Source organism: Lampetra planeri, chromosome 34, assembly GCF_965212315.1.
Source record: "Lampetra planeri chromosome 34, kcLamPlan1.2.h2, whole genome shotgun sequence".
NCBI classification, from domain to species: Eukaryota; Metazoa; Chordata; class Hyperoartia; order Petromyzontiformes; family Petromyzontidae; genus Lampetra; species Lampetra planeri.
The window spans coordinates 398,000-521,609 of NC_136140.1; the positions used below are offsets into that span (position 1 = coordinate 398,000).

Below are 123,610 nucleotides of genomic sequence, written 5' to 3' on the forward strand. Positions count from 1 at the left end.
CTATTTGTGTTATAATGTAATACCATACAATAGTGGCAAGCACGTTCTCGTCACTGTCCTCTGTTTCAGGTTGCAGAACTCGACACCAGGATGCATTATGCATTGTTACTGGACATAGATCTTGCACAGTACAGAATTTCCTAGGTTACACAATCTCCTGATATCTAGTTCCCATTTGCACATCCTTTGTAAACTAAAGTTGCTACCACATCAAAGCTTTAGTGGTAAGTCGCACTTCGTGTCGTTGTCGTCTGTCGCAGGCCGGTGTTGGGAAGACCCCACGACTCGCTCGGGGTGCGCATCTTCACACAATACAGAAGTTCAATTCTTCAAAGGAACAAAGTTAAAACAAAGAGGATGAAACAATGTGTGCGCTATGTCGACGCTGTATAGTTTCCATATACTGTAGAGCATTTGTGTCAATCCACTGCTGGACGGCGACCTCCTCGTGGCGTGCGGTCTGCGGGGTTATGTGGACATACTTCACCACACGTGGAACATTGCCGCGCTCGCAAGCACAACGAGGGGGTGGTGACAGTGGAGAACGTCGAGAGGAAGCGAAAATATTAAATGTGGCACAGAGTTGACGCGGGTGGTTCGCTGCAGGTGTAGAACGCTCAGTCAGAACGAGGTTGGTGTTGCGAGTCGTGAGAGGCAGGGCCACTGATTTTCTCTGCTTTGAGACGAACGGTTCGGTTCATCTCACGAGGTAATCACCTTGGAGGTGGCCGTGTGGCTCAGAGGTCGGAGCGCTGAGATGCTGAGCTGCTGCTGCTTCTGCTGAGATGCTGCTGCTGAGATGCTGCTGAGATGCTGCTTCTGCTGAGATGCTACTACTGAGATGCTGCTGCTGCCTTTGAATCTGGGCTGATGCAGCCGCGTGTGAGGGAACCAGCCTCATTCAATCAAGCGAATTCGTGGTCAATTGCAGCAGACGTACAAGGCACGACGGATTCGCAATAATTAAGTCTATTAAAAATGTCTCTTACTGTGCTGTGCAATATGACCTTTCTAACATTGGAGACAAAACCTTTCATTTGTAAAATAACCTCTCACACATCAGTGACACATAGCCTTTCAGGTAAGGTTACCCCGTATGTTTATCCACTCTGCTTTTTGTTTTTATAAAAAACCGTCATCAGCCTTGTATTCTATGTATCGTGTTGAACGCGTTTGGTTTAATTGTGGTTTCTAATAATGGACGGATATGGTGGAAGGCCTCTCGTGGCCTTGCGACTCAACGTCGTTGAAAGTGACGTCCTTGCAGTCTGGCGATCGAGGGATCCGTTGCAATCAGGTTGCGATGGAGGCAGAAATAGAATAACCAGAGCTATTGTGTGATGATGATCGACGGGCGATTGAGACATCGGCCCCCGAGGCGAGGTCAACAGAGGACGCGCCCACTGGGAGGAAGAAGCCGGTGAAGCATTATCAAGGGACACAGGCTGCTGCTGAAGAGGCTGTCGACTTGTGGAGAGGTAGCGGCCCGAAGGGGATCCGAGTGTGCAATGGAAAATGCCATTTAAAGGTTTTATCTTACGGGCCTATTTCTACAAACCGACACCGCACGGGATTGACGACTGCTGTGTGTACGGCAAATGGTGCACAGACTGTGCACATGAGGTGGTGTCATGTTTTGTATGCAAGCAATGTGCGCGGGACACTTTTATTATCACACACAGGCACATACAGGTGGAGACCCTATCTAACATACCGTACATCAAAGTCAATTTACTTTGTACAGTACAATAAATCCACATTTGAATGTGAATGACAGGAATATGTCATCACATGCACATACCGCAAGCAATCAATTCTAGACCTGCCCACGTTGGTCTGCACAAATGGGTAACCCTCCCAGGCCATCGTGATAAACAGTTCAGGGTCAATTGTGTTTGCAAGCACTCCGTTGTATATTCAGTAACGTACAATGTGTCAACCTTCCACAGGGCCATTGAGAAGCGTGCAGGGTTGTCGCACTGTGTTGGCTCAGTGCGTAGAGATGGGCAATGGCAGTGGTTAAACCAAATGAAAACGTTAACATGATGTCCTGCTCATAAGCATCATTCCCTCTTTACAGCCATTAGCCAGTGGTGGAAACTCCACATTCTTATGTCGTCGATGAGTAAATGTATAGGACAACCACTGTTGACTGCCCCACAAAGTGGTACTCATTTTATTGACCCAGGAGGGATGATGAGCGGAGTCAACCACCAACCAGGATTTAAACTCGAAACCTGACCCCTCATAATAATTTTATAAAGGTATACACTGCAATGTATTGTCCGTGTGTATCTATTGAAAGAGATACAGTGTTACGAAATGTAAGACTGTTATTTAATATTGCATTGTACCTCTAACCGGCTGCTTTGTGTTGTGGTTACAGACGACCTTGACGCACAATCTGAAGGTCATGGGTTCAACACCTGCCAATGGGCAATTCAGCCCTGCATCACTCGCGGGATTAGAAGAAGTATCATCTTGTGAGAAGTCAACAGGAGTACCTTGATCGACTGGCCCCCGCCAAATGAATGTGAAATGTCCACCATTTGCTCACGACTGTAAATGAGGACAATTCACTACCTCACATTCCGGTGATGGAGATGCGTTGACTTTTTGCCGTCGATTCCATGCTTGCCCCTGATATCTCTGTAATTGAGACGTTATAATTTCTCATTGCTGACTGGGTCCCATTTTTATCCGTGTCATCTCAGACAAGGGGAATTTGTATTACATACACACATATTGATGTGCTAAGCAATCAAAGCGATTTTACAGAATAACTTCCTGTTGCCACCTGTCCCGGTATGACCACGGACAGCCCGAGTGCTAATCTAGATTTTAAGTTTGTTACTATTATTATATAGTCCAAGTACTGGCGTCTGTACGTCGCCAACCGTGTTCATCGGACGTACGAATGTGTGCAGTGGAACCAGATAACTCAGAATCCTGCCATGCATTTGGTTACCAGAGCACTGACTGAATTTGAGATCGCATTGGGAATATAGTCACCTCATTGTGAGTGGAAACCTGTCGTGTAGAAAAACAGCTCAGTCAAAAGGAAAGGCGCAGCCCTGCAATTGCTGGCTCACGCCACTGCTGGCAGAAGGCCTCCGCTGCAGAGAGCTCGAGAGAGGCCCTCTAGGGGGCTATTTGGTCTCTCTGACTCGCTCTCTCTCTTCCAGAGGGAGTGCGTTACAAGTTGAAAATCTTACTATTATTATATAGAACACATTTCATAACCTAAACAGATGCGTTTTATGTGAGCAAGGTATCTGTGTGATTTATATGTGCCCTATACGTATACATTTACAAAGAAAGGTTTACGAGTCTTCAGGATTTTCATCTGCGGATCTGTCAACAATGAACAAATCTTCCGTTCGAGGAATGTGTCACTAAGTGGATGATGCACAAACTGTTGATCAGCCAATATCAGACCCCATGGTATAAAGTGGTGTCTCTCAATCTTACCCACTCAGTTTGGCCTCTGTATGTGCTGTGAAGAAGGATCATTACCCGCCTATTATACACAATTCCTTTAAGGCCACAGTGTTATTGCTGAATGTTTGTGTCCTACATTGTGCAGCACTTTCAACAACAACAGCAGCAGCACAATCACCCACGTGTTGGTCTCCAGTCACATGACACGAGCCCCTCCCCTCACACCCCCGCCAGGTCACGTGGCTCCGTGCCCGACTATATAAGCGCGAGGCGGTGGCACCGCTCCCACACGAAGACGATGGCGGCAGCAGCGTCGCAGGGTGCGGGCGCGATGAGGTCGTTCTACGAGCTGTCGGCCAAGACGCTGGGCGGAGAGCTGGTCAACTTCTCGCGCTACCGCGGCAAGGTGGTGCTCATCGAGAACGTGGCGTCCCTCTGAGGCACGACCACCAGGGACTTCACCCAGCTGAACGAGCTGCAGGGCCGCTACGGCGCCCAGGGGCTCGCGGTGCTCGGCTTCCCCTGCAACCAGTTCGGCCACCAGGTATGATGGGGTGGGAGGTGTTTGACCAAACTTAACGTGGGTTTTGAGGATTGGTGAAGCGGTGGCCCTGGGCCGCTTCAAAGCACACTCGACACTGATGTTAGCCGGACAGAGCGCATCCGCGTCCACATCGATAGGAACACGTGTTGTTTTGTTTGTCTGACCAGACATTTGCCTATGATTAAATCGTCCGGAATGCGCCCGGTTTTATCGGGACAAGGCGGCTATTGTGCCATGTTGGTGACTCATCGCACGTGTCCGTTACACATGACGCTCTCCTGGGTCTTGGATTCCCACCCCGTCTGATTTATCTTGAGCTAAGCAAGGTTGAGCCGCGATTGCGTTTTAATGGGCGACCACCTTGCCATGTGTGATCGTACAGCACTGGCTTGGGACTGAACATGACCACCCGGCAAGAAAGCAGCAGGTGTTAATATAAATAAACACCCATCGCAAGGCATCATCTTGATACTGGCAAAAGTGTCCCATAGATATGACCACCTACTTTTCCAAAGAGCGGTCAGAACAAGGACTTAAAATGTCTCCATAAACCTGTTTACTTATTGCATTATGTGAACTTGGTTGTGATCACCTGCTCTCCAAATAGACGTTTTGTTACGGAATATCCATGAGAAGAAATCTCTCCCGTAGCACTTTTTAAAATGTTTAAGTACTGTACATTGATATTTTAACACTAGCTTCTTTGCCCGTCCAAGGACGGAAGCTGTAATATTTACGAAAAAATGGAGCCGAGTATAATTGTATCTTGTGTAAATTTAATGGCAGTGAATCTTGCACGAGTATATCATCAGACACTTCACTGCATTTCACTGTAGCACTGTATTAATGGCAGTGATTCTGGCACAAAACTATATCCTAAAACACCTCCCTTCACGTCACTGTAGCACTATATATATAACTGACCTTCAATTTGTTCAAATTCACTGCTCTGATACTTAATTCTCTTCTGCTTTCGGTCGCTGGGCTTGAAATAAATTGGAAATCGATAAAATATCTGAAAAATCACCGAGAAATGTCTATTTTACCACAATGTATAAGCATAAATTAAACTTGCCTTTTGTCTCAAGTGCTGAAGAAATGAATAAAGACACCAAATCCATTTTGTTGCTGGATATAATTATTTGTTAGATTCACTTTCAATAAAGAAACGTCAAACTTAAAGCGAATTTGCGGAAAAAAATGCGTGAGTATAAAAATCCACCCGCTAATATTAATGATGGGGGGAGGGGGGGGCATGTGGAGTGATGTCACGTGCGGGACACACAGACATTCTTGGCTCCTAGTAATAAATCAGGATTTATTTTACTGCAGTCATCTGAGTGCTTGCAAGAATAGTTATTGGCAGTTAAACTGTATTGTAAATACCAGTGAAGTGTTCCTTTGCATATTACTAAATGCTTCTATTTGTATGCATTTACACAGTGGAGAGGGAAGTGTAATGCATATTAAATACACCTTTGGACATTGAGTCAATGTTACCCAATGTCGTTGCATTCCAGGTTGAACAAAGGTGCGGTTTCTTGACCACATAGCAGTAGCCTGGTACATTGCTAAAAATGCATGGTTGTGGTTTTACTCCTCAGACCTCTGTCATTCGTGATGAACTTTGGAATGCCGTTTTGGTTCAAAGGCATATCTTGGCCTCAAGTCTATTAATCATTAAACTCCTAATGGTGGAGTTTATGACAAGACTTGGTTGTTCGTAAGACTTTTATTGAAACATTGGAGGTAGGAGTCGAAGACCTGGTAAAGCCCATTGGGGCGAGACCCCTCTTTGTCAGAGTGGCCTTGGGTAAATTAATTGTCTGAATTTTTAAATGCACCTCCGATTTAGCACAATTGGCTACGAAAGAGGTTATACATACAAACGTTTTTTTATGGTCCGTTAATCTTTTTAGTTAACGAGGTTTTGCACACTACCAGTACAGAGCACTAAAGCACGAGGCAATATAGAACGGCTAACATACTTAAAAGATAACCTGTTACAGCTGGATAATATATTTCTTTTTCTTAAAATAATAAACATTTAGGTTGAGGGTAAATGTCACTCCAAGGTATGAGTTTAAAGCCGTGTAGCATCTATTACGATGTTGCTCTGCAAAAAAACAGACTTACCATGCCTTGCCAGGGAGAGGTAGCTCCCAATGAAAGGACATTCATTCAAATCCGTATTTATTGGTATTGGAATTTACTTGTTTTTTAAACTTGCTTAAAGTTTTAGACAGTTGATTTTTCTTCAGGTTGTTTATAGTAAGAGTGCAATTAATAAACATGATGAAATCTAATATCGTGAAGGCAATGTGCATCAATGCAGTCGTATTGTTGGCCCATCCCCTTGCTGTAATTAATGGTCGTTGTGGTAGACTTTCCACATTGTTGCGGTGAAACCAGCCTCGCCCACTTACCCCCCCATTATATTTCAGAGGCCTCTGGGGACATACAAAATATATTATTATATGCAAGTTCATATGAGGTGAATACACATCGTAGGGGCTAAAACCCATCTGTTGTTGCTAACCAGTACAGCATGTTATTGTATTGCCATTTACAATTTTGCATTATAATTCATTTGGTTCTGTTGACCTAAAACCATCACGTTAATATTACAGTTACATAAATGCATGTGTGTGTATACATGTTTTATTTGTGAATGAGTGGTGACTTGGTATTTCTTGTGGTGTGCGATTGTGTGTGCATGCTGTAGGAGAACTCCCAGAACGAGGAGATCCTGAACACCCTGAAGTATGTGCGTCCAGGCAGTGGCTACGAGCCCAACTTCACCATGTTCGCCAAGTGCGAGGTGAACGGCAAGGATACACACCCAGTCTTTGAGTTCATCAAGGAGAAGCTTCCCCTGCCATCCGATGATCCCGTCTCCTTCCTGCAAGACCCCAAGCACATCATTTGGAGCCCGGTTTCACGCTCTGACATCGCGTGGAATTTTGAGAAGTTCCTGATCGGGCCTGACGGGCAGCCTTTCAAGCGCTACAGCAAGAAGTTTCAGACCATCAACATTGAGGAAGACCTCAAGTTTCTGCTGAAGCAAGTTAAATAGCTTATGGCTAGGTTAACCTTCATTTTGTACTAGCGGTGTAGGCATGTTTCAAGCCTCTGGCAGTGTGTGCCCTACTGAAGATATTAGAAATGCCACTTTGTGAAAACTTCCTTCAAAATTTTAACGAGGGAAGTTTGAGGTCCTGTAGCAGATCTAATGTCTCATGTTTTTGGCATACCTGATCCATACAAGCTTGTCTTCTATATGTGCCTAGCAATAAATGTAATGCCGTTGTCTGCATTCTATGTGTAAGTTTGTTTTTGTTATCTGTTGGTGTCTGTTATACATTGTTGCAATTTTATATTGGGAAATATCTGGGCAAGATTTGGAAATAATTTTTGATTGTGAAGCAGATGTTGGCTCCCAACGATGTCCCGTGCTTTGATAAAGGCTGACTTGCAACATGCCCAGCTGCCACAACATATCCCTGAAAAAACACAAGTACCTGTGCACAGACGTGTTCCAGTTTCCATTCCGTCTGTCAACGTGCTTGGGAAGGTTTTGTCATTTGCCCACTATGGAGGGCAGGGGGTGTAGCACGTCCACAGTTTGGTGCCCATTTGGATCAGATGGTGGCATGGTTGGTTTAGTAATTTTTGTTTCTTGATAGTCAAGCGAGTCATGTCCGGACCAGGCTATGAACTAGAAACCTTCCAATTGGGGGGGAAAAGGCTGGGTGTTCACACCATGAAGGAATGGCAGCCAAACTCGAGAGCACCTCGACTGAGGAGACATTGATGAGATCGAATTGTGTGCAGGAGCTATGCGGATGGTTGCATTGCAGGATTGTGAAACTCAGCCAAACCAGTGGATTGAGTGGCTGATCTTCATACCAAACGAATGCAATAAAATGAATAATTGTACAACATTGCACAACTATACAATATGTGGTCCTTTCAGGATAAATTTTCTGAATGGTACTTATGAGATTAAGGGTTGCTGTGCTATCTATTTCATTATTGGATTTTGCTCCTTAATACATCCGGCTCTCAGCCACCAGTGTGATCAATACAGTACACGACAGTAAAATAACTGCACAAGACAACGCGGTGAAATACACCAACACATGATCTCCTGTGGTAATATTTACGTTCATATTAATCTTATCGGGCTTCAGGGTTTTATCTGAGACTCGGCCCGTGATATCTACAACTTCTCATGCTGTTACCATGACACATTGGTACAGTCTAAGGCAAGTACAGCTCTGTCCACTGCTGAATGACCTCTCCACGTTGTGGAGAGATTGCAGACGTTGACATACTTCCCCACGATGATCATTGCAAATTGGTGAAGGTGTGAAGTAGAGATAAGAATATTGTTACTGAAGAAATCCGATGAGCTATACATCTTGTTTTCATAGATGTCCATAGCACGGTACTGCTCTGATGATACAAGGCCTTTAATGCAACACAAGGAGGAACCATGTCACGAGATATTTTACCCAGCGTTAAGCATAGAAAACTAAAGCCGGATCCTTAACACGTCTGAAATCCTCCCCCAAAAAATCTGCATCGAGTCCTTGTCCCAGAAAGTCGCGATTTGTCACTGTCCACTGACATTTAGTCTCGAGAGAAATCCAAAACGCCTTTATATCGAGAAACACGCTGGCGCAGGTGGGCAACATTGAACGGGGTACTTTGCTGCTGGTTGCCACCCAGTGGAGTTCAACGCTCCCTTTCTGCCCAATGCTTCCTACTGATCAATGTTGTCCAATGCTGCAAGTGAGACTGTGATTTTAACGCCAAGACCCAATAACACCAACAAAAGCATGGAGTATGGGTATAGAATAGAACCGGTTTATGTTACAATTGGTGGGTTGATAGATTAACGATGCGCATAAAGTTCTAGGGGTGTCCGTGTTCCATCATTGCGGAGTTATGAAACGTGCTAAGTTCGTCAACATGCATAAGTGTGCGTACACACTCAGAACCTGCTGCTTTGAGCGAAGTAATCATTGCAAGCACTTTCATGGCATATATTAACTCATTCGAACATGCCTTTGTTCTCTTAAGTTCAGTATTTAATTAACTTAATTATAATCAATGTCCACGTTTTTGTTCCGAGCAATGTGCGATTAGTTTTTTTATTTCACTGGGCACATCGGTGAACGTATTTTCATGGTCAAGATGTACTGGGTTTGGGTTTGGCACCAGTCGCGTCTCAGCGGCGGAGCGAGCAGCTCCCAATCTGAAGGGTCCGAGTTCACATCCTGGTTGGGTGCAATGGCAGAGCCAGGATTTTCAGGAGTAAGGACTTGTCCCTTGCTTTTTATTCGACGCGTGTGCGGCGATGGCGCAGCCATCGATCGAAGGTCTAATTCGAACCGCATTGCGTGATCGGCATCGCGCTCGCTGAAGGTGAATGCCTTCAGGGAAGTCGCGTACTCTATACGCAACTGCGCACAATTCTGAGTCCCTTAGAACGGCTTTGCCGTTGCTTATTGCCAATTATGGACTCAGACTATTGTCCTATCATCTCAGAGTCCCTGGCACGTAATAATATGCTACATTAATAAATACCAATGATCGAAATGAGGGATTTCGATCGGATCATTGGGGAAGGGGGGGGGGGGCACGTGCCACCCCCCAGCCAGTAGTGGTGGGGGGGGGGTAACTCGGCCCATCGTCCTTCCTATAGACCACAGTGACCCACTCCTGTCCAGTCTGCGCTGCTTTAACCAACTCTCTCTTGAAGCCCTCTTGTGGCGAGCAGACCCCGACATTGGCTTTTAACTCCTGAACATATTGCCAGACGCAACAACATCATTCTGGGAACTCTGTTCGATAAAATGAGTCGCATATTGTAAGTCAACGGTGGTTGTCTTATTCAGATATTTCCACAACTCGGATCTGTAAACAAGAGATGATCGCCACCTCATTACTCATTTGAGCAGATGGAAATCAATCTTAATTTTAGAACTTTCGTGACTGCAAGAATTATTATTTGTTTCTTTCGATTAAGTCACGTCTAAAGATAAAATAATAAATTAAATTAAATAATAGAATACGACGTTTCGATTGCAACACAAGCAATCGTCATCAGGTATAATGAAATAGCGACATAAAATCTAACCAGAAAACTATAGACAGACATTAGCAGACAGATATCACCAAGATACATAGCGAGAGCAACACAGGTAACAGAGAGGGGTGATCGTCTCTGTGTGGTGGCCTTAAATAGACAGAGGGGGCGGAGGCAGAGAGAGGGAGGAGGGTTAGAGAAAAAATTAGCATATCAATGAGTGGTCAACAGACGTGGTGCTGCGAATGCGATGGCACGGCAAGCAAGCCTGAAAATCAGGAGGACACACTAAAATTAAATAACCTAGTAAAATATCGAAATGTAATGTAATACAACACAGAGGGTCGGTCAACACACAATTAACGCATAGCCTGGTTGATTACGTAGTTCAAAGATTGCTAAGTTAGAATTTAAGTGTGAACAATCTAAAGAGAGTACACAGGCAGAGAAAACAAGTCGCCAGAGAGAGAGAAAAAAGATAAGCTTAAAACTTCCCCGTAGAAGTGGTTCAATCTTACTTTTAGAACTTTCGTGACTGCAGGAATTATTATTTGTTTCTTTCGGTTAAGTCACGTCTAAAGATAAAATAATAAATTAAATTAAATAATAGAATACGACGTTTCGATTGCAACACAAGCAATCGTCATCAGGTATAATGAAATAGCGACATAAAATCTAACTAGAAAACTATAGACAGACATATTATCAGACAGATATCACCAAGATACATAGCGAGAGCAACACAGGTAACAGATGGAAATCATTTTTATTTTTTTACCTACGTGACTTTACCGAAAAAACCTAAGAGTATAGAAGGAAATCACTTTGACTTAATTTGATCTACGTGTAACTTACCTGGTAAAACAAAAGTTTTAGTTCAAAACTTCCCTTTCAATCCGGAAATGGCCCATCCCTTCCACCCGCAGTCCATCCCCAGCCCCCCCCCCTCCGGGTCACGTGGCTCCGTGCCCGCCTATATAAGCGCTGGATGCGACACCGCCCCCACTTCACACGGAGACGATGGCGGCAGCAGCAGCGGCAGGTGCCTTGAGGTCGTTCTACGAGCTGTCGGCCAAGACGCTGGGCGGAGAGCTGGTGAACTTCTCGCGCTACCGCGGCAAGGTGGTGCTCATCGAGAACGTGGCGTCCCTCTGAGGCACGACCGCCAGGGACTTCACCCAGCTGAACGAGCTGCAGGGCCGCTACGGCGCCCAGGGGCTCGCGGTGCTCGGCTTCCCTTGCAACCAGTTCGGCCACCAGGTATGATGGGGTTGGCTCCTCCACAGCGGCGGCGGCGCTTGCTCTGTCCACTGCTGGATGACGGCCTCCCCACGCCGTCTGGGGCTTTGTAGGCACATAGCGCAGAAGTAACCACAAGACACGATTCGCTCCTCGCCACAGCCGACTCGCCATGCGTCGCACCCAAACTTGCGGGTTAAATTACCGCCTCTGATTGCCCGTTGACCTCCCCGCTTGACCCTCCAATGCGCCTGGCTCGGAGCCAGTTTTACAGAGAGACTACACAGTTCTTGCTGTGTGTCCACTAAGTGACTTTAAATTAGGAAATGTAGCACATGCTCTATGCAAAGTATGGGGGAGTTGATTATGTACTTTATATTTTATGCGTTGTCATCCTTTCATTATGTTCTACTGGGTCTGAATACGGCTGTGATTCATTAACTAGAGTGGCCAACAGATTCACTTGGAATGTTTAGACCATTGTGGTCCTGTCTTATCAGATTCTGTTCTCGTAATAACAGGCATTACTCGTGATCCTGGGGATGTTGCTTTGTGTCAAGCCATGGCTTTGGGCGTAAACCAAGAGCTTTTGACAATTCGTTGGTAAAACTTTTAATGAAATAGTTTTAAAGGCCTTTGTGAAAGCCCATTGAGAATATAAGTCATCAGGGGAGACTTAATACTATTCTTTTTCTTTAAGTACAGTTTTCAATACTCTTTGGTTCTTTCCGTTTTCAATACAAGTGATTGGAGAGGTGCCATACAGAAATCATTTACTAATTATTTTGGTAACCAGAATGGCAACGTTCTTGAATTGCTCGTGAGATGACACGGTGTAACAATGCATTAGGCCCGTTAGATGTGGTAAAACTATTCCAATAAAAAAGTGGTCACTTAATCGTTATCACGTCGGTGTGTATGTGTGTGTCATAGGAGAACACCCAGAACGAGGAGATCCTGAACATCCTGAAGTATGTGCGTCCAGGCAGTGGCTACGAGCCCAACTTCACCATGTTCGCCAAGTGCGAGGTGAACGGCAAGGATACACACCCAGTCTTTGAGTTCATCAAGGAGAAGCTTCCCCTGCCATCCGATGATCCCGTCTCCTTCCTGCAAGACCCTAAGAGCATCATATGGAGCCCGGTTTCACGCTCTGACATCGCGTGGAATTTTGAGAAGTTCCTGATTGGGCCCGACGGGCAGCCTTTCAAGCGCTACAGCAGGAAGTTCCATACCATCGGCATTGAGGATGACATCAAACTCCTTCTGAGGCGAGCGTCATAGGGGTTTTTTGTACAAGTGATGTAGGCATTTTTCAAGCCGCTGGCAGCGTGTGCCCTGCTTCAGATATTAGGAATGCTATTTTGTGAAAACGTCCCTCAAAAATTTCCGAGAGAAGTTTGATGTCCTGTAGCAGATCTAATGTCTTATGTTCTTGGCACGTCTGGTCCATATGAGCTTGTCTTCTATATGTGCCTTGCAATAAAATAAACGCCTACTTTTTGGGAGTCATTTTGTATGTGTTCTTTTGTTTTCTGATATAAATTAACTTGGGTTTTTAGATTGTTGTGGAAACCCCCAATTTACGTGCAGTGTCCAAGTTGCCATTTTGGTCACTGCTTTGCAACTGCCAAAAATAACTGGAGCAGTGCTACTGATTACTCCTTCAATTATCGTCGCAATAACTTCATTGGTAAATCAAAGTCTCGCTTCCCATGTGTGATGGTGCCATTTGGAGGATGGCATTGGCATCATCAGTCATGTCATGCTGGGCGCAGGTTATAGGGGGTTGTAAACCTTTTTTGAAAGGGTCCTAAGTAAATGACCACATTAAAAAAATTCTGAAACCCTCAAGTATATTACCCCCATCCCACGTGCCTAATTTCCCAGATACTTGTCTGCTTCATTAATGGTAACTCTTCTTCGTTGTGCTGGGAGGTTGAGGCCGTGGAATTAGTACTACTACGCATTTCACAAGTAGTACTAATCACATACCTGCATTTCCCATAAATATGCTAAATTCCTCTTGATATGCAAATTATTTTGTCAAGGCGCCCTTCCCCCCTTCCAACCCAGCTTAAATATACGCTCCAAGCGTGGTGGTGTTTCATTCAGACGCTGTCTCCCCGACAGACCTGGTCTTCACCTGAGGACGGCTGCTTGCGTTGTGGCTGACACGTCGTGAGAATTATTTTATTATGTTTTATTAAATCCTTTATATTAAGTTCAACTTGCTTGCTTGCGTGCTTGCGACCGTGCAAATATTTCGGTCGTTTTTTAACCCACTTCCCGTGATCCAATCGAGCTGACATTTTGCACACAGACTCGTTGTGCGTGACAATTTATTTTCGTAAAATGTTTTTTCCAAAATTTTACACTTTTTAGGAAATTTGTTTTTATATTTAATTACCAATTGCTTAATGGTGGCAGGCAATCATCTGACCCATAGGTGGCAGCCATCTCAAGCCAGAGGACGAGAGGACTCTAGCCCGTTTCAAAGACCAATGTCCTTATATACGACTTTCCTTATATTTAATTTAAAATACCAATGTGATAAAAATGACACTTTTACTCAAGAAAAACAGAAATGAATAATAAAATAAAAACCGATGCCACGCATGTAAAGGATTTATAGTGAAAAACTTTGTTTTTACGGGTAAATTTTTTATTATTATTTTATTATTTCCCTTCTACGTGACTTTACCGAAAGAACCAAGAAGATGAATGTGTAGATTTAAGGATCATCCACAGCCTCTGGCGAGGAAACTGGTGTACAAGTGAGCTGCGGGGAGATGGAACTGATGTTATGGCATGGTGCTTTTGTGGATGGTATAGAGCTCCATTTTGTAAGAGTGCTTCTATTCAAAGAGCGTGGTGCTGAAGAGACATTTCCACATCGCACATGTTATAAAAAATCATTTTAATGACCGGCATGGAACAAGGCATACCCTGGCCCTCCAGGTCCTCCTCGGGGGCCATATCGATGATGAAAGTCCTCATCAAACAGATACCTGTGACACTTTGATCATACAACATACTACGTTGTTAGGTCATTAAGACAGGACAATAGGGGATAAGTCTACATCCCATACCCACCGTCAGAATCAGAATCTTTTTTTTATCCTGGAGAAATCTGATGAGCTATGAAGTTCTTTGTACAGATGTCCAGTAGGGGCGGGTCAAAAAGTTAACAATCAACAAAGTATAGGAAAGAGATCGGAAGGGTAAGCAAATCACAAAAAATAAGTATTTTTTTTTACTATTTAAAACTTCACTATTTAAAAATATATTTTACCAGTTAAGTCCCACTGAGCTTTACAGCTTTTTTTCAGAAGCGATCTGGCCCCGTCTGTCAAGGCCAATGAAACCGTTCATCTTGAAGCTCAATGACCTGGTTACAAAGGCAACAATGATGATCCCAAGCACATAGACGTCGTCTTCCCTTTCATCTTCCAACGTATTTTTACACTGACGAATTTTGCTAATTAATTACTTGTAATGCCAGTACAGGCGATTCTCGATTATCCATGCCAACTGAGGGGGGGGGAGGTGTTAGCCATGGATTATTAAAAATCGCGGATAATCCAAAAATATTATTTTTTTGCAGATAATGAACAAACATTTGGAATTAATAATCGACCTATCGATGCGTGTGCTCAGTGATAACACCTGCTCCCGCGCAGAAGACTCGGCCCACGAAGTAGATTGCAGAGCCACGCCAATCAACATCAAACTTTGGCCACTGTTGTGAATATATGGCAACTACTGTACTGTAGAGACGATCTGTTCCATTCAAACCCCACGCCGGTCTGACCACGCTGTAGCTGCTCCTGGCTCCACACAAAGGACCGCGCCCAAAGACACGAGTCTCTCTCTCCAGCTTAACAGCGTGCCGCCAGGCGCACGCCCTACAACTCCGCCTCTACTGTGCCGTCATCGTCGTCCTCTCCATGGCGGCCGTCGGCGTCGGCATCTACGACAAGCTGTGTGCGCAATTGGCAACTGCGGAGAGCCAGCCATCAGCAGAAGCAGCATGGCTGTGAGTTGTGATGGCACACGGAACACAGTGGCTTCATCTTGCATGCCCGTCTGCTCCAGGTGTTCGTGTCGGGGCCCCATGGGCTGTGGGGGTTCGCCTGCTCGGACGGCTGATAACTTAATCTAAATTGTCTTATGGTTGTTATTGTTTGACTTGGATCCCACTGGGATTTTTGCACACATCATTGATATACGGTGCTTTTTTCTGGAAGATAATTGCTCTTATTTTTCCTGGATGTTTCTTTTGCGCGGCGTCACTTTAAAAATGTTCTTTGTTCATGTTTTTGTTTGTTGCGGTTGCACCCGAGTCAAGAGCCGCATGGCTCACAGGGCTATACCTAATAATACATGAAACTAAATATAGGGGGGCGGGGCCCAGCTTGCGGTGACGTCACTCGCTCCACCTACCAATATAGGGGGCGGGGCCCAGCTTGCGGTGACGCCACTCGCTCCGCCTACCAATATGGGGGGCGGGGCCTGGCTTGTGGTGACGTCACTCGCTCCGCCTACCAATATAGGGGGCGGGGCCCAGCTTGCGGTGACGTCACTCGGTCCGCCTACCAATATAGGGGGCGGGGCCCAGCTGGCGGTGACGTCACTCGCGCCGCCTACTAATATAGGGGGCGGGGCCCAGCTTGCGGTGACGTCACTCGCTCCGCCTACCAATATAGGGGGCGGGGCCCAGCTTGCGGTGACGTCATTCGCTCCACCTACCAATATTGGGAAGCGGGGCCTAGCTTGCGGTGACGTCACTAGCCCCGCCTCCCACGTTTGCATCGCCATGGGGGGTGGGGGGCAGAGCCAGTAGAAGACGTCGCCCCGCCCACGCGCGTGACGTAACGATCAGCGCTCTCTCAGCTGCAGAGCTGCGGCGTCGCGTTGTCGGAGCGGATCATGGAGCCTTCCGTCTCGCCCTTGCTGCTGCTGCTGTTGTTTCCTCTGCTGCTGCTGCTGGACACAGCGGATGCCGCGTGCCCAACCCCCTTGCAGGAGCAGCGACTGCGGGACGCCGCGCGTGTGGTGCGTTACCCACACACAGACACCGGCTCTCACGCGCAGCAGCAGTGCGGTGGGGCGGCCTCTAGGGGCTGTACTTGTATTCTGTCAAATCGGGCTTGCCACCACAGACACTCGCAGCGGGACAGACTCTGGCAAGGAGGGTAGTAATATCGTAATATCGTAGAGTATCGTACCGCATGTAAGTGCGCGCTAAGTCTCGAGTGGCGTCTTCCTGTCTATTGTCACGCAACTGACAAACCCCAGGACTTGGAATGTACCGGGGAGACTGGCAGACTTTCTCGGGCAGCAGTAGCTGCCAATAAATTATCGTAGTGCAGTCCACGTCCCGTGTGTCAGTCCACTGCTGGACGAGGGCCTCCGCTTCACGCCGCTTCACGCTGCTGGCCACTGCGAGTGGACGGGGCCCACGAGTCGAGCCCAGCCGCGCGGCCCCTCTGCTGACACCGACGCGGCGTGCGCGTGACCTCGCATGACCTCGCGTGACCTCTCTCCGTGGGATGCTGGTGTAGCAGCATCCCACAATTTCGATTGAGTGACTGCAGGGATTCATCACAAAATGCAATTGCATGTTATTATTTATTATTATTTTATTATTTCCCTTCTACGTGACTTTACCGAAAGAACCAAGAAGATGAATCCCACAATTATCTGGAGACGCTTTCACCGATTTGGTCACGACGTACTTTATCCGCCTCTCCAGTGCAGCGATAATGTGGAATTCGCCTGCTGCGTCTGCTCGGGATGCAGTGTTCCCTCTCGCAGGCTCTGGACATCGCTTCAATCAGCAGACGTGAAACGAGGGCTCAAAATGTAAATAAATAAAGCTCCCCATTATCTCGCCGGTGCAGCTGTGCCAGGCAATACCGCAACTTACAACACAGCGCCTCGCTCAGACGGGGCAGCAATGTGTTGGCAGAGAGATTAAAACCGTGGACTCCATCGAGCAGCGGGCAATAGAGCACGTGACCACTGGTGGCTTGTTCAGTTCCCGGAATGGCGATTTGAGTTCCCGTTATGATACAGTGCCCCTCTGCTGTGGTATGAGGATGGAAACCCACGCGTATGGAAGGGAACTCCCAAATCTTGCTCATATTAGCCCGAACTTGATGTTTCAGGCTGCACTTTCCCATTGTGGGGGAGGGGGGTATAACGTGAACATACTTTACCATGCTGGCCACAGCACAGATAGACCCACTTGACGTGCGGAATGAATAACTCGCTTCGTTGTAAATCATTCCCTGTGGGCGCTAAACGCAACCATAACACGCACGCGGGTGCTCTAAAATCATCACCACTACCACCACCCCTGGTCAATAGCACGGGGGCGTCACGTGGCTGGCAGGGGCGTCAGCCGGTCTGTGTTGTTGTATATATAATTTACTTTGCGCCGGACGTAGACAACCGTGCAAATCGGAGGTGCCCTCGACTGCCCCTAACAGCGCACAACCCCGCTCTTGGGACTCCTCTGTCGCGTCTCGCCATTCGTGTTACTTGAAACTCGAGCAGCCTCCACGTCCCTTGTGGAACTCTAGCAGCCTGCAGGTCCCTTATAGACCTCTAGCAGCCTGCAGGCCCTTGTGGACCTCTAGCAGCCTGCAGGCCCTTGTGTAACTCTAGCAGCCTGCAGGCCCTTGTGTAACTCTAGCAGCCTGCAGGTCCCTTGTAGACCTCTAACAGCCTGCAGGTTCCTTGTGTAACTCTAGCAGCCTGCAGGTCCCTTGTAGACCTCTAGCAGCCTACAGGTTCCTTGTGTAACTCTAGCAGCCTGCAGGTCCCTTGTAGACCTCTAGCAGCCTGCAGGTTCCTTGTGTAACTCTAGCAGCCTACAGGTCCCTTGTGTAACTCTAGCAGCCTACAGGTCCCTTGTGTAACTCTAGCAGCCTGCAGGTCCCTTGTAGACCTCTAGCAGCCTGCAGGTTCCTTGTGTAACTCTAGCAGCCTGCAGGTTCCTTGTGTAACTCTAGCAGCCTGCAGGTCCCTTGTAGACCTCTAGCAGCTTGCAGGTCCCTTGTGGACCTCTAGCAGCCTGCAGGTCCCTTGTGTAACTCTAGCAGCCTGTAGGTTCCTTGTGTAACTCTAGCAGCCTACAGGTCCCTTGTGTAACTCTAGCAGCCTGCAGGTTCCTTGTGTAACTCTCGCAGCCTGCAGGTCCCTTGTAGACCTCTATTTCAGAACTTGTATGCTGTAGGTGCCGAGGGGCAGAGGGGCCCGAGTGGTCAGTTTACGTTTTAAACACCAAGGGGCTCGGGGTCCTCACATTGTAAGCGCTGAGGGGTCTGGGCGGCCCTAGTGGTCAGCTCACGCTATAAGCACCCAGGGGCCTAGTGGTCAGCTTGCGCTGTGCAAAATTGAGGGCCCTGGCGTTCAACTACCTTCGGAAGTCTTGGGCCACGCACCGCACGCGGCCCGAGGCTTGGAGGCCCCCTGGCAGTCTGAGGCCCCGGGGCACTGGCCCCACTGGCCCCACTGGCCCGGTCCATAATCCAGCCTTGTCTCGAGCGGTCGACCCCTTGGCACCTGGGTCTGTCCCGTGACCTCCTGTCAGTGAGCCTTCGACACTTCACTTGGCCTCAAGGTGCATCTGGCCTGGCACAAGCGCCGCGGTGACGGCACCACCACTAAGTGGCGAAACGATTCGCTCACGCGCTGTGGCCCCCGCGGCCACCGACCACACAGCTGGCCCGGGCACGGTCCGCCGAGACGCATCTGTCTCCCCCCGCTCTTGATATTTGTAGTACACGCCTCGAGCCTGCTGCTTGCTTTCACGTCCATGATGTCTGTTATGAAGGACAAAAACAGCGATATAAATATAACTTCAAGTTACGAATATTCTAAATTAATCTTCATGGATATAACGGTGTTTTATTCGGAATATAGATATACCGGGATATCTCAACCCACCAAATAATGTGTTTGAGAATTAACTTAAATCGTCATTCACTCTCTCCACATTACTCTCAGAAAACGCCGACCACTTTAGAGACAATTAACTTGTGCGCGTTATCACGGTGCATGCGTGTGAGTGACTGCGGTGTGGTTTGTAAACATCGCCATTAGGGAAACAAAGGCGGCCGGGCGTGGTGCTGGCCACCTGCCCCTTCGTGTGACGTGCCGGCCTTCATAGCTGCTCGCTAAAAGCACTTGCCCCAAAAGTCTGTAAAATGCTATATGGGGGTCTTTGTTTTGTGTGTGTCCCATGTGTTTGCAGTTCGAATTTCAGAATGACGAGAGCGCCAACGTGACCATCACGTGGGTCGGACGAGACACCGGGGTATGTGTGTGTGTGTTGAATTTCTTTTGCACCGTACGTAGCCAACCATGCTAATCGGAGGTGCGGGGGAAGGACAACAAAGAAACACGGGGTTAACCATGGGGTAACCGCGTCTCTTGTCCAGCCAAGAGCTAATGCACGCAGTAGCACCGGATAAAAAAACAACCATCATTGTTACGTTTCACGATCTACTTTAAGCCAACATTGGTCTTATATTATTATTTTCAGATAGGCAAGTTCGGATGTAAATTTCAGACACTTTAAAAGTGTGGGTAATCATTTGTGTAAATGATCAGAATCAGAATATCTATTTATACTGGAGGAATCCGATGAGCTATAAAGCTCTTTTTCACAGATGTCCAAATCATGATGCGGATGGGGGGGTCCCGGGGTGTCTGGCGCGGGCCCCTCGCTGTGCTCTAGGTGGTGCTGGCCGTGTCACGAGTCATCGAGGCTGTGTCCTGGAAGAGCCGCCTCTACCGAAGGTGAGCAGGGCCGGCTCGGAGACAGTGACCACCCCAGCCCCAGTCTCACACAAAAATAAGAATCATTCGCGTTGTTGTGGAGGTTCACATCCGGTAATGTTCACGACTTACACACTACGATTTAAGTATTAATATCAAGCCAAATCATATCAAAATTACACAGGATACGCTTACGTTAAGCTCTGAAATCACTATAGTTGTTTCAAAGTTAATTTAGCATTGTGTTTAATTTGTGACGTGAACATGGTTACGTGCCTTTAAATCCAACGAGAATCAACATTTCCCAGCCAGATGACGTGACATGGGGTGGGGTCAATGAGCCACGTGGCCTCTCCTCCGATATGTCGACAAACAGACTACATACACCCAGCGTCGTGGTCCTGACCATCCTTAGCATCCGTCTTCACAAACCTACACCGATGACGATGCGTTCAGGAGCCAAATGCCATTGGGTTACTATGTGGTCTGTAATTTGGATTGCACAACCACAATAGCTCCAATTTTTAACCACCGTCATCTATGATGGAGTTCATATAGTCCTAATAGCACGCTTGTGAACGGCACGTTCCGTCCCGAGCGATTTGATTTTTCCAGGTGAAAAGTATTTACAAGTAACATTTGACGCGTCGGTCGCCATACTCGGACAGCTGACGGGTTTTGGCCACTCGCCCGCCCCGGCTCACTCTGCACACTGCGCCTCCTTGCAGCGAGGACTACGGCGGGAGCTTCTCCGACATCTCGGCGCTGGTCGACGGAGGCCACGCGCTGCCGGGCCTCGAGGTCATTGTGGGCCCCGGCAGTTCCCAGCGGGTAGGACGCTCACGGTCGGCGGCGACACGCTGGGCGCTGGCGTGGCGGTGCCCAGCGTGTGGTGTGCCGTGGCAGTTCGGTGGTGCCGCGGCGCGGCGTAGGTCCCAGTCCAGCGGCGCGGACCGCAAGGGGTGTTGGTGTGAGCGCGTCCGCACGCCGCTCCGTGCACACCACGCATCCAAGCGCTCGCCGCTCTCTCCCGTGCCCCCTGCCAGCGCCTTCTCGACATGGCCGAGAAGGCGCTCGAACTTAAACTTGCGCTCAGTGTGGTTGACGCCACCATGTGCCGATATCGCTTCCTTCCTTCTGCCAGATCCCTCGTCTGCTCTAGCAGCCTCGTGTCTCTCTCTGCCGTAGTTTTACGCCGAGGCTGTGGATATTCGTGCCGCCTGATATGAGGCGGTGCCCCCCGCGTGTGAATCCGCACATCATAAGTGCGCGCCCGCAGGTGCACAAACATGCACGCTTACCCACGTGCGTGTTGGTGCATCGCACAGGCAGCCACGAGTGAGGGTTGTCAATTCCAATGATTTTCCCACAGGGGATACAAAGCTAAAACTTGGCATGAATACGATTGAATGCCTATAAATAGAATTTACATTCTGAACTAAGCCTGGGGGTGCAATCTTTTTATACTTTTTCATTTAACGTAGAATAACAGAATGTCTGACGGCGCCGATTCCAAATGGGACTCCGCATTTGAAAACCAAAAAAAGAAACAGTGTTCATTTTGAGCTCCCTAAACTTGCGGCCTACATTTCTCTCAAAGCATATAAAATAATGTTTGTGTCTGGAGGTTTTGAACAATTATGAATCCAAATGTGGCATCACATTTCGTATATCTCAGTTTCTCGGGTGCACAGGTGGAATGCGGGGAAGGCCCACCCACTATCAGCTCAGAAAGAGAATATTGAGACTGGAGGAATCCGATGAGCTATAAAGCTCTTTTTCACAGATGTCCAGTAGGGGCGGGTAAGAACGCTACAACAACAAACAGCACAACAACACGCGTACCCAATCACTCCACGTGTGCCTGGGCACCCTGGCTCTTTCAGGTGGTCTTGCTGCCGCGTGAGAACATCGCGAGGGACGTGAAGGCTTGGACCTCGGAGGACGGCGGCAAAACCTTCCGGGCCAGGGACGTGCCGTTCACTCCGCAGCACGGCATGGCGTTCCACTCCTCCAGCCCTGACCATCTGCTGGCTTCCTCTTCCAGCGTATGTTGCGCCGCCCGCCCTGCCCGGGCTCACAACGTACAGTTGCCATGGACCTCATAAAGACGAAAATCTCCCGGGTAGCCTGAACAGACCGCTGGGGCAAGTGCTGTTAGCGAGTGTCTGCGAGGACCGGCTCGGCGCGCGAGCGGGCCGGCACCACGGCCAGCCACCTTTGCCTCCCGAGTGGCGATGTTTACACATCACACCAGGTACTAATTTCAGGTTGAGACCACCTAGAGGAGACCCAGGACCGATTCAGATAATCGTCACCAAATGTTGGCCGTGAGTCGGAATTGAACTCGGGTCACCGGGTTCGTAGGGTGGCGTGCTCAAAACTGCGCTACCGCTACCCACGCGCACTTTACAGGAACATAAACGTGTAGCAGCAGCCTTTCCCAAACAACACCGTGAAGTTTGTTGAACGACCTGGCTTGTTCCATCGTCATGTTACGTAAAAGCGTTGAGGGCTTGCCAACACACAATGGTGTGTATTGCAACATTAGTTTTGTGAGTTGGACCATGTGGGCGTAGCGTCAATTAGAGCCGTGAACCCTCCACCACCCAACACTGCCGGATGTCCTTGCCTATAAACACCTTGGCGTTCGTTCACCAGCAGTGATCCAAGCCAAGCCTGGCTCTGCTTATGAGACGTTGTGTGTCAAAATCGGTCCAGAGTTTTGCTTGTGCTAAATCAATCCCACTGAAATTATTGCGTGTAGAGAGACAGACATATACGAGGGCAGACGTATTTTCTACTGATCTATTTTGTGAGTCAAAAGGTAGTTTGTTTCCTTGTACAGTGCACTCGAGTATTATAAAATCGCTAACATATTTGTCTTCAATTTAGAATGAATTGTGGATCACGGAAGACTTTTTCGGATCTTTCAAGAAACTCGGCGACGCTGTGCGCGCCTACAAATGGTGAGTCGGGGCCGCGATGCCGCGTGGGCACGGCGCATGCGCAGACACGGCCGAAGCCGCGGCGTCCATCACGCTCCGGCCCTCGTCGTTGCCATTGGTGTGGGTGTGCGGCGAGCGGAGACGCTCCCCTAAGCTGTGGCTCTTTTGTTGGCAGGAGCCCCCAGGACACCACTGCCTACTACCTGGCCTCTCCACACGGACAGAGTGAGATGCAGTCACAGCAGCGCAGCCTCCCATCGCTCAGCACCCCCCCCCACCCCACTGCTCAGCCCCCTCCCCCACCGCTCAGCAACCCCTGCTCCCGTTGACGGGCGTTCTCTGCGCTGACGGTGTCTCTCTGACCGAGCGCCGTGTCCCCTAGAGGTGGAGGAGGCGATCGTGGGAACGCTGGAGCTCATGAGGAGCTCCGACTCCGGCAGGAGCGTTCAGCGCATCGCCGAGCGCGTCCACTCGTTCGGGATCGGGGGGCGCTTCCTCTGCGCCTCCGTCGTCCACGAGAAGGTGGCGCGCCACGCACGACCACCCCGGCCGCTCCGAGCCCTAACCCTGCATCAGGGCCCTATGAGCACGCCCCCCATCTCCTGCCTACCCGCGAGGGTGGTGAAAGCCCTCTCGCTCGCCGTCCCATTACAAGCCACAAGTGATCTGCGGTTCTTCCCGTTGTCCGCACACCCATTATCCTTGCGGCACAGATGAGAGGAGTCACTCGTGGCCGAGCGCTTGTATATTAAGACAAGCAGCCTCAATTACCACGCCGCCATTGCTACAGTTATTGGTCGCCCGTTTAGCGGCACGGCTTAACGAACGATTACGGAAACTCTACAAAGTCCCGGCGCTAGCGCAGGAGTAAGCCACGCCACTCTTCCAACGGTTGAGAATATTATACCGTAGTGACAAATATTTGTTCTCGATTTACGCCTTATTCATTAAAGCGTGCAGAAATGATTGTGCAATTACTCAACCACTAGAGGTTATTATTCAACATTATCAAACATCGGTTCATCCGTTTGGATGCAATGCCTTATGACGTTTTTTTTGTTAGAGAATCTAATTACGAGCCCATTGAGCAGCTCGGCGCACTCACGCGTGACGCATGGAGTGAACACGGACTTTGAACAAAGCTCTATCAAAAAAACCCAGGCGTAGGTTTTGTCTGATTTTTACTACACTCAAGAGGGAGGAATGGTGATCACGCAGCGATGAGTGTCAGGAAAGGGACATTAAATGCCCATGACGAATCCCGACTGGGCAACGCGGCGAGGCCTGCATAAGAGATAGAGATGGCTTGGGGAGGCCTCCATGCAGCAGTGGATAGATCACGGCTGATGCTGATAATAATTTTGGTATACAATTGTTTTCTCACGAGTGACTTTGTATCTGTGGAGGCTTTTGCAGCATGCTACAGTGAGGTTAAAGAGTATCTACTTTCCTGATAAATAATTAAACGTCGTGGCAGCTTTTCTGTTGTAGAAAAAAAAACCGAGAGAGAGAGAGACGCCAGAGGCAACGATTACTACTCATCCATCTTATGTCTGTAAGAGGCTGCTGTGCCTAGCCACGTAACCCTGATTTACAAACAGACCCTGCTTCTTGAAGAAAATATGACCTTTCTGATGTTCAGACAATAAGTGTTGAAACCGTTCGAGAGTGTGCTTGTGTTGAACCAATGTTGCTGTAATTGTTATGTGATTGCTGTACACTCGCACAATGCGTGTGTGGCTGATGGAATGTAAAAAAAAACCCTACATTGTTCTTGTCCCTGGGAAGGAGCAGTATTGTGTCCTTATTTACGTTCTTTCCAAATAGGGCTTAGTCTGTGAGAACACGAACGAGAGATTACTGATTAGAAGGGCTGTGACACGGTTTTTGTACCATCATGGGTTGCCGCCATTAAGTCTGAGCAATTATTTTGAACCGGTCAATCCTTACACCTGCAGGGTGTGTCGAAATTCAGGAATGTTTGAAACTTGAATAAAATAGCATTGGAGATCTTCGGTAAAGTGTGCCCTTGAAAAAGGCCTTCCCCATATAAACGTTCACGTTCTTACTTTGTGGTCCTCACGTGCATGGGGCAGAGAGCCCAAATTTCCCCCTTCATTAAGCCCTGGCCTGGACGTACTGTGATCAGTGCTTTGTGTTGGGCTCTCGTGGAGTTGTAATTAAAAAAAAAAAACTGCCAAGCAAATTCTGCGCTATATAAATCCCACGTGCATTCAATCCGTCCACCCATAGCTCATATTCCCGCTTAGCTGGAATGAGGTCTTGGCCTATTGGGCCGTTGGAGCCTGGCCGTTTCCTTGGCAGACATCTCCTTGCAAGCGCTCTCCGCACTTTCCTCTGTCTCAGACGAGTCGTCGGCCATTGCACGGAACGACCGTGCCGATCGCCGCCGGGGACCGTAGCTGCACTGCGTGGAAACCCCCCCCCACCCCGGTCTGTGCTGCACTTGCAGGACAAGCGGCGGGTGCTGCAGGTGTCCACGGACCGGGGTGACTCCTGGACCATGGCCCAGTTGCCTCCCATCGAAACCGAAGAGGTGAGGGAGACATCGCAGCTCCGCGCGCCGCTCGCCAGCCCTCTCGCGCCACACGTTACATCTCCGCAGCGTCCATTCCACCCGTCGCACCGGTCTGTGCCTCGTGTCACGAACCACGCGCCATGGGGCCGTGCGTCTCAGCCGTGCAGACCACCCGTTGCTTGCTCTAGAGCGAGTTGACCTCTGGTCGACACGGCGACACAACCCTGCCTTGATGAGCCGCGCCGTGGCTTTTGCTTCACGCTTCACTGCCCCCTTCTCGCAGTCCGTCACGGCGGACGTGATGCGACGTGCCACACGCGTCACGTCACCCGCCACCACGGTTCTGTCAAGGAGCGGCAGAGTTAAACGTGGCACCCATGTCGCCTCTGCCTGTACACATCCTGAGAGTTCACCAGCATTGGTTCAAGCAAGCCCGACTGCTGACGAGACACTAACATTGTGCTGCTGCACAACGTCGACATCTCCATCGCCTGTAACAGTCGACGAGAACAGGAGAGTGTACAGCTCACGTGAACCCAGCTAGTGGAGGAAATAGAGAGAGCAGGTTCCTCGGCTCTCAGTGCGTGGTTGGAGTGGTAGTCGCCCCGTACGCACGATTCCCCCTCTGGTATTCTGTATATCCCCAGCAGACATTCATTAAAACATCCTCATGGCAAGCGTTGAGACTTGGCGAGGTTTTCTTGAGTAACTCGGAGATTATAACCAGCTGCGGTAACTTAACGGGTCACGCGTGATTCACAGTGACCAAGATAACTCCTCTATTCTAGATTTGAAGCTTTCGTGACTGCAAGGATTCATACTGATGACGGATGCTTGTGTTGCGCCCGAAACGTCGTGATTTAATTTCGTTGTTTTCATTTATTTTATTTTTTACCTACGTGACTTTACCGAAAAAACCAAAGAGTATAGAACTCCTCTAGCCAGGCTATTGTCTCGAGAACACATAAGGCAGTGATAATAAGAACAGTAATCTTCTTGGTTCTTTCGGTAAAGTCACGTAGAAGGGAAGTAATAACATAATAAAAATAAAACATAATAAAATTATTCTCACGACGTTTCGGCCACAACGCAAGCAGCTTTGTGGCAGTCACGAAAGCTTTAAATCAAAATTTAAGAACGGTAATGCAAGAATGTTTATGCTGGTGAGAGCTCGGTACATGTTTCTCCACGGTTTTCCTCACTGACGTGTCGCTGTTTGTCATCTGTTCAGTTTTACTCTATCCTGGGAGCGGATGACAACATGATCTTCATACACGTGGACGAGAAAGGAGGTAAGTGGCCGACTGGATTTCCGAACTCAACTCGGAACGGGGAACGCACCGACGACGCTGGTTCTGTGACCTGTTATCCCATCCACGTGTTCGGTTGCGATCCTTCAGACTGGCTTGACGTACGATGGAATCTTCTTTGAGATGTTGAGCATTTAAGCGCCCTATACGTTCAAATCCTGAAATCCGAGGTTTGTTTTTGCTATGCTTTCTCTTTGCTTCATTGCTGCACTTTGTTTTGTTTTTTGTAATTTTGGTGACCTCGGCCACTGCTGTCAATGAGACTCTCACCATGGTCCCTTGAGTTCTCACCTGAACAAAATACTCTGGAGGTGAGCCGACTCCAGCCAGACGGGCCTGCCATTGTGACGATCAACTCACTCGGAGGCCACATCCGTTTCCCAGTAGACACGGAACGTCGGACCAACGTTGGCCCAACTTTGGTCCAACGGTTCCAAACTGCGCGCCGACGTTGTTCCCACAGACACGGGTCGGGGCACACTGTACGTATCGGATGACCGGGGGGCCGTCTTCACGGAGTCCTTGGCTAGCCACCTGTACACGGCGCGGAACGGCTCCGCGGACTTCACCAACGTGACGTCGACGCGAGGCGCCTTCATGACCAGCCGGCTCTCTGCAGGCGAGGGCCTGCGGCACGGCGAGCGGGCGCGGCGCCGCGGACGGCCGCGCTCGTGGGCGGCGCCTGCGCTGGGGAACGCGACTCCCGCAACGCCTCCGGGTTTCCCTCGGGAGGCCCGTGCACGTTACAGTACACGTTGACGTGAACGTTGACGTGAACGTTGACGTGAACGTTGACGTGAACGTTGACGTGAACGTTGCCGTGCACGGCAACGTTCACGTCCAGCTCTTGTCAATCCACCGATTGATGGTGGCCAACACCGCCCCAGGCCGTGTAGGCCGGTGGGGTTTTTCGACCATCCCCCATCACGCTTCTCAGTGCGGGTTAATGGAAAGGCGGGGAGCGTAGATGTTGGAGAGTGTACAGTACAATGGATTTAGCCGCACTTCCCGCGAGTGGCAATGTCGCCCATGGCACAGGTGCTGTGAGGCATCAGCTGCTGTGAGGCATCAGCTGCCTCCCAGCACCTGTGCCATGCCTGGCGGTCGCCCACCCAAGCACCGTCCAGGCTCAACCCCGCCTTGGCTTCCAAGATCTGACGAAATCGGGTACATTCCGGCTGATTTTGTCACGAGTATAAAACGTTACCATTCCACCCAAACTACGTACAGAGGTCACTCCAGGCAGCTCATTGCCCAGCACGCGCATCTGTCTCATGTTGACTCCATCTCCTCACGATCCTCCTCGACGGCTCCCTGCTTCAGGTCGCCGGCTCACAGTTGTCCTGGCGTAGGCGTCTCGTGTCGCCCGCTCGCCCCCCCCCCCTCCTCCTCGCGACCTCTCCAGCCTTGGCTGAACTCGCAGGAGCCCGTTGAGACGGAGAGACTCGACGAGAGGTTCCCCCCGGGGCAAACCCCTTGTGGAGGTTTCGTCTCCTGGATGTTTCAGCCAAAGGCGGGAACTCCGACACAAGATCCCAGTCGTATCACCCCCCAGTCACGCGCCACCACGCCCGCGACAGTGAAATCTCCCCTTGTGGGTTTGCGGCGCCTCTCCAGCGCTGGCGCTAACGTCGCGTTCTGCCGCGCATCTCTCTTGTCACCGCAGACGGCTCGGCGCACTCCGTGATCACGTTTGACCAGGGTGGGGCGTGGCAGCCGCTGTCGAGGCCCACCAACGTGCCGTGCGAGGGTGGCAACGGGGAAGAGCAGGTCCGTCCACGCGCCCACTCGGACGCGGCTCCCGAGCCATCCTCACGCAGTGGCGGAATGCAGTGTGACGGACTGGCTCGTCAAGAGCCTCAATGTGTCCGGCCATCATCCTCTACACACCATCATGATCATCTCCATTCTCAACATTATTATCTTGATGATAAAACTCCACCACCACCTCCGTTCTCAAAATCATCATCACCCTAATCGTGTGTGCTGTAGTCTTTCAACTTGAGTCACAATGGTGTGAGCAAGCAAATTGATGACCATTTGTGCGCTTTGTGTAAACGTTGTGTCGTGTTTGTCACTAAAATTGTTGCCTCTTGGAGTGGAGTGTGAGCGGTGGTGCAGCGGTTAGCACACTGCGCTACAAACCCAGCGATCCGAGTTCGATTCCCGCTCACGGCCACCAACACCAGTGACGATTATCTGAACCGGTCCTGGGCCTCCGCTAGGTCGACTCAGCCTCAAATGAGTATCTGGTGCGATATATAAACGTCGCCACTAGGGGACAAAGGTGGCCGGGCGTGGCGCTGGCCACCCACCACCTGGTGTGCTGTGCCGGCCCTCATTAGCGCTACTCGCTAACAGCACTTGCCCTAACAGGTTGCTAAAGGCTATACGGGGGATGTTTGTCCGTGTGTCAGCAGTGCCACCTGACGATCCACTCCAACTTGGAGTTGCGAGAGGTGCCGCACGCCCCGCTCAGCGAGCCCAGCGCTCCCGGCCTGGTACTGGCTCACGGTGAGATGCTGCTTCCTCCCTCCCGGCCTCCCTCCCTCACTTTTTATTTAAAGATACATTCAAGACAAATTAATCTTTTTTTTTCAACTGCTTTTTGTGTTTAGTTTGTTGTCCTTCCCCCACACCTCCGATAAGCACGACTGGCTATGTACAGTGCAAAAGAAGTTCAACATATATATGTATACAAAATAAAAATAATCAAGTACAGGCACCCCCTGCTTCTTCCCTGACCTGTCTGCAATTTATATTTTTTCCTCATTCTTTGGCTGTTAATTTTACGAAAAATAATCGTGGTCAGGTTGTGGCCTTAAAAGCCAGGACGGGCCTATGATCTGATTTTCTTTACCCTTGCGCCCTACTTCCCCAGGTGTCCCGAGCAAAGCATAATATTTTTTCTCTCTGCTCCGCCATTATTTAGATAAAGGGTACAACATGAAATCGATTTATCCGGTGTGATGAGACCACACGCAGTCACCTCCAGTGTTGTAATCCAACCAGGGCCAACCTCGGTGACATTTCGCACCGTGGGTGAAACTGGGACCATCCTTGTCTCCCCGCGTGGCGATCGCCGCAGCTCCTTTGAGCAGCCTTGTTTTTGTGCAGTCACCGTTTGTGGAAAGGGCTCTGTGGTGCCAGCTACCAACGGCGAGGCGAATGGCTTGTGGCATGCTGTTGCTGCCCTGCACCAGGGCACAATGTGGCTGTGCTGTCACCATCGGGGCCGTCCTGAGCGGGGGCTGCGGGGCCCGGGGAAATCACAAGAGACGTCTGACACCGTTACGTCGAAGCGCGGGGCCCCCAAAAGCGCGGGGACTGGGGCGATCGCCCCGATTTGTCATGCCGTAGGGACGGCTTTGGCCACCCTTGACATTCGCATCGAATCGGGCCCTCGCCGCCCCTTACCCCCCAGGCACCGTGGGGCAGAGCCAAGCGCCGGCGGCGGCCCCGGACGTGTACGTGTCGCGCGACGGAGGCCACTCGTGGGCGCGCTCCCTGGTGGGACCGCACGCTTGCGCCATCCTCAACTCTGGGGGACTGCTGGTGGCCGTGCCCTACGCCGCCACCGTCAACACCGCGAGGTGCCCGGCGCTGCCAGCTGTGCCGCGCTCTCCCTTGCGCTGCTTTGAATGCTGCAGGGCGAGGCCGCTCTGTCAGTCGAACGGAACATCGATGCGACTATCCGCTGTCTTCCGTGGCGGCCCCCGTCGTCGTGCCGTGCCCGCTTCTCTCACGGCACGTCCCTGCCACGTCTACACTTTCACGTTCCAAACACCTCCAACGCTCCGTCTTTGTCCGCCTCTCTCCCCGCTGCCGCTGCGCCCCGCCCTGCAGGTTCTCACTGGACGGAGGCCAGTGCTGGGGAAGCGTCGTGTTCTCACCGGAGCCCCTGGCCCTGGAGCGGCTGCTCACGGAGCCCGGCGCTCGCTCGCTCTCCGCGAGCGTCCTTGCCCGGCGCCTCCACCCCGCGCCACGACTCCTCCTCACTACCGTCGACTTCAGCCAGCTCCTGCAGCGCGACTGTGAGCCAACTCTGCATGTCGCCCCTCTGTGGCCGAGTCGCCCCTTGTGGCCTTGTCGCCCCTTGTGGGTTTCCACTCTGTCCCAAGTGTGACTGAGTCGCCCCTCTGAGTCACACCCACTCTCTCAGTGAGCAACTCTTCCCTCTGTGACTAAGCGAGACCTGGCTCCCAGAAGCCAGTTGTTAACCGTTTACATTTTAGCAGATCCAAAGCCATATTTGGGATTTGCATCTCAACAGCTTTTAGCTGTCTGCTGCAGGAGTTTGTGCCACAAGTTCCACTTAGTGATCACACACAGGAACCAGCGCGTGTTCAACCAGCACACCACGTAGCTCTTCTCTCGATGCGTCTTCCCTTCAACTGCTCCCCTTTGGAACTTCCTCCCGTTGTTTCCTTTCCGAAGCACTTACATCAATAAAGCACGTTAACTGTAACCTACTACTACTGCGTTGACGGTGCTGCTTGTTGCTACCCGCTAGTTGTCGCAGGCCTTTGTGCCTGTGATCGGCCAACTGCGTTTTAAACAAGAACATAAATAATTAAAAGACGATACAAGCTCCGCTGCAGTCGTAGCGCTTCGTCAAACTTCCCCAGGTTGGCGTTGCTGCCTCGCCGGAGCCCTCGGCAGGAGTTAGGTCCGGGCCGCTTGGGATGTCACAGGCACGCAGTCCGGTTACGATTCCGAACCATCTTGGGTCTCGTGGCCCAGCCCTAGCGACCGAGCGGAGGCGTTGCCACCCTTGCGCCGTGCCAGGTGTCGCCGGGGACTACGAGGAGTGGACGGCTCCCCTGGGCCGCGGCTGCGTGCTGGGCTCCACCGAGCACGACACGCGCCTCAAGCCCGACGCCGCGTGCCGCACCAACGGACAAGCGCTCCGCCCGGCGTCGCGCTCCGTGCCGTGCCCGTGCACGCAGCGCGACTACTCGTGGTGAGTGAGTGCACTTGCTCCGAGCTCTGTGCCCTGGGGCCAGGGACAGTGCGGCGGGCACCCGCACGGTGCGGGGGACGCCGTCACAACTGGAATTAATATTTGGAACGTTGATAATGCGGCGATGTTTTGCAGCTTTGTCCAATTCTGGTTCTTTTTTTAATTGACACATTTCACTTTGGCAATCCCTGGAGATGGAACGACTAATTTGCATGGGTGTCCTGGTGTCAATTAACACATGCACATAGCAAACATGTAAAGACATGTACACATACATATACCCTCACAAAGTCAAAGATCCCCCTTATAACCTTTTATGAAGGCCAGCATAGCACATGAGGCTGAATGGCCAGTACCACGCCTGACCGCCTTTGTCTCCCCAGTGGTGATGTTTACACACCACAACAGGGACTCATTTGAGGCTAAGTCGACGAAGGGGAGGCCCAGGACCGGTTCAGATAACCGTCACTGGTGCTGGCCATGAGCGGGAATTGAACTCGCGCGCACGCACGCACATATTCACTGGACAACATTCCAAACCTCGTGGCCGTGCTAAGTCTCCTCGTTTCTGCTGCCAGTGACTTTGGATTCTACCGGCGCAACGGCAGCTGGGAGTGCGTGGAGGAGGAGGAGGCGGCGGAGGCGAGCGCCACGGGCCGGCGCTCCCTGCACGTGTGCGCGCGGGGCCAGCAGGAGGAGCTGCTCACCCAAGGGTGCGTCTCGGCCTTGTGCCGCAGCTCTTACGGTCGCCACGGTTTGAGAGGGTTTATTTTCAACGCAGCTGCGTAGCCCAGGCCCTAAAGACGCAAAATGTCAAGCGGCCAGCAACACACGGTCCTCTTATCCACATTGGAATAGATAAAGAGTCGACGAGTTTAATTAATTGAACGCGGTTATTATTGTAAAAGAGCTTGGGAGAGGAGACAATGACGATGATGGGAGGAGGGAATTCCAGAGCGGAGCAGGGGAAAGAGCAGAGAGGGAAGTGAGGTGACCCACAGTGTGGCGAGTGTGCTCTTGCGACCTGCAGCATCCATGTGTTTTACAAAGACAAAGATCCCCTGTATAGCCTGAGCAGACTGTTGGGGCAAGTGCTACGAGTGAGTAGCACCTATGAAGGCCGGCACGGCACACGACGGGGTAGGTGTCCAGCCTCACGCCCGGCCGCCTTTGTCTCCCCAGTGGTGATGTTTACACATCGCACCAGTTACTCATTTGAGGCTGAGTCGACCTAGGGGAGGCTCGTGACCAGTTCAGATACTCGTCACTGGTGTTGGCCGTGAGCGGGAATTGATCTCGGGTCGCCGAGTTCATAGCTACACCGCTCCCCTTGTTGTGACCTGCAGTCTGGTGATGGGATGCCGAATCGACGTGTCATACGCACACGCGTGCATTCACTCTGATCAAATGCCTCTCCATCTGTCCCCATGCCCGGCCCTGCCCTCTGCTTCTGCTCCACTGCCACGCGCAGATACCGCAAGATCCCCGGGGACCGCTGCGAAGGCGGCTTCCGCCCCAGCGGGGACCTCCGCTCAATCTCCAAGACCTGCACCTATTCGCTCCAGGACGACCCCAAGGTAGTCTCGCGCAGGGCAACGGGGAATCATCTCACCCGGCATCTCATTGTCCGATTCTACTCACCCAAAGTCTCACCGGTGGCCCTTCCTGTTTACCCCTGCTCACCTGTGCATAAGAGCAGCCACACGGAGTGGCCGAACATTAATCCTAATATCCGTGCATCGAAGGCGCCAATTATAGGACGACGCCATTGCGCGGACGCTCTGTCGCTCGTACGGAAACACAAACAGGCGGCGGCGGTTGTCGTGGTGATCCACCGGGATAAGTGGTCCTGGTGGGGAGGCTCGGTGAAGATTCTCGTGGTGCTGTTCTGGTTCTGGTCCCAGTGGGAGTCACCATGTTCTGGGTAGTGGTCCAATTGATCCTGGTTCATTCAAGTCAATGTTTAGCCAGTTACAAAGCTAGTTTGCAAGAGAAATCCGTGGTGCGATCAGCACAGAACAAGAACAGCATCAGAGTGATCCGTACGGATCAACAACGAGGGCGCGGCGATGAACGGTCAGCGAGGAGCGCGAGGCGACGTGAACGCGATCGAGCGAACAAAACAACAACCATCACCACGGGAACGCGAGGGGTCACAGCACAGGCGGGGGCAGCAGCAGCGTGGAGGGACGCGTGGGTTAAGAGGCACCCCCACAACATTGTGGACGTTCTCCCAGCCGTTACCCCTTCGATAAGCCTCCCACGTTTCCGTTTAATCTCCCCGGCAAAGCCCGACGCTCGCTGGTCGGACAGTGGATCACGATTGGTTGCCCCGCATTGATCAATCAGGATGGTCCCAGCACATTGACAAGCCAACGGGCACCTAACAGCGCCCAATTCAAACAATCAAGCCGGTACGCTTGCCGTGAGTTACGGCGTAAATGAAATAAATAATAACGATGGCCTTTTGGCGTCTTTTACACGTGCACAGTATAACACAGCAGTAGTTGCGTGCAGCGAATCGACGAAGATTGAAAGTGAATTGGGGCCCTCTGTCGCCGCAGCTGCACCTGCACTGGGGCGTGATCGCCACCGTCGTGGTCGTGCTGGCGCTGGCCATGCTGGCGGCCACCCTCATCGTGCGCAAGTACTGCTGCCGGATGAGGTGAGCGCGACGTGGACGCGGGGCCGGGGACGCGGGGCCGGGGACACTGACAGAGCCCCCCGCCCCCACCCCCGCCCCCACCCCCGCCCCGCCGTTGGCGCTTCGTGCCCCCCGATTGCCGCACGCAGCGTCACGTCGCATATTTTAAATGGCCGTACGCGCGTCGGTGCCGTCACGAAGTAAACATCAAGGTTGTCATTTGGCTGAAATGTCAGCTGAGAGAGCAGGGTTTGCATGTTTGACCGAGTGCTGCTGATTAGCAAGAGTCTCGAAGGCCATTTGGAAAATAGTCCCGAGGATGCTTAATTTGTACGTGGCAGAAGGAAGGGCCCAATAATCTGCTAAGCGCTATTTCACGGGTGTCCTGCGACGGTGGAGACGGTACTGCGCGGTACTGATCTTAGTCTCACAAGCATGGCTCTGTAGATCGCGATACACGACAGCGAGTACCGGTACGTGCTTCACGTTGCAGAGATAGGGAAACCGGTGGAACGCGCAAACAAAAGCACGACTACCGTTGAACTAAAAAAATTAAAGGAACGAATAAAATGTCACTGGACAAAGAGGGAGAAAGATGTTGCTCACAGGTGCGTGCCGCTGGCCCGTGTGCTCCGCAGCATGCCGGTGTACCGCTTCTCTCAGCTGGAGCAGAACGACGAGTTTGGCTGGGACGAAGTGGAAGCCGACAAGCTGCTCGTGCTGCCCGACTCGGACGACGTGAGTGGCGTCACACGGCACACGGGCCTCCTCCTGGTCGTGCCTCCTATGGGCGGTCATCTCACATCGGCGGCCTTCTTAGCCGCAACTCCGATTACCCGTGGGGGTGACTCGGTTCTGCAACGATTCCTGTTGGTATAGTTTTATTAAAATCGATATTTTTTATCGTGAGTTCATCTGTAGATTATCGCTCTGATTCACATTAATATGATCAAGTGGTGTTTGACTTTTGAGCCTTGCGTATTGCTGGGCGATTTTCGCCGATTACATCTGAGCACTCGGAGACACAGCAGAGATTTCCTTACTGGCTAGAGAAGTATTGATAAAACAAATTCTTTGGCATTAGGTTGTAGTTATAATTTAAATAAATAAAAATTGACCTCTTGTATTTATTTTCAGGATCTTCTTACAGTATGAAGGTTCTCCAGAAAATCTGCGCGGACGTGACCCTGCAACAGAGTTGCTGCGATGGGAAATGCTGATGCAATCTTAAACATGTTTACAGGAGTTCAGTTAACAGTCCTAATGGGAGGAGAACTGGAATTTATTTGATTTTTTTAAACCCTTTCCACTGTTGAAGTAAGATACTCCATGTCAATTAAAGTGGATAAGTAAAATCAATAAGTAGATAATACGTATGCTCAGAATAGGTTTTCCCCTTTTTTCTGGCAACAAAACAGTTGTGTTATGATGTTAAAACACCAAGCTGAAACCTTTTACAAGGAATCATGTCACTGCATTAACCACAATACTTGTGGTCAGAATGCAAACAAAAACATACTCTGATAGCATATCTCTGGTGTGGACCAATCAGTTTCACAGACAATGCATATGCTATCAGAGTACGTGTTTTGTTTGCATTCTGACGACAAGCATTGTGGTTAATGCAGACATGATTCATTGTAAAAGGTTTCAGTTTCGTGTTTTAACATCTTAACACAGCTGTTTTGTTGCCGGAAAAAAGGGGAAAACCTATTCTCATATTTTGGTACTGGCAAAGGAGGTCCTATGAAATATGTAGGCTTTCACGAATAATATTATCCATAAGAAGATTTTTCAGGTTAGATCGTGTAAATCTAAATGTCGTTAAACCTGCCACCACCCGACGCTTAGGTTTGTCACGTAAATAAAACATGCCAATTCGTTACTAGTACAGCACACTGGTGTGTCGGAGAGTAAACCCACAACATTTACAACTCGCCTTTTGCCCGTCCGACGGGTGTCTTGCAGTAAATCTGAAACTTGCAAGCGACAAGCAGAGCGCGACGTGATATTCATTGCATGAATGCGAGTGCAATTTGTAAGGGCGCGGTGACACAGGCATATTTCATTTGAAGGTTATAATCCCTTGTTCATCACGACGTCCTTTTTACTTCGATGTCTCAACAGCGTTACGGAGATCGCGTGACGTGAGGGTTCTGCCTTTGTAGTGAGGGTTGTGAGTTGACGCCGAGGAGGGGGGAGGAGGCGCCTCGGCTCCCCATGTTGAGTGACGTCAGCCGCTAATTATTATGAATGGGGGAGGGGGGGGTGTGTCCATTTGGAGGACGTCACCTGCTCATGAATATTAATGAGGGCGGCTGGTCGATGTGGAGTCAAGAGCGTTAAGGACAGACATTCCTGGGTGATTATAGTCGGTATTCGAGTCCCCCAAAAAAAACTCTTATGAAGTGGATAATAAGTGTATTGAAAAAATATATATTTCAACAGTACTCTTATTTAAATAGAGTACTTTGATAAAATGATGCAGGCGTGCAGTTGAACGGTGTGCGGGAGAACCTCCTGCAGCAACGAGCGCGGCAGGGAGACGACACCCAGCGAGAGAGGAGACCGCTTGGCGAGTTCGCCCGGCAGGAAGGTCACTGGGCAGGAAGGTCACTGGGCAGGAAGGTCACTGGGCAGGAAGGTCACTGGGCAGAAAGGTCACTGGGCAGGAAGGTCACTGGGCAGGAAGGTCACTGGGCAGGAAGGTCACTGGGCAGGAAGGTCACTGGGCAGGAAGGTCACTGGGCAGGAAGGTCACTGGGCAGGAAGGTCACTGGGCAGGAAGGTCACTGGGCAGGAAGGTCACTGGGCAGGAAGGTCACTGGGCAGGAAGGCCACTTGGCAGGAAGGTGACTGGTCGAGGGAGAAGCGCCCTCTGTAGAAGAGGCCACGCGGCATGGAGCTCGTTGAGAGGGCCCACGATGGGGCTCGAGGTGACTGCACTTTGAGAGCCACCCACCAGGAGCTCGCCGTGCTCGAGGTCTCATTCAGCAGCGAAGGGCACTGCCTGCTTGGCTCTGTGGCACGCAACTGCCTTCTGCAGAACGCGACCGCTATGGCGCTTGCCGCGTATTGCAAAGGCTTTGAAATTGGATAAAAAGACAAATTTACCCTTTTTTAGGAGCAAAACGATGTGTTAATGTGTAAGAGGTTATTAACGAAGCAGGGTTCTGTATCTGAAACACCACTCTACCTCCACTCGTGTTTCCTGTGTCCATCACACGGGGCGTGACCCACGTGGTGTGTAACGGGGCGTGACCCACGTGGTGTGGAGCTACATGAGTTTCGTAAGTTATCGGGTGGATGATTCCGATAGAGTATATGGGTTCCAGATACCAGATTATTGTTGATCAAGGATGGTTCTGGAGGCGATTTATTATTTGCACTGGCTAAATCAGCGGATTCCTCCTTGAGCTTCTGAGAGTGGCGGATTGCACTTCACGCTGAAGCACCATCTCTGTGGGGATTATTCTGCTCCTACTTGTCGTCCTAACAACTTCGAGCCTGGATCATCGGTAATGGATTCACCAGAGAATGACCCTGCGCGTCGTGACCAGGTCTCTCCCTCGTGAATCGTGTGAAGAGACGGTCGTGTCAGGCCGTCGCGTGGCTCCCGTAGCACCAACGCCGTGGCCCTCATGAGCACGAGGGTCACGAGCAAAGCCCACAGGACGCGGCACAGGCGGCCCCACGGCCCCCGGGAGGCCGCCGTGCGGGGACCTCGAATTACAACATTACTCGCGAGAGCAGCACTGGTTTCGGGTCTTTTAGCCACGTAAATTTCGTACAAGTGGGCAATTTGGTGAAATCACTGGACGAGTCCTAGATTCCTTACCGATCCTTGCAGATAGGTGAGATGTAGAATGAGGAGTTAATATTGCGTAATTCTTTATTTAAACTATAATTGTATGTATTACATGTGCCCTTCACGGTTTTAAAGTACAAGACAATTAAGATTGATAGACCATGCAAATGCAACCACCTGAAGGCACCGCAGAAAGAGACGGCGCATTAGACTCGGTGGGAGAACGAGAGACCGTCGTGGGCAATGGTGAATAGGCCATCGTGGGCAATGGTGAATAGACCGTCGTGGTCGATGGTGAATAGAGCGTCGTGGGCGATGGTGAATAGACCGTCGTGGGTGATGGTGAACAGGAAAGCCCCGAGCATCGCCACGACATGGCGCAAGGAGAGGACAGCATGGGCGTCTTGGGGCAAACGGCGTTCCAGGCTATGGGGGCACTCGTGACTTGTTCTAGCGTGCGACCTTAAAGCAGCGCCAACATCTGGAGCAAATATACATTTCCCGTGGGATTGAATTTGTTGAATGAGAGTTTTATTGAACCCATTGTAAGAATCACGACAGGTGTATCGGTAGGGAGAGAGCAGGGCCATTTGGGGTCACTCCCCGGTGAGGGTGAAATGGGCTCCTTCTCTTACTCAGCCAGGAGAGGGGGTACGGACGGGCGGAATGGGAAGGGGGGGGGGAATTGAGAGAGAGTTTTTATCTCAAAAGGTTATGGAAAACCCAATGTATGTAAGATACAGGTGAGTTATGAATGACAACAACTTCCCTATTGTGTGGCCTTACTGTGGCGAGCTGTGCCCCCCATGCCTCCTCAGTTCTCATACAACAACGACGTACTGCTCCTGACCCCCCGGGGTGAGTATGCAGCAGTCAAGTCGAGCCAATGGGCACTCGTGAGCGCGAGTTTGCTATTTGGTTATGAGAGCTGCCACCTTTTCCATCATAGACCAATCCCAGACATATCTCCCGGTCAGCCGAGGCCTGTCAATACTGTCGTACAATTCAACACAATACCACCACCAGATCCCAGTACAAATCAGTTGCTGCCACCCGAACATAGCCGGTGACAATTCCCGAATTGTAGCGGGTCAAACCCAGACACGTGGCAACCTTATTTGCTTCCATTTTAGTTTACTGACACAAAGCGAAACCGTGGCTCTTTTCGAGATCAGACTGTTCGCACACATACACACGTGTTTCCATGGTGCCCTTTGGTCATAATACATGTATTCTCGAGTGCACATGCATCACCACTGCTCTCTCCAGCAAGAGTGGGTGATCTTGTGTGCGCTGCACAGGCGCAGCGCGGACCGCTCTACCACTCACACTGCGTCAAGTTCTATTGTGTGCGCTTTACTGTGACTTTTTCCTTAAGTGCAATCCTGTTGGATAAGAGAATCAAAACGGGTCTTGTCCTATGTTTTAATGGAACCGGAATACAAGCGTCCCTAGTCATTGCGCCTGGTGTACCAAAGCAACGTGTTGTGTTTTTGTTATCTGGAAGTGAAATAACAGCACAGGTGGTATTGCGTTTTGCTCACAGTGTTTAATCCGTATTACAATTGCAACACTGCGATGCATTTTTTGTCCTCCAAAGCAATAAACAAAACCGCGTGTTTTTAACCCATCTTAAAGTGTTACGGTTGCAAGTCATCAATTTGTGGGTCTTCATTTGAGATGGAAGAGCTGCTGCATGGAGGCTTTGCTTTCACGCCATTGCAGAATTCTGACTTTGGTGGGAACATTACAGGCCGGTGGTGCATCACTTGCCAATAAAGTTAAATGACGTGGCTAAGACGCACTTTGGAACGAGGCCCGGCTACAGCTCCTCTGGGGTGGGGGTGGCGGTAGAGGCGGTGAGTGGGGGGCACCACCTCAATAGAGGCGGTGTGTGGGGGGGCACCACCTCGGTAGAGGCGGTGAGTGGGGGGCACCACCTCGGTAGAGGCGGTGTGTGGGGGGCACCACCGCGTTAGAGGCGGTGAGTGGGGGGCACCATCCCAGTCGAGGCGGTGTGTTGGGGGGGGGCACCATCCCAGTCGAGGCGGTGTGGGGGGGGGGGCACCACCTCGGTGCGAAGGAGAGTGAACTGGGGTCGACCAAAAGGGGCCATTTGGGGGGGGGGCTTACGCCGGCACCCCACTGCTTTGGAGCCTCCTGTGAGATCATTGAGCAAATATTGAAGTAAATCCCCTGTCTGTGATTAACAGACGAATCAAATTAATAATCGGAACCGTAATGCATTATTCAAGTGATCGGTTAGGATAGCTCTCATGCTAAACAAATGCAATAACAATGCAATATCGCTTCACATGGACGGTGCACGCACGGCTTATTCACATAGTGGCATTAGGTGACAAAGAAAATAAACTGTCGACTCCTGTTCATACGTGCATCCTTCCATCACACTGACACGCGCAGCGCTGTGCTCTGTCCCAGCTCCTGTGAGATCACACAGGTGTACGAGGAGCTGCATATATGCGTAGTGACAGAATTGGTCACTCCGTAGCATAGCGCTGGTTGATGGCAGAGAAGGGGATCTGCAGCTGCAGCAGCCCTGACAGCAGGTCACGTGATAAACCAGAGAGATGGATGCAGGGGAGAGGTTACAGAGGGGGCACGTGAGGGCAGCCCGGGAACCCGCTGGTAAGTTCTAGAAGGGAGGCGTGGCGAGGCCACGCTGGGAGGATAAAAGAGCACCCCGAGCCAAGGCTTGGGGCTGTCGCCTGCAGTGGGATCCCCTCGTCGTGTTGCTGGAGTCTTCGCCGCCGCCTTCGTCTGGCCAGGCCGTCTGCCAGCTGTCCTGACTGGGGGCTGTCGTTACTCTGTGTGGACCGTGAAGGCTGTTAATGAATAGAGTGCCTCCTACTCTTCGTGTCTCTGAGTCAGTCACTACACTTGTGTATACACTCGTATAAGTGGATACATTCATGCAAAGTCCACATTCATTTGGCAGCAACTATCCCGCAGGAAAATCAACATTGACTTTTCACAAAGTGGTACTCATTTTATCAACCCTGAAGGGTTGATGGAGTTAATCCCCGACTGGAATACAAATTCGAGATACATTTTTGTTCTCTGTCAGGTAAAGGCGACGAGCTATTTTTTAGAGGTCACTTGGCCACACTTGACAGCTCGTCATATGTGGGAATGTAACGTCACAGACATACATATACAGTGGTATCTCGGTATACGTCGTTAATTTGTTCCAGAAGGTAGGACTTCGACTGAAAATGACGTAAACCAAACGATTTTTTCCCATAAGAAATAAAGGGAAAGGAAATAATCCGTTCCAGAGTATAAGAAATTATATTTTTTGGCATATTATACATTAATGGGGTTGTATAAAATAATTTAGACACTACTTATTACTAAAATGCATACATAAATTAAAATAAATGCATAATTAAATTGAAATAAAATTTAACGTCACTTTACCTTTCTGAGAGGAGTTGATAGCCTACGAGTTCTAGCAAGGGTTGTGCACTGAACGAGATCTACAGGCAGACTGAGGAGCGGCGCTTTGTTTCAGTTGTGAACGGGGTATACGCGGGTATTGTACGCGGTGACTCATCCCGACCCATACAAGTTCTAGCAAGCGCGTCGTATCCCAAGCAAGACGTCGTATCCCAAGACATTTTTCTCGTCAAAACACGACGTATACCAAATTCGACGTATTCCAAAGCGGTCATATACCGAGGTATGACTGTAATCTAAATGCGTGTTTCTAAATGTGGAGGGCAAAACCGGAGGACCCGCAGAAAAATCCACACGACTACTATGGGAAGAGAGGCATGGAAACTCGCAATATACAACAGGCAACGTCAGGGTCCAGGATCGAGTCCACAACCTCCTGCATGCCCGGCGAGGGAGATAACATCTCGCCACCACAGGGCAATCTCTCCGATTGTGGGGCAAGTGCTCGACAACAGCAGCAAGTGGCCCCGATAATCACACTGTGTATATGCGTACACTTCACTTAAATATCAATTTCCCCATTTACTGTGGATTACAAGGGTTCCCTGATTGAATATTAATGTCTGATATGGTCACGCAAAAGCTACCAAATTTGAGCGGTTCAACCAGGTCTCATTTCAACCTGGTCGTGAGACGAATGAGACGTGTAGCAGAATAACTGAAATGTTTGCGTGTGGGAGACGGGTACGTGAAGGAGGTGCATTGTCTGCGTCTTTGTTTTGTGATTTTCCGCAATGACGCAAATAAGAATTGTGTGCCATCTACCATGACAGCAGGCTCACCCCCATCATCAACCTAACATCTCAAGATAATATTTAGCATTGTTGTGGAAACTATAAATAACAAAAGAGATTCGCAGACAATATAAATACAGTATGTCTCTCACATAAACATTTCTAAGTATTTTTATTTTACACAGCCGTTCTGGGAGGTTATATCAGAAGCGTTGGTTCAGTACAAGCAAATTTTGTAAAGGGTATCCTCAATTTAGATTGACCGTGCACCGAGCTCGCCTCTCTCTACGAAGCGCAATTCTCCCCGTGAAAGGAACAAGAAAGGCGCTCCTCCTATCCCTCCTCACCCACCCCTCTCGTCCTCTGCATCCCGGTTCGCTCCTGCCTCACCCCTCCACCCACTTCACCACGGATAAAAGCGCGCGCTCGCAGGACACGGAGGCACAATTAGAGACGGGACGTAGGTCTTCACATTTCCACCACTAGCACCTCCACCACCGCTGTTGTCAACAGCAGCAGCAGCAGGGACGGCAGCAGCCCCCCATGCAGTGGCTTCTCTCAAACGACCGTCTTCTGCGCAATGCCAAGAGGCGACACGCGGACAGAGTTTGAAGCGCTCGTGGAAGATACATTCCTGCTTCAGCGCGCGAGCCGCACGTGCTGCCGTGGGCCCTCTGTGCCCTCGAGCAGGTAAGGGCCACCGGTCACTGCCGTCAACCTGCCTCGATTGCTGCCTGTGATTGCCGCAGTGAAACATTAATTTACGTTGTTAACATTAATATCTGGAGTGTCTTGCAATGGATGGTTTGGTCAGTTGATGTGTAATGGTTGTTTTGCTGGTGCGTGGAAAGTTGAGGCACCAGTGATGGAAAACATCTAAAGCCTTTTAGAAATCAGCGGCGATGATGTCCTCCGTGTTTTTGGGTGTCGCTGCCTGCGCCACCAACACCAGAGACCATCGGCGTGACTGGATGTGGAGGCCCGCTGCTAACGCACACAGGGCCGGTGCTCATACCGCACCCTGTGGGGGTCATTACGGAGTGTCCGTGCCTTGCTCACCTGGCCTCCTGAGTGGACATTGAACATGTCGTTGAACACTCATTGCCTTCATAAATCTTTGTTTTAAGCATCAAAATGATTAATTTTAAACGTACAGACTGGCGCCCCATATACCAGCAAATCACAAGAGTGATACCTTAAAACTGTGATACTCGGGACTCGGCGTAGTGATGGGCTCGTGGTGACGAGGGACTCGTCTGTCCCCTGCCCACACCAGAGGTCTCTCCGACTGAGCGTGAGGAGAGCGTTTCAAGGGGGTTGTTCACGTGTTGCCATGAAGCTCAGGGGGACCCGGGGTCACACCCGAAGCTGGTCACGTCATTCCCCGAGTCTCCGTGGCAATGGGAGCGCAGCCTCGCACGTGGAACCCGCGTGGCTTGTCGCTTCTCTGTAGTCGAGTGGAGAGTGTGCGCGGCTGACTGTTAGCGCGTCGTGAGTTCAGCACCAGCATGATTCTCGTTTAGACCTTCTTAACACATATTTTCTCTTCTGATTAATTTAGTTTATTTTCTCAGTCCCATCTCAGCCTTTTGCTGAATGTGGTGCATTATACATCTTGGATTGATTGAGGTATCCACCAGTGGATTGACAAAGGGCTGTATCTATCCCGGCCATTCTTCGAACACGTGGCAATCGGAGTGTCAAAGTTGCTTCGACAAACGAGGTCAGCAAAAGAGAGTTAAACGGAGTCACGACCTCGCATATGTGGGGATACCATGACATCAAATCAATCTGACCGACGAAGACACATTGATGCAAATATTTAGAAAAAATGTTCCCTTAATGTAAAAAGATACAACCTAATTTAATGTGATGAATCTGTTTAAGAATTTTGGTGACAGAAGTAGCACCTACTTTATACCGATAAATATAAACTTTTAACAAGAATTATATATTTCTTTAAACCACGTTGAGGTGGCCGAGAGGTTCCGATGTCAAAGATGCTGATCCTGCACCGCTGAGATTGTGGGATCATCTCCAGGATGAAGATGCCACCTGAGGTTGAACCGAGTTCTCAAGCGTAGTAAATTGGTGGTCTCAGCCCGGGCAGTGCTACATCCAATTTCGTTTGTCACTTAATTCGGCTACATACCAGCTCTGAAGAATTTAATACATCGGGTTGACTGCCATGCAATGGATGATCCTCTTGTAAACAGGGATTGAGAGAAAGTGCCTCCACGAGTGTGTGGACAGAAGGTGTTCCGCTGGAGAATATCATCAGTTTGGTGACGTCACCGTCTGCAGGCCGGGGTGACAAAGCGTCAGCGAGAGTTACAAACGGATTCTCCGTCTCATCTCAAAACACAATCGGAATAACGCTGGGAAACTACATATTGTATGCGTGCTTGCTTGCCATTTTAAACTGCTAACGAAATGATAGGTACTGTGTCTTCCCTCAGGCTGCTCTGGCTACACATCAGATTCAACCTCGTGAGCAGTCGTGGGGGTACTTAAAGATAGCCTGTCGTACGAATCATAATGCCTACATAATACAATTGATAACACATCACTTTTAAAACTTGAAGTTCCTAAAAGTACATTTTCGCACAATTGCCGTCTGTTACGTTAATCAATCAAGTCTCTTGTAACCCAGTCGGATCCCAGTGCAGTCGCTGCGTTTTCAATAAAAGACGTGGCAGAGTAGAGCCAAACATCCCGAGTCACGCCACGCAAGGGGGCCGGTGGGGAGAGCGTCACGGCAACGATGAGTGACGATTCATTCGTTGGGAACTCCTCGGACGAGAGCGCCAGCGCGCTGGCGAGCGGCGCCTGGTCCTCCGCTACTCCCAACGGCACTGCAGCGCCGCTGGCGAGTCGCCCCGAGCGAGACGAGGCGCTGGCTCGAGCCGAGGTCACCGTGCTCGGCCTCATCTTCGTGCTGGCGACGAGCGGCAACGCCACGCTGCTCGTGTCGCTGTGGAGGAGGCGCAAGCACGCGTCGCGCATGCACGCCTTCCTCGTGCACCTCAGCGTCGCCGACCTCGTGGTCGCCTTCTTCCAGGTGCTGCCGCAGCTCGCGTGGGATGTCACCGACGCCTTCCAGGTACGTGGCGCCAGTGGGGACGACGTGCACGCAGCCCTTTCCCGCTGGTGCATCAGAGCCGAGCCGGTGCAGCTTCATCACGGTACGGGTGGTTTTCCATTCACTCTTTGCCGTGCCGAGCCGCAACCAGATTGTGGTTGCGAGGACACAATCACCGTGTCATCTACAAGTGTGACGTCAACGGCACGGCACAGCTTCTACAGTGGGAAAACAACCTGGCTCCTCCCGAGTCACGCAGGGCTGGCTCGGTACAAGATCCAGGGCAGATCAGTTGTGCAGTGGAAAATACTGTAAGCAAGCAGATTCGAAGGCTGGCTCGGTACAAGATGTGTGGTGTGGCTGCCTTTGTCTCCCTAGTGGCGATGTTTGCACACTGCACCAGGTTTGAGGCCGAGTTGACCTAGTGAAGGCCCATAACCGGTTCATTTAATAAATCGTCACTGGTGTCGACCTTGAGCAGGAATCGAACTCAGGTCACTGGATTCGCAGCGCACACTACCGCCCCCCGCAAATCCACGATGGCCCTCAACGACAACTCACGCCTCCTCCCCCCTTTCCCTCTTGCCAGGCATCCAACGGCGTGTGTAAGGTGGTGAAGTACCTGCAGGTGGTCGGGATGTTTGCGTCCGCGTACATGATCGTGGCGATGACCGTGGACCGCTTCCAGGCGGTCTGCTACCCGATGGTCACCTTCAAGAAGAAGCGCTCGCGCTGGAACGGCCTCGTGTGCGCCGCGTGGGCCACCTCGCTGGCCCTCAGCACGCCGCAGATCTTCATCTTCTCGCTGAGCGAGTACGAGAAGGGCATCTTCGATTGCACGGCGACGTTCGCGGCGCACTGGGGCGCCAAGGCGTACGTCACGTGGGTCACGCTGGCCGTGTTCGTGCTGCCCACGCTCGCAGTGGTCGTGTGCCAGGCTCAGATCTGCCGCATCATCCGCCTCAACCTCTACGTGAAGACGCACCAGGGCCCTGGCGAGGAGGAGGCGGCCGGCGGGGACGAGCGCCGCGCCGGGGGGCAGCTCATGCCGTCGCGCGCCAGCAGCGTCACGGGGATCTCCAGGTATCGCACGCACTTTAAACAGCCGGTGATTTATTATCATTTTTATCTCAACAGATTCGTCGACAACACGTTTGGAATGCCTCTCACTTCTCTGATCCCAATGCATCGACGCTTTGTTTGGCCGTCGGGGCACGCAATGGTTTGGGCAATGGTAGCGAACGCGGGGATAACAGTAAGCCAAGCTTAAGGATTGTCATACTTCAGTTGCACTCGTGCCTGCGAGCTCGCCGTTCCTTAACACACCGCATGTTATCTGCGTCTGTAGCAACGCCTGTTTCACTGTCAACGTGCACCCAGTACCACGCTTCTCTGGTTTGAGCTTCAAGTTAGCCTCCTAAAGTGGAGAAAAACTGCTGTTCCAATATGCTACCGAATACAATATCGTCCAGCCACTGCGGATACACGGCACGATTCCCCAACGCACACCGATCAACAACACCGGTTCCGTCAATTGCTCAAATGTTGGAAAAACATCAATTCAAATAACCCAGCCGGGATGACAAGCAGTGTTGTGTTTAAGTTCTCACATCTAAAGCACTTAACTCGAACGTACAGAAAATAAACTGACAGCGCATCAACTGGTTTGCCGATTGCGAGGCAATGGATAATGCGTTGGCGAGAGTGACTTTTAGAATAGGGTTTCCCCTTTGTTCTGGCAACAAAACAGGTGTTAAGATGTTAAAACACCAAACTGATTTTTTTACAAGGAATCATGTCTGCATTAACCATTACTCTGATAGTGCGTTGTCTTTGTGCTGTACGCCTTTTGCTTCCTCTGGTCTAACACCGTTTTGAGACTAGGTTCAAAAGAAAGCTGTCTCTGGTGTGGACCAATCAGTTTAAAAGATAATGCATATATTATCAGAGTACGTGTTTTGTTTGCATTCTGACCACAAGTATTGTGGTTAATGCAGACATGATTCCTTGTAAAAGGTTTCAGTTTGGTGTTTTAACATCTTAACACCTGTTTTGTTTCCAGAAAAAAGGGGAAAACCTATTCTCATATTTTGGTACTGGCAAAGGAGGCCCCATGATGAGTGACTTTGTTGAGCCCACGGTAATCAACAACACGGCAAAGCGTGCTGCCATCGCCTGTCTCAACCAACACCACGGGAGCTCCCCATGGCCTGGAGGAGGCTGAAGTAAACCCAGCCTCGAAGTTTTTTGTAAACTCCGGCGGACAACCGCCTTTTCTGGAACGCGCGTTCGATATGCATTTTGGCGACCGCGCATTTCACCGCCTGCGATTGTTGCCGTAGTCACATTGTTGACGGTTGAGCACGAGGGCCACGACCGCTACTGAGAGCCTCCTTCTGGTGGACGGGGAGACGCACGCGTTGTCCACGACTCACTGGACTTCCCGGAGGGATGTGGGGAGCGCGATGAGAAACAGCGCGGGGAGCCAGGGATTTGGGTTCGCCTTGAGGGTTCCGGTGATGCACTGCATCGCAGCGTTTAGTTGGACATTCACAGGTTGAGTTAGTTGGACATTGACAGGTCGAGTTAGTTGGACATTCACAGGTCGAGTTAGTTGGACATTGACAGGTCGAGTGCGGCTACGTCGGGTCCATTCTTCTTGGAGTGGAGGATGGCAGCCTTCACGTGGCCCACTCTTTTAAGTGAAGATCACGACCCATGCCGTCATCAACCCGGTGACCAAATGTCGATTGAACATAACTGCAGATTGTAGGAGAACCCCTTAAATTTAAGAGCAGTAAAAATCAGAAACAACAATTGTCATGTGCGAGTGATGAAATCAAAATCCATAAAAATCCCATGCCCACTGGCAGTCAATGATCTGTGCGCTGCTGGGCGGTGTAGCTGGACGCTGGATGTGAAACGCAGCGGGCAGCCAGAGCGGCGAACAAGCCGCGCAGGACGCACTCGGCCGCTCGAGCAAAACACATCGAGTGGGCTTTGTGGCCGTCGAGTGGGTGACACGAAGCGCTATTGTCACGCACGGCACTCGACGCAGTCACATCTGCCGCTCCCAGCGCAATCAGTATTCCGCAAGCAACCCCAAAGGCTCCCTGCCAAGTTAACATTTTTTTTTTACAAAGCTCAGTCGAGTTAAATCAGATTAAAGGGTGTTATTTAATACCACGTTTTCATTAGTCGCATTATTGCTAATGGCAATTTAATCCACCAGGGGTCTCCCCAATATTAGTGATTTTAATGATCACCGATTCAGGCTTAGACTTGTGTACGATTAAATGTGTTTACATATTTAAAAAAAGCTATGATAATTTAAATTACTTTGTCTACCTACACACGTACGTACGCAACGGGAAAAGGAGGGATGAACCTCGTGGTGGTTGTTGTTGTTGGGATCGTGTTCCTCCCTGTGTGCCACGCCCCCAGGGCCATGATCAACACGGTGCGTATGACGCTGGTGATCGTGCTGGTGTACGTGGCGTGCTGGGCGCCGTGGTTCACCGTGCAGCTCTGGTCGGCCTGGGACAGCAAGGCTCCCAAGGAAGGTGAGACAGCGGACGCCACGTCCGAGTCGGTCAGAAACAATTCTCACGCGGTTTCAGATTTTTCTGAAATCTCACAACGGTTTTGCGTGCACCTGACCAAGGAAAAAAAATAGACTTGAATATCAAGTAAAAAAAAGCAAAACATCCATTAGTATAAACTCTTACTGCAGATTTGCACCATTTTTGCCTTCGAAAAACTCGCTAATTTATCGCAGATTAATGTATCGAACTTGTCAAGCGTCGTGCTTTCACTGCATATCATCCTCCCGTACCCAGTGGGACACCGCGGGACACCGCGTCGGTGCGACATTTTTCCACGGATTATAAAACTAATCCCGAAGTGGCTTATATCGCATGTGTGAACGTATAGCAGCAGCCTAATAATCTAAGCGCATGTTGATTCTTAATGTGGCGGGGAAACTGGAGGATCCGGAGAAAAATCAATGCGACCACTGGGAGGCAGAGAACAGACTCCAAATACTGTATACAACAGGCATCGTCGGGGTTCAGAATCGAATCCACGTACCAGGAAAATGAGATAACATCTTGCCACTGCTCTGCCGTGTGTGGTGTTGATGGTGTCGCTGGTAGAGCCTGTGTTTTTACAACCCTGCTGGTGCACTGCATGAGAGTGTACGCGTCTCTTATGCAAAGGTTGACATAATTGTACTCAGCTACTGAGCGCACATCCTGGCAGATATAAGTGCTTTTGGAATTCTGTGTTTATAAAACATTTTTAGGCCGACAGTTCATTAATCTTTCAATTCCTATTAAATGTCTTCACTGGTTCAGAAACGGGCGGCGTGAATGTGTCAAGAGGCGATTGCGAGGCTGCACGGTGATTTGAGACAGACACCTGTTCGCAGGAGCGTGAAAGCATCGCTGGTGTGTGCTCGATTAAAACCTTTCAAACAGCGAGGGCCAATAACTTGCAATTACACGCGTGGGCAGCCTGGCTCTTTCCCTCGTGCAGTCAATGATTGCTCGTGATTTTCATCTGTGCTCAGTTTACTTTCACTTAAAGGCTGACATTATTGCATGGCAATTACAGTTGATGTAATTGCACAAACATGTATGACTCGCAGCAGCTTAGTGGGAGGCAGGTAACTAAAATAGAGTTCGACTCGAAACTTTCACATCACATGATTGAGGATGAACCCAAGTAGATGCTGCACAACCGCCTGCTGTTGTCGCATTGGTACGGCGCTGTAGTGATCACGTTAGCCCCAGTTCGCATGGTCGGTAGCCGGCACGCTTGGCAAGGGAAAGTCTCAAACTCCTCGCAGCACCAGCTCCCAGATCTCCGTGTCCCCCCGCCGCTGGCTTCCCAGTGATTGTCATTTCTGGGGTTGGCACCCGGAATTCTGTTTGGCTCCCACGCTGGGCTAAGCTAAATGATTGTGTGGCAGATACTCATAATAAAGGTTTTTGGGTTAGATCGCGTTATTTATAAATGTGTCGCAACCCTCCACCACCCGACACGGCCAATCAGTAAAAAGTGTGTCACGTTGACAAAGGAAAAATAGTTCACTACTTTAGCCCACCGGTGACCCGAGTTCAATCCACGGCCACAGCTACCGTCAGTGGTGAGCGATATCTGAACCAGTTCTGCAACCACCACCCCGGCTTAACCAACCCTCACCGACCAGCGTGGTGAAGTATGATCAAAATAAACCTCGTGACTGACACGTCATAGGGAGACCTTCATCCAGCAGTGGATTGATACAGGGCCCTACATTAGTAATTATTATTGTATATACTTTTTCAGGCAGGGCAGGGCCTAACATCAGGCAGAGGCTTCGCCACCACCACCACCGCGGGTTTCGTGCCAGCATGGTTCAGTCCCAAGCTGCCCCATCGCCCGGCTGCAGGCGTGCACTGGGGATAATCACGGATGCACAGAGAGTCTCACGTGAATGGCCCATGACACGTGGCTTATTGCTCTATTCATCAGCTCACTCTGGTGCCGTTCCAGCAGAATCACCATCTATACATCACTGCCTTGATTCCTAATAGTAGAGGCCTCCCATTTGCATTGCTTAAGGTGGCATTTTTGCCTTCCCTTTCTCCCTTTAGAAACATCCATCTAGCCACATGCGGTGCCGTGGTTTCATGCACTAAAAACACATTCTTCGCTTTTCGACATAAAAAATTATGAGCTCATCAAGATCCACTTACCAGGGTAGCCTGAAAGCGCATTCGTATGCAACGCATTCCAAGTTGTGCATGGAACGTGAATCCAGAAAGGAGCCCGTAGTTTTATGGATTAAATGTCTACCCATCTATTTATATTACACTCAATTGCTGAGTAAAAAAAAACCTTCTTGTCATGGTGGGGGAGGGGGGAATCTTTCGACCCTGACAATGATTACCCGTATTATTTAATTACGTTTAATACCGCGGTCATGCACGCGGGTGGCAGTGGTGGCTGAATGAGTCTCAACACGGTTTCGGTGCAAATCGAAGACGGAAACGCCTCGTCCGCCCTGCTGCTCTCTCTGTGTTCGTCTCGTGGCCAGGCCCCACGTTCGTCATCATCATGCTGCTGGGAAACCTCAACAGCTGCACCAACCCCTGGATCTACCTGTGGTTCGCGGGGGGGCTGCCCCCGGGAGGCTGCCGGGGGCTCGTGCCGCACGCCCGCCCACCGGCGCCAGACTTCAACGTGGACGAGTCGGTGATGAGCACAGCCACGTTCCGCGAAGATCGCGACGACTCGCTGCGTGGCGGAGACACCCCGACCCCCCCGCTCGCAAGCCTGCCGCCCTCGCAGGCGCAGGCTGCCAGCTCGCCGCACGCCGTGTCCTGCCTGCCCTGAGCCACCGTCCCTGACCCCCTCCCCGAGGAGTGACCACATCGGCGGCTCCCCTGGACACCACCGACCTCCCGCGGGCTTCTCCTGGGCGTCGCCGTTTGCCTTCACAACCCTTCTGGGGATCTGCCGGACGCTGCCTCTGCATTTCCTTCCCCGAGCGCCTCTTGAGTCAGTAGCGTGGCGCGGTTGACACGCGTCCTGGTGTAAGGATTAAGTTTTCTGTCCCAGGGCCATCCCCTACCCCCCCCCCCCCTCTTGACAGGCCGCTGCCCGGGCCGCTCCGACCCACGCACCCCGATTCAACAGTTCCACCACCTGCGCGCTCGATTGCTGCACCGCAACCTCGACAACTCCTGCCGTGAGCGGCCCCAGGGCCCCTGGCGCCTGCCCCAGTGCGCGTCCCGCGGCCTGAACCTTTCCCCGCCCACCCCGTGCACCGTGCGGCGGCTTCCAGGGTCGCGCCGCACTCCCTCCCCTCGGCCCCGCAGGCTGTCGGAGCCCGAGCTGCGTTTCACACCACTCTCATCCTGCTCCTCCCGGTTGCCCGTGCCCAAGTGCCAATTGCCACGGCTCATCATGCGTGGCATCAGCGTGTCCAATGGTTGGTTACTTTGCATTAGCAAAACGTGGAGACATCCTTTATGTCAAACTTAATGGCTTTCGACGTTTTTTTGTTTTCCACTCGGTGTAGGTCCCGATGCCGCGTTGCCCGGGTCCCCGTGCGCGCCTCCGCTCCCCCAGGCGACCCAGTCCGCCGGAGCGATGCTGTCGTGGCAGCGCGCTCCGCTCACAGCGGCAAGATTCAACATTCAAATCCTGGCTACGGCTGACCCAACCTAGCGTCCCCATGGGGTCAATTAAATAGCAACAGTCTCGTAGGAGACACGGGTGCTTGGACTGTGGATAAACTGTTCACAGTCATAAATTGAACGTGTAATATCCACCGTGGCTCGGGACTGACTCTCTGACCATGGACCGGAACTCGGTGCCTTCGTAGCCACAGCAGCTGCAGCAGCAGTCGTACATTTTTAGGCACAAAGATGGCGTGGAGGCAAAGCGAGGTTCGAGCCAGTAGTCACCATCAGCAGTTTCAGTTGTCTGATTTAAATTGTCTCACTGTAGACCATATAGTGAACTGGTGTAATCTGTGATTGCACAGAGGGATTAAGGTTTGTTGAGGTAATTTCTCACAGAAATCGCCGAGCAGCTGTGGGAGTTGAGCCAGCAACTGGCTGAGTGCGGGCGAGTCGATGCCAGGACGTGCAGGACTTTGGAAGTGGAGACGAAAAACTACGGACGAGTTTCCAGCAAAGTGCTCACCCTTCTGAATTAAATTAAGGCTGCTCAGCCGCATGTGATATTAAGTTTTTGAATCGGTACAATGTTTATTTTCATAGCGTAGCTTCCGTACGTATAATTGTTCAGAGAAATGGTCTTTAAAAAAATATCGATCGAACACCTATGAAGGCCAAAACGGTACACGAGGGGGTGGGTGGCCAGCACCACGCCCGACCGCCTTTGTCTCCCTAGTGGCAATGTTTACACACCGCACCAGGTACTCATTTGAGGCTGAGTCGACCTAGGGGAGGCCCGGGACCGGTTCAGATAATCGTCACTGGTGTTGGCCGTGAGCGGGAATCGAACCCGTGTCGCTGGGTTCATAGTGCAGCGCGCTAACCGCTACACTACCGCTCCCCACATATACACACACACATACACACAGCAACGCGCACACACACACACAGCACGCACACACACATACACACACACATACACACACACATACATACACACACACAGCACGCACACACACAGCACGCACACACACACATACAAACACACATACACACACATACAAACACACACACACAGCACGCACACACACACACACAGCACGCACACACACACACACAGCACGCACACACACACACATACACAGCACGCACACACACAGCACGCACACACACACATACAAACACACATACACACACACACATACACACACATACAAACACACACACACAGCACGCACACACACACACACAGCACGCACACACATACATACACACACATACATACACACACACAGCACGCGCAGTCGTTACGTTGCACTGCATTAGGCCCAGGGGGAAGACCAACAAACATCTTGTGTAGTTGAAGCTTGTGGCAAAAGATTAAATAGTGAATTAGAAGTCAAACAAATACAATAACAAATAAAGATACACGTATCTTTATTGGTTATTATTACACTATTTTATTAGTTTCTTTATTTGTTTGAGTAACTTTTTGAGCGAACTTAATTCGTACGTGTGGTGCCGTACATCAGAACACAAATGCAAGAATTGTAAAATGTGAAAGCCAAAAGTAACGTTAACGGAGACTAGTATTGTGATAATGTTATGGTGAACTGTAATATATTATGTTACTGTAGAAACTAATGCGACAACCCTCATGCCCCCCTCGCGAGCACTGTGAGCCTTGCTTCACCACAGCAAGTCACTCGGTGGTGCCATGGTCGCCACAGTGCCGTGACTCAAGCGTCGTGCGCGCACACAGAATGATGTGTGAGTCTTGTGGAAGCGGCACGGCTCATTATGTCTCTAAATGGCCACGTGAATGCACGTTGCACCTCCTGCTCTTGCTGATTGTCCAACAGCACTCACGGAGAACAGATCAATTGTTCGAAGTCAACGCTAAGTGACGTGATTACCAGTTGCCGTGTGCATTTGTTGCGATGGGTGTTGTGTGTTCCCCTTTCCCTGTGTAATCGCTCGTAAAATAAGGACTGAGGGTTGTGCATTTGAAGGCTGCGGACAACATTCATTGTCCACTTGTGAAGAGATGGAAATTGCCAGGCCACTTCGCAGCACTGTGCATCTACAAACGCTTTTAAACATTCACAATATTGCAGGCTTATATTGACGACGCTTGGAAAGGTACGAAGAGTAACGCCGTTATGCTCTGCCCTCAGTCCGCCTTATTTTGCAATCATTCGTCTGGTGAAATAATAATGGCAACAATTTCTGTAGCGCCACAACACGGGGAGCAACGCTCTTCACGTCAGCCGAGCTGCCATCCGGTCTCTAAAGCACAGCGCTTCGTATTTCATGACTGTTACTATTTACTGTGGAACCAGGGCACTTTGCAGAATTCAAAAGCTGATAGAAATCACAATATTATTGTAAATCTGCTTACTCCGAGAAACCATTTGACTCTGCTGTTGTGTGTCATTTCCCTGCAAGCGACGCCCGAGGTGGGCAGTGAGTGATCATCACATTTGTTAGTTGACGCTGGGTGTCTCTGAGCCGAATCTGACCACGTCAGCGGAGTCCAGACACCTGTGCAACACCCACAGGGGCTCTGCCCATGCAGAGGGCAGCACCGCCGTGTGTAAAGGGTCGTCGTTACTCAATGGTGCACAAGACCACTAGTTGACGGGAGACCAGGAAAGTGAATAACACACTGTTGCCCTCCTCTGCACCCATCAACTCCATTCCGATAATTATTAAATGTTGTGTGGATAGGAATGAGAAAGTCACCGCCTGAACTTTCCCCTTTTAAAGTGTGCAGAAAAATGTGTATTTTTAAAGAAAGCTGACTTACAGACGATACTAGTTTTAAAATAATTGTTTTAACATCACACTAACATTACGCCTTGGATGTAACGTGAATATAACTGCTATTTTTAAAAAAATGTTTATTAAACATTAACTTGTAACATTAAAATGTAAATAGGATAATCGAAGTTTTTTCTAAATGCTCATTTCAGTTAATGAATTTTTATTAAAACTCACGAAGAAACATTGATCATTAAGGTACAGTTTTTGCTCTGTCGTTCCGCTAAATAAGTTTTCTGAACGTAAAACTGTAAAGCATATCTTCTGTAAAGCATAAGTACAGCGAAACTTTAAGGTATATCTTCTGAGAATTGCTGAATCTTGCTGAAAATGGTTGTAGTATTTTAGTGCATGCAAAACTCTGTAAAATGAATGTCTTGAATCGTAAACGGTTTCCTTGTTGTTATCAAGTCCCAACCAGCCATGTGCGTACATAGTCGTAGTCTTGTGGATTACATATTAATTAAAGCTGTTAGATTATCCATGCACAAATGACGAGTGGACTAGTCTGAGTGGATCTCTTCAAAATACATGCCATGGGCCCAGATATTGCTCATCCCATTGTGCTGTCGCTATACCGTAGTGCATCAACGCAGCCTGTGTTGACTTATTTGTGAGTACCGTTGTGTACAGAGCATACACATATACAATGTTTTAGTCAATCCATTTCTGGATTAGGGCCTCCTTATGCCACGTAGGTCGTTGGGGTTATTTGACCATACTTCACCAGTGCGGGTTGTGAAGACAGGGAGCATAGATGTGGAAGCAATGGATTTGCTACACTGCGTTTATCTGCCCGCCACGTAGCCCAGCAGCCGGTAACACTGCTTATGCCCATCTATCCAGGCTAAACTTTACTTTGCTTTTGAAAATCTGATGAGATTGTCATAGTAAACTGGTGCGTTATGTTCACCTTAATGGTGATGCAATGTTTAAAAATTCAAGCCAGTCACGTATGGAATCAGCTAAATTATTTGACAAGTGATGAAAATCATACTAGCTCTTTCTGAAAGGAAACCATCTCCGTGAGTGCTGCATTCAAAATATCTACATCTGCATCTTTGAACAGCTTCTCATGTCTGCACCATCAAGGGGCATTGGTTAAATGTAAATATCAGTACTGCGTTGCGCATGCCATGGTCGATGTGTAAGTCTCGCTGCATGAGGAGGCACGCTCTAAACGGATGTAAATATCAACGGAGACCTGTTCTTGCCCCCCCTCCAGCCTATACAAATGTTCTTTCTACATTTTATGGCAGTTTAAACCAATTGTTCATCATCTTTATTAAATATCATCAACAGGCTAGCTACATTACCTCACTGGGCTGTGACAATGGCCTATTTAAACAAACAACCCATGCTGCTCCATTGTAACGGCACATGCGCTCGCTTGCCAAGGAGGGATGGGGAGCAGGCTTGCAAGATGGAAACAGACGACACGAGGAGGCGACAATTAGGCCTGGGATCAGTTTTGGGGCCTTCAGATGAGTTGTACCTTGATGGTGGCCTGAGAACGTTTTCTCAGCTCCTTGACCTTGACCTCAGGTGTCCCCATCCAGAGGAGTTAGATGACTTGGGTGTTTAAACTGGTCTCGTGAAATATCACATTTTTATAACTTTAATAACCTTTATAAACGTTGACTGAGTGCAAATTTCTAATTAAACAAAAATTCACTGTTTTCGAATATTTAGAATTTGGGGGGGTTTATTCAATGAAATGTATAAATTTTGTTTCAAGAGCGTTTATCAGTTTCTGCACTCAAACACTATCTTTGTTTACTGAGGCCAAGAGAATCTGTTCTTGACTGGCCCTTACTCTGGCTGTCGTCCTCACTCTACAGGATTTTGGGCTTCAACTCAGCATTTACCTCGTGGGTCCTGGCCTTGAATCCAAGACTGCCTCTGGAATACATGTGATGCATCTAAGGTTTCCACCTGCCGCAGTTCGATCCTGACAATCTAAGAATTGATTATTGTGTCCAGATCAGAATTTCCACCTTTGAGGTACAAACATCTGAGACATATCATGGGAAGACATTGTGTGTGAATGCAATGTCCTTAGTGCTGCATCATTATGCAACTGATAAAAACGGATAATTTAATGTCGTGGGATTTTCTCAGCGCAGGCGGCCAGCTACCGTACCTTAAAAAGAGGATGATTCTGAAAAGACTGGAACACGTAGCAACCCTATTTCAGAATCGGGATTATATAAATGACACAAACATGCCTTAGCGCAGTCTCTTATGTGTGGCGCTCAAGCTCGCTGAACATATTTGCAGTCCTTGATGATGCCACAGTCACTGCTAATGGTGGCCTTCACTTGGCAAGCGGTTTGCGAGGGAAGCCTTACTCTGTGCGTGTGCAGGAGTCTCATCATCATTGCTCAAGTATAGGGCAGCGATCATTGGTCCTAAGCAAGTGGTAGAAACTCCACATTCCTATGTCAGGGAAAACTTTATCCAGAGTAGAACCACTGGTGACTTCCTCCAAATTGGTACACATATACAAATTTAAACTTGTAACACGCATGGTAACGTATCCGCTCGCTCTCAAACGACTCAGATGCCCGAGTTGGAACCACAGCACCAGCGGGAATGACAGCCACGTGGTGAGCCAGCATCAATCATCTCTTCCCAGATCACCAGTCCTCTATATATGAAGAGCGGTGAACCAACTTGGATTTGAACCTACAACCTTCTGTTTTCGAGTAAAACGCTCATCCAGAAGGTGGCCCGTGCGAAATGCATATCAGCACAGAATTGTGTATGACAAGACTGCCTCTACCTGGAGAGTAACACATGCAGCCACACGCCAAACATATTCAAACCCGTCTGGCTCAGTCCATGTATGCACCCTTAGAGTACTACAATTGGCAGTTATCTCTTCGTGCGCCTGAATGCCATCTTTAACACCGACTGGCTGCTCTTTTTAAATCCTTTATATTAAGTTCGCTTGCTTGCTTACTTGCGTGCTTGCTTACTTGCGTGCTTGCTTGCTTGCTTACGACCGTGCAAATCTTTCGGTCGTTTTTTAACCCACTTCCCGTGATCCAATCGAGCTGACATTTTGCACACAGACTCGTTGTGCGTGACAATTTATTTTCGTGAAAATTTTTTTCCAAAATTTTACACTTTTTAGGAAAAAATAAATTATATTTAATTACCAATTGCTTAATGGTGGCAGGCAATCATCTGACCCATAGGTGGCAGCCATCTCAAGCCAGGGGACGAGAGGACTCTAGCCGCCATGCATATAAAGGATTTATAGTGAAAAACTTTGTTTTTACGGGTTAATTTTTTCATATTAAGTTGCTGAACATACTCCACTGCTAAGTATCAAGAAGTACCGTCGCATATTTAAAAAATATATATATTATTCACCGTAACCACTTTTGCGTGCTGGTGGTAGACACTTAAATTGTGAAAGTGCCCTGTAAATTGTTGCCATTCGGACAATTACGCAGCGAGCAGGCTTCGCAAATCATGGGCAATTGTTAATATATTGTAAGACTTTAAAAATTTATTTTGCCACTTTAAATGCAATCCAAATTATCTATAATCCTTCATGTGATTTCCTGCATGGACAGCATGAAAAATGGAACGTGGTTATTGTGCTGCCGTTTTCACCGGAACGAAATTGTTGGTTTATGGGTCAGATGGAATTGGCAAAGGTGGCCTGGGCTGAAAAGATAAAGACTGTGAAAAATGGCGAGGAGGCAATAGTCAACGTGGAATAAGGTCAAAGTGTGGAACGAAACCCATGGATTTAAAATAACTGGCGCAGCGGAAGCTGAGATTTACAGCAGCCGCGACAAAGCGAGGTGGGCATGACAGCAACGATGCCGACAAGGTTCTGAAGATAACAATCCGTTACCAATCTGTGTACACAGAGCACAGCGACAAGCCAGACTCAACACTCGAACAACAACAACAAGGCGACAAGGCGACACAGCACACGCGAGAAAATCCGAGGTCTAGAAACAAGGAGATATGGTGATGCTGCGAAAGCACGAATAACAGCGAGATGTTTGTCCTGCGAGTGAAGAGGCGAAGGGCTTCTGCCAAGTGCCGAGCAGCGAGAACCGTCGGCCCTGCGGAGACATTTGGGGCTCCAATTGGAACCGATGGAGCCGAACGTTTGAGTTAGTAACGTCTACACTACTCGACGTCATAAACTAATGGCATTGAGGAATATTTGTTTTTATTTAAAAACAAGGTATTAACCATTCTTAATGTTATAGAATAATCCGCTAGTGCTACAAATTGATTAGCCAAGGGTACAGTGCAGTACTGTACATGGCATTTTCACGTAAATTGACGCAAGTATTTTTTAATTTCGATTTAAAGCTATCGTGACTGCAGGGATTCATCTTCTTGGTTCTTTCGGTAAAGTCACGTAGAAGGGAACTGCTTTAGCGGGTTGACCTTTTAAAAGAACCACATCGCTCCCTGCTCCGCTGCACAATCGCAGCGAGAGTGGAAGACGCCGCACCGCGAACGAAGATTCTGCGTCGTGAATTGATCCCAGGTGGCCCTTGAAGCGTCGTAAACGCGCGTCGCGAAAGGGCCTCTCGTAACCCGATGGCAATGTTTACAAACTTAAAATCAACATTTTTACTGATATTCAAACATACACAAAATGCATACTCAATTGAATGTTAACGTTTCACAAATATACGCTAAAAAATGGGCTTTGAAAACAAAATCCGGACAGATGGAGTAACAAACTCACTCCATCACAGTCCTGCATTGCGCGCGGTGATGATGGTGACGGCATCAGTGGCAGTCACCCTCCTGACTTCTTGACGATGGCGCAAGGGCGAAGGAGGAATCGTCTACGTGCGAAATTGTAACTTACTGCTTCTGCGCTCTCAATGTCTGCAGAGACATTCATAGGCATCTGTGGTTATTCTTAAGAATCTGTGGTTATTCTCAAGAATCTGTGGTTATTCTCAAGAATCTGTGGTTATTCTCAAGAATCGGTGATCTCCAGTGGACGGCTACGTGCTACTTAACAGTGTTGATTGACATAATATCTAAAAGGTGGCCTGCATGTACGGTGGCAGCATCATTTTATATTCTTTGGGTCTTTCGGTAAAGTCACGTAGATAGGTTCAAAGAAAATAACAAAAAATCTACGACGTTTCGATCGCAACACAAGCGACGTTTCGATCGCAAGCGGTTGTCATCAGCAACAACTTTTTTCCTGATGACGATCGCTTGTGTTGCGATCGAAACGTCGTAAAATTTTTGTTATTGTCTTTGAACCTATCTACGTGACTTTACCGAAAGACCCAAAGAATATGAATTCCTGCAGTCACGAAAGCTTTAAGTCAAGATTTAGCATTGTTTTAGTTGATTTAACGAGATGCGAACTCTGGAGATCAAGATCATCAATATGACAATAGCAATATATGAAAATAGAGATAGCAAAAATAGGACATTACAGCAGAAATTGTATTATTAGGACCTGCTGGAAATGGTAACATTACTTGTCAATAGATGCGATCTGCTGGTTCTAGAGAGCCCCAGTGGAATGATTGTGTCCAAGTCTAGAGCACTCACGACGGAGGCTTTAGTGGAGGTTGCGGCCCAACAGCGACACGAACAATCAGGCCCTCTCCTTCCCCAGCCCCATCCCACCTCCGATGCAGCGCTACTGGCTGCCTTGAAGGCGACGTATTAAACACGCGTCTGTAAGCTTTGTCAGACAATTCGTAAGCTCTTAATGGACAAAAAAAGCTTTCAGAGACATGAATAACCACTTAATGTAATTAAAGATCAACACGGTGTTACGCATTTATATAATGGCACAGCGGCATCTTGTTTGGAGTCACAATAGTTATTCGGCTCTATAAATCACTTATCCAACATTGACCATTGAGACACAATGTTCTGAAAGGGGCTGTGTTTGTGTTTACGTTGCTCGCAGAGTGGATGGGCTGAAAGCACAAACATAATGAACTACTTTGTGCTTAGTAATGTGATGTTTAATGCTTCTCATAAAGCCACTATGGTACCATTCAGAAACCTGCAAGGAGGCATTTACATGCACTTCGTGTTCCATGGATGGCGAAGGAGGAGAGCGTTGTTCATGGCAGTGCATATTTAACGGGATGTGCTTTACAAGCTGGGGCTTTTATTTCTTAATGGAATACCACGGAACTTTACATGTGTCTCTCCAACATGAATTAAGCACTTGTCAACCACTTGTGCTTAAAAAAAGAAAGGTCTGTGCATTTCAAACCTTATGTTAGAACTCGACTGTGCACAATTTGTGGTTGGCATGGCCCAGTGGCAATTGTGATCAGTTCTGGGCCAATGTTCATTCATGCCACTCGAACCACGTGGTGGGATAGAGTTCAATGTAAAGCAGTCCGGTTTATTGATAATCCAGTACTCACTTATTGAACTCCAATAATTTGCTCATCAGCCATCGTCCCTTCTCGCAATGTGTCCCTAAAGTCAAATTTCCTTTACAGGCAACATGATTTCAAATTTTGCATTTGTTTTCTAATGCGTGTTCGCCTTTCTCTCCGTGTGGAAGGTGACGCCACAGGCCCGCTATGGAAGTCACGGCAAGTTATTCGGTTCTTTATGATATCCCAGCGCTGTGTTATTCAGCACGCCTGTAATCCAGCACCTTCGAGGCGACGATTGATGGATCACACAAATGTTGCCAAACTCCCTCCCCATGGTGGTCGAGGTGTCATAGAGACAGCCTTCTTTAGGGCCTAGTCTCATCAGTGTCAGACCAGAAAACGCCAAAAGACGAACAGTACAAAGACCATGCACTATCAGAGCATTTACAGCTCGGGTGAGCAAGAAGGCTGCCTCTGGTGTAGGCCAATCGGTTTCAAAGACAATGCATCAAATATTATCAAAGCATGTTTGTTTGCATGTTCACCACAAGTACGTGTGGTTAATGCAGACTTGATTCCTTGCAAAAAATTTATATTTGGTGTTTGAACATCTTAACGTCTGTTTTATTGCCACAAAGGGTAAAACAAATTCTTATTTTTTCATACGAAATTAGTCCACTTTGCTTGCTTAAACAAATGCTGCTTAGACAATATTGGTCCGGAAAGCCAAAAGACCAAAGGACTAATGTATTTTGTATTTGTCTGTGGAGAACAAAGAACAGAGGTCTGCCTTTATCTGCTATTACCGATAATCCTCCACAACAATTGGATAATGATCTTTGTAATTGCGGGAGTGATTTGGATGTTCCACCAAATGCTGCTGTTGTGGACACCCCTTGTCCGATAACAGGATGACGACACATTGTGAGAGAAAGTTATTGTCATTGCCAAAGTTGTTCTCTTTAAGAATGCGAAATGTTCAATGCACTTTGCAATTATACACCAAACCTGTTAAACAGTAAAACAATTGGCATGTTTCTTGAAAGGAAGAATATCGCGCAGAGAACATTACATTTTTTATAAATCAAAAACTTACACACGTTAATTGTTTTTATTTGTTCTTTTACAAGACCAAGCATCTCAATTTTAAGATAGTGCCAAAGTAATTTGATATTGATTGAATTTGTTTTTGCTAACATACCAATACATGTATTGGTTTTTGCTGCACTTTTCTCCTAAATACAGCAATCATACAACGTTAAAGCCCACAGTCTGGCTTGCCAGAGCCATCGTATATTGATTTATAATTTAAAAAAACCGGCGACTTGGGGGTCCAGACTTGAGTGACACGGCCCTTTGTCAGGTCTCTCAGAGGCCTAATGATGCTGAATATGGGAAGGATTCAAATTTAAACAGAAAACCCAACATTCGTCAATAAAGCTGTAGCCTTAAAATAAAACATATATACAATCGGTGACAGCAGCATTATGAATAATGTGGAGTTTGCAGGTGAGGGATTTGAAGAGGAAAATAAGGACACCATTCTCCTTAAATGGTCCCGACACCACCGTCACTCCACCAGGTCCTAATCCAGTCCTGGGCCACTTTCAAAATCGCCCTCACCGCCTTCAAGATCCTCATTTGAGTTGACTGCCTACCTCTCCCCTCTCTACTCCCCTCCACCGCACACTCTCCTACCTCTCCCCTCTCATCTCTCTACTATTTACACACTCTCCTACCTCTCCCCTCTCATCTCTCTCTCCTCCCCTCCACGGACTCTCTGCTCCAGCAACCATAGGATGATTAACAAAAATACTGAATTCTGTATGTGTGGGACAGATATGGGAAGGATACAAATTGTCTGTTTATTTTATCATTGTGGAGGTAATTTATTTACTTTGTAATAGGATGTCATTGACCTTATGGGGATAAGTAGAAAGGGTGAAAAGAGAGGAGTAGCATACACTATCAACATCTGCAAGACCATCTTATAATCCCTTGCAGCAAATCTCTGATAGACATTGAGTCACAGCGGAACCTATGACACTGCAGCAGACTCAGGTGGTAGCAAGCAAGGTGAAGGTGCCCAACGTAGACTCGAACACAGAGCAAAGACTGAGATGGTCAGGGCTGTTGCATGGACTTATTCCTTTATTAGGAGAACTCTGTTGATGTTCAATCCATTCAGCTGCACCAATCGGGATGCCTAAATAAATGTGTCAGCCACTATCAACACTTTGTTACTTAACGAAAGCTTAACACGCGTGACCTTATTGTGATCCTATTGATTTGTCCGATGTTCAGTAATATCCTGTGGACATTGTCTCTGCGGTGATTCCACATTGATGGAAATCAGCCAACGGGATCATTATTCAAGGTGGACAAAACCTTGGAAATGTGGTTACATTTGTATGGTGGGTCCCTATCATAAAACAAACCTACACAACAAGGAGTTAAATGCGCGGTCTCTCTGTGGCATCGCAGAGGCGTTGACCCCGCGATGTCTTTGATTCTCCGTGTGGCAATGTGCGGCGCCTGGCTCTGCGAATCTTTCGTCGGTGCAGTCTGAACAACCAGGTGCGGTTCAAGTGCAGTGCACACCTATCAGTTAAATTGCCACGGGTCACGCGGCCGATGGCACTCGGGAACAGGTGATGCCGTCAAAGTGCAATGGATCAATAGTAATTATCCATCCCGATGGAGATTGCTGGGAAATTGCAAGTTGCTTTTGTGAGCTCTGTTGCTACCATGGCTCGACTGGGAAATGTGCTCGCTCCGCTCTCCCGTCCAAGGATGGGTGCATTGCAGTAAATCTGAAGCAGACCGCGACGTGATATATTCATTGCATCAATTCGTGTGCAATTTGTAAGGCCGTGTTGACACATTCTTATTTAATTTAAAGGTTATAACCGCGTATTCATCACGACGTCCTTTTTGCTTCTGTAGTGCTGATACACGGAGACACTTCCTTAAATCGGGACTTTTACTCAACTGGTTCTCTAATCGGTGTAGACGTAATCATCACGAGGTAACCCCCTACACACCGGGCTATTGGAGATCCACCACCCGACCACGCGACCGGACCCACCGAACGTGACCCACGAAATCGACCCCCGATCATCTCCGCCCTTCCCTTTGATCCTGTCCAGCGCGCTACCCCCCTAGTGGCGGATCTGCCGCCACGACACTTCTACGTCTCCACAGCGTGACGGAGACCGCGTGATGACGTGAGGGTTCTGCCTTTATAGTGAGGGCTACTCGCCCCCCCATGTGGAGTGACGTCACCCGCTAATTATTATTAATGAGGGGGGCTGGTCGACGTGGAGTGACGTCACGCGCGGGACACACAGACATCCTTGGCTCATTATAGTGGTGTATTTAGCTTCACAGAGTGCAAACGCTGTTGGCATGCACCTAGCAATGTCAGCATGGGGCAAAGCGCGCTTTGACCAGCACCACGCCCAGTGCCGATGCTCGCACGCTACGCCTAGCACCGAAAGCGAAGTCTACAGCAGATGAAGAACGACTTTCTCTTCCAGTGCTGTGCAGAGCCACGAATAGAATATTGGTCGCTGGAATGGTAACGCAATGCACCAAGATGGCCAGAGCGAGGGAGTTCCAGACTGTGGGGCCAGAAGGGCAAGGAGCGACCCCCCATTGAGCAGATGCTGACGGATGCAGCTCGAAGCCTCCTGGCTTCTGGAGCAGACGGCGTGGGGAGGGCAGCATAGGGCGTGGGGAGTCTATGGGTCTTTGTGTGAGTCTATAGGTCTCTGTGTGAGTCTGTGGGTCTCTGTGTGAGTCTATGGGGCTTGTGAGTCTATGGGTCTCTGTGTGAGTCTGTGGGTCTCTGTGTGAGTCTATGGGGCTTGTGAGTCTATGGGTCTCTGTGTGAGTCTGTGGGTCTCTGTGTGAGTCTATGGGGCTTGTGAGTCTATGGGTTTCTGTGTGAGTCTGTGGGTCTCTGTGTGAGTCTATGGGTCTCTGTGTGAATATATGGGTCTCTGTGTGAGTCTGTGGGTCTCTGTGTGAGTCTATGGGTCTCTGTGTGAATATATGGGTCTCTGTGTAAGTCTGTGGGTCTCTGTGTGAGTTTGTGGGTCTCTGTGTGAGTCTATGGGTCTCTGTGTGAGTCTGTGAATCTCTGTGTGAGTCTATGGGTTTCTGTGTGAGTCTATGGGTCTCTGTGTGAGTCTATGGGTCTCTGTGTGAGTCTATGTAGGGATGTATGTCGAACTTCTTTTGCACGGTACGTAGCCAACCGTGCTAATCGGAGGTGGGGGAGGGAAGGACAACAAACTAAACAACAAACATCCTTATAAACGGGGAGACACACTTCACCTTCGGGTTTTCTGGCTTGAAGTGACACCCGAAGGTGGTTTAATTGAATAATTAGATTTAGGAGGTGGCACAAACTATTATTTGCTAAAGCTCATCTTTCTTCACACACGCGCCTCCTGGGAGGATGCATAACTTGCACTTGAACCCAAGCGTTGTGATGCGCCGATGCGCCCTCTGCCTTCACATTACCAGTCGCTCAGCAAACCCGCGGAGCGCGTTGCCCACGCCTGGAGCTCACGCGGCGGCGGAGAGCGTTGCCGTTTCAAACCGGCACCACGTGCGGTCTCACAGCTGAGGCCTGCCTCATTTGTATTCCCCGTGAGACGAGTGTTGATTGTAAGTTTTATGGCCCGAAGCAATGCTGCCATTGTAAAGCAACGTGAAATCACACTGATATGGACTGGGGGAAAATGAAAACGATTCAAAATGCATTTTGTTCCTAAAGATGGGTGTAGATTGACACGTGGTTTGCAGCCAGAAATTGCGAACATTTGTCAAAATTCTAAAACCTGCGCAGTAGGTAGTGACCACACACTGCATTAATCTTGTTTAGTATGCCTCTGCGATTAACAAAGATGTCATGTAAAAATAAGTTCTCGTCCTATTGGATGTCACGATGTAATAGAGAATTACACAAATATCCCTCTATTTAAGGAATGAAACAGGAGGATTTCTCCACAAATCTGGCTGCCGCCTGATGATGCTAGTTGTAATTACTGGCGAACTCAGATTGTAAATGTTGTGGATTTGCTCTCTAAAACACCAGTGTGCTGTACTAGCCGTGGCAGATCACTGTTACAATTCAGTGGGCTCACAGGACATTGACTTCTCCAAGACAGAGGTTCTCTGCAAGCCATCTGGCTACCATGAGAGATTCGTTCATGAGGCGATCCACATATACAAACACAGAGACACTTTCAACCGAGAAGATGGATTCTGGCTCAGCAATCATTGGAAGGACGTAATAAACCATTTCGGATCTTAACTGATTGTGTTCACGTTTACGGTGATTTTCAGACCGCAGTCCACTCACTGGCATTGACTATATATCTTGTATTCTCCGCAGGGAATGGATTCGTTGCTCCGCTGCAAGTCTCCTTTTACCACTCTCCCATTGACATATTTCGTTGCTTCCTCTTAGTATCTTTCACTCGACGGTCAATGGTATAGTGTATATCAGATTGTATAATAATAAATAGTATAAAATTGTAATGTTTAATACAATGTATAAGGTAATATATAGTATCGTAATTGTATAGTGAATATACAGCAGTGTGATATACAGTAGGGTGGATATAATAATACATAGTGTAATATTACACTATGTATTATTCTAAGGTATAGGGTGGTGTATAGCAGTGGCGGCTCCTGCAAAATCTCTCAGTGGGGGAAAATGTCTGGATGATTTATAAGGATAAGGTCCACCCATGCAAAGGATAAATTAACAGCTTAAGCATGTAAAGGCAAGTTCACTTCTTTAATATTAATGAAAAATAAAGTGACTCTTACAATACATCTTGTTTGTTTCTATACTCACTATAAATACAATCCACTCAAGTTTCTTTTATTAAAGATTCCACTAGGTGGCGACAAATAATATTGTTGGATGCAACGTGCTTACGTATGATGACGTAAGCACGTTAGTGCGAGCCCTCCCGGAAGCCATAGAGAATGCATTGCAGCGCCCCCCGTTCGAAAAAAAACATATTTGAATGTAAGTCCATGGGACCACTCGGGGCGATTTTCAGCCGGAGTGAAATCGCCCAAAAAGAGGCGGTACTCCACAGAACGTGACATGACGCTGATTGGACTATATCCAGAGGCTGACAGTGACGGCTAGCGTGACTTTGTGGTTGAATGACATTGGTGGTGCGTCGCCCAATCGCCCTAATGAAGAAACCGCCCCTGGTGTGTAGTAATACAGTATATAATTGAATGTTGGGTTTGTCTATGGCAGCATATAGTACGGGGTAGACCCGTGTGATGTAAGGGAAAAAAGTTTAGCTGGAAGCATATTATACTTTTTGCGACATAGAATTGTAATGTATTACTCACTGTTAGTAGCTCAGCTTATTGGAGAGTATATTTAGTATACTGATGATAGTATGTAGTTTATACTTTAGTTTTTTACGTGGTTGTTTAGTTGCTGCAGCTACATACTATTAATATTCCTTCCCTTTATTAATGCTACCCCTATCCCCTCCCTTTGATGCTGCTAATCCTGCATAATGCACGGGCATAATATGACTTTGAAACCCTCCGCCCACCTCGTACACATTTCACAAGTAGTACTAATCACATATCTGCAATTCCCATAAATATGCTAAATTCCTCTTGATATGCAAATTCTTTTGTGAAGGTGCTCTTCCCGTTCCAACCCAGCTTAAATATACGCTCCAAGCGTGGTGGTGTTTCATTCAGACGCTGTCTCCCCGACAGACCTGGTCTTCACCTGAGGACGGCTGCTTGCGTTGTGGCCGAAACGTCGTGAGAATTATTTTATTAGTTAATTTTATTATTTTATTATTTCCCTTCTACGTGACTTTACCGAAAGAACCAAGAAGATGAATCCCTGCAGTCACGAAAGCTTTAAATCGAATTTTAGGGTGTTGACTGTTATGTTAGCCGACTCTGTGTGTTGTATTGCATTATATTTCTAAGTTTACTATGTTTGTTTTATTCATTCTTACCTGATAATGGTTGCTTGTGTTGCAATCGAAACGGCGTATTCTATAATTATTTTATTTATTTTCTTTCTACGTGACTTTACCGAAAGAAGCAGAGTAATTCCTGCAGTCACGAAAGCTTCGAATCTAGTTTGAACAATTCCCTATATGCAATATTTTGCCATAGACAGCCAGCCTATGTGGCCACCATAGCCCTACCGCTGCAGTATCCACTCATCGCGTTCCCAGGCGAAGTGACCGAGGACTCGGGGCATTGACAATGGCCGCGTCACACAATGAGCGTCTGGGAGGGGGTGCAACGGGAAAGTTGCGCGAGGGAGGGGCGGGGGGGGCGGGGCACCGAGTGATTGTCACGCTTGAGGGGCGGGGCGGGGGGCTCCGAGTGATTGTCACGCTTGAGGGGCGGGGGGGGGGGCGGGGCACCGAGTGATTGTCACGCTTGAGGGGCGGGGCGGGGGGGGCTCCGAGTGATTGTCACGCTTGAGGGGCGGGGGGGGGGGCGGGGCACCGAGTGATTGTCACGCTTGAGGGGCGGGGCGGGGGGGGCTCCGAGTGATTGTCACGCTTGAGGGGCGGGGGGGGGCGGGGCACCGAGTGATTGTCACGCTTGAGGGGCGGGGGGCTCCGAGTGATTGTCACGCTTGAGGGGCGGGGGGGGCGGGGCACCGAGTGATTGTCACGCTTGAGGGGCGGGGCGGGGGCTCCGAGTGATTGTCACGCTTGAGGGGCGGGGCGGGGGCTCCGAGTGATTGTCACGCTTGAGGGGCGGGGCGGGGGGCACCCGGGGGTGGGCGTTGCTCAGCAACGGGTACTTTCACTCCTACGTTATAATACATTCGGCATTCCAGCGAAAACAGAATGCAAATTTGCACCAGACGCTATCTGCAAAAAAAACCCCCGAGGATGTAATCAAATTGTAATCTTAATTTTCCTTTTCTAAATTATGCATAGACTCATCACTTGCCAATGTCCTTACCCGCCCGATATCAGATTCACGGCACGCCAATTTGCCCAGAGGGACCGCATCCACCGAAGCCCTCTTTAAGCGACGCTCGTGCCAAGTGACCATTCGATGCTTGTCACGTGCACTCGCCTGCCGCCGGTCATTCCAAGCCGCCGGGCAGCAGCAGCAGCTGGGCTCGTGTCTCTGGACTACCACCACAGCCTCTCTGATGCGTGCCACACGCTGCGAGGCCACACACTCACGAGGCTTGTGAAGGGGACAGCAGAGGCCAAGGTCACGCCACGTGCGAGGATGCGTCTTATGAACCCCCCTGCACGCGGTTTCGTGGCTGTGGCTGCATAGCTCTGTGATGCACGTTCTGGTCGCTGCCGCGTGCTGGTCGGCCACGTGTCATCGTTGGTTGCGCTTCGGTTCATTACGACACCATTTCCAGAATGTCCATCCAAGTGGCGCGATGCGTTTACTAACATGGACAGTGTTTATCGTCTCAGGGGAGCATCGCCGAGTGTTGAAGGCCGTGATAGGAGGGCCACTCGATGCCAGTCGCCGTCGTACGCCAGCGGCGAGGAGTGGTGGGGGCGGTCCAGCCGTGACCAACTCTCAATGCGGTCCTACCCAGGGTGGAGAAGGATGGTCGTGGCTGACGTGGCGTGGGGGAGGCCTTTATCCAGCAGTGGATTAACAAACATATTGCACAAAAAATTCACTATGTAACACGATTTTTGTTCCTGGGTAGTAAGTGTTATTTTCTAATTTCTTATGCCTCACAAGTATAGAAAATGGCGATTATTCCCTACAAACTTTGCTTTTGTGACCAGGACTTTACGTGAAGGAATGACACAAATGCACACGTTTTGAAAATAGGTACATTTCAAAATACCAATGTGCCCTGCTCACACCATTCCTCCCGTACCAGATTGTCACCGTAATGGAATAAAATACGTTTGAAAATGCACGCGCATGAATGGTCCTGATGAACGCTAATAACGAGGTGATTTTACTTGGATAGCCCAAGTTTAAACTCCCGCTTCATACGTCCAGGCCCACCCTTGAAGTTCACCATTCATGGGATGCACTTTCACACCGCGGTGGCTAAAAGGACATCCCACGCAGCTATTTCATATAAAGCACGGGCAGACTTTGCCAGAGATCATTGTAAGCGTTATCCAGCACTCTCATTGGGAGGCCCCAATTAGTTAACGAGCTGCCGTTTATAATAGGACATCAACAATATTCTGTCCGTGTTCCCCTTTCCAGAGGGATGCATTGACTTCACTCACAAGCAGGATATCCAAACACACCAAGCAAGATCCAATTAAAACAGATTTAATAATTGGCCTCGCACGCACCGACAACACTCGCACTTTTGCCAGCTGTAGATCATGGACCGGGTTGACGTCTGTCCCATTGTGAGCTGCCGATCGACAACGAAGTAGAGCGAGTGGCACCTCCTGCACTGTCCGTATGCATCATGGTGCAGACAGGAAAGCTTGCCACAACAATGTTTGGAGACAATATTCTTAGGTTGTTTCGGTAAAGTCACGTAGGTAAAACATCAAAATTAATAAAAATAAAATAAAATAAAAATCACGACGTTTCGGAGGCAACACAAGTCTCCGTCATTGCCTCCGAAACGTCGTGATTTTTATTTTATTTTATTTGTATTAATTTTGATGTTTTACCTACGTGACTTTACCGAAAAAACCTAAGAATATGAATCCTTGCAGTCACGAAAGCTTCAAATCTAGAATTTGGAGACAATATTGTTTTTTTGCACTGTAATTTGCATTCAAAAAGTGATACAGTGCTCCAAAACTTGTTCCATCATTGTGATGAAGTTTGCAACTTGCGTATGTTTTTGACTATACAGGGGTGCCATTCTTTGTTTGAGAAGTTATTGATCCGCAGTCACCCCATGGCTCGGAGGACCTTCAAGAAACAGTTTTTTTTTTAATATAAAAAAAATATCACGACGTTTCGACCGCAACACAAGCGGTCGTCCTCACGCGAAAAAAAAACCCACTGAGCTTTTCGCTCGTTTTCAGTTGACCTGGCCACACAAGAAAGTGCCTCTGATGAAAATGCATTTGCATATCAGCAAATAACGTAGTCCTTTTTGCTCTGGCTTCTTCTATCTCCACATTTTGGACAATCCATTGGTAAATGTGGCCGGTTTCCGAGAGGGTAAGTCGCTCACATGAACAGAACGTGGCACTGCAGCTTCGTTCGTCTTTCTGGATGATTGTTTAAGAGAGTTGTGCTGCTCACCCACCGTTACGGATGGGGCGGAAATAGCGCATCAACACGTTCAGCCTTACGGTTTGGTTGTTGAGTAAATTGTGTGTCCTCCACCCTCCTCCAACCGACATGGCCAATTTATGAAGTTGTCACGCGAATAAACGTCCCGATTTATGACCACTTCAGCACACCGGTTGTGCTGGACATTCAGTTTCATGTATTAGGTATAACCCTGTGAGCCATGCGGCTCTTGACTCGGGTGCAACCGCAACAAAACAAAAACATGAACAAGAAACATCTTAAAGAGATTAAACGCAACAGAAAAATCCTGGGAAAAAAGCAACATCCCCAAGACCAGCCTTCACCTTTAAGAGGACAGGTATTGATAGCTATCATTGCCTAGTCGTTAGTATTGACAGCCATCAACAGCTATCAATATCTGCCTCACTACTCACGACTCTATTGAGGCAGATATTGGTAGTCGTTAGTAGTGATAGTCGTCAGTGGCGAGGCGGTGCGAGATCAAACAAAGCCTCGCTCTCATTGGATGCGCCCGCACGAGGTTGTATTCCACACGAGCGGCACGTGGAGCGAGCCCCACTCGAGCCGCCGCAGTGGAGTCGGTGTCTGCTGGGGGCCTCAGGGGGCCTCAGGGAGCCGCCTCGCCACTGGGGCCCAGCGAGCGAGCGCGGATCTGGATGGCTCCATCCTCACCTCGCATTTCGCTTGTGATGGCCGGAGCAGAAAGGACGAGAGGTAATGGGCCGTTGTTTATTCATTTAAATCAGAAAGACAGCACTGACGACTCGTCTAAATGAACTCGGTGGTTGCTGGCAAGGTGAGGCCAGGCGTGGGCACTCCTACCTCTTCAAAGATGTCTGCTCAGCATGAGAAAGTAGCCCAAACAGCCTCTCGCGGGGCCCGAGGGCTTCCTCTCGCGGATGCTCTTCCACCAGCAGCGGCGTGAGGAAGCGCTTCCAGGGCTGCGCCTTTAGCTCCACCCACTCGTGGCTGAAGACCTCCGCACGCCACGCCGGCTCTGGGAGCCGAGAGCCGTCGAGCAGCAACGCAGCTTCGGCTACTTCGGTCGCCGGCGTCGTAGCGCAGCGTGCAAGCCACCGCTTCGCCAGAGGAAGACAAGTACACGTGAGCAGACTGAGTCGATTGTAACGAGCACGGGGACACGAGCGAGTGCTCGACGATGGCCTCGTGTGAACTGCGGCGCGGCACAAATGAGAAGAGGGGCTGATTAGGGGGCAGCTGCCCCCGCGAGGGGTCATTAAAGGCGCCGCGCGTGGGGCGCGAGTGGCTCCCGGCGACGGTAAACACCGTTCACGCGCTCCGCAGGACGAGGTTGTAATACGACATAATTGGAGCAATTGTTGAAATAGATTCCTGCCCATCTCTCCTGATGTATATACTGTGAGGCAAAATTAACCGGACACTCGGGAAATGGGAGACGCGTCGCGTGAATTCGTTGGAAAAGTCGGCGGCTCTCCGCTCAGAACGAGCAGTGGAGAATTACGAAAATTCGCCCAAATGCGACTGTGGCGCAGTGGGACAAACGGGGGACACACCGCGAGTCTGTGGGTCTCCATGCCAGTCTATGGGTCTCTGTGTCAGTCTATGGGTATCTGTGCCAGTCTATGGGTCTCTGTGTCAATCTATGGGTCTCTGTGTGAGTCTATGGGTCTCTGTGTGCGTCTATGGGTCCCCGTGCCAGTCTATGGGTCTCTGTGTGAGTCTATGGGTCGCCGTGCCAGTCTATGGGTCTCTGTGTGAGTCTATGGGTCTCTGTGTGAGTCTATGGGTCTGCTCCAGCATCTATTGACAACTTCCTCCGATCCTGTGTTGTAAACACAAAAGTTAAGAGCCTCACTTAGAAAGTGTCAATGTTTTCTAATCCCCCAGTCTTTACCCTCCTACCTCTGCCTTAAGTGCTTCCTGTCAAGTAAATCACACCATTACCCTCAAACCCACACCGTTCCATTTGGAAGCTGAATCGCACGACTGGGTGCCCCGCGTGAAACGATGCCCGCAAAGGCAATTCGAAACAAATATCCGACAAGAGGCGGAGATCCACACGGGGAGCCGGCATCGCGAGCTGCTCTGGGTGGCCTCTGCTCTGCGCTGCAGCTGGGGGGGGGGGGTGAGCTGCCGTGCGGCCAATTGGCGCCGCGCGCCGCTGGGATGGGGCGCGCGGGGCGCTTGAGCTGAGCGCGGCGCCACACGGCGCCGTCGGCACGAGACCCAGCCCCAGGCTTTTAGTCTCCAGCGTGTTTGTGTGACCCTGGCCGACGTTCATTCATTTGCTGGCCCACCAAGGGCCAAACACATCCTGCATTCAAATGGTAATGTCGCTCTCTGGATGTGTGAAAGTGGATTATTTTTGGCGAATTATTTGGAACTTTGCACGTGCATTACATTGTGACAACCATATTAGCGAGTATAACTGCATTTGATCTTCACATATGTCTTAGGTTTTACTAATTTAAACAGAACTCTGATCCAAAATAAGGTGTTTGCAAATTGTATTGGATATTTTACCTCCATATTTATTTTACATCCCCGCCATGATCAATCCACTGCGGGATGAAGGCCTCTCCAAGTCATGGCCCTCTCGCGGTTCTGCGGTGTCACGATCCACCGAGCACTTGCACACGAGCTGAATTCATCGCTCCATCTCCACGGCGCGAGGAAGTCGGCGCGTCACGTTCACATCGTAAGCGTCGCGGAGCAGCGGCGGTGCGGGCAGTCGGAAGGCTGGGAATTCAAGGTCTTGTCTCAGCCGTTCATCGCTTCAGAGATCGTAAAATAACCACTTTATAGACAATCAACAAAAGATGGCCGACGATTTGATTATCGTCTGCCATAGGAATGTGGAATACGCGGCTCAGGGCAGCTTCTAAAATTATCACTGCGCACTGCTTGAGCACGGAGACACTTTATCGACTCGGATATTCAACGTTACCAGCATCTTCATAGGAGCGTACGTTCCCACGTGCCGCCTAACGAGCAGAGCATGCGAATGCTAATTACACTGGTCAACAAAAATAAAAAAAAAATTTCTCGCCTGGACTTGTGCAGCTGTTTTAGACTAATTTCAGGGTGCTGATTTCAAATCTGATCTCAGATTTGCTCTATCACATCTCATTTTTATGCTATCGGCATACCCCATTTTCATTGATTTTACCCGAAATTAACTCTGTCACTTATGATTGCAAGTTGTTGCGAGTCAGTGACTGCTTTAGTGTTAAAATATGGTGCTGTATTTTTAGGATAGTGTGTTTATAATATAATTTTATGTAGATATCCACATTTATTTAATATTTTTCTTCTGCAGTTTTTATTGTAAATGCAATATTTGATATCTCAAAACCCTGATGTGATAAACAAAAACTGATGCCAGATTTGGAATCAGCACCCCAAAATTACTTTATAAGCGTTGGAATACCTTATGCCAGAAAAAGTGTGTTGACCAGTGTTATCGTGGTATCCCCCACCACGCTCCCCGAGTGGAGGGTGCGGGCACGCTTCCTCAACTCTGCCGGCTTCTGTCCACCAGGAACTACACCCGGGTTCACCCAACACGTCGGTTGGTCGGTCGCATGTGGAGGGGTGAAGTTTGGCAACCCCCGTCGCTCCCGAGATGCCGGGCCACCACGGGGGAGTCGGCCAAAATAGCCCACAAAGCTCTTTCGAGTGGAAGTCCTTCTGCCGGCACTGGAGTGTACAAGAAATTGCCGGGCTGCACCTTTACTTAGTTACTCAACTGCATGGAGAAGTGCAAAATGCTCTCTATTCCAATCAGAGAGGAACTTTTAAAGTCTTTTCTCCTGAAAATGTAGAACTAAGTGAAAATGTATGCACCGAGGCTGAAAAATCATAGCACATACTCCACGAGGCCATTCATTTTAATTGAAATGTTTCATTGTATTAACCCTGGAATTGTTAATTTGTTGGAATCTGTTGCCACTGGCGATTCGTCTGAGACGTAGAGTGCCGTGAAATGTTTAATAATTTGGGTGCTCACCTTCTGACGCTGTCTTATTCGGATGCATGCGCGTCTCGAGCTTGTTGTGTGTGATGCGATTGTTCATTTAAATACGAACCTGTACCGAGTGTCCTTGCGATGCACGCTGTCATTCAAGGCTCGTGTTAAAAAAAATACATCACGGCAGCAGATTTTTTTGTTTCCACCCTCAAAACAATCGCTCGTCCACCGCTGATGCGGAGGCCGATCCACGCCTTCGTGTTTCCAAGGATCAATGTTTGCTATGAGGCCTCTTCCCACGTCCTTGATTAATTGCAATGCATCCAGAACTCGGCTGCTAGAATCATATCGGGAGTGAACGTATCAGTCCGGACTTAGCATCTCTTCACTGGCTTCCTATAGAGTTCAGTGGAGTTTAACATTCTCCTTTTCACCTGTATGGCTCTCGAAGGTGGACGGAGAAACCAAGTTATCCTCGCAGATGTCCTCGCCCCCGTGTGCGTGGCCATCACGGAAAGCTTCGTGCTCCGACGTCCGGTGGTGGTGGCCCCCCCGTGCATCCCGCGGACGCGGTGGCAGCTCCACACGCCACGTGCCGCCTGCCGCCCTCCCCACTGCTGCCACCCTCCCCCCCACTGCTGCCACCCTCCCCCCCACTGCTGCCACCCTCCCCCCCACTGCTGCCACCCTCCCCCCCACTGCTGCCACCCTCCCCCCCACTGCTGCCACCCTCCCCGCTGCTGCCACCTTCCCCCCCACTGCTGCCACCCTCCCCCGCTGCTGCCACCCTCCCCGCTGCCGCCACCCTCCCCACTGCCGCCACCCTCCCCCCCACTGCTGTCACCCTCCCCGCTGCTGCCGCCCCCCTCCCCGCTGCTGCCACCCACCCCACTGCTGCCACCCTCCCCCCCACTGCTGCCACCCCCCCCACTGCTGCCACCCTCCCCCCCACTGCTGCCACCCCCCCCCCCCCACTGCTGCCACCCTCCCCCCCACTGCTGCCACCCCCCCCCCACTGCTGCCACCCCCCCCACTGCTGCCACCCTCCCCGGCTGTGGAGCGCCCCAGGTGCCCAGCGTCGTCCGTGATCCGGAGACCAGGGCCGTGTTTGTAACCCGCCTCAAGACGCACCCGCACGTGTTACACTGCACTCATCCTCTCTCGCATTCGCTTCTCGACAGTAGCTCAGACACTCCTTGGTGTTTCCTTCCCTTGGCCAACGATTTTTATTTTATTCGTGATGCACAACGCCGGGAGTCCCTTGTGTGAAGGCGCTTTATACATTTTATTATTTATTATCCATCTGTGGGTCTTATCATATTTTGCCCTTTTTCTCGATAGTAAGTCCCGAATAGACGTAACTTTACACGAACATTTAATTTACACTGGAGTATTACGGTTATTGCGAACCCATGTTATCGACATGTGGACACAGACAGCAGCTAATGCATGAAGGCTTTCAACCTTGGTTGGAGAGCGTTAAAACCCAACATCTATTTACGACAACTGCACACATCGAGGTCTCCATTGCAGTCCAATCCAGCTGGGAGCGGCTGGGGCAGTGCACGATTCACAATCGGTGGCCTTCGGACTTAAGCCCTGGGGAGGATCCCAGCCAATCATCTCTCCTGGGTCACTAAAATTAGTATAATAAAATTTGTATGAGTATAATTTTTCATGTAATTTTTATGGGTATGTAACAATTCCACCACTGGCTTTTTGAACAATCAACAAAGATGAACGTGACATTACCGAAAGAACCAAAGAGTATGGATTCTTGCAGTCACGAAAACTTAAAATCTAGAATGAACATCACCCATCAGAGTGATACTCTTTTGATTGTATTAAATATTGCAAAGGAAATCACAGACCTCAATGGGATCTCGCCTGTCTCAATGAATGCAATTTAATAAATCAATCTATTGCCTTCCCCCAATGATATGTGCACGAGTGCGGCTGGCATCTGTGCAAGGTAAAGCTCTGCCTGTCAACACAGAGCTCCCCGTCAGCTCGGGTTTGCCACTTTTTCCAAGGACCAAGCGCAGACATACAAAGCATTACACCAGACCTCAACAAAAATCCCTGCAAAATGTCAATGCTCAAGAGTGTCCCAGTCCAGCCCGGACAGGTGGCAAGAGCACCACGCTGCCCTTCCTGCTCCCTCAATGCACGGTGTTCAACATCATGGCGCTGGTGGCCTCGGTGGCACGGTGAACTCAGTCCCCCGCTCAAGATGACCTAGCTTCACCGTCGCCTTTACCGTCCCTGGTCTCAAGTAGAACACACAATACTAAAGTACGCGCGGCTACCCGAAGTCAATCAATCATTATTTAAACATTAACGCCTCACTGAGTCTCAAGACTTTCTTCAGGAGGGTCCAGCGAAGTTTTGTGGTTGGGGGTGACATTGTCACGTGTTCTCGGAGTAAAATTTTTGCAAAATTATAAAATGTAGGAAAAATTCCAACGTCACGCGGTATTCAACGACCGCTGCGAAGCAGACGGCGCGTATTTTGTGCGCTCGACAGCCGCAGTATTAACCGGGGTGGCCGTGGAGCGGAACCGCAAACCTCTGCAACGAGCCGGCAAACGCCGCCACCGCCGCTGGGCCGCACCAACGGCGGCAAAAGTGATTGCTCCACGTCTTACAGGGGGGAGTTGTATAATCTGTAATACGTGTGTTGAGATGGCAGGGAGACATGTAGAGGCTTTGAAAAAAAAAATTGTTTTCGCAATAATTTCTCCCTATTATGTAAGTGGGGGACCTTTAAGTGGGTTATTTGCGGTCAAAGATATTTTTTCATAACATATATCCATCTTTTCCTTTGTACCCTGCACAATATAACCAGATAAGTGGGATTGAAGAGCCAAGTTCGTCCACGTGCTCAAATGGGCGCCGCGTAGTGAACCCGCTGCTGCAGATGTTTCACTCTTGTACAGCAGCAGGCAAGGGACTGTTCGCAGAGCCACTGTTGTCTTCTCACAAAGTGGTACTCGTTTTATTCACCCATGAGGGGTCATGGGTTACATTATCCCAGACATAGATTTAAACTTGTGATTGTGACTTCAGTGCTCTGTTTAATAAAACATTACTAAATGCATACCATGACTTTCACTACCCTAAAATACGGGAAATAGTTCATTAATAAACGCGTACATTTTCCCGTAATTTTTACAGACGTAAAACCCAAGCGAGGATAACAAAACCCATCCAGTGATACTCCCAAATCAGGACCAGCGAGGCTGTGCTGACTGAACATGTGCATCCGTGCTTACGTCTTGAATTCATGGCAGTGAACGAGAACGATCCCACCCAGATTTCGTCAACGTCTACGGTGGCTCCACAACCCTCGCAGGGTCTGCGTGGGATGCACGGGGGGGGTCGACGGTTTGACCCCAGAAAAAACCAAGAGATTCGAACGCTGAAGCTCCGCATCCGCAATCGCGACTCGCACCACGATGATGGGAGGAGTAGCTATGAGCGTCGCCATTCCAAACTTGGTCGCGGTTTGAAATTTGGCAAAAGCGGATACAAATAACCAGCAAAAATTAATGTGAAAAAATATATATTCTGTTATGAACAGGGGCTTTGACGTTCCTATCGTAGACCTACACGTCCCTAACCAAGACGCGTCTTGTGCGCGCTAATGTTAGCGGGCAGCCATTCCTTGAGCTTCACCTCGGGCTGCCACCTGTCCCACCGCACACCAAACCAGAACATCTCTCTTCACTAGCCGAGGGCTGTCACAACTGTGCGGAAAACTCGACGTTCACCACGATAACAATTTCGGCGAGTTAACGTGCCGCACGGCATTCGCTCGCTCTCGTGCAGGGAGAGAGAGACTTGGGAGGCGGTACAAATCGGTTCCTGCCACCCGGACACAGATGCCAACTACAGGTTTTGTCCGGCCCAAACACCCACACAGGCGGCAACCCGAGGTTTAACCTCCTCACGGGACAATTAGGAATCTGGGCAGGATCGCTCGAGTTTTCCGACCGCCGAGGAGTCTGGGCTGCACGGCCACCTTGCTCGCGCAGCCCAGGCCCAAAGCGGCGGGGGTGGTAGTCGTGGCGAGCGGGGCGGATGTTCCGGGCGCTCCATTCACAGCGTGGGTCTCCACGTCTCCGCGGCTCTGTCGCCCGTCCCCTGCCGCGCCTCTGCCCTCCTGGCGGCGGCGGCGGCGGCGTCGTCGTCGTCGTCGTCTCCGCCCACGGTGGGCAGGCGAGGACTCAGCGCCGAGCGGGTCAGCCCCCAGAACTTGGCGGGCAACATGTCCTTGCGCGTCGCCGTGAACTTCCAGCCCATGTGGCTACCGCAGTCGCGGCACTGAGCGATCGTCCAGGCATACCTGCCGAGAGGACCATCATCACCAGCAGCAGCATCAGCATTAGCAGCAGCGTCATTATTTCTATCAGCAGCAGTATGACCCGTGATCCTTATGAAAACCATGACTCATAATCCTTAGGAACAGCAACATATATTAGCATAAAAACGCTTGGATTTACATCGAGATGCAGAATGAGGAACACAAGCAACAGAGACATTCGCAGGTTACATCGTGAAGGAAGGTGGGGGGGGGGGTGGACCACACACGTGGCTACAAGGGAAGGGGGCCGATGGTCAGGAGTGCTGACCGAGTTTGCAGCCAAGCGATGGAACCTGTCAGGGTACGCATACTGGAGAGATGGAACGATGAGATTCACTCCTGTGCCCATGGTGGGTGGATTGTTACATCGCACAACTGTGAGAAGTGGCGACGGCTTGAGGCCTTCATCTGGCATGATAAACACTGAGATGTTTATATTCTCGGGAGGCTGTTTAAGCTAAATTAATTGTGAAAACTTAATTTAATAATATAGGTTTGTTTGTGTCCATTAAATGAGTGCACTGAAGAAACCAGTTTAGCACCGTGTGGTTTAGACCTGGATTTGAACCCAGGTTTTCAGCGGTGCTGGCTCAGTGTGATACATACACAGGGTACGTCGCCATCAGGAGTCAGCAACCAAAATAACAAGATAATTATTTTTCAAATTCGGTAAAAAACTAAAAATTTCAGGAGCCATAATGCAATGTGAATACGAGACGGCGGCGGTCCTTTGATAAATACACGTCAAGAAGCAACGAACGGTAGAAAAGAGTTTGAGAAAGAACAATACAACTACACGCACACGACGATCGTGGTCGTAGGGAGATGTTTATCGCACAAGTCTCATCACTCTAAACCAGCACGTGTCCACAATGACAATTTGGGAAAGTCCCCGATGGTCCCCAACATCTTGGGGAGTGACGATGCAGAATCTTCTGCTAGGTGCTGTCAAAGATGAGTTGAGCTTTAAACACGACATTTTTTAAAATTAATTACGTCACCAACATTTCAAGTGTGCAGCTCAAACTGTTGCCCAATTATAATTCTGTAATATCTGGAGACGCCCACTACACTCTACATTTTGAACCGGAACAATCACAAAATTAGCAGCTGCACTCAACAAAACATACCCCGCTTTTAAATTCACCGAATCCTCCACAACGTGTAATGAACGTCAGGGATTTCAATGCGTACTTAACCGAGAGCGGGTGAATGTCATGGATGATTGGTCATGCAAAGAATTAAAATCCTCCATCCCAAAGCACTCCCCATCTTTTGGCCATTATTCCAAAGGACCCCTGAGATTGCTGTTCAGTGGTGGTAACACAATTTTCACAAATTGAGCAATGCAAACCAATTTTTATTAAAAATTGCTTTCCCTTAAAGAGTGCAGAGCTGCATAAAACATTCCTGGGTTCTCACGCGCGTCGCATTTGTGACTTCTTGAGTCTTCCGAGTTTTGTACGACCGATCTCTTCCGCAGCTCCCTCCGGGAGAGACGCCAGGCACTGTGACGCACGCTCACCGCCGTCACGCGGGGCATGGAGGCGCTCACCACCCACGTGGTAACCCCGTAACTGCCTCTGGTCTGTGACATCACCGACCAAGGCTCATCTTCTACATCTAAACGAGTCGGACGCCCTTGTGTAGAGTTATTATTATGATGGTGAACGTGAATTCGGTCTGTGCCGGTGCCTCATGGATCTCCCTCGCTAACTATAGCTGGGTAACTGGCTACACGGGATTATCCGTGTAACAAATAAACATTGAAGTGAATGAATTTGATTTGCCATTCAAAAAACACATTTTTGTTATCCCAAAACATCCATTATTATCTTGTACATCCCTTTTTTAGCTTCACAGGCTGTTCGCACAATTACTGCTCGTGCCGAGATGCACTTATAAATATGTAAAAATGGACCAATACATTTAGACTGCATGAACAAAGCAGCAAAACGCAACGGGGAGTCAGGCAAGGCATATTGCTTTCGCCAAGACTAGAAAATAATTTAAAAAAGCTGCAATGGGAAAATAATGATATACACAAACAGCATGAGCCAATTCACATTTGATGTTGACAGAAAATGTGAGAGAGCACTCGAGAGGAGGCCCAGTGCAGAGCAGGAGCAGCAAGATGCATTCACGTGTCGGTTGAGATGGATTTGCGGCATTGCAGAAGCGTGAGGGATGCTGACAGTATATGGGGAGGGCTTCATTCAGCAGTGGATAGACAATGGTTGATGATGATGATGATGTTAGAGAGGGTTGGTCAATCTCACAGATGTCATTCTGTGCTGTGAGATTTCTAAATCGGCTCGTGGATGGAAGCACAGCAAAATGGTCACCGACTGACCTGTTAATATGTTTTACATTATTTCTCAAATCCACGCTCGGGCTGTATCCATGTACAAGACACTCACGAGAAACAGGAATGTGTTTAACATCCTAATGCGTGACCTCCCACGAAAACAGTCTGGAGACTCGGTGAAGATTTTCTGGAAAAGCAAAGTGTGCGAGGGGGGGGGTTGACGTGAATACGCCTGGTCGGGTGGCTCAGCGGTCGTGAGTTCAAATCCTGGTTGGTGGGGGTTGAGTAAGTACATTGTCCCACCAAGATCGATAAAATAAGTATCAGTCCGTGGGGAAGTCAACAGTGGTTGGCCTAAGGATAGTCACCCCCGCCATAGGAATGTGGAATTTACACCAGTGGCTCAGGGCTGTACGCAGGAGACGAACACCACCGCAATGTTAATTTGAGCAGGAAATCACTTTTGACCTTTTTTTGAGTCAAACTAAAAATAGCCAGCCTGGTTTTGCTTTTGTTTATCCGGAAAGTCTGTTGAGCGCACGCGAGGGCGTCATACCTCACTGTGCACTTTGCCCGAGATGCTCTGCCGATCAGTAGGGACGGCCGTGACATTTCTCCCACCCGCACGCGTTGTGTTAGAAATGTCACAACGGGTGCATGGCGGTACAGCGGGCGGTGGCCTCACGGTCAGCACGCTCGCAGTGACGTCTCTCTACTCAACCATGTTTTATTCTAGCAGGTAAGGCCCGCTGAGCTTCGTAGTTATGTTTCAGAAGCGACCTGGCTATCACAAATGATAGCCTAATTAAGTGGATTATCGCGTGGAAATGTATAGCAGCCAAATACTCTCCTAGTTACATGCAGGAGACGGTTCCCGTCCCTCTATCGCGGCGGTCGTCTAACGGCATCTCCAGAGTCGCGTGCAGCTCTTTAATCCACCACACGCGGCTCTATCCAAGGGGCATAATGTAGAACATACCGTCACAGTAGCAAAGTATAATGAATGTCTCCCGTGCTGTGCCTGAGAACTCGTATATTTATGCTTATATATACACTAGGCTCTTTGCAGAAGTCACGGCTACTTTTTGGGTCTGTTATAGGTTGGCCAACCCTGCTCTACAGCGACAACTACCAATCCGTGTCCTCGTGTGAAAACTGTTGCATCGTAAACAAAAAGTTACACGAAAAGTATGTTTCAAAAGGTAATAGTGAAAAAGGTAAAGGTGCAGCCCTGCAACTTCTTACTCACGGCACTGCCGGCAGAATGGCCTCCACTAGCGGAAGCACTAGAGGCCCTCTACAGGATAAACTTGACCTACTCTTCCACGCTGGCCAGACGTCTGGGAATAAGGTGGGAGTCACCCATACTTTACCCCATCACGCGCGACCTGCCGATCGACCAACTGCGGTGAACCCATTTAAACTTCTGGGTGGACAGAGGCGGGGCGGGATTTAGAATACCGACGCCGTTGTTTTGACCGTCGCCACGGGAACGAACCGGCGCCACGGGATCGAACTGGCGGACCTCTGGATCGCAAGTCCAGAGCGCTTTCCGTTACTCGCCACCGTGGCAGGGTCTGCTGTGTTTAGAATTCGGTGGGTATTGCTGGGACTCGAGACGTCCAAAGCAAAGCCACCCAATGAGTCGCAGCTGCTTTGTGTTTTCTATGCGAAAGAAACCATCATGTGGAATTGACCAAGGAAGAAATGCTCACAGACACGCGGATACACACACACACACAGAAATGCCCACGCACGTGGCTATTTAATAACAATAAGAGCATCTCTTGATGCAATTGAGCATACATATATTAATATTAAACCGCTATGGTAAATGGCTTTAGCTAAGGATTTATTTTGCTGCCTTCATTAAATTATGTAATACCCAAAGCACAATTGACATTACATTTGCTTAGGGATTATATATGTATTATTGCACTTATTAAAATAATCGTGTTCCTAAATTATGAACATCTTTTAACTTAAAAGCATGTGCATGAATAACATCTTAATTTATGACAATTATAGTACTGCTCACGTTTATGTGTTCAGTCACAGACATTTTAAGTAAAAACTTATTTAATCACCAAACGTAATTATAGTTTCATGTAATTTTGTATGAAAGACTTTTGCAGCATTGCACCATTCACACATCGAATAGTCCGCAGTGTGACGGCGGTCGCCACAGTCAGACCGTGGGGGGTCATAAAACTCCACGCTGCCCGCACCGCCAATTCGCGGGCAATATCACGGACATCCACAAAGCCTCCTCAGCTGTGGCAGACCACTGTTACAATTCAGTGGGCTCACAGGACATTGACTTCTCCAAGACAGAGGTTCTCTGCAAGCCATCTGGCTACCATGAGAGATTCGTTCATGAGGCTATCCACATATACAAACACAGAGACACTTTCAACCAAGAAGATGGATTCTGGCTTAGCAATCATTGGAAGGATTTGATCAACCATTTCGGGTCTTAATTTATTGTGTTCACGCTTACGGTGACTTTCAGACCGCATTCCATTCTCTTTCTCTCCCCCCCTCCTCCGTTCCATGCATAGATGGACTCATCCGTCTGAACAACCGCCAGTTGCTGTCCGTGGTGCTGACGTTAAGAAAAAAACGCCACTTTTTCAAATTTTCTTGCTGTGGTTTTCAGACCTGATGATGATTTTTTATGTTGCATTCGAAACGTTGTGAGAATTTAATTGTTTTATTTTTATTATTTTATTATTCTCTTCTACGTGACTTTACCGAAAAATACAAGAATATGAAAACCTGCTCATCGTACCCAGAAGCAGTCAAAATCTCAACAGCGGACACAAACCTACTTGCTGTACTGCCTTCTACAGGCCCTTCCTTGCCCCGCATGTGGGAGTGCTGTGCTAAACTCATCACTGTGCGATCCACCGACTCTGTCTCGATGTTGGTATCCCCACCACACCCAGGGGGCGTTTTCACGCACAAAGAGCCCCAACCGGGTGAGACTGTGGCGGAGGGCTCGGCTCACGGTTGAAAGGTTGCAAGTTTAAATCCCGGTGAGGGCTCACTCGGCACATCATCCCTCACATGACAGCCAAACCAATGTTATTTTCATTACGGGAGCTTTAATTTTAGGCAAATTAAGTGACAAACTTAAAGTGATGTTTTTTTTTTTAGTAGGTGACCGGGCTGAGACCATGAACTCATCGCGCTTGAGACCCCAGTTAAATCACACGGAGCAGTTGCTGCCGGGATGTCAAACTGGAATTCTCAGGGCAGTGTGAGCTCAAAGCTCGGTGAAACAATGTTCTAACTGAACATCACCTCGACCCTATTTTACAAGTGACGTATAAAATAAAAATAACATCTTAAAGTGACTTTAAAAAAATTGTCCAGAACTGTTCATGTTCACGTAGTTTTGTTCATCTTCACATAGAGTGACGTTCAATTTCTGCAATTAACCGAATGTAATTACCAGGGGTTGCTCAAGGTAAAGTGTGGAACAAAAGGATGGAGAAATGTTACCCAAGTTGTCAGAGCATGGTCACCATCAACACTACGATCCGTGTGCCCCGAATTAAAAACACGTCGAAGCCGTGAAGAATTAGCATGAAGTAATAGAGGTATCATGTCAACAGCAACGTACGTAGCGGATGGGAGAGGTCATGCACATGCCGACTAGAAATTATCAAGAAGGTTTAAAAGACTGCCATACGTTACTGACAGACAGAACATATTTCAATTTCACGAATAAAGCTGCTTGCTGAGAATGTTTTAATTAAATGTCTAGGTGATCCACCAATCCCGTTTCCATATGACCGGAGTACGCAGTTTATCTCCACCACGCCGCCATCAATCACAGGATGCGGGCCGCTCGGTAAGAACGCCCCGTGTGATGCGCACGACAGCCTACTCTGCAATCACGACAGATTAACTTGGACGTGCAATTTTTGGCAAATGTCACTCTCCCTGATTAACCATAAAGCCCGGACCCCCTGTGGCTACCCAGTGTCATTTTTCTCGAGGCTCCGCCGAGCAGGTTCCCTGCAATATCGCACCACCACGCGGGATGAGGCACTTTGCGTAATTTTGCGCACAATAGGCACCTGATTTTATTCACCGAATACCGCGGCCCATAAACGGTTCGGTATCCAGCGTCCCAGAGCGGTAATCGGCCGCTAAATGTGCGAGAGAGTACGAGCCCTTCTTCCCAGATCTGCCTTCACATGGTTCCATTTGCGATTGTGTTGTCGGTGGTCCCGAAGGTAATGCTGGCGAGCGGTCGGGGCCAACTTCGTGCATTCTCCGCTTCCCTTTCACCACTGTCATTTCCTGTTCCTTGACCACTCAAATAAGAAAGGATTTTTTTATTTTTATAAAAGTCACCATTTTTATTCTCAGGCAATTGGAAATGTACTTGAGCTGGAATTCATATTCAAAATCTGAAATAAACTGACACACTTGCAAACCAGATGTTCCATTCTCAGGGATTTTCTATATGAAATATTTTTTATCAAAATGTACAGACCGAGTCGACCCTCAACCAGGATTTGAACTCACAACCGTCGACTGTGAGCCACTCGCTCTGCTGCCCAGCCACCCGGCTGGCATGCCATTGCTGCTGCTGCGTAAGGGGATGAACAGGCAACACCGTTTCCATCCCAGTCTCGATGAAATCACCCAGACATCGATCTCACACTCAGAATGTGCTCTCCACCGCCCAGGCCTACAATCAGGAGCAGTGGCCACGTGACTCACACCAGGCCTCTTACCTCCTGACCCCATCGCAATTCACCCCACGGAGACATGGATATAATGGAGACTTCACGTGACAGATACATGTGTAGTGTCTTCAAAAATTACTCGCACCGACACGCTGTAACAATTCACCTGCTTACACTATAATTCACCTGTTCTCGCGCCTACAACTATCTGTACGGTCCCATACACTTGACTTCTCCCCGCTCTTATCTATTCTGCACCTCACTTATCCTGAACTCAGCAGCTCTGCACTCAGCCACTCTGCACTCAGCTACTCTGCACTCAGCCACTCTGCACTCAGCTACTCTACACTCAGCGACTCTGCACTCAGCCACTCTGCACTCAGCTACTCTACACTCAGCCACTTTGCACTCAGCCACTCTGCACTCAGCCACTCTGCTACTCTGCACTCAGCCACTCTGCACTCAGCCACTCTGCACTCAGCCACTCTGCACTCAGCCACTCTGTACTCAGCCACTCTGTACTCAGCTACTCTGCACTCAGCTACTCTGCACTCAGCCACTTTGCACTCAGCCACTCTGCACTCAGCCACTCTGCACTCAGCACTCAGCGACTCTGCACTCAGCCACTCTGTACTCAGCCACTCTGTACTCAGCTACTCTGCACTCAGCCACTCTGCACTCAGCTACTCTGCACTCAGCCACTCTGCACTCAGCCACTCTGCACTCAGCCACTCTGCACTCAGCCACTCTGCACTCAGCCACTCTGTACTCAGCTACTCTGCACTCAGCCACTCTGCACTTTGCACTCAGCCACTCTGCACTCCGCCACTCTGTACTCAGCTACTCTGCACTCAGCCACTCTGCACTCAGCCACTCTGCACTCAGCCACTCTGCACTCAGCTACTCTGCACTCAGCCACTCTGCACTCAGCCACTCTGCACTCAGCCACTCTGCACTCAGCTACCCTGCACTCAGCCACTCTGCACTCAGCCACTCTGCACTCAGCCACTCTGCACTCAGCCACTCTGCACTCAGCCACTCTGCACTCAGCCACTCTGCACTCAGCCACTCTGCACTCAGCTACCCTGCACTCAGCCACTGCACTCAGCCACTCTGCACTCAGCCACTCTGCACTCAGCCACTCTGCACTCAGCCACTCCGCACTCAGCCACTCCGCACTCAGCCACTCCGCACTCAGCCACTCCGCACTCAGCCACTCCGCACTCAGCCACTTTGCACTCAGCCACTCTGCACTCAGCGACTCTGCACTCAGCCACTCTGCACTCAGCGACTCTGCACTCAGCCACTCTGCACTCAGCCACTCTGCACTCAGCGACTCTGCACTCAGCGACTCTGCACTCAGCCACTCTGCACTCAGCCACTCTGCACTCAGCCACTCTGCACTCAGCTACTCTGCACTCAGCCACTCTGCACTCAGCCACTCTGCACTCAGCCACTTTGCACTCAGCCACTCTGCACTCAGCCACTCTGCACTCAGCCACTCTGGACTCAGCCACTCTGCACTCAGCTACTTTGCACTCAGCCACTCTGCACTCAGCGACTCTGGACTCAGCCACTCTGCACTCAGCCACTCTGCACTCAGCCACTGCACTCAGCGACTCTGCACTCAGCCACTCTGCACTCAGCGACTCTGCACTCAGCTACCCTGCACTCAGCTACCCTGCACTCAGCCACTCTGGACTCAGCCACTCTGCACTCAGCTACTTTGCACTCAGCCACTCTGCACTCAGCCACTCTGCACTCAGCCACTCTGCACTCAGCGACTCTGCACTCAGCTACCCTGCACTCAGCTACCCTGCACTCAGCCACTCTGGACTCAGCCACTCTGCACTCAGCTACTTTGCACTCAGCCACTCTGCACTCAGCCACTCTGCACTCAGCTACCCTGCACTCAGCCACTCTGCACTAAGCCACTCTGCACTCAGCCACTCTGCACTCAGCCACTCTGCACTCAGCCACTCTGCACTCAGCCACTTTGCACTCAGCCACTCTGGACTCAGCCACTCTGCACTCAGCCACATTGCACTCAGCCACTCTGCTCTTTGCACTCAGCCACTCTGCACTCAGCCACTCTGCACTCAGCCACTCTGCACTCAGCCACTCCGCACTCAGCCACTCCGCACTCAGCCACTCCGCACTCAGCCACTCTGCACTCAGCCACTCTGCACTCAGCTACCCTGCACTCAGCCACTTTGCACTCAGCCACTCTGGACTCAGCCACTCTGCACTCAGCCACTTTGCACTCAGCCACTCTGCACTTTGCACTCAGCCACTCTGCACTCAGCCACTCTGCACTCAGCCACTCTGCACTCAGCCACTCCGCACTCAGCCACTCCGCACTCAGCCACTCCGCACTCAGCCACTCCGCACTCAGCCACTCTGCACTCAGCCACTCTGCACTCAGCGACTCTGCACTCAGCCACTCTGCACTCAGCCACTCTGCACTCAGCTACCCTGCACTCAGCCACTTTGCACTCAGCCACTCTGGACTCAGCCACTCTGCACTCAGCCACTTTGCACTCAGCCACTCTGCACTTTGCACTCAGCCACTCTGCACTCAGCCACTATGCACTCAGCCACTCCGCACTCAGCCACTCCGCACTCAGCCACTCCGCACTCAGCCACTCCGCACTCAGCCACTCTGCACTCAGCCACTCTGCACTCAGCTACTCTGCACTCAGCCACTCTGCACTCAGCCACTCTGCACTCAGCCACTCCGCACTCAGCCACTCCGCATTCAGCCACTCTGCACTCAGCCACTCTGCACTCAGCCACTCTGCACTCAGCCACTCTGCACTCAGCCACTCTGCACTCAGCCACTCTGCACTCAGCCACTCTGCCACTCTGCACTCAACCACTCTGCACTCAGCCACTCTGCACTCAACCACTCTGCACTCAGCCACTCCGCACTCAGCCACTCCGCACTCAGCCACTCCGCACTCAGCCACTCTGCACTCAGCCACTCTGCACTCAGCGACTCTGCACTCAGCGACTCTGCACTAAGCCACTCCGCACTCAGCCACTCTGCACTCAGCCACTTTGCACTCAGCCACTCTGCACTTTGCACTCAGCCACTCTGCACTCAGCCACTCTGCACTCAGCCACTCTGCACTCAGCCACTCTGCACTCAGCCACTCTGCACTCAGCCACTCTGCACTCAGCCACTCTGCACTCAGCCACTCTGCACTCAGCCACTCTGCACTCAGCCACTCTGCACTCAGCCACTCTGCACTCAGCCACTCTGCACTCAGACACTCTGCATCTCCACCGCTGCCCTCACCTACGTGAGTGTGTGTGCGTGTGAGCGAGTGCGTGAGCGAGCGACGTACCCAGGGAACCAGCTGTACTCGGTGGAGGGGCGGCCGATGAGGTTGAGGCTGGACGCCTTGTGCACGGTGAGCGTCTCGTGCACGTAGCCGTGCGGGTTCACGTAGGCCGCCATCGGGCCGTACTGCGAGAGGCTGCAACACACACACAGCAGCAGCGGTGGCATCAGCCGCGGTGGCAGCAGCAGCGGCACGCTCTCAGTTTAACGAGCACGACGTCGTCGTCATCCATGGAGGAAAGCCTCGCCGGGTCTCGCGACTTTTACAGGAAGGTCCTCCTCTGGGCGTGTGGTCTTCTCACTTTAGTCGTCGTGAGATCGACGACTAAAGTGAGAACGCAAAGGGCTGGTGGCACCGCATCCTCGCCACACCGTAGCAGTCTGAGCAGGGACTCCGAACCCAGACTTAGCAACAACCCTGGGACAGTGTTGGGTGGTGGTGATGGGTTAACGACACATATTTACACGATCTAACCCAATAAACCTCTATGGATAATATTGGTCGCGAAAGCCTACATGTTAAACGAAATTATATTGTTTCAACACAATTGGAGCACTGCAAGTTTTGTAAGTTAGTTGTACATGGATACGCCAGTCAAGGTGCCCCTACGCTCCGTTACACATTTTGTAGCGCACATCACTGTTGTTGGCTTTGAGGCCGTGGTGTAAATTGCACTGGAAACTAGAAAAGTGCCGAACCAACTCAACGTGGTGGTTTACATTGCAGTGACTGGTGACGGGGCACAGTGACGGTGGACTCGCTCCGCTTGGGAACCCCCTTTAATGATGGGCAGCCGCTTGGATCCACACCCAGAACTGTCGGCGACACTAATCCCACACTCTCACCTCCCGTCCACCCCAATGTTCTCCTTTAGTTACGATTTGTTCACGGCATTCAAATTGCAATTTGTCGTGTGCTTCTGAAAAGGACCTGTGCATCATTCACACGTGGTGGCGGACAGATGGTGTTGGGCGGCCGTGCAGCGCCCACGTCGGATCACCGAGGCGGCACTGCTGAGATCCGGGCTTTGGTAGTCAGTCACCCGCGATTAAAATCTGGGGTTTCAATTGTAGCGAGTTTAATGGACAATTACCAATGACGACACAAAAAACAAACTTTTAAATTATATTCTTCACTTAACTGAGCAAAGCCCAAAGAATAATACAATTTTTTTCTATACTGCACCATTCATATAAATTGCATCTCAACACGAGGCAGAATTTGGAATACGGCAGTTTTTGCACAGAAGGGATAGGAGAGGCCTAGCGGACACCCAGGACTGGATCAAACCGATTTGATAGTTCGTGCTGTGAACCCGGGTGCCTTAGGCCGTAGCGCACGTACACGCACGCTCATCGACTTGTTGGCACACACATGCACCGAGCACTCTTCAACAACCACGGGAATAAAAGCCACGCTCGACGAATTAATGCGTCACGCACAGGAGCCTGTGCGGTGCGCCCTCTAATAGGCACGTCCAACAATCGCAGGTAACGCTGGTAATGAGATTGGTGGTTCAGGCTCAAGGAGGCAATGAATCATATTCCGTGCAAACTGTGCTTTTTTAAAGTTAAGATTGCTGCGAGTTCTTACCTATGGGCATTGATTGAAAACTGAATTATTGTTTGTACTTAAATATATTTGATCTTAGGCCACAGCATAGATGTATTTATTTATTCAGGACGAAAAATTATGAATGCACGGCAATTTTAAAGACACGTCTCAGGCTTTCATCTCTACAAGCGCATTCCATGCGTGACTGCAAATGGCCTTCAAAGCCTCGTGCATTCATTTTCGTTTTTAATCTCTTGGCCAGATCCGGCGGAGGAAAACCCCTCCATTCCCCTCCCCCGCCCCCTAAATTATTCATTCACACGAGCTCCAACCGTCTCTTCATGCGCTCTTAAATCCCTGCGTGCACGATGCCCGTGCATGCCTGTCGCCCATTCAGGGTGGATATTGGCTACTGCAAGCTGCACGGCAAGTGCCACCGTTTCTTTTCAGAAACAATGCGAAGCGACCAATATCATGGTTCGGCATTACAGCCGGGCTGCGGTGATGGCTAAGCACGTGGCTGCCTGTAATGCAGCACTGTGGAGACGGCTGCGAGGGTTGGTGGATCGCACACAAATGTTGTGAAACTCCTTTCCCGTGACGGGGGAGGTGCCGTATCCTGGAAGGCGCCAGCAGGCGTCCCAGTCTATCACGGGGGCCGAGCGTGACGTCAGCGGCACGGCTCGGGTCTCGCTGTTGAAAAACAACAACCTGGCGCCATTCCTGAGGCACGCCAAGCAAAGACGTAAAGAGCAGATAACGCTCAAACCTTCAAGCGCGGCGGGGAACGCATCCGCCGTCCTGGCACCCATCGGCACCTCACAGTGCAAGAGAGTCCGAATGATCCACCAACTCCATCCCCAAAGTGCTGGATTAGAGGAATGCGCCACCGCGCCCAGACACCCGACAGTTTTCTGTGGGCACTCCGGTTTCCTCTCACAAGCCAAGAAATAAACCCCACTAACACTTAAGTCGAATCTAATCTTCACTCAAGATGCTCTATAACTCCACTGGCTTCCCGTTTAATACCTGACGCTCGAATTTAAATCTCTCCAGGGCCTCGTCCCACCCCACCTCAACTCTTCATTCCCAATCTTCTCTCTGTCCTTCCTTCTCTCTGTGGCCAATCTTGTTTTCGATCCTTCTCTCTCCTTGCAGCCATCCACTGGAATAAACTCCCCCTGTGCATTGAGCAGCACTGCCCATAGACACAACACTGCCCATAGACTCACCACTGCCCATAGACTCAACACTGCACCATAGACTCAACACTGCACCATAGACTCAACACTGCCCATAGACTCAACACTGCCCATAGACTCAACACTTCCCATAGACTCAACACTGCCCATAGACTCACCACTTCCCATAGACTCAACACTGCACCATAGACTCAACACTGCACCATAGACTCAACACTTCCCATAGACTCAACACTTCCCATAGACTCAACACTGCCCATAGATTCAATACTGTCCATAGACTCAACACTGCCCATAGACTCAACACTTCCCATAGACTCAACACTGCCCATAGACTCACCACTTCCCATAGACTCAACACTGCACCATAGACTCAACACTGCACCATAGACTCAACACTTCCCATAGACTCAACACTTCCCATAGACTCAATACTGCCCATAGATTCAATACTGTCCATAGACTCAACACTGCCCATAGACTCAACACTGCCCATAGACTCAAAACTGCACCATATACTCAACAATGCCCATAGACTCAGCACTGCCCCTGTACATGAAGCAGTCCCCCTCCTTAACCTGCTTCCATTCCTCTCTTAAAGCCCCACCTCCTCTCTATTCCCCATTCTCTTCCTCTTCCCTCCCCTCGTCCCTCCACTCCTTCCCATCCCTCCCCTACCCTTTCGTGATCCCTAAAGTTCCCTCTATCATGGTCACTCGTTCCTCAACCTTTGTAGCACGCCTCTGCCATCTGAATCATTCTATTCGGTCACTGTTTTCTAAACAACGGCAAGCACGTTGAATGAAGGCGCTCAAATATAAATATTAGATGAGATGAGAGGGGAGTGCAAGGATTGAGAAACGCGTGGCCGTGAATGTAATTGGTCAAACATCTTAATGCAGGACCCCTGCAAAGAGGAGCCTTGAGACTCAGCGAGGCTTTCCTGGAGATGTTTTTATAACCTGAGGCGACCAATTTACTGAACACAATTAATTCTGATGACCACACCTCATCGCTCTCAATGTACCCGTATAAAGGCACCGCAGCGTTCAAATGTTCCGCGGTTACGGAATGACTCCGTGCAGCGTGGTGAAAAGGACAACGATTACGTTAGAAAGCAGTCAGCAAGCGTACTGCCAGTTCGAAGCGGAGACTCCGTCAAACAACCACTGACAAAATAACCCCCCCCCACAATTTGCAGCGCTTTCTTTGGAGCTCTGATTCGTGCCATTTTTGGGCACACTATCACGATTCAGCAACATAAGAAGCAAACGAGATGAGGAGGGTGTGCCGCCCTGCGTGTTACCCTGTGTGTCACCCTGTGTGTCACCCTGTGTGTCACCCTGTGTGTCGCTCTGTGTGTCACCCTGTGTGTCGCCCTGCATGTCGCCCTGTGTGTCGCTCTGTGTGTCACCCTGCGTGTCACTCTGTGTGTGTCACTCTGTGTCTCACCCTGTGTCTCACCCTGTGTGTCACTCTGTGTCTCACCCTGTGTGTCACCCTGTGTGTCGCTCTGTGTGTCACCCTGTGTGTCGCCCTGCGTGTCGCCCTGTGTGTCGCTCTGTGTGTCGCTCTGTGTGTCACCCTGCGTGTCACTCTGTGTGTGTCACTCTGTGTCTCACCCTGTGTGTCACCCTGTGTGTCACTCTGTGTCTCACCCTGTGTGTCGCCCTGTGTGCCGTTCTGTGTGTCACCCTGCGTGTCGCTCTGTGTGTCACCCTGTGTGTCACTCTGTGTCTCACCCTGTGTGTCACCCTGTGTGTCGCTCTGTGTGTCACCCTGCGTGTCGCCCTGTGTGCTGTTCTGTGCGCGACGACGATGACAACCTGAATATTTCGCCCCGCATGGTGATTTCCATGTCACAGTTCCTGCAGCACAGCGACGTGCACTGGAACACACGAAGATAAGCGCTCGTTACAAAACTATCGCAAACTTCAAACAGGACCAACAGCTTCTTGGTTCTTTCGGTAAAGTCACGTAGAAGGGAAGTAATAAAATAATAAAAATAAAACATAATAAAACAATTCTCACGACGTTTCGGCCACAACGCAAGCAGCCGTCCTCAGGCGAAGAATGAAACACCACCAAGCTTGGAGCGTATATTTAAGCTGGGTTAAAGGGGGGGAGGTGGGAAGAAGAGCGCCTAGACAAAGTAATTTGCATATCAAGAGGAATTCAGCATATGGAAAATGCGTAGGAGGTGGGCGGGGGGGGGGTTCCAAATCAATACTATGCCCGTGCATTATGCAGGATTAGCAGCATCAAAGGGGGGGGGGGGGAAGGGGGGTAGCATTAACAAAGGAAAGGAATGTTAATAGTATGTAGCTGCAGTTACTAAACAACCACGTAAAAAAAAAACTAAAGTATAAACTGCATAACCAACTAAAGTATAAACTACATAGCATCATCAGTATACTTACTATACTCTACAATAAGCTGAGTTACTAACAGTAAGTAATACATAAAAAATTCTACGTTGTAAAAAATTATATAATATGCTTCCATCTAAACTTTATTCTCTTACATCAACAGCCTCAACAAAGTACAAACGCTATGGCATTCACATTTTCACTTCGTAGTATATATATCTATGTGTGTGGGTATTTTGACATCGCGCATGAAGGCCTGAGTGATGAAGCGACCAAATGCTACCGCCGCCGCGGGCCGCGCACTCCCCGGCGCGGTGCCCAGCGTGCCCACCTTCTCCAGGATGTCGAGCTCGCAGCGCAGCCTCTGCACGGCGCTGCCCACGGTGAGGAGGCTCAGGCGCACGTCGTTGTCTATGGGTAGACACGAGGCCACCCAGTAGGAGAAGTCTGTGCGGGGACACACGGCGTGTCACGCCATCGACGCGTTCACGTGGGCAACGCTCCCAAAACCAAGGGTGGCACAGTCGGGGTTTTTACAATCGGGTTTAATTGTCTTTTTATATTAAATCCGATCATCTGAGATTGGGAGAAATCCGGTTTAATTGGTTCTAATTGCAGAACCGCACTTCTCAACGATGGGCTTCATCCATTCCAAGCTAAGGAACTCACTGGCGCCCACAATTGTGGAGAAGCTCGTGTTCATCAAGACCAACCTGCCTGCCACATTTTACGACTATCCCGTGCCCGACGGCCCCGAGTATGATAGCAGCACCGACGAGGAAGCAGCCTAAGCCTTGGATCAGAGTTTCGTATTCATTAAACCAGGTTTTAATTCCCCGAAATCGGGTTTAATTGTATTAAAGAAAAAACCCGATGCCTGCCACTGGAAAAATCGGGTTTTTTCCACCCATGCCCAAAATGGCGCGACCACTTGCACGGAACGTCCCACCGCTCCCGGATGGACGGTTGTGGCCGCGAAACGAAAGGTGAAAAGGTGAGAGAGAGCGTTACAATACCTATGGCGTTGTCAGGCAGCGCTTTCTCCCTCAGCTTTCCGTACCACTCGCGCAGATGCCGCTTTATCTTCTCCATCAGAGTATCCTGTCGACAGGAACGACAACCGAGGGGGCACAAGGTACGGGGCGGGAAAAGCAAACAGGGCGGCACGAGTGTGCGCGCACTCAGGCCAAGCGGTGCCACCTAATCGCGCTGCGCAGAGTTAGGCTCAGTGCGTCGTGTCAAAAGTGAAAAAGTCAAATAGGAATTTGAGCCAGACTAGGATGTGTCAAATCGGACTGCCAAGTCAGTGTACCAGATAAAACTTCCAATTCTAGCCACAGGCTCGTAGGGGTTTGCAATTTAATTTCACGTGTTATTGTCAAATGTTGTGCTTTGACCAACGATGCAAACACGCCCTACTTCTGTGAACAATAGAATCACAGGGTATTTAACACCCACTTTACAGATGAGGACTCAACACTGTACTTTGGCCGATGCCAGAAGCAGAGGGCAGCGTTGACTGGGAGCAAAGGGAGAGGTTGGACACTCACGGCGTCGTACAGAGAGTAGACCCAGGGCGGCCACCACGTGAGGCTGGCGCAGTGAAACTTCCTCTGGAAAACAAGTTGGAAAAAATTACGCATACGCATGGATTATGTAATGCTGTCCATCACGCGTTTGTCCTTGGAAGTATGTAATTAGTGGTAGGCATGTGTGTGTGCACGGGTGTGGATTGTAAACATCGCCAATGGAAAGACAAAGGCGGTCGGGCGTGGTGCTGGTCACTCACCTACTCGTGTACCGTGCCGGCTTTCAAAGGTGCTCGCTAACAGCACTTGCTCCAACAGTCTGTTAAGGCTATACGGGAAATCTTTGTCTTTATATGTACGGCGGAACGGTGACGTAGTGGTTGGCACACTGCACTATGAATCCAAAAGTCCGAGTTCAATTCCAACTCACGGCCAACCTCAGCGAGGAATATTCTAACCGGCCCTAGGCCTCCCCGAGGTCCACTCAATGAGAACCTGGTGCTGTGTCTAAACATCAGCACTGGGGAGACAGTGGCAGCCAGGCATTGCATCGGCCACATCACCCCCTCGTGCGCCGTGGCGGCCTTAGTGGGTGCTACTCGCTAACAGCACTCGCTCCGATGGCGGCGTGTGTAGGCTACACGGGGGACCTTTGTCTTTGTGCGCAGGTCCACCTTGTGGTAGCGCCGCCAGTATTGGGGCGAGGCGGACGGTCCGGCAGGCGGCGAGGGAGGCAGCTGGCGGCAGAGCGACGCGCACCGGGCGCCCTCCAGTGGCGAGAGCATCGTCTTCTCAGCCAGGATCTGTACCTTGGCCACCTTGTTGCTGTACACGGGAGGGGGGGAGGGGGGAAGGGGGTAAGAGCCATAAGACAGAAAGTGAATGTATTATTTCTGTGTACACATTTGATGTCCATCTGTTATACATTTGTTAACAGATTGGGCATACTCGACATGGAATATCCCAACTCTTTAGAACCCCCCTTTGGTTAGACGCTCCATTGGTTGAACCCATGACGTCACTTCTGATCTGACCGTATAAAAGGGACGCCAGGAGAAGTGCCAGGCAGGAGCGAGTGGACAGTCTTTGACCACCATGTGATAACGTGATAAAGTACGTTGACAGGCGAGATATAACTTGGGAAATCGTTCGTCAGACTTATTGCTCCCACAGGTTAAGGCGTAGCTTATTTTTGGTACAAGAAAGCTGCGCCTACAAGGGGGTCAGGGCCGAATGAACTCAAAGACATTTTCAAGCCTCCGTCAGGGTCCATCGTGCTTAGGGGGTTCCAAAACACAGGGGTTTCTCAACCTGATCTGTGGACGCCCGGGGGAAATGCAGTGAAGATGAGGTGGGTTCCGTGAAATACTGTGACTAGATAAACAGGAAATGTCCAGAGGGAATCACAACCAAGATGTCGTCATCATGGACAAAGCCGTTGATGCCACCACTGCCTCTGTCCCCCCAGTGGTATGAAAGGGGGAGGCGCAGTTATGTGGTGGGGTAAAGTGGGGGTACTTTTACCTCTTCTATGATGTCTGACCAGAGGAGATATCTGGAATAGTCGGCCAAAAAATACCAACAAGTCAGGCTCTCAGGAGCTCCCTCGAGTGGAGGCTCTTCTGCCAGCAGGTGCGTGAGCAGGGCTGCCCTTCTGCCTTTGTTGTGCATCGAATCCGTGAACCGCGCTGAAACCATCAAACTCTAGGCAAGCGTCAACAGGTTCAAGACCCAGGGAGCCACAACGGGGCTCGGACCTTGGAGCTCGGAGGTTACTCGGTTTGTAACCCAGGTTCTGCCGTTCATAGAGTAGCGCAGTTTGCTGCGTGATGGTGTCATTGACACACGTACCGATTGTGACAATCACACGCACACTTAACCAGCTAGCCTCCGATTATGCAGCTGCTGGGTTCTAGTTCCCTTCATCCTGTCACGACGATATTGTCGGGTGTCATTGCCAAATGCTGCTCTAGGGAACTGACATGATGAATTACACAGTAGGTAAAACTATATATAGGATGTATATTTTCTTTACTGTCACCAAAGGTAAAGGAAGAAGATGTTGACATTTCAACCGACTGGGTTTAATGAGGAAACATAGAGGCATGAATTGCAGAGATATTCACGGGAATTGAAGAGGAATTGCTCTGAGAAGGGAGTCAAACCAATAGATTTTTCGCTTTGGTTCAGGTAAACTGAAAACCGATTGAAACAGTTATGGCGATAGCTGGATGAAAGTGACTGAGTGCTGGATGATAGTGAGTGTGGTGGATGACTTAATGAATTACCGGCTGATAAGGAGTGACGGATGGATGGATGCTGACTGATGAGGAGTGACGGATGGATGCTGACTGATGAGGAGTGACGGATGGATGGATGCTGACTGATGAGGAGTGACGGATGGATGCTGACTGATGAGGAGTGACGGATGGATGGATGCTGACTGATGAGGAGTGACGGATGGATGGATGCTGACTGATGAGTGACGGATGGATGGATGCTGACTGATGAGGAGTGACGGATGGATGGATGCTGACTGATGAGTGACGGATGGATGGATGCTGACTGATGAGTGACGGATGGATGGAAGCTGACTGATGAGTGACGGATGGATGGAAGCTGACTGATGAGGAGTGACAGATGGATGCTGACTGATGAGGAGCGAACGCTGGATGATCGAATGAGCGCTGTGCGGGCGTACCCGTCCACCTGTGTGCGGACCTCGATGACCCGGAAGCGCTGGCGCCCCACGGCCTTCAGCTTGACGGACTCGACGCCGTGCTCCGACTCTACGCTGCACTGCACGATCTCCGCCGTCGTGCCCAGCTCCGATGCCACAGGCTGCCCCGACGTGGGCTCCAGGCTGCGCAAACACAGATGCACGCACGCTCAGCCGTACACATCGGCGGTGATTGTGACGCTCCGCCGCACGATATTCGCTCACGGCGGCAAATTCCCCCTCCAAGCTCTGCTGTCCTGTATGTGCGACGGTGTAATTGGCCGGTTAATGAGCGTTTACGTGTGGGAGGAAACCAGAACATCCGGAGAAAACCAACGTTTGCGGGGGGCAACAGTCTATCCCACACAGACGGAACAGGTGGAGTCATCGTTTTCCGTGCCGCCTTCTCCCGGCGAGCCGAGTGTACGGCACCTCGGTGCCCATTTGCGCGACCCACGGGGGCTCGCTGCCTCCGAGGCGCTGGACGGCGGGCCACGTGCGTAGCCACCGCCGTACACATAAGGGGTCGCCCCCTCTCCTGTGATGTGATGAACCATCACGATTCCGGGTTGTGGTTTCACTTAGGAAGCCATTATTTTTTGTACTAATTTGTACCGTTTCATTTTTTGCTTGTCAATTACATTCTGTTCTGCTTGTTTGCACTCCTTTGTGCCATTTGCATGTAATATGCACATTCTTTCCCTGTCTCTTTACAGCCTGACGTCCTCTCTCAAAGACGTCAGCTCTCTCCGTGATATTTACTCAACGACCTTGCTTTTAGATACTCCTCCCAATTGCATCCAATTCTTAAAATATCCGATGCAACTTAAATAGCCGTCTTCCCCGGCTTCTTGTACCTATAACTTTCCCAGTCAAAACTTGACATTCAGTCTCTCGTTTTCTCATTACATGTCCAAGAAATCGAACTTGCCTTTTTGTATTTTTTTCATTCATTTTATTTTTGAATCTGCTATCCATAATGCATTTCCGTCACTCAACTTGTTTGTCCATGAAATTTTTTACATCCATACAGGGGAACATACCCTTATATGTAACACTTCAGTATTCTAATTCTTGTTGTCATTAATAATTGGTTACTTTCAATACATTATTGACAACATTGTAGATAATACGTTATTACATGCATGGTTGTGTGCTTGTATCTCGAGTGTGAGAATAAACTGTAATTGGTCACATGGGAGAGTGTTGTTCATGAGTGCCCAGTGAAACTGGTACGGCAGCAACGGTGTGGCCATAACCACACCTCCCTTTGTCCCACCAGAGACGATGTGGTCATGCCACTGGGTACTCATTTTAGGCTGAAATGATCCAGAAAAATCTCAAAACAGTCGTTAGCATCGTTGGGGAGAATATAAGTAACGAAATAGATCAGAAGCCAATAGGCCTCTTTTATACAGTGGCTCAAAAGTCAGGACACACAGGGTTATTTCATTTATTTTAACACGGGCATGCTGTGGGTAATTGGTACAAACGGCAATTTTTGATTGTGTATATTAGTCCAAAACTCAGAGACAACCTAAGGGGAAACCTGGAAATTCTAAGTATAGCAGCATCAACACCCACTCTGGGGTGGAAGGCTGCACCGTCAAGCCCCTTATTCAAAGTTAATTTGTAAATTCCAGCTTTTATCTCTCATCGACTTTCCCTATTCTACTAGACAAAGCAATGAAAGCCTCATGCATTAAATTAGCTTTAATCTTTCAATGTTTGCTTTAATGGTATAAATATCAGGAGATGTTTATTAATTTGGTTGGGTAGGTGGATAATTTTGCATTGCAGGTGATATAGTGGCCATAAGCTATTATATATGAAGACATTTATAATGTTTTCGTAATTTTAATAGGTTTTATTTTTGTTATAAATCCAAAGTGAACTATCGGCATCAGTGTCTTGGGACAACAAATTCCAAAGGGCAACGCTCACGGCAAGCAGGGTGCATCACATTTTATCAAGAGGACGGCTTACGGCAGACGATGTCACAGAATCACGTCGGAAATCGCTTCAATTAGGGTTCTTATCCACACCACGTGATTAACAATAATTGAGTACATATGCTATATTCGCTATTCTGACAGCGCGAGGCTATGACGAAGGAGGGCATTACGGTTCACACAGTCCACAGCAGTTTCATAGTGGGAGGCGATGTCACTGTCTGTCATCCCAACGGAGACATTTGCCGGAATTTTTTTCAAATGTGGAAAATCTTGACCATGACGTCGGCACACAATGGCCTCCGCTTCTCAAAGCGAGTAGCGGGACCTGCAGCGTCGCCCGCGGCCTGCCACGCTCGAGCCACGAGCCCCGCAAAGAACGACGACCGCTGGGCAATGTCACCCCAACGAGCGACGATCGCTGGCCCACGTCGCGCCAACGAGCGACGATCGCTGGCCCAAGTCGCGTCAACGAGCGACGATCGCGTGACCGCTGGGCCGTGTCACCGCCACCCCGAGCGATGCAAGTTCGCACGGCACGTCCCCCGAGGAGCACTCGTCCAAAGGAACTAAATCGTACGTTTGGTTCACAGGTCACATTTGCCAAAGGGTAAATGGAGATCAAATTCAACCCGATGGGTTTTTGTGCAGTCATTGGTGACTGTGGTAAGGACCATCAACTTTCCATACTTGAAAACATGATTTAATCAAAGATGAGTGGATTGACCCCAGGATGAGTGGAGGGATTCCAGCCGAGGGATTCCAGCCGAGGGATTGCAGTCGATGATCTCAGCAGCGTTGGTTTGGAGTGTTGATGAACAGTCTGTTCATCATCGCTATCTCCCATGTTCTATTCGCTGCTCGATTAATGTATTCTCACATCGCAGCTGGGCCCGTGATACCACGATCCATTTCGTTGTGCGATCTTCTGAAATAATTTATATAAGTGTGACAAGAGGCTAATGTTCCTGTAATTCTTTAAACATGTCTCCCTTTTTGAACAGAAGCATCATCTTTTAATGCAAGCATTTGGTCAATTCGGCTGATCTTTTTGATCCAACAGCTGGTTCCGCTGCTTTGATTATAATATCCAGATTTGTTCCATCTGGTCTGGGAATCAAAGTAAGTAAAGATGTCTGGAAAGAGGCGATTAAGTGTAAGTGATAGCAGAAATATATTCTAAAGCATTTATCTTGATATCACAACTTATCTCGAGTATTCTAAATTATTCATCATAAAACGATAGATTTCCCGCAAACACGTGCTTAAAAGAGGTTTTCTGCATTCTTAAGTGTTATATTATTATGTCTTGGGGTCACATTTTTATCCCGTCGGAATGCATCTCCAATGATCTAATGGAAGCCAATGGGCAAATAAGGTTCCATATTCGGAATATTGCTTCATGGACAACTTTTCAGGAACGTTTCGGTTCCATATACCGATGAATGCCCGTCGAGTCAAACAACGCCCGCGACCCTCCACAGTGTGTATAGCCCCTCAGCCAGCAGTGGATTTACACGCACATCGTCTTAATATGTTCATTAGAAGGGCTGAGACCCATATTGAGAACTGTGTTTAATCGTTTAATCACCAACTGAGATTTTGAATAAACAACTGCGATACTCACTTTTATTACTAAAGCTACGCAGTATTTGTTCTCTCGCTTGGCAATGCACCCCTCAAGCGTACGGCCAAATCGGTTGAAGCGGAAGCACAATGGCTGTGCAATCGCTGCTTCACCACCGAGCGAAACGTATAATTACCCAGGGCTCGGAGAGGCGTACCCAGGTATCTTTACGATTCATAGTTTGTTGCTAATGCCCGAGACACGGGGAGCCACACGGAGGAAGGCACCGTGCATAATCCGCCCGTTGTTAATACGAGTCTCCAATATGAAATTTAATTATCTTAACAATGAAAATTGTTATCCTCTTAAATCTGTATAAGCCGAGGTTTTGCACCAAATTTCCATTCATGCCAGTGCATTTAGCTAGCGCGATGAATAATATGCAGCTCCGGTCGCTATTCATGAGCGAGGCGTGCCCTCTGCAACCCGCCGCTGACTCATTCATCTTCCCGTCGCGAAGCAGGCGGGGGATCGCTGCTCTTCGCATTGCCTCCTCGTAAGCGCCGTTATCATCACGGGCAGTGACATTTACAATGTTCTGACCCCACGTATCAAACTGTGGAAGAACAAAAATAAACCCCCGTTAAATACTGAGCTCAACTTGACTTAGCTAACACTAAACGGACCCTTCTCTACCATCATGCGCTGTTGGCAAGGTTGTTGAATGCGTGCGTTCCATTTCAATGTACACAACAGAAACACGAACTTTCCTGCTGGAAAAAAACAACTAATAACGCCCACTGCAATTTCCACACAGTATTTAGGGCTCGTTTTTTAACGCTTTTCAACAAAGGTTGAACGCTTGAATGCATTAGTTCCATCCGTCCGTCTAGAACGAGGGGTTACAACAGCTCTTGTAAACATGACACGGCCCGAGCAGAAGCGCGCTCGCCGCTTGTCACAGAGGTTCGCGGTGTGAAGGCAGCAGCCGCCCCAGTTACTCCTGCGGTGTGTCGTAACCACAATCACGCTAGGAGCTGTCCACTTCACGATGAACATTAAAGATTCCCCCACGTCATTCGCAAGAGGAGGCCATTGTGTGCTGGCATCAGGGTCCAGATTTGTCATGTTCGAAAGTTACACCGCAAATTACTCAATTGGGAATATACATAGTAATAATGCGCATTTGCAGGCCAGGAGCTGAGACGCCTTGTGCCCACAGGGGCAGCTGCCACTCGGGGTGCCCTTCAAATGTGTTGAGTTAAGATGCTGTGAGACACCCTGGAGTATTGGGTGATAGCAGAACTGAATCATTATTATCATCATCATCATCATTTAAGATGACACAATATGAACTACATTTCCCTTTAAAGTTCAATTGCTATTCAGGGTTGAGCAATACTCAGTGAAAACAAATCCAGCGCTATTTGATGCTTGCACCAGGAGGCCGGGTGGTTAAGGCGACGCATTGCGAATCCGTTGTGCTCTGCACGCGTGAGTTCAAATCCCACCTTCATCGCAATAATTTCCTTGCACCTCCGATTAGCACGGTTGGCTACGTACGGTGCGAGAAAGTTCAGTGTATATCCATACATACAAACCTGTAACATTGAAACATCGATTTCAGCCTCCGAAGAGGACTCTACAGCGCAGTCATGGCACCCCCTTGTGATATCGCTGGTGGATGACTTCCTCAAGCGTGCTACGACATCGCTGCTTATCAATTCGTCGATTGAAGTAGAATTGTTCTCACAATCCGCCCGTTGAAAGAGATGCGACATTCACCACAGCGTCATGCGAGGTAGAAAGGTCACACATGCATGGAATCTACAACGCATTGATACAACTCTTTTTTTATTCAAATAATTTACCTGGATAATCCCATCAGATGGAATATCTGGCAAGTTTTCCAGAACCAAAGCGTGCTACGTTGACCTAGCGAGACATCGGAATCTGGCTTTGGGTGAAGCAGGCCCAGCCATAATGACGAGTTAACTGTGTGTGACATCTCTTGGTACACCGAGGATGGACATAGCGTTCCACGTCATCGGTGCATTTCAATGCAAGCAGCACAGCTCAGCTTCTGCAGTGGAAAAACTGGGTGCCTCCTGCCCAGCACCGCGCTCGCCAATGCACAAAAGAGACATTCGGAGAGCACCACACAATCAATCTGCGCTTCGCAGATGACCGCAATTTGCATTCAGGCAGCTCCCTAAAGTGGCCAGGTCGATGTTTTACTGCCAAATAAATTCCCATTCGAACAGCATTATCCCTTTGAATGGTCCACGTTGCATATTAATATATGCAACACTGGCATATTTGCATATCAAACGTGAGTGAATCAGAACACTAACATTTTATCCTCTGTGCAGGTGAATGCATCATTTTTGTAGAGGCATAAAAAGTATAAAAGAAACTATAAATAGGAACAAAGGGAGTCCTGATTTCCCTCGTATTAAAAAATACGTGATTTTTTTTATCATGTCATAAACTACACAGACGTAGAGCAGTGGCACAGCAGTTCAATCAATTCCGGCCACCGAAATTCAATTCCCTGCCATGGCTAACATCAGCAGCGAAATCCAACCAATCCTGGCTACCTGCAAGTGACAACATCGTTCTCCTACAGCTGTTCTCCGGCTAGGGGGGAAATGTATCCGTTTTGTGAGATACGGCCGACTGGCACGGCGTGCACAAAGACAAAGATCTCCCGTATAGCCTTAACAAACCGTTGGGGCAAGTGCTGTTAACGGGCACCTATGAAGGCCGGCACGGCACACGAGGGGGTGGGTGCCCAACATCACGCTGAGCTAACTTTGTGTCCCGAGTGCCGATATTCATACACCGCACTAGGTACTTGAGGTTGAGTCACGCGAACACATACACACGCGCACACACCTGTAGGCCAGCACCCCGAAGGTGCGGTCGTTGAGCACCAGGTTGCGGATGAGTGACACCTCCTGGGGGCGGAACAGGTGCAGCGGCAGCGTCTGTCCCGGGATGAGCATGGTCAGGCCGCCCGACAGCAGCGGCACCGACTGGCAGCTCTCCTCGTCGTGCACCGTGCGTCCGCTGTACTCCTGCAGGTCCGTGCCCAGGTACTGCAAACACAGCAGCAGCCCCCTGTATAGCCACGCAGACGCTTGGTGCAAGCACTGTTAGCGAACACCTATGCGGGGCCGGCATGGTGCCACACCGAGGGGGGATGTTTACACACCGGGCCAGCTACTCTTCTAAGGTTGAGTCAACCTAGACGAGGCCAAGACCGGTTCAGATTATTCATTGCCGATGTTGGCTGCAAGCAGAAATCTAACTCTGGTCGTCGGGTGTGTAGTGCAACGCAGTACCCACTCCTGTGGCACGCGCACAGAAGCATGTGCAGCGTAACACTCACCTTACAAAGAGGTAAAGGCACAGGCCTGAAATGGTTTGCCCAGACCACTACTGGTGGAAGACTATTTCATGCCGAGGCCACCTAGTGGCTATTCCATGCTGGTCGCACGTCTTGGAGGAGGTGGGGAGCAAAATCACTTTATTCTGTTGGGGAGTAATTCAAAGCCTAATAATCACCCAACACACATACACATTAACAAGTGAGTTGGTGACGCTGCCAAGTTGGCAGTGGTGCACGAGCACAAGGAGCAGAGACTCGGCAGGTTCGTCAATATCACCGTAGGCTTAAAAGGAGTAAAAGACGACATATTGGGCAATGGCCCAGAGCACATAAAAACAAATGAAGATGGGACATTGTCCCAAACTTCGCCTGTGGTATATTTCCCTTTAACAGCCACAGCATTATTGACGTTTTGAGTAAAAAAAAAGACTGCATTACTGTAAATGATTTGTGTTGGCTGTCTAGGCCTCTGCAGATCTTCCCTTCTTGCCTGAATGTTACGCAGAAATTGTGGTGGAATAGGACCAATTCCATGTCATAGGCATCGGCTATACGATGGTGAATCTCACCGATGCTGGCGGCTGTCGGTCAATTTCATCTCGTCGGTTTCCATGTGGACACTGCCAAAGAGCTCCGATAAACATTTAAACCACTAAAAGGTATCAACACTAAAAACTAAACATTTTTTTACCAGGTAAGGCCCACTGAGTTAAATAGCTCTTTTTCAGAAGCAACCTGGCCACAAATGATAGTTCAACGAAGTGGATTTGTTGGAATGTATAGCAGCCAAATACTCTAAAACGCACGTTTATAAACATGGAGGGAAAAACCAAAAGTCTTGGAGAAAAATCCAAACAGCCACGGGGAGAGAAACCATGCAAACTCGAAATATACAGCAGTAAGGGTCAGAATCGAACCGACGACCTCCTGTATACCAGGCGAGGTAGTTAACATCTCGCCACCGTGCTGCCCCGAAGAAACCAACAGTGCGTCTCTCTGTGCAAAACAACATGTACTGACTGTCCATTGCCCATGGGCGTTGCAAAGCAGCAATACTTCACGAGTACAGGAGCTATTTAAGCAGGCAAACTCTTGGCTGGTTTGGCTTTGTGAGTTTTAGCTAATGTGTCAGCACATGATCAGTTTGTACACAAAGAGATACATCTGGCATCTGGCCATGAGCACAAGATTATAATTTATTCCATACATACAACAGCATTACGCTTGCAAGAAATCACTGGGTTCCAAACTCAGTCATGTCTAGTGTTGATAGGCTGCCTCGAAGGGGCCTAGTATATGTTTACATCCAGCTCCATCCAGTAATACAGAATACCAAGATGCCAAATGAAAACATTTCTGTGGCGATAGCTCTCCCACGTGTTTTCGGATTGCACCACGAGTTTTTCGGCATTCCGTCCGACGTTTCGCTCCATGTGCCAGTTATAGCTTTAGCTCCTGGGCACGACCGTGATAATCTCCCTGGGTGGATTCCCCGCGGCTGTGATGGAAGGAGCATGGCACGCGTACCGAGTGCAGCGCGGGCAAGGTGGAGTCGAAGTTGATGATGGTTGGGCTTTCCCCGTCATCGCTCTCGTCTCCCGGGTCCACCTCCAACTCACTCTCCTCCTCCTCCACCTCCCCCTCCACGTCCTCCACATCCTCCAGTTCTGCACAGACAGCCACAAAACAAAGATCCCCCGTATAGCCTAAACAGACTGTTGGGGCAAGTTCTGTTAGCGAGCACCTGTGAAGACCGGAACGGCACACGAGGGGGTGGGTGGCCAACACCAAGCCCGGCCGCCTTTGTCTCCCCAGTCGCAATGTTTACACATCGCACCAGGAACTCATTTGAGGCCGAGTCGACCTAGGGGAGTCCAAGGACCGGTTCAGATAATCGTTGTTGGCCGTGAACGGGAATCGAACTCGGATGGTCTGTCAACCCCTTATCAGTGCCTACCATATTACAGACCAATTCAGACATTGCTGGTCACCCTGTGCCCCTATAAATATCAACGTTCACCCTACAACGTCCCACCATCACAAGAGAGAAACACAAATAGACAACATTGTTTACCCGTATTCAAACGTCTGTACGCCGTATGGACCTGAAAACGACATTTCAATGTACAAGAATGCGGGTGAACCGTATGGGTTGAGAGGGGTATGGGTTTGGTAGCGCTACCCGCTACCCTACACCACTCCCCGCTCACCCTCACCGCCTGGCACGTGGTGCAGGTCGCAGCAGGGAATGTCCGCGGTGCCAATTGATGGACGAGCCGTGAAGGCTGCCCCCCACGCTTGACGGCGGCCGTGATGATGATCTCCTCCTCTGTGCCCGTATTAAACCACCACCATCACCATCATCATCGGGGTGCTGATATGGCCGAGCGGTTGCACGTTCGCCGCACGTTACAGAGGTTCGCGATTAAATTCCAGCAGCCGCGCTGATAAATAAACAGCGGATGTGATTAACCTCGGATCTGTGTGCGTCGTCTGCTTCGCTTGGGGATGGTAAAGATCCCGTGGCGTCGAGATCAACAACTGACACACTACACTACACACACATCCGAGTTGGCCAAATTAAGAGAAATCGAATATTTATGGATGTCGTGGAGAAGTCACTGGCTGGGTTAAATCGATAAAGTCTCTAAAGCCAAGAAACATTAACTTCGACTGAAATAAAATGACTCTACAGCCTGTAGCTTTGCGCGGTTATAACAAAACTCTTGGGTTCACCAAACATCCAATCCCATCGCAGTGAATGCATCTAACCACACTGGGTGGAGATAAATACCAGACTTGTTTAGGATGTGCTCGGCGGCCAGCTCAACTTGTGAACACATCACCACAGTTCCTCTTTCTCGATATGCGTGCGCGTTTGTGTACAGGGCCACTTCCACATTCCGATCTTGAGCCGGCAGTGGCTGCAGATGCATGGCAGGACCCAGTCCATCCTTAATGTACACAACAATCACCGGTTGACATCGCCACATCTGGTGGTGAGCACAGACGAGAGTAACTAAAGGCCGAGACGCTGTGTTGCTGGAGGGCGACTGCCCAGGAGCCTCCTCCTCCACAGACGCCGATGTTGACACCGCTGGTACCAATCATTGGCAGGTCCACTCCAGCCCCGTTCACATCGGCTCCATCTCTTCTCTAGGCCGTAATCGCGCCAGTGTGTCATGCCCCTCTATCCGGACATAAGCAGATTGGGCAAGTGGTATCTGCTCCCACTCGCTCCCTCACACAGGGCAAGCGGTGTCTGGGGCAAGCAGACTGCTCACACCACTCGCTCCCTCACTCACACAGGCCCCTGCCGCGTACCCGGCATCTGCTGCAGGTAGTGGCGTAGCCCCTCGCGATCGTCGTCCTCGTCGTCGGCCATGTCTCGCGCTGCCCGTGAGCGCGTGCTTTGTTAATTGGCGAGTTAATTGAGACGAACGCGCGAGTGATTGTAGCCACTGCCGCTGTCAGCCACTACGCACTTGGATATCCGCCCGCGTGTTTACGGCTCTGCAGCAGACGCGGAAAGGGCGGAGCCAAGACAGGAAGCGGGCGGGGTTACTCATGAACGGGCGAGACCAAGACGGGAAGTGGGCGGGACCAAGAGGGAAGTGGGCGGGGTTACCCATAAATGGGCGAGGCCAAGACGGGAAGTAGGCGGGGTTACCCATAAATGGGCGGGGCCCAGATGGGAAGTGGGCAGGCCAACTTTCGGAGAGGGGCGGGGTCAGTACGCAAAGTGGGCGGTGCTGCCCGGGATTGGGCGGGGCAAAGATGACGAGATGGTCGCGGTCGAAGGGCAGTAGGCGGGGCTACGCGAGTGGTGGGCGGGGCTAGAATCTGAGAGGGGCGGGGCACCATGAGGAAGGGTTCCCGATTCAAGGTCACGGTTCTGGGTAACGAAACGTCGAACTAAATTATGTTTCCTTTCGCTGTGTGCTCCACCCACCCCGTGCGGTGACGGGAGTGGGGGCGTGCGAGAGCGAGGAGGCGGCGCGCAGCCGCGGCGACCCGGACCTGGTCCCCTGGCGGCGGCGTGACCCCTGGCGGCGTGACCCCTGGCGATCTCTGCGGGGAGAGCGGCGCGCGCGTGCCCGCCACGTGCGTGTTGGGGGGGAGCGGTGGTGCAGCGGTTAGCGCGTTGCGCTACGAACCCGGCGAACCGAGTTCGATTCCAGCTCACGGCCACCAACACCGATTATCTGACCCGGTGCCGGGCATCCCCTAGGTCGACACGGCCTCTAATGAGTAACTGGTGCGGTGTGTAGATTACACAGTGTAGTAAACATCGCCACTGGGGAGACAAAGGCGGTCGGACGTGGTCCTGGCCACCCACCCCCTCGTGTGCTGTTCAGGCCATCATAGGTGCTCGCTAACAGCACTTGCCCCAACAGTCTGTTACGGCTATACGGGGGATCTTTGTGTGCTGTGTGCAACATCAACAGCAGCAGCAACATCAACAGCAGCAGCAACATCGGCAGCATCAGCAGCAACTACAGCAGCGTGAATGAACACGAGGGAGTTCCTCGCCTGTCTGGCGGTGAGTGCGACCTCGTGTCTCACGCACAGCACACCTGCTGTGTCAATCACACACACACACGTGTTGTATCAATCATACACACACACGCGTGTTGTGTCAATCACACACACACACGCCTGCTGTGCCTGCTGTGTCAATCACACACACACGCCTGCTGTGCCTGCTGTGTCAATCATACACACACACACGTGTGTGTTGTCAATCATACACACGTTTCGATTTAAAGCTTTCGTGACTGCAGGGATTCATCTTCTTGGTTCTTTCGGTAAAGTCACGTAGAAGGGAATGGCTGTTAGTAACTCAGCTTATTGTAGAGTATAGTAAGTATACTGATGGTGCTATGCAGTTTATACTTTTTATGTAGTTTATACTTTAGTTTTCTACGTGGTTGTTTAGTAACTGCAGCTACATATCATTAACATTCCTTTCCTTTGTTAATGCCACTCCCTGCACCCCCCCTTGGTGCTGCTGATCCTGCATAATGCATGGGCATAATATGACTTTGAAACCCCCCCGCCCACCTCCTACGCATTTGCCATGAATATGCTAAATTCCTCTTCATATGCACATTCTTTTTGTTAAGGCGCTCTTCCACCTCCAAACCAGTTTATATATAAGCTCCTAGCTTGGTAGTGTCTCATTCTTCACCTGAAGACGGCTGCTTGCGTTGTAGCCGAAACGTCGTGAGAATTATTTAATTTTATTATGTTTTATTTTTATTATTTTATTACTTCCCTTCTACGTGACTTTACCGAAAGAACCAAGAAGATACACACGTTTGTTGTGTCAATCACACACACGTGTGTGTTGTGTGAAGGGAGACGCGTGTGTGTGTGTTGTGTCAATCACACACACGTGGTCCGTTGTCTCAATCAAACACGTGTTTTATGTTAACATGGTTTACCTATGAACAAAATATGGAGAGTGCGAGCCATCTCGGAAGCTAAGCAGGTTTAAGCCTGGACAATGCTTGGAATGGGCAACCACCCGTGGCATCATGGCACAGGTTATTGTCGTTGTATGCAGCGCGCGGGGCTGCTTGGTGGGTGGTGTGCAGCTGAGCGAGTGAAATTCAGCGACATCCATTGCATTGTACCGTACTCCTAAGCTCCCCACTCCTCTCCAAGTCGCACTGACCGACGTGGTGAAGTATGGTCAAATAACCCCCCACTGTCCGTACCGCGTGCAAGACAACCACAACTGACGTTGCACAAAGTGGCAACCAAAGGAGGGAGCGCGCCCCAGAGGATGCCCATGGAGGAGACGGAGCGATGGAATCAGCTGGTTTGCAGCAGGGGCTAGGTGGATTGTTGCACCGCAGGCCCTAGAAGGCCAGCGATAGCGGTGGATTGGTTGACTATGGCTGGCAATGGTGAACAGCACTTGGCACAGCCGGTTGCATGTGGTGGGACAAAGTGTGGGTACGTTCACCTCTTCCAGCGTGGAAAAGGGTGGTAAAGGCGGGAAGGTGAACCAGTGGCGGGTCACGAGGACTGCAGGTCGCTGTCGTCGCCGCCGGGAGTCGATCGATGGGCTGGTGGCGGGCCCTTCTGCTAGCAGTGGCAAGAGCAAGTCATTGCAGGGCCGCACCTTTACCCCGTGCGTGTGTGCCTGCGTTTGTCAGGCCGGGGGGCTGGCGGGTGCGAGCGTGGACCTGACGCTCTTCCCGCTGGACACGCTCAAGACGCGCCTGCAGAGCGCCCAGGGCTTCGCGCGTGCCGGCGGCTTCCGTGGCGTCTACGCGGGCGTCCCCTCGGCGGCCGTCGGCTCCTTCCCCAACGGTGCCGGCCGCTCGCCCGTCACGGCCTCTCGGCCTCCGCCCCCAACCGCTCCGACCCACGGGGCACGGGGCCGGGGCAGCGGCTCTCATGCCGCTTTCCCACTGGCACGTCCCGAGCCGAGCCGGCACGTGGCCCTCGCGGTGCCGATGGTTTTCCACAGGCGAGCCACGCTAAGCCAGAACCAAACCAAGCTACGCTGGCCTCGTACAAAAAATGAATCTGGCTCAGGGCCAAGCGGAGCCAATTAATAATTTCGTTCATACATTGCGTCGGTCAATGTGCTTGCGGACTCGTTCATTGCCTGTGACGTCAGCGGTATGGCTCGGTAAGGCCACGGCGTGGCTCGGTTGTGCAGTGGAAAAGTGGCATCAGCCTCCACTCAGACTACAATCCCACAGTGCATGGGCCAGTGCAGTGCTTATCAAACTCAAGAGCCGGGATCTCCAGAAGGTCCCGCTGTCCCTCACGGAAGCCGTGTGTTCATTCGTCAGCCGGTCGAATTTCACAAATACGTGCGGTCTGCCAAAATGAAACAGCGGGACTGACCACCTGGGTTGCGTCGTCCATGCAGCATGAGTTAAACCAAATTGTAATCATTGCCCAAACGTAATGTGTTTATGCAGGTTTGTTTTACTCCTTAACTGTTGCGTTTAACATGAGTCTCTCGAGTTATAGTGGATTTTGCGGGAGGGTCACACGGCATCTCCGGACAGGAGGGAGCTGACGGAATGCACGTGGCCGCGTGTTGTTGCAGCCGCCGCGTTCTTCGTGACCTACGAGACTGTGAAGGGCGCTCTGGGCAGCTCGCCCCTGTCGCACATGGCAGCTGCCTCCATCGGAGAAGCCGTGAGGAGCATTTCACAACACCGCATGTCGCACACCCAGAACGCGCCCGATATTCAGATCTCACAAGCTCCGCAGGGTTGAACCCGGGCAGCTACCATGCATGGCAGGTCGTCACTGGGGTGCAGGGACACGTGGTGGTTAGGGTGAGGGTTTGGTGTACGCACGCACAGTGCAGCCTGCGCGTCACCAGCCGGAGTGTCTCATCCACGTCTGTGTGTCCCTTGTGGGGAGTGGCGGCGCAGCGGTTAGCGCATTGTGCTACGAACTTGGTGATCTGAGTTCGATTCCCGCTGGTGGGCAACACCAGTGAGGATTATCTGAACCGGTCCTTGGCCTTCCCTAGGTCGACTCGGTATCAAATGAGCACCTGGTGCGCTGTGTAAACATCGCCACTGGGGAGACAAAGGCAGCCGGGCATGGTGTTGGCCCCCCACCCCTTCATGTGCTAGACCGGCCTTCATAGGTGCTCCTCGCTAACAGCACTTGTACCCAGCAGTCTGCTCAAGGCTACACAGGGGATCGTTGTCTTTTGCGTGAGCAGGTGGCGTGTCTGATCCGCGTGCCCGTGGAGGTGGTGAAGCAGCGGGCGCAGGCGACGCGAGTGGCCACCCGCCAGGTGCTGGCTGCCACGCTGCAGCGCGAGGTAACGGGGCGCGGGGCTGACGTTCCCCGCTCGGCAAACCTCTCCTGCGTCGCTCGCTTAGTGTTTACGAGCGCGAGAAGAAATGAGGTCACACTGAGAAAATCGATACACTTGGAGGAATATTACAGATATGCACGCGGATAGGTCGGCGATCTGCTTAACTGTCAACTACTGGCCGTCTCGTATTCCTGTAGATGGGTATCTCGCACACAAGCGATCTCTGTGCGATCCACCAACCCTGCTGAGATTGCGGGCTCTCGTGTGGTCATTGTGTCCACTGGCGTTGTGGGTTCTGGGCGGTGGTGGCTTTTCACGTGGCCTGTAATCCTGCACTGTGGAGGCAGCGGGGGTTGATGGATCACACAAATGTTGTAAACTCCCTTACCGTGGGTGTCGAAGTGCCCTACTGTAGTTTGCCAGGAGAAGGCGGTACAGCAAGTGTGGACAAATCTCAATCTGTTCCATCTATATGGGATAGAGTGTTGCCCCCTTGCACGCTTGGCTTTTCTCCGGGTGCTCTGGTTCCCTACCACTTTTATAAACGGTCACTAATTGGCTGAAAACATCTTCACGTGTTGCAGAGTTGTGTAGCGTTGAGATGCAGTTTGCATGAGCGACGCTGCTATATAAAAACCACTGGAGATCATGATGATTAAGGTGGGTGGGCATGCTGGTCCCACCATTCCTTCATGTACCATTCCGGCCTTAACAGGTGCCGCTAATAGCACGTTGCCAGACGTACTGTTGAGCCTTGATAGAGGATCTTCGTGTGTGTGTGTGTCTGCAGGGTATCTGGGGTCTATATCGGGGATTCAAAAGCACCATCGCCAGAGAGGTATGACCACAACACTCCCCCTGCCTCGAGTTTGAGGAAAGGACACCCGCTCTTAATTTAACTTTCACGTCCATTACGCGTTGACATATAGTTCAGAAACATGGTCGTTAACACTAAAAAAACCGGAACAAAAACTGATAAATGTGCATAGGAGCGTGGAGAGATACAAGCTTGGAATTATATTGAGACAGAAGGAGAAAACAATGGATGAGAGAACATACACAAGTGAAGGACACCATACACATTTAAAGAAAAGTAAGCGGACTTGGGCAAGACAGGTTGCTAGAAGGATTGATGGCCAATGTCCAAGGACGGTAGTGATTTGAGTGGCAGTTAAATAATACATCGCATCCAAATGTACGTCCACCTCGGAGATGGAATGATGAAATAAGCTCAGCTTTGAAGGCCTGAATCCAGCAGTCAACTGATCATGGCCGATGATGGTTTGTGGGAGAGTCCCGGCGGGTCTTGAGAATCTTTACGTGGTGGGTATTGCCTGGAATGGCCCAGGCCCAAGGCAAGCCTGTGTGTCTCTTGGGTTGTGTTCATCACGCGGCGGACTCCGTGAACACCGCGCGGTGGATCGCGACGATCAACAAAGCGGTAGAATAGAACAATAGATAGATTTTCAAATTAAAGAATTGTGTTACCTGCATTTACTGAGAAGTCCAGCAGTGTGCATTACTGATGCTTTCAGAGAGCACAACGTGTGTGTGTGTTTCTGTCCCGTTTTAGATCCCATTCTCCTTTGTCCAGTTTCCACTGTGGGAGTTATTGAAGGTGAGCAGCGGTGAATGTGCTATTCAGCCGAAACAACAACAATTTGTGTACCAAGGAATGAGTGGATGTATATTTTGTTTTGTTGATCATGGGGGTTATTTAATGTAATTCATGCTGGTCAGTGTGGGTTGGTGAAGGTGGGGACACTGGATGTGGGAGCATAGAAGCACAGTAGAGCAATGGATTTTTCCGTGCTGCTGCCTGTCCTATGCAAGCAATCTGCAGGCTCAACCCTGATTCTCTTCCAAGATCTGAGGAGATCGGGCACATCCCAGCTGATTTGGTCAGTCTTCTCCACCAGCTGTCCAAGCCACGCTTGGCAGCCTAGAGCACGTAGTAACGTGCCATCACAAGGCCCCGCAAGCTTGAAACCTGCGCTCCGTTAAAGTGTGGCCCGATGCAGCCTTGAGCCCACTGGAAACAGGACACACCAGCCCCACGTTCCCCGCTGAGTGAGCGAGTGAGTGATTGACACCAGTTCACCATTAATGCACTCGAGCTCCGATTAGCACGGTTGGCTACGTACGGTGTGAAAGAAGTTCAACATACATACGTACTGCACCACGGTTGGTTTACATTGTTCACGTCCCCGGTGACCCTGTGCCCGCCAGGATAGATGGGCGATCCACCAGGGCCATGAGGTGGACTCGTGGCAAGCCGCCACGTGTGGAGCTGTGGCAGGTGCGTAGGTCTACACGTTCTCTTCCTGTACTTGCGCGTAAACGATTCTTTGGATAAGTTTCTGAAAAGATAAACTCATGTGAAGTGGCTCATTTCATATTCAATCATTTTTATTTCACTCAAAAAGAAAATCAATCAAATTTCATTTCAATAATTCTGATAATAATGATCTGTACAAACATCACTAAATAATAATTAGCATTATTATAGAGAATATAAGTAACAAAATAAGCCAACAATATGCCTCTACATATCTGTCCTTCCACAAAAAATATAAACGTATTTGTTTACACATCACATCAGCTATACAGCCTTCTGGGAGTGAATCATTTCAGCAGCATTGGTTCAACACAAGCAAACCGGACCAGTTTTAACATTCAGTGTCTCAACAGCAGTCAGGCTTTCTTGCACCAATGCTGTGGTGAACTGCCAAATGTTTATGGACAAGGACATTCTCTGTTCAATCTGGGTCACATATCAGGCGTTTTAAAGTAATTTATGCGATTTTATTTCACTGTAATTGTATCTGTTGAGTTAATATCTGAAGTCAAAATATTCCCTTTGCAAAGTGCAGCTTTAAGAACGTTTTATGAGCGATACCTACAAACAGTTTGGAAACGCTGCACGCAGGTTTGGCATGAAGTGCACCCTCTTGCACTGCATCCAGTGGCCTACAAATGATGACAGCGATAACCTGAATCATTGCAGGTGAATCTAGTTGTGTGTGGAAATTCGTGCACTTAGAGGCTGCACAGCCCGTGGCCCCTCAGGCCCTTGGAGGGAGGTTTTACGGTATCCTCTGAAATCAAGCTGATTATTCCACAAGAATATGATATTCGGTCAAACGCTTCGTTAATAATAATTCCAACTTGTAACGTGCTACCAAACAGTATTCGCTCACTCTCATAGAGAGAGAACGACTCAGATGCGCGAGGAGGACGAATCACAGACGAGCGGGAAGGCAGCTACGCAGTGAACATTTGCCAAAGCTCCGCTTGGAAACCGGAGCACCCGGAGGAAGCACACGCGTGCGAGGTGGAGACACGCTGTGTCCCTTCCAGACAGAACGGGTGGCGTCCACGTGCTGGCTGTACTGCCGTCACTGGCGAGCCAGGCTATGGCTCAACGCACACAGGAAGGGAGCTTTGCAACATCTGTGCGATCCACCAACCCTTGCCTCCACTGGATCACGGGCCACGAGCATATCCACCACTGCCCGGATGTTCTGGTGGGTCTGTGTGTGTGTGTGTGTGTCATGGTGATTGTGTCAAAACCACTGTCTGTTTGTTCCCCGTGTGTTGCTACCACAGGGGGGGTGGCGGCAGCAGTCACGACGCCATTGGACGTCGCGAAGACGAGGATCATGCTGGCCAAGGTGCGGGATCGACCCTCGACCCTCGACCCACACATGCTCACGGCCACGTTCGTGCCACAAATGCGAAGATAAAAAATATATGTAAAAATATAATTCTTGCATGCATCATGAGTGCAGGAATCTGGGTTAATGGACGCATTGTTGCTGAGGGTATTAACAGTGTATAGTCACGGGCGCAGCCAAAGAGCCTGGGGTGTTAACCACCAGGTGTTCTACCCTGTACGTTGTAGAGGGATCGATGTCACTAAATTAATCCTACCCCCTCCCATCATCATGAATATAAGCCACCTGAAAGTGTAGCATTACCAAGCACACTTACAGAAAGAAGACACGAGATCCTCGTCAGGGTAGCAGGACCAACAACAGATGGTCCTGCAGCAGGTCAGTGGCCGTCTAGGGCCAGGTAGGTGATGCGGTCATGCAGTCCATGACGATGCAGGCTAGTAACGAATTCTGTAAATGTCTGTTGAAAGCCTGCCCTAGGTGAATGTTGGGAGTTGTGGTCGTTGTTGCTGAACAGCTACATTTCATCTCTAATTTGCGTTGATGTTTTGCATTTCTGTGTCAGGCCGGAACAAACACGGCAGAAGGAAACATCACAGCAGTGCTCCTGGGCATCTGGAGGATACAGGGATTGTCTGGGTATGGGTTCTTCTGCCTCTGTTGTAAACATTTTTGGGGCGAAATGGCCGAGTGGCTCAGAGGGCTCATAATGGCGGCGCTAAAAGCGCTGCAGCAGGGATACGACCCTGGCTTCAAATCAAGGCAGCCTTACCAAGGCTCTCAGTGGAGTTAGTTGACTACTTCAACTTGGTTACCAGTGACTACACGGAAAGTCATTGCGTCAATTTGCCTTTTCATTCAGTCTAACCGTGCTCCAAGCTCTAATGTGTAAAAACGTGATATAATGGATATTTGGCATATGGTGAACCAATTGACGCAGCATGGAAGAACTCCCTCGCGTGCTGGGTGTGAGAGGTTTTGCCAAGTTTCAGAAAGACCCTATGATCATCTTGTACCTTGATTTAAAACACAAATTAAGTGTGACTGATTTCAAATGATGGCACTTCATGTTATAAAACAGAACTCGTCTCTCGTGGCACATTTATCATTTAAAACATTGACATTTGGGTACAGTTTATTTGAACAGGATCTGGATGTGTTGGGCCCAATGTTGGTTTTCCACCATTCCCCACTCGTGCCGGTGGCACAACGTAGTTGGCATTTCGCGCTGGAGCAAGCAATACAATTGCAGCCTCCTGTCCCTCCCATGAGCCCCGGAGCAGTCGCACCGCGCGCACACTTGTGGAGCTCTGCCGCCGCGCTGCAGCGCACGTCGTCAAACGCTCTCCTTGCCCCATGCAGGCTCTTCGCTGGGCTGCTCCCCCGCGTGGCCTGGATCAGCCTGGGCGGCTTCATCTTCCTCGGGGCCTACGACAAGGCTCGCCATCTCCTGTTGCTCGCCTCGTCATAGCCGGAGCCCGTGGCCGCGGCGAGGAGCTATTGCGACGGCTGGCTACGCCGGTGCCGCGTCAACAACGGGCACCAGCTGACTTGAAGCTTTCGTGACAGCAGGAATTCATATTCTCAGGTCTTTCGGTAAAGTCACTTAGATAGGTTGTTATTTTTTGTTATTTTCTTTGAACCTATCTACGTGACTTTAACGACAGACCCAAGAATATGGGCACCAGCTGGTGACCAACGGGCACCAGCTGGTGGACAACGGGCACCAGCTGGTGAACAACAAGCACCAGCTAGTGCACGTCTTCGCGGAGCTTGTGACTAAGGAGGGCCCTCTACTGGCACGTTTATGTAAATGCAGACTGGGGGTCATGTAACGATCCACCGTGCACCAGCACCCGAGCAGCTGTTACTTTTCAGGATTGTGAGAGATAGCGATGGCGTGGGGAGGCCTTCATCCAGCAGTGGATTGACAATGGCGTGTGACGACAACGGTGGCGGCAGTGGGGTCGGGCGTGGATGCCACGGCCGTGGAGCTCCCTGGCCAGGAGAGGAGCGGCGAGGAGTCGCTCGCCGTCTCCCGAGGCCCTCTGCGTTGAGCGGCAGTCGCGGTCTCCTCTCCCCCACGGGCGGTGTGCCTCACCTTCATCCACAGAGCGCCTTGCTAGGCGCCATTGCATGGCCGGAGCGTTAAAACCCAGTTTCTTTGCCGCCGTTGTGACGTCTCCCGCTGTCCCTCGCTCCGTCGCCGCGTGGTCGACGCTTATTTGTCGCCAGGCAAGAGCCCATTGAGACCAGGAGTCGATTTCTTCAAGGGGCGACTGCATTTACTTTGGTACGGCGAAAGAGGTCATTTCAAATAAGTAAACTAAATCTAGAAAACAGAAACAAATCTGTTGATACAACTCAGACATTTTATTGAACAATAAAACTGAAAGAATGTGTGCACTCGGTGTTTTACTTTATACAATAAACGTATTCATACTTGACATCTTGGAAGTTGCAACAGATGCTGAATGTATAACACGTTGGCTTTCGCGACCAATATTATCCATAATACAGGCTTTTCTTTGTGGGGGGTTAGATCGTGTAACTATAAATGTGTCGTTAAACCCGCCACCACTCGACACAGCCAATTAGTACAAAACTTACTAATTGGCTGTGCCGGGTTTAATGACATTTTTATTTAGGCGATCTAGCAAAAGAGCATGTATTGTGGATGCTGAATTTAACGCGCTGTGTCAAATGGCATCGTGTCTGAGGGAATTTGACAACTTTATTTGACGGAGGAATGTTCCGCGCAACTTGCCCGGCCTAAAGGGGTCGTCTGCAAGTGCCGAGTCGCCAGCGGCTGCTGCTTTGATGTCGTAGCAGACACATTCATGCCGCTACCTACAATCACCGATTTCGCAAACCCCATAGATGTCAACCCATACGATTTACCCGTTTTCTTGTACAGGGAAATGTCGTTTTTGGGTCCATGCGGCATACAGCCGTTTGAATACGGGCAACACATGTTTGCGTTTCTCTCTCGTGATGGGACTTTGTCGGATGAAGGTTGATGTTTGTAAGGGCACGGGGTGAGCAATACGGTGTGAATTGGTCTGCAATAAGGTAGGGGCACTGATGAGGGCTTGACAGGGCTGCAACCCCTCCTCCCCAAGGTAGTGGAACCCCATTCCTGCAAGTGCCCTGTGGAATCTGCGCCGAAACAATCCACAGGCGTGACAACAACAGACCGAACTCGAAAGCCGGATCGTCACTTTAACGTTGTGAAGGCCCAAACGCATGGCCGTGGCTGCCCGAGGCCTCGCTGCGGTGTGGCACCGCTGGGGCGGGTTCGTGAGACGCGCTGGGGAGGCCCTCCCGTGGCTCAGTGGGCCCAACGCGTGGCGACCCATCGCGAGCCTCCTGAACAGCAGCAAAAGCCGTTCACGGCCTTGCCCCTCTGTGAGAGCATTTGCAGAGAGCCTGACCGCTGATGAGACACTGAATGGAGACGCCTGAACAGTGCTTCTGATATGCGTGCGCTCATCAGCTTTAAGATTGAAGAGCCCTGTGCTCATCCGATGTAGGGTTTTAGGTTCGAATACGCATCATATGTAGGGGTTTAAATCACTCGTACCTATCCGCTGTAGAGCTTTTCGCTCAAATACGCATCGGATGTAGGGTTTAAAATCCCCTATACCTATCCACTGTAGAGTTTTAGGTTTAAATACGCATCAGATGTAGGGTTATAAATCCATTATACCTATCCGATGTAGAGCTTTTGGCTGAAATACGCATCGGATATAGGGTTTAAAATCATATATACCTATCCGGTGTAGAGTTTTAGGTTCAAATACGCATCAGATGTAGGGGTTTAAATCCCTCATACCTATCCGCTGTAGAGTTTTAGGTTCGAGTACGCATCATATGTAGGGTTTTAAATCTCTCAACTTATCCGATGTAGAGCTTTTGGCTCAAATACGCATCGGATGTAGGGTTAAAAATCTTATATACCTATCCAGTGTAGAGTTTTAGGTTCAAATACGCATCAGATGTAGGGTTTGAAATCCCTCTTACCTATCCGATGTAGAGCTTTTGGCTCAAATACGCATCAGATGTAGGGTTTTAAATAACTTATACCTATCCAATGTAGGGTTTTGGCTCAAATACGCATCAGATGTAGGGTTTAAAATCCTATATACCTATCCGGTGTAGAGTTTTAGGTTCAAATACGCATCAGATGTAGGGTTTTAAATCTCTAATACTTATCCGATGTAGAGTTTTTGGCTCAAATACGCATCGGATGTAGGGTTTAAAATCATATATACCTATCCGGTGTAGAGTTTTAGGTTCAAATACGCATCAGATGTAGGGTTTTAAATCCCTCATACCTATCCGCTGTAGAGTTTTAGGCTCGAGTACGCATCAGATGTAGGGTTTTAAATCCCTCAACTTATCCGATGTAGAGCTTTTGGCTCAAATACGCATCGGATGTAGGGTTAAAAATCTTATATACCTATCCAGTGTAGAGTTTTAGGTTCAAATACGCATCAGATGTAGGGTTTTAAATCCCTTACCTATCCGATGTAGAGCTTTTGGCTCAAATACGCATCGGATGTAAGGTTCAAAATCCCATATACCTATCCGCTGTAGAGTTTTAGGGTCGAGTACGCATCAGATGTAGGGTTTTAAATAACATATACCTATCCGATGTAGGGTTTTGGCTCAAATACGCATCAGGTGTAGGGTTTAAAATCCTATATACCTATCCGGTGTAGAGTTTTAGGCTCGAGTACGCATCAGATGTAGGGTTTTAAATCCCTCAACTTATCCGATGTAGAGTTTTTGGCTCAAATACGCATCGGATGTAGGGTTTCAAATCCCCTTAACCTATCCGCTGTAGAGTTTTAGGTTCGAGTACGCATCAGATGTAGGGTTTTAAATCCCTCTTACCTATCCGA

At 49.8% G+C, this 123,610-nt stretch overlaps 6 protein-coding genes across 9 annotated transcripts; 5 read left to right on the forward strand and 1 right to left on the reverse strand.

Moving 5' to 3' along the window:
* Nucleotides 1–3,683: 3,683 nt before the first annotated feature.
* Nucleotides 3,684–7,301, forward strand: LOC144730002 (glutathione peroxidase 2-like). Its single transcript, XM_078610440.1, has 2 exons — nt 3,684–3,985; nt 6,711–7,301. Exons 1-2 carry the CDS (start codon nt 3,740–3,742, stop codon nt 7,059–7,061), a joined length of 597 nt encoding a protein of 198 aa, XP_078466566.1. The 5' UTR covers nt 3,684–3,739; the 3' UTR covers nt 7,062–7,301.
* A 3,761-nt stretch (nt 7,302–11,062) lies between these two features.
* On the forward strand, nt 11,063–12,829 carry LOC144730003 (glutathione peroxidase 2-like). Its single transcript, XM_078610441.1, has 2 exons — nt 11,063–11,342; nt 12,255–12,829. The coding sequence occupies exons 1-2, from the start codon at nt 11,103–11,105 to the stop codon at nt 12,603–12,605; spliced, it is 591 nt and encodes a 196-aa protein (XP_078466567.1). The 5' UTR covers nt 11,063–11,102; the 3' UTR covers nt 12,606–12,829.
* Nucleotides 12,830–16,173: 3,344 nt separating this feature from the next.
* On the forward strand, nt 16,174–39,957 carry LOC144730004 (sortilin-like). Of its 4 annotated transcripts, none has more exons than XM_078610443.1 (21): nt 16,175–16,379; nt 19,588–19,650; nt 20,074–20,135; nt 20,843–20,945; nt 22,001–22,162; nt 23,010–23,083; nt 23,238–23,287; nt 23,445–23,584; nt 25,536–25,619; nt 26,833–26,893; nt 27,375–27,530; nt 28,578–28,681; nt 29,329–29,425; nt 30,336–30,504; nt 30,758–30,945; nt 31,700–31,874; nt 32,453–32,587; nt 33,346–33,451; nt 34,439–34,539; nt 35,157–35,256; nt 35,656–39,957. In XM_078610443.1, exons 1-21 carry the CDS (start codon nt 16,254–16,256, stop codon nt 35,671–35,673), a joined length of 2,274 nt encoding a protein of 757 aa, XP_078466569.1. In that variant the 5' UTR covers nt 16,175–16,253; the 3' UTR covers nt 35,674–39,957. The 4 variants fall into 4 exon arrangements, with proteins under 4 accessions (XP_078466571.1, XP_078466568.1, XP_078466569.1 ...); XM_078610444.1 differs by having other exon boundaries at nt 29,332–29,425; XM_078610445.1 differs by lacking the exon at nt 27,375–27,530 and having other exon boundaries at nt 16,174–16,379.
* Nucleotides 39,958–40,453: 496 nt separating this feature from the next.
* Nucleotides 40,454–56,099, forward strand: LOC144730005 (vasopressin V2 receptor-like). Its single transcript, XM_078610446.1, has 4 exons — nt 40,454–45,643; nt 46,212–46,705; nt 49,067–49,185; nt 51,705–56,099. Exons 1-4 carry the CDS (start codon nt 45,305–45,307, stop codon nt 52,001–52,003), a joined length of 1,251 nt encoding a protein of 416 aa, XP_078466572.1. The 5' UTR covers nt 40,454–45,304; the 3' UTR covers nt 52,004–56,099.
* Nucleotides 56,100–77,399: 21,300 nt separating this feature from the next.
* Nucleotides 77,400–110,757, reverse strand: CRBN (cereblon). Its single transcript, XM_078610447.1, has 11 exons — nt 110,541–110,757; nt 108,744–108,883; nt 106,721–106,923; nt 100,286–100,447; nt 98,259–98,409; nt 97,606–97,668; nt 97,072–97,156; nt 96,387–96,502; nt 95,513–95,574; nt 90,934–91,065; nt 77,400–80,551 (listed from the first exon to the last, which is right to left on the reverse strand). Exons 1-11 carry the CDS (start codon nt 110,599–110,601, stop codon nt 80,305–80,307), a joined length of 1,422 nt encoding a protein of 473 aa, XP_078466573.1. The 5' UTR covers nt 110,602–110,757; the 3' UTR covers nt 77,400–80,304.
* A 315-nt stretch (nt 110,758–111,072) lies between these two features.
* SLC25A26 (solute carrier family 25 member 26) lies at nt 111,073–121,150 on the forward strand. The gene is made up of 10 exons (XM_078610448.1): nt 111,073–111,759; nt 113,384–113,540; nt 114,295–114,386; nt 114,928–115,029; nt 115,817–115,864; nt 116,600–116,644; nt 117,256–117,325; nt 118,636–118,700; nt 119,269–119,342; nt 120,066–121,150. The coding sequence occupies exons 1-10, from the start codon at nt 111,727–111,729 to the stop codon at nt 120,172–120,174; spliced, it is 795 nt and encodes a 264-aa protein (XP_078466574.1). The 5' UTR covers nt 111,073–111,726; the 3' UTR covers nt 120,175–121,150.
* Nucleotides 121,151–123,610: the final 2,460 nt, after the last annotated feature.

Excerpts from the sequence above, each read along its gene's own strand:
- CRBN (XM_078610447.1), bottom strand. The coding sequence starts at position 110,601 with ATGGCCGACGACGAGGACGACGATCGCGAGGGGCTACGCCACTACCTG. Across the intron at positions 97,157-97,605 it reads TCTACTCTCTGTACGACGCC|GATACTCTGATGGAGAAGAT; the intron begins GTGAGTGTCCAA and ends TCCTGTCGACAG. Across the intron at positions 80,552-90,933 it reads GAGTACAGCTGGTTCCCTGG|GTATGCCTGGACGATCGCTC; the intron begins GTACGTCGCTCG and ends TCCTCTCGGCAG.
- LOC144730004 (XM_078610442.1), top strand. The coding sequence starts at position 16,254 with ATGGAGCCTTCCGTCTCGCCCTTGCTGCTGCTGCTGTTGTTTCCTCTG. Across the intron at positions 30,505-30,757 it reads GCCACCGTCAACACCGCGAG|GTTCTCACTGGACGGAGGCC; the intron begins GTGCCCGGCGCT and ends CCCGCCCTGCAG. Across the intron at positions 32,588-33,345 it reads GAGGAGCTGCTCACCCAAGG|ATACCGCAAGATCCCCGGGG; the intron begins GTGCGTCTCGGC and ends TGCCACGCGCAG.
- LOC144730005 (XM_078610446.1), top strand. The coding sequence starts at position 45,305 with ATGAGTGACGATTCATTCGTTGGGAACTCCTCGGACGAGAGCGCCAGC. Across the intron at positions 46,706-49,066 it reads AGCGTCACGGGGATCTCCAG|GGCCATGATCAACACGGTGC; the intron begins GTATCGCACGCA and ends CCACGCCCCCAG. Across the intron at positions 49,186-51,704 it reads CAGCAAGGCTCCCAAGGAAG|GCCCCACGTTCGTCATCATC; the intron begins GTGAGACAGCGG and ends TCTCGTGGCCAG.
- SLC25A26 (XM_078610448.1), top strand. The coding sequence starts at position 111,727 with ATGAACACGAGGGAGTTCCTCGCCTGTCTGGCG. Across the intron at positions 113,541-114,294 it reads CGTCGGCTCCTTCCCCAACG|CCGCCGCGTTCTTCGTGACC; the intron begins GTGCCGGCCGCT and ends GTGTTGTTGCAG. Across the intron at positions 118,701-119,268 it reads CGAGGATCATGCTGGCCAAG|GCCGGAACAAACACGGCAGA; the intron begins GTGCGGGATCGA and ends TTTCTGTGTCAG.